Raw genomic sequence first — 120,536 nt, 5'->3', positions numbered from 1 at the left:
AGCGCCACTTTCAGCACAGTACGTGAACGAGATTCATGTCCTCAGCATGTCGTTCAATTATTCGTTCGCGAACGTGATTCGCCGTCATTCAGTTCATGATTCAGCCCACTTTCAGCACAGTACGTGAACGAGATTCATGTCCTCAGCATGTCGTTCAATGAATCGTTCGCGAACGAAAGTGGCGCTGTGTCAGTCACTCACTGACTCAGGGCACTGAGGGCTGAGGAGTTGATTCACGTTCAGTACATGTACTGCTAACATTAGCGCTGTGTTGCTAACATCAGTGTAGCATTATGTTATGTTATTTTACTGTGCACAGAGGACACTTTCACTGTGTAATATTTTTAGTGCATGTATAAGCAGCGCTGCGTCTCCCGCGAATGATTGTATAATATAGTCCTTGAACGCACCGTCCCTCAGTAAGTGAACGTCAACCTCAAGGCTGAATCATGAACTGAATGACGGATTATTTGGCTGTTTATCAGTTCAGGGAGTTGGAGAGCACTGAACGATTCGGTGAACGAATCTTTTGAACGAATCATTTTAATGAACGGATTCTAAAGATTCAGTACAGTAAAAAGAACTGCCGTTCCCATCACTAGAGGAGAAGGCGAGAGCTCTCACTCCGCCTTTATTTCTGGATACCGCAGACGTCACGACACACCTAATTAATCACGTTGCTTAGTCGATTTAAAATGAGCACTAAGCTCATTCCTTAAAGTCGACTGTACCACCACAGAGACATTTAAACTACAATTGAATGAGTATTCAAACGCCAAATTATTGTTAAATGTGATGATGTGATGTGATGTGATGATATCATTCAGTCTTTAAATAAATACTAAATAAATAAAATGTTGAAAAATACTTGGAAACCTGGATTTCTGTAATACAGTTTGGTCTTCCTATCATGTTCACATCATTTGTCCATTGCAATTTTAGTGGGACAAACTGTCTACGTGTTTAAATTAAAACGGTAAAGGTAGCAGCCTAATACAAAGAAATATTATAGGTGGTTAATAAAAACAGATAAATATCCTATACAAGTTGTTTTTTTTTTTTACTGTTACTGTTTTTACTGTTATAAATTAATAGCCTACTGAAATGTTATCATTTGAAGACAACAAGTGGAATTGTTACTTTGCTAATTTAAATCTTTAGTAGGCCTACATTTTATTTTTAGCACATAATTTAGGTCCCTATTAATGTGTAAACAGTGCTTTTTAAGTATCAGATAATCAAATGATTAACTGCTGACTAATCAACCATAGGACAATTATACAGCTGGTGCACTCTTGGCAGTAAATCGGCTGTAATAGTTGTTTTAATCCCAAACACACCTGACAGCTGAGAGAATGAATGAAGTATTTTTAGACCATGCTTTAATCATTTTAGGAAACAGATTATGGATCCGAAATAATATGGTGCAAATAATTTGATGAAAAACTACCAAGAGAAAGACTTATAAAGACTAAAATGATTCTCTTCTGATACCTGCAGACATATCATAGTTGCAGTAGTTGACAAAAGTTTATCTAGGTATATTTGATTATATTGTAAGATCTGTGAGATATGGCACTCTGATGAAGACTTAGATACATCCAGGGGCGCTCTGATAGGACAGGCAAACCAAACAAATGTTTGGGGCCCAAAAAGAAGACTTGGGAAAGGGGATGACAATATGACAATAATCCCCCATGAAACTTCAAATCCACATTCATGTAATAAATCTGTACATAAATCTCATTTGCCTCCATTAGAGAAATCCCAATAAAATATCTAACTAGAAACCTTGCTGGTTGGTAAATGCAGCAGCCTGTTCCAAAGGTTCTCAATCTTTGTGACCCTGTAATCTCATACATAATCTAAAAACAGCTCTAGCAAAGAGTGGGTGAATACTGAGCAGAGTAATACCATGTTTAATACTGCTTTTGAAATCAGACAAAAATGGACACATTAAACTTCATTTTAAAATCAAGTGTGTGAACTTTTGTGTGTTTTTGTACTAAAACTTATACTGTCCTCCCACCTCAGCTTTCTTTCCCTTCATCTTCCAGTAGAGCAGTGTAATGTGATTTACATTCAAACTAAAGTAAGCTGACAGACAGTCTGGTCAATCTTGCAGAACAACTGTTATCATGATAATCTTTGCACTTGTTATGTGCAAAGGGGGTGGTCACTTTGTACAGAAGAAAAGACACCAGGCTGTGCGACCTCAGGGGGTAGTCACATGACCAATATAAGCCTATGAGGAGTGAAGTGACACTGAAAAGAAGAGTGACACATCCCCCATTCTACTCTAGTTTCTTTGAGAGTGACAACTGGGCTGCAGTCGCCACACAACCTGTTTCTAAAGGGAACTCAGTGTTTGGTCTAGTGCCATTTTTAAGGATAAGGAAAAGTTATATTCATACATACGGGTAAGTGCAATATTTACTCTGCAACTTTAACACTTATGTAAATGATTTATTCTGAACAAAATTGCCCTTAACAGTTGAACATTTCTAGTAGACTATAATGCACCTTTAACTAATATTCTAACATCACCATCATTTTGTCCCCCAACAACTACATTTAAAATTCAGTACTGACAATTGTTTTTCATGTTTTTCATGTCTCAGTGTGTTCAACATGTCAGCTGCCACCTGTTTGCTCTCTGAGGACAACTTTTTGTGCTCCATCTGCCTGGATGTGTTCAACACTCCTGTCACCATACCGTGTGGACACAACTTCTGTCAAAACTGCATTACTGAAAACTGGAGAATCAACAGAAAATGTCAGTGCCCTATGTGCAAAAAGCTTTATGACAAAAGACCCGAGCTGCATGTCAATATTTTCATATCAGAGATGGCAGCTCAGTTCAGAGAGTCGGTTGTAAAGAAAGGCTCGAAGCAACTCTGTGCTAAACCAGGAGATGTTTCATGTGATGCTTGCACAGGGATTAAACTGAAGGCCATCAAGTCATGCCTGGTGTGTCTGGCCTCATATTGTGAGACCCACCTGGAGCGCCATCAGACAGTGTCAGTGCTGAAGAGGCATAAGCTCATTGATCCTCTGGAGAACCTTGAGGACAGGATGTGTACAAAGCATGATGAGCTGATGGAGCTGTTCTGCAAGACTGACCATATGTGTGTTTGCCAGTTTTGCGCTGAGTTGGACCATGGGTCACATGATGTGGTTCTTCTGAAAGAAGAATGCCAGGGTAAGAAGGTAGAGCTAGGGAAGACGGAGGCCGAATTTCAGCAGATGATCCAGAAGAGACAGCTGAAAATACAGGAGCTCAAACAGTCAGCAAAGCTCAGCATGGAGGCTGCAGACAAAGAGACGGCAGATGGGGTGCAGGTCTTCACCGCTCTGGTGCAGTCTGTTGAGACAGGCCTGGCTGATCTCATGGAAATGATCAGAAAGAAGCAGAAAACCACAGCAAAGCAGGCTGAGGACTTAATCAAAGAGCTTGATCTTGAGATGTCAGAGCTGAGGAAGAGAAATGCCGAGGTAGAGCAGCTCTCACACTCTGAAGACCACTTCCATCTCCTCCGAAAGTTCCATTCACTGAAGACCTCTCTACCCACAAAGGACTGGACAAAAGTCAGCCTCCGTCAGCCATTGTTTGGGGGAACTGTGGCAAGAGCTGTGTCTCAGCTCAAAGAGACACTCGGCAGAGAGATGGCGAAACTGCTTGAAGCTGAGCTGAGGAGGGTGCAGCAGTATGCGGTGAACATAACTCTCGATCCTGATACAGCACATCGCAAACTCATCCTGTCCGACGATGGGAAAGAAGTCAATCACAGCAATATAGAGAAAAATCTCCCTGACAACATAGAGAGATTTTCATATTGTGTCATTGTCTTGGGAAAGCAAAGTTTCTCCTCTGGCAGATTCTACTATGAGGTGGAAGTTAGAGGGAAAACGAAATGGGATTTAGGAGTTGCCAGTGGGTCAGTCAACAGAAAGGGAGAAATTACGTCAAGCCCAGAGACTGGCTACTGGACTCTGCAGCTGAGGAATGGAAATGAATACGTGGCTCTGGCCGACCCCGATGTCCTCCTCTCTCTGAAATCACAGCCTCTGAAAGTGGGAGTGTTTGTGGATTATGAGGAAGGCCTGGTCACCTTTTATGATGTTGATGCTGCAGATATAATTTACTCTTTCAGCAGTTGCTCTTTCACTGACAAACTCTACCCATTCTTTAGTCCCTGCTTCAATGATTATGGCGACAACTCTGCTCCTCTCAGGATCTCTGCTGTCTGCACAACTGACATCATTTAAGAGTTATTTAAGAGAAGTCACAGAAGTGCCAATAATGAAACAATCCAACAAAGCTAATGAGCAATCATTTTAGAATATCATGTTCCAATAAAAGCAGCGTAATTAACTGGATATGATCATTTAAGGACATAAAGGTAAGGAGCTTGGATCATTTCTAATCAGCTAGACTACTTTAATGTGCTGCTCACAGGAATACCACAAAAGCATCTCAATTAGTTGCAGGTACTCCAGAATGCAGCTGCTACAGTTTTAATTAGAAATATGACCATATAACACCAGTGCTGAGGTTATTACACTGACTTCCTATACATTTCAGAGGTGCATTTTAACTATGAAGCAGCTACACTCCTACGGTCATCTGAATGAGGTCATCAGGTTGTTCACAGCATCTTAATAAAAATTGGGGAAGCTGCTTTTAGTTTTTATGCTCCAAGCTCCTGCAACATTTTACTCGATCATGTTACATTCCTTGTTAGCTGCACCTTTCAGTAATCTACTAGTTACTGGTCCTAATTATTATTTTTATTTTATTTTATTCCTACATTTTTTATGGGTTTTAACCATGTCTTGTTTTTGTCTTGTCTTTTTACTGGTTGGCAGGTGGTCTTAATCATGCTTTTATTTTAGCTTTTGGATGCTTTTTAACTAATTTACGTGTTTGTTTCAACTGTCTTTACTTATCTATAATGTTTTGTCTTGTACAGTGTCTACATGATTTATCTTATATATTATCGTGGCTGTAACTTCTATGGTAGCTCACTCTCTTCCACCTGTAATAAAATAATAATAATAATAAATGCTATATAAATGACGTTTTGCTTATTTATAGGGCATATATACTACTAATTAATAACTGATGCTACTGGAAATGGTGACCAAATTGTTACACTCAGTTTTCCACTTCATATCTATGCACTGTGAACTCATTTAATAGCATATTCTCTGGTTTTATTAGTAAATTTAGGACTTCACAAATTTGTCAGATCCAGTACTACAGGAGTAAAATGTTTATGTATTATTTCAACCAAATTTGATTGCACTAACTAGAAATGGTTAAATAATTTCAATAGGAGGAAATCCTGTCATGATTACAAACAGGCCTGGACTGGGACAAAAATTCGGCCCTGGACTTTTTGGTCCAGATCGGCCCACTACAATCCATGCTCAAATATTGTGCCAACTCACGTTGATGTACATATAAACACACAAGCCCTTAATAACACTAGTATACTGAACAATATCCCTGATTGTTGAACAATATCTGGAGACTTGAACAGGCTTAAATTAGTTTCAACTGTATAATGTGAACCTGTTAAACGAGCAATAAACCATAAACACTGACTGAAAAAAATATGTAAAGTATCATAGGCTACATATGTGTTATGTTGTTAGATCAATGTCCTTCATGAACATATTAGACTATAGGCACAAAGAACGGTGCATGTTGACACTTACAACACTTTAACTCTGGTGACCTGATTTGGCGGATGTCATTATAGGTAGAAATGATCAAAAATTGTGAAAGTAGCAGATCTACATGCTCAAACCACATCACATTGCAACATGTGAGTTGAGTGATAAGCTTGCAGATTTGTAATTATGTGGCATCCTTTGATGAAAATAGTGGTAAGTGGTTAATAAAGCAACTAATCAATGAATCAGGATAGTATATGAATATGGTTATTGTTTTCCAATACTTTAGATAACTAGATTTAGGCCTAGTTGTAACACACCACACTATGCAGAGTTTGCTATGTCAAGTGAAGTAGACAGTTAAGTAACCGTTCTGAACATTTAATGTTTGAGTGTTTATCCGCACCATGCTGGCAGGCACACACCTGCTTAAGACTGTATCACCACTTCCACATGGTGGAGAGTCTTCCTCAACCTCCTGCTCCTGCACCACCATGGCAGCAGGAGCCTCACTTGACTCACTGTCCGACACCTGCTGCTGAGAGGGACCCACTCCTGAAGCCGCTCCGGCCACGCTGGCCCCCGCAGCAAACATTTCTGAAATGTTTTTGCTCGTAGCAGCGTCGGTTGCTAGAGCTTTTCTTTTTTTTATCTCTTTGTTTTTCCGTTCCGTCTTTTCGCTTTTTAGCCGCATTGTCCATTTTGTTGTAGTATCTCTCACTATCTCTCATCTGATTGCTTGTCATCAAAGGTGATTGGACGAGAGGGGGTTGGGAGGAGGCTGGTTAAGAACCAGCGTGGGTGGGACTCCTGGGCCTCTGTAGCCTATCATAGGGCCACTGGGCCAGGTATTCTTTAGACAGACAAGCCAATGGGCCTCCAATGTGTCTGCAGGCTGCAGCGGAGCACTGTGGGCCGGTGCATGTCTCTGCTCTGGGCCAGGAGAGCTACCATGGCAAGGCGCAGCAAAGACTAAATAAACAAATAAAAAAAATAACAAAACGGCAGCCACCGGCCCATTATTGACCGGCCCACCGGGAAAAGTCCCGGTACTCCCTATGGCCAATCCACCCCTGATTACAAACCTCACCGGAGCCTGAGAATTATCATACAACTGCTAGCAGAAGAAACCAAAACTATGAAGACATCACTAAGAAGAAACTTCCTGATTTGAGCTTTTGCTAACTAAGGAGAAATGATCTCTGAACTAGAGGTCTGAGAAACCGAATTCTCTTCATCAGTCAATGTTGTGAAAAACGAAACAGAAAAACTGGAGAGAGACAGGAAACAATAGATCATCAAAATATATGGAATATATTATTATATTTTAAATATTTGGGGAGTTCTTTCTGTTCAGAGATGTATCTATACAAAATTAAATTAAAGAAAAAGAAAATTAGTTGATGCCAATTGCGTACACTTTACTGTTATGTAAATCAAATGTAATTGGTTGGTCTGTGTAATGATATGATCAAGCTCTACTGCTAAATAACAGCAGAAAAACACAAGATTAAGTTCAATTTTCCAATAGTTAAACAAAAAAATGACTTACTATAAAACATGTTTTCTTTTTTTCTTTTGTTGTTGTTGTCATTATTTAAAAAGTTGAGTTCACTGATTTGGTGAAGACGCTATACATACACATATGTATGTTATGTACTTACACCTAAAAGGCCAGTAGATGGTGCTCAAGAGACACCACACCAGCAGCACCTGCAACCTGAATGGAAACCGTAAACACTACATTTGTTTCAGCTTATTTGTGTCTACGTCATGTTTGAATGAGAGTTTTTGCATCAAATTTCTGTGTGAGTTCATTTGTACTTAATAAAAGTCTAAATACTCCAATAAATATTGAAGTTGTAAGGCATCTCTTGAATGTTTTCATGAACCTGTGTAACAGCCAGTACGGGGAACAAAGCAAGCTTTACTCTGGAAATAACAGATGTATTGTTGCAGTTCCAAGCATTTGGTTTGATGGTGGTCAACCATCATGTGAGAAGCTGGAGGTATCAGCTGTTAGTAGGAAGTGACATGTAAGCAATTTCTTGTGAACCACAGTTCAGTTCATGCTAGGTTTATTAACTGATAATGAGAATTTTTAAAGTGGAAATGAAGCAATATTTAGCATAGGGAGGAGGGAGGGAAGTGTGAAGTAATAACAGAACCTAAAAACTGTTTATTTGAAATACACAAGAATTAATTGCAAAACTTATTTTATTCTCACATTATGAAGTAGACCTCTATAGTTTCCTCTTGATTCCTTCCTTGTGAAGTCTTTCACAAAAATGCAAAGAGTGGGGTTACTGGAACAGTTTTTCTGAATACAAATTCATCATGATCTTTTAGTTTTTGGTGGGAATCCATTCCATGAAATTGCATTTTAGTCAGGTTCTAGACTTAATTGATTTAGACTACAGAGTTTGTTTTTTTTCAAGATACGACACATCTAATCAGTGACATTTTGCCCTGCTGAGAAATAAAGCTGGTGAAATGAATATATTGTCCTGCGTGTGTCATATTTTAGAAATATATGAAGATCTCATTATTAGAACTGAAGTGTAGATCTAGAAAATGAATTAAGCTTTTCAACAGCCCAAAAACCTAGCTAACACTAGAGTATCAGGAACAAAATGGGCATATCATTTAATGGCAGGTTTTCTTTCAAGAAATGTAACTATATATATATATATATATATATACAGTATATATATATATTATATTGTCTTTTCCAATTTAGTCAAAATTATATTTTCAAGAAGCAGCCCAAGTGGTGATGCAATAGATACATAACCTGATGTATAGTTTTCAATTCCATCTTTATTAAAAGAAGCAGAAAGACATCAGCAAATTAAATTATATTTAGTTATCATTCGACTGCATAAAACTGGAATCCAGCAAAGACCTAATATAGGTCATGAATAATATATTTACAATGCAAGTGTTTACAGCTGTTTCAGCTATTGAAACTAGTAGTCATCATTTTCTGAGAGGAGGAAAAGTCTTTGACTGAGGAATTATAATCAGATCGAGACTTGCAAGTCAAAGCCATGGACCACAGGAACACAAATACACCTGAAAGGAGAAAAGAAAAGCTGCTGTCAGTTTCAGCAAACATATAAACACAGCACATTCTATATGTGAGGATCCTGCATATACTGACCCTGTAGGGAGTTGAGTATAGTGAAGATGTATAACCCAGGGAGGGAGATGTAGGTGGTGCTGGCTAAGCCCCAAGGTAACCCCAGCACAAAGCTGAGGCCCAACACTGTGGCACAATCCTTCCACAGTCTGCTCCCTTTCTCTCTGTTCATCTTATTCCAGACACTATCGCCTGCCCTCAGCCTCCACAGCTTAAAAACCACCAGTCCCAGCATGCAGGTGTTATATAGTATCACCACACATGGAAAGGCCATTGTAGTGAGGTAGCTGACCAAAAGTCTCTGTGGGAATTTGCTGCTCATTCCGCACCTGCAAGGTCATTTTCATAATAAGAGAGACAATTCAAAATAACCTTCTTGAGGACAATGAATTAATAGCAAAGTTGAAATCACAAAGTGCACTTGCTAAGAATTCAAATCAAATGTGGGACATATTTAATATTCTCACAATAAATGTTGGTTTCTTACATTGGCATTGTTGAATTGAAGTCATCTGCAGCCCTCAGAATGTATTTCCCATAAACACCTGAAATCCAACACGCCACTGCGATCAATGTAGGAACACCTGCATAAAGACATGAAAGACAGAGTTTATTTCAACAAGTCCTGACTGTATGGTTAACTGTAGTGGTGCAAATTATTTCATTTAAATAAAGACTTTAATTCAAGTCTTTGTCCCGATAATGTAGAGAAAATTTCTTTCCACTTAAGAACACTCAAAGGACTCATGGTGACATTTAACTTTACAGTGCTCGACACCAACAAAAAGTCAACCACTTTCAAAACCTTTTCTCAAAATTGGAAACTTGCATGTTTTACATCTGCTAAAGACTTCCTCTCTTCTTAATGTATTGCTACTTCTTGTGGTGCAGTATCACCACCAAAACTGCCTGCAGAAGCCCACAGAAATGCACATCACAATCATTAACTTGCAGACTTAGTCTTAGGGACGTGTGCTGTGTAAACTTTGACGCAGGGCCCTGTTGTAGATTTTAAATGGGCAGCCCATACATCAGTTAAAGAAAGTGCTCAGGAGTCCAAGATGTCTTACACTGGAAAGGTTTATTGAGACTTGATCAAGGAGAATGAAAGAGAAATCAGTACATGCTCTGTCCTGATGCTCCTTCAAATTCTGAAGTTTCGGTCCTTTGGGGATAGTCTTATTGTAACCCACCAAGATAACGCCCAAATATAGGCAGATCCAACAAATCCACAGCATATTGAAATAAGCATATTGGTCTACAGATGAGAACAGTGTCTGAAACGGAGCTCTTGACCTCCATTCGTCAAGGTCCACAATATCCAACCTCTACAGTTACCTCTACACAGTTCAAAGAGAGACAGGCAAACACATATCTGACTTTGGCTGCTATTGCAACACTATCAGGGTGCTTCCTGTTTTCTCAAAAAGGAGCAGACCTACTGTCTACTAATGTCTTAAGGGGAGACAGTGTCTTACATTCAAGATTCGGTGCAGCCTTAAAATGACCTCAAGGCCTAGTTTGACCCAATTTATGCCAATGTATGACCACTAGAAAGTTTAAAGCAGCTTTTATCGATAGTTTCACAATGGATCACATGAGTATTAGTATATGAAGGATGTTGCATGTAGAGGATTATCGCATGACTCTGCAGTTCATTGTTTTGGTTTTACAGCTCGCAACTTTACTGTTTTGTTATATCGGCTTATCATATGATACATGGACATGATCATGATGATTTTTTTTACCTTTATATTGCCACTCTTCGCATTAGCAGCTAAGAGGCTATTCATGTCACATTAGCTAATCCGCTAATATGGAATTAAAGGTAACTTTCCTGAGTCATTCACCGATTACATTTCTCTAAGACCAAACTGAACAGGATGTTTCCCTCTGTTTCTGCTACCTGTGATAAATGCAAATCATTGACGGGACTTTGGGTCATCTTTTCTGGTCTTGCCCTAAGCTTCGGAATTTTTGGGATGACATTTTCCACTTGTACAGTGTTATATACAGTAAACAGTACTGTCAGTCTTCTGATAATACTGGGCTGTTCCAACTTCTCTCTCACTCTTCCCTCATCATTACAACAACCCCACATGTTTGGCATGGTCGTAGCAAAACGAGTCATTCTTGGAGATTGGAAATCAGTTTCTCATCCCTGTTATAAAAAATGGCTGAATGATATGGTTTCCTGTATTTATCTGGAAGAAATTCGATATACTCTGTCAGACACTCATCACAAGTTCCTGGAAGTCTGGGGACCCTTTATTGAGTATATCAGAAATGACAGGCATCATCCTCCGGACTAGCTACACTGGACACTATTACTCTGTCTCATTTTTTTTGTACTGTCTGCATTGTGATTTGCACAGCCAAGCTACTTATCTCCTTGACTTTGCCTGAAGCCTGGCTCTTTGGACTCTTTCTCTGACTTGAAAATCCATCTCTGTACTTCTGATTTGCATGCACTGATATGTGTGGGCTGACAGTTTGGTTTTTGTCTTGTTTTTTTGTATACTGTTTGTGTTTTATCTGTGGTTTAAACCTGAAAAACTTATAAATAAAGTGTTAAAAAAAAGGCAACTTTCCCGACCATAATGGTAGTCTGTGTTTTTACAGGAGCGTCGCACCCACTCTCCAAATCCACCCCCATTTACCAGCATTATTATCATTGCAGTGGTATAAAATCTTTAAATGACTCATGGCAAATTATCATGGCAGGCCTAGCAGGCTCCACTCACCCCATCCCACCAAGCTGAGTTTGAGCACGTATCTCCTGACATAGATGTTAAAGACTCGGACAAGGAGAAGGTAGAGGTGGAATCCCTCCAGAGCCATCCAGCTGATGGTGGACAGCAGGGACCAGTGTAAGAAGAAACCCAGAGCTTTGCAAACCCAGTCCTCCTCTGTCACTTCCAGCAGGTTCGCCCAAAAGCTGCACAGCAGGAAACTGAGGTGCAGGCAGAGCAGTGCACCTGTTAGTTGCATATGCACACTGATGGCCTTCTCTGGACGGCGCCGTCTGAAAGTGGAACAGAGTACAGTAGAGTACATTTTTGTATTGCCTGTTCAGCACATACTTCATCTAGCTATTTCTGACCTGGATTCTAGCTTTGAACAGGTGAAACACACATTTATTTTCACATATGGGTCACTTTACAACACCATATTGGTAAAGATATGCAGGGTGGCTGGCTAATACACTAACTTGAGCCTGAGTACAGAGTCCGCTGCCTTGATCTTAAGATAAGATAAGAAGTATTTTATTAATGCCTTGGAGGGGAAATTGAATGTTACCTTCTCACAAAAACAGCCAACATACAGACTCAGGCTTAGGCTCTTAATGGCTTATTACTGTATCATATGGAGGGGCTGTGACCTTAAACATTTCAATTGGGGTCACATGCAAATTAGATAGTACTATTCTGAATCTAGAGAACCAGAAATGTGTTTTACTTTGAATTATGAGAATCTGTTAAAAGTCCAGCACAGTGGTTGGACGAAAGCAGATATGTTTGTATTTCCCTAAAGTTGATAACAGATTAAGTATGCAAGATAAAACATCCTTGGTGGAGGCTTCTTTGGGCTGCCTGTAAGTGAAAATGCTCTGGTATCATTCAGATTCATGGTTATGCAAACTTTTTTTTGTTTCTTTTTTGTTTTGAATCTGCACCTTGAGTTCAATCATTGAGCTTGTTTGATCCACAGGAGCTTACGACAAGCCTCTGCAACCTTGGTCTGCAAAGATGCATGTCTTTCTTTGCAGAACTGTCTTAAAAAAAGGTGTGCTACTTACATTCTCTTCCACACACCATTACTAACTTTTCTGATTCTTGCACATGTAGTCATGTGAAAAAAGGGACTTGCCACTAAAATGACTATAACATTGAAAGATATCTACGTGATTTGACTTGAGCAGGTCTGTACATTAGTATTACATGCTTTCCTTTTGGTTTGTTTTTGTGTTGACATGTGTCAGATTTACAAACGTGAGAACAGCAGGTGCAGAGAACTTGACTATAAAAGAATCAGCCTGTTTTAAGCATAGCAGCAGCTTTTGCGTAAGACCACTTGTGGTTAAATTAGACACAATGATGCAAAAACAAGAGCAGAGCTTGATCTAAAAGAAAATTCAAGAACACATACTGAGCATGCATGTATTGCTTAACTTCCTTGACAAAACCAACTCAAGTAAGATTCTTTTCATCATAAATATTTCCAGATACAGTTAAACAAAAAACTCACTGCAGACATATGTAGATGATCAAGCTGATGGCTGTGAAGAAGACAGAGAGGGCTGATCCAACGTAGGTGATATAACTAAGGTTCTCAGCATTTATTTTATCCACTGATATTTCCGGGTTCTGGAAGAGGAAAAATACATTGAAAAAAGCTTTAAATCAATTTAAAGCTCAGAAGGCTGATGGAGGTTTCTTCAGTATAATGTTTCAGGTTTACTGGCCCACTCATCCAGGAGTCTGTACTGAAAGTACAAACCTACTCTATGCCTCTGTGACAATGTTGTTGCCCAGTTATGTATCCAAGAAACAAAATGTACCTTTGAACATTGATAGCCTATAATATAATATAATATAGCCTATAATATAATATAATCCTTCAGCTAGAATGAGAAAATCTGTGTGACTAAATTCACTGTTTGTGCTGACCTCAGTTACTGTTACTATGCTTGTTGATCTTTATGCACATAATGCAGTTTACCATGATAACAGTGGTAGATGTAAACTCTTTTTTGTAACTTTTTGATGCAATAAATTTAGAAAATGGTTGACAAAAAACAACTTCTCATTTTTAGCCAACAACCGTTCATTTAGTCATCTGAAATGACAGCTTTCTCTGGCCAATTTTATCAGTGCCTAAGTGATAATGTCCTAAAAGAAGCCAACAGATCGAGGCAAAATGTCTGTACCTTCTAGTTGAGTAGTTAGCTAACCTTGGAAAGTCAAAAAAAAGCAGAGATAAGAAAAGCATAGATGTTACTAATACTATTAATAATGGCTTTGACCTATTCAAGTGTCCAGTAAGCTATGACAATGTGAGTTGTGGTGGAAGTACAGTAACAAAAATACAGACTGGCACTAAAAAGACTGTAACGGTGAAAGATATCTACTTGATTTGCCTCATTTGGACAGCTGAAGCTTCATATTCAGATAAACTTTTAAATACATGTACAGAATGAGACTTGTGGATTTTTCCCTCTATCACTTACATTGTAAGTACTATATCAAGGGATCTTCTAATGGTCTGTATGAACAGGAGAAAAAAATATTTCAAGGCACCTGACTATTGTTTGAAGACAGACTTGAGACTTGAAAAACTGTGTACTCGTCCTTTAATATATGTGAATGTGTGAGAAACGGCTGATAAAAGAAAGAGATGCTGAGAGGAAATGTTCTGTATCTTACCACAAGCACAGCAAAAAAGCTCAGATGGTCACAACTACACTTAAAATGAGTTCCATTGACACTGGTAAGAATGCCGTCTGTGCTCCAGTGACCTAAAAAAACCCACACAGACACACACACACACACATATATATCAGATATATATAATATTTTAGAAAAGAAAAACTGAAGTTAAAGGTATGCTGCATGTAGCCCACCTGTTCCATCAACTTCATCTGACTCTTGCCAAAACACACAAGTCCCATTTTTCATCTGAAACATATATTACAAAACCATAAGAGGAAAGCCGATTATGACACTTTTGCAACACTAGCACAGCTGTTTTTTTGTTGTTGTCATTTTACCTTGTTGTGTTTGAAGGTTAATATGATGGGTTGTGAGAGGTTGCTGACAGGACGGGACCCTGCCTTCACTACCAGCACTGTACCCCCCATAATTTCACCTTTCATATGCACAGGGCCAAATCTTATGGTTCTCCCCCTTCCTGGTGGCGGTGGGGGAGTCAGCTGCAACAACGGACAAAGGTATCAGAAGCAACTCATGAAATGAAGTGTTGAAGAATTGCAACAACATGAGCTACAGTATCACCCTTTGCTTGATTTTCATAGTACATAGCAGTTGACTGGTAATAAAGGGCTTATAGAAATCAATGCAAATCAGCACAAGAAGAAAATGCAACCAGTGTAAAGTGGAATCCACCATTAGTCTCCACTTCCTTCTTCTATTCTCCTGAAAACAAAACTCCCCAATTCACCTACTTCTCTGTATCCACAAGTCCTTTGAGATTAGTACTGAACTAATACAGACAAACAGGGAATAACAAAGAAGAAGTCTCCTGTGGTTCAAATTTTGGTTATTCAAAGCTACTCACCTTGAAGTAACTGCTGTCGAGCACAGTGATCACTAACTGTACCTCCCCCTGATCCGCACCTTCACTGCATCTCTGGAGAACTGAGGATGGGATGTGAACCCTGTGCTCAGAGGTAGGACCCTCGTCAGCCTAAAAAACACAAATACACAAGTGAGCTGCAGTCAGCATCTTGTTGCTCCCATGCTCACTCAGCAGCGCAAGACAGCAGGTGATATTTTTCCTTGCTTACACTTCTCATAATAACATAAAAGGTTATCAAGAGCCAAACCTCACCATCCAACCTGTGAAAAAAATGCATTAATCAACCACCTAAACCTGAACTGGCCTGCAAATCACCAACCTGTCTTCTTAACACCATTAGGCTCAGTGAGCTGTGGCCAGGGAGCAACACACTGCGGTACAGAAAAGGTATGTTACGTTTGCTTCGGAACTCGTTTTCTGCTCCTTCATTGAGGAAGTAATATATTGGCTGTGTGTGCTCAGGAATGGGCAACTGGTCATTACTCGACGGGACAGCTAGTCGTCTCATTATCTGTAGAGCTAATATCTACAAGGTGTTTCTAGTTAGATAACAGTGTTTTGGTTGTGTTGTTGTCCTGGTTATTTGTTGACCAGAGAGACAAGGCGCAAAGGAGCACAAAAAAATTAGTCCATACAGACAACCCAGTCAGGAAAGGTCTCATTTTTCAGTTAGGTTACAACCTATTCACTCGCTGGTGATCAAAAAAAAAAACTATTAATTCATGGGAATTGTTCTACAATTCTTAAGTATTGTAATGGGAATTCTTATTATTCATCTTCTCTGACACATTCATCTTCTCTGACACAAATGACTATGTCATATGATTAGGTGTATAATCTGCTGACCATGACACCACTTATGTTACATGAAATGCTGATTAACAACTGTATATAACCGTATATAATATGGCATACAGTAAAAAACTATAGTAATGAACTCATTGAGGATGATATTAATTGTTGATTGTTGTAAATGTTTTAACAAAGACATCCTGAACTCCTGTATGATGTGGAATATAGAAAATACTTATTGATGGACACCTTAAAAAACTTTTTTGTCTCCCATTTTGCTCATTATTTGGTGAATATCATTAAAAAATCTTAAGTTTTGATCTTTAAGAACCAAGACAGAAGCAGCAGTTCCCCCAAATGTTGGCCTTACCTCTTCAGATAAGTTCACATTCTTCCAAATGAAGTTTGGCAAAAGTTGTCGTCCGCGTCTACAGACTCGAATTTTGTCATCATAACACCTACCAACACATACACATTTCATCAAACAGAACAAAGTCATACAGAATGATAGCAACATGAATCAGTTATATCTATGAGACGACTTTTAGATTAACACTGGCAAAATGTGTAACATTTATTTAAGGATTATTGTATAAAGTCATTTAGGTGCTGAGAAAATGCTCAAAACCTTCCTAACCTATTCACAGAGCCATACAATTTGTTGTAATAATTCATTTCCTCATTAACTTTTTATGTCCTTTTTAAAAAACTTTTTCCACAATCATTTCAGAGCCACCCCAGCATACATAAGACGTCAAGGAACATTAGTGTAGAAGAAAAGATCCACTCCCATTAGAAAGCAGCAGTGTAAAATCTACGGCATGAACTTAGTATTTACTGGATGAGTTACCTAGTCCAGGAGTCATTCATGTGTCGACACTCATTGAAGACATTTTCACAGAAGCCTGTCAGAGTGACAAAAAAAGAAAACGAAAGAGTTAAAGCCAGTCGCGTGTATAGATGGACACACACTGGAAGATACAAGATTGACAATACAAGATAAAACATACAAGTGACAGAAGAAGATCATGAGAGATGAGATCATTGCTATAACTTTAACAACTTACTCCGGGAGACTCTGGCACTTTGTGTTGTTGCTGGGTTAGACTCATTAACAGCTGTGGATGACAGCGGACGAGGAGTGCCAATTTTGGGCGGGTTTGGACGACCTTAATATGAATAAATATGAACAGTTCAAATTACGCTCACGGTACAACAGTTCACGACTCACATAAACTATTATCATAAATAAACACATTTAGAAAAACTCACCTCCAGCATTACCCATAGAAACCCATACGACTGACAAGACGAGACAAAGAGTCTTCCACATCATATGTCAGTGTTCCTCAAACGCACATATAGTGAATGGCTCCATGAGCGGTACACTTCTGCTTGTTTGAGGCTTGCCTGGTGAGGCAAGGGGAGGGTGGAGGGGGGGGGGGGGGGGGGGGGGGGGCTGGTTACATCTACATATATCACATGTTGGTGGCGGAGCGAGGACTGACAGGAAGTGACTCACATCAGATATGTATTAAAGGTAATGCAGTTGAATGGAAAGGGTCTTTACAGTAAGCTGTTGCAGTTGTGACTTAAAGGAAATGCTGCTGCGGCTCATGAGAGGACGATTCAATTGAGCTAAAATGTTATTTATTTATCCTACCAATTACAATAAACAATATGATTTTAAAAAAATAGACGATGGGAGTATTATTATCACTACCATCACAGCCCAAGTGTGCAGAGAGGAAGTTTGTCAAATGTAAGTTTTCCAGTACGCAAGTAGAAAGAAGTGAAGTCATACTGGTTAACAAGTGCTGACACTTGGGGAAGTGAAACCCAGATGTGCATGACCTGATGGTGTCTCAGAGTTGGCAGCCCACATGGAAAAGTCTGTAATGTATCAGCAAAGATTCATAGAAATTTAGTTTTATAAAAACAAAAACAAATGTGAAGGGAACAATTGTCCTGATAGACACCCATACGTGCTGATGTTATGATCACCATTAGTCATACTCCTATTAATATTATCATTGTGGGTGTCTGTACCTCTATCTCTCTCTCTCTCTCTCTCTCTCTCTCTCTCTCTCTCTCTCTCTCTCAAGCCCAGTTCTGCTTGAGGTTTCTTCCAGTTAAAGGGAAATAATTCCTAGCTGCTGTCACCAAATGATTGCTAATAGACCTGTCTAGACCTGCTCTGTGTGAAAAGTGTGATTTGGCACTATATATATATATTGGAACTGAATTGAATTGAATTGAAACAGAAAGAGGAAATTTGATGGCAAAAATGATCTGCTGATTTGAATTGCATTTGCATTTGAAGGGGATTTTTAGTGGTCAAAAAAAAAGGCGAATCACACTGTTGCTATAGTTACACAACAGATGATTTTCAGAGGAATTGAAAGAATGATATCATTTGGGCGATATCATCTTATGGCAGGAATGGGGCTCGTATTAGATTGTGTCATCACTGGAGTTGAAGACATCCTCTCCTGCTTGATGAAGATGAAAGACACACACACATGCCTGATGTTACAATCTGATGAGAGATAAACTGAACAAACATGTCATTAAAAAATAATTACAACATACAGACATAATATGTGGTAGTTGATGTATCCAGAACCCAGGGGCCTGTTTCAGAAAGCAGGTTTAGTGAAAAGTTACAGTAGTTGAGTTAGTTAGACTCAGAGGAAACTCTGGTTTTTCAGTTTTCCAAAGCCAGTTCAGTCAGTTGCCATGGAAATAAACTCAGTGAAACTAACCTGCTTGCTGGCAGGTTTTCCTCAACTATCCCTGAGTTTCTCTTCCTTTTTAACTGAAACCTGCAGACTGAAGGAGATGTCAGACATGGTGTGTCCTTTTCTTAAAGAGTCAGTTAATATTGAAGCACATATACATTCTCTAATGATTATCTGAACAATATTTTCAGGATTCGTATTCTCCTATTAATATTATCATTGTGGGTGTCACTGTACCTCTATGTCTTTGTCTCTCTCTCTCTCTGTCTGTCTGTCTGTCTGTCTGTCTGTCTGTCTGTCTGTCTGTCTCTCTCTCTCTCTCTCTCCCTCTCGCCCTGCTAATGTTAAATAAGTGTTAATGTTTACATGTTTGTAGTGTTGTATGTATGAAGGCATTTAAGTGTTGCTTTCAAATAGACAATTTTAAATGCTGGCAGTGTTGGGATGGCTTGGGATTACTTAGAAGATTTCACTAACTATTGACATATATCACATGTTGAAGGTAGCCATTGCATGCTGTTTATTAGATAGGGCAGACTAAACAACATCACAATTGCTTGTAGTGAAATAATACCGTTTGAGCTATATTTTATGTTTCATATTCAGTTGCTGCCAAGTAGGCCTACGTTTTGAACCTGTGTTGGGGTCTGCATGAATATTAAATTTGCCGCGCACACACACACTATGTGTATACATGTTGAATAAGTGGATCACTCAAGGCAAAACTTTTCTTTTTTTCCATTAATACTCACACATTGACTGTCAGTAATGTTCTGCCATATCAGCTCATGTTCTTTTTCTGCTGCTACTATATTTTTTTTCTTAAATATATAAACTCATTATCTGCATGTATTCAATAATATTTCTAACTCCACTGGGGAGAAGTTGTAAGTTTCTTTCTCCTGTTGCCATGGTGAATCATGGGTTCCATTGATGAGGGCTTGGTATCTCCACATGCACAATCACTTCACTCAGGGTTGATTGAACTCACCTGTTCAGAAACTCAAAACTCTGGGTTTGACAGCTCAGAGTTAGTCAACCTAGAGTTAAAGTTTTAACTGAGAGTTTGTTAAACCTGCTTCCTGAAATAGGCCCCAGGTGTCCCCATCAGGCAGGTAAGACCCAGCACAATCAGACCACTAACTAACTTTAATCACACAAAGAAGTTAGAGACACTGACTGCACCAGAATAAAAAATGGTAAAACTAATTCACATTCCAGGAATATAAGATTAAAGAAAAATCAGGATGGATCAGCTTTCAGAAAAAAAGTATATTTTAATAAAAGTGGCCTCTGGTGTTAGACTATTTAACACATCTGTACTCCTCTACATATCTGCAACATGTTTATAAGTTAAGAGGCATGAGGATATAAACACATGTGTCTTTAAAAGTTCAAATTTCCTCAAAACACAAAGAGCCTGATCTGAGCTAACAGAGAAGTAGATGGCAGAATTATGCAGTATCACCAGAAATTAGATTTGAATGATAGACATTTCTTGTTAAAACTACTATAAGCCACTTTGAGTAAACAAATGATATCTTCCTTTTGAGATGAAGGCTATCTTACACAATCAGTTATTTTAAGCTTGGCAAGCCTCTGAAAACTCTCTTTAATAGGTCATCATAAAGCACATTGGGCAGAGCTGGCACTTAGAGGAAATGTTCTGTGAAAATGTTTTACCACAAGCACAACAGAGAAGTTCAGCATGGTTGCTGCTTCAAATACACTTAGTTTCAGTATCAGTGGTGGGACAACCAACTGTGCTCCAGTGACCTGAAAACACGCATATTAAAAAAAAGAATTCCCCTTTTTATGTGAGAGAAAAACAAAGGTGAATCACACTGAAGTGGGGCATCACTGCTCTTTCATGTTTTTTGCCCGCACAACTGAGCTGCGAAGAGAGAGGCCGAGAGAACACGTGAAGGAAAAGGTTCATCTGAGATAAATCAGCTTTCAAAATGTGTACAAGGATTGACAGAATTGTATTTATCCACCTATCCTTGATTTTCATAGTAATGACTACCTGGAGGGAGCCAGCATGAAGGAACTGCAGACATGAGGGACTTCCTGAATTTGTTTATTCAAAACTAGAACATGCTTCCCAAATTCCCCTCACACAGTTTATCCATATAACATTAACATTTATTTCCTAGGCTGTGCACACACACTTGCAGGGAAATGACACCTTTAAAATATATATATATATATATATATATATATATATATATATATATATATATATATATATATATATATTAGCACTCATTTTGCGAATTCAGAGAGACACACAGAAACACAACTACATGGAAGACTAAAATGATGTATTTATATGACAAGTACCTCTCATGGCTGTGCAAACTTTTGTTTTTTTGTGGAGTTTGTTTCGCTTTGTGGTGTGATGACAACCCATCTTTCTGAGAATCAGCAATGCTTTTTTTTTGTCTAAGGACAATTGTTTTCTAAACTTAACCAATGTGTTTGCCTGCCTAAAAACTGAACTAAACAGACATATGAATCATTTTTGTAATGGTCATTCTATATTTTTTGACAGGAACATGCTGACACCTAACACCACTAACTGCTGATCAAGAAAAGAAAATGTTCAAATGGGTCATTTTATGTGAGTGACTGACAGAAGGGACCCAATGACAAAAGGAAACCAATTACTGCAAACAAAAAGAAACTGATTTTTGCAAGTCACTGACCTAAAAATAAGCTTTGCTGAACACAGTGACCACCATCATATGTAGCATAGTATGTGTATAATGTTACAGCCAAAAATTAAAATTTAAAATTTAAATTTAAATTTTTTTCCATGACCTGTGAAGTACACTGTAATATCCCAGACTATGAAACAGGTAAAATAACTATTTATGAAAAGCTGAAAATGTCCCACTGCATTTTATATAAAACCTGCGTGAGATGATTATGCCTCTAAGAGCTGATAGTCACTTCTTGAAACATATTCACCATCCAAAGAATGAAGTTTGGCACTGTTGGGCCTGCTTTGGATCCAGCAAGAAAGGCAAGTTAGCATTGAGCTGCTAACTCTCACAACAAAGGGACAATCAGTACTCCCCTCAGTAACCTGGACCCTCTGATCTGCACGACTGAACACCGACAACCTGGCAAAGTCAGAATCACTCAGCCTTGGAGCCATCAGCCAAAGCCGTAACCAAGGCCCAACAGCATATCACGGTTTCTAACTCTACAGATTGCAAATCTGTCCTCAAAACACCCACCAGAACATTGATATTTCAGCAAAGCATGGAGTTATATGGCATTACAACTGTATGGTAATGTGAGTTCATGTATTATAATAACACAGTTTTGATTTGAGACTGTTGATGAACCAAAAACACTATGTTGCTATAGGTGATACATAAAAGTACTGCTGGGTGAAAACATCTTAAGTTTAATGTTGTCAATGTTGTGTCATTATCTAGAATTCTACATTTACATATCATTAAAGGCTTTATAAAAAATTGCCACTGAGCTATAAATAATAGAAATGCACAAGCATTCATTCCTGAAAGCATGGTTACTTGGCAGCGTTTGATTTTCAATTGCCAACATCATCAAGGAAACTTTATCAATTCATTTGCTCAATCATTATGTGCAGTACACCTGAAGATAAAGCATGCAAAGTGACAGATCTGTCTGAGAGAGAAGCTTTTACTGTTTGATCACCATGTACTAGTTAGAGTCTACATCATGTCGCACTGGACCTCAAACCCACACATGATGAAGCAGTTTGATGCAAAGCGTTGATCTGCTTGTTTGAGGTTTCCGGGGCGAGGCAAGCAAGGCAAGTCATATCTATATGGACAGGAAATCTGATTAATACAATACAAAGAGCTTCTGAGTCTCTACAAGACAGATGTACTTATCCTGTGCTGAATTTCAGTGGATGGCCTGTCTGTCACAAAAACAACTGCAATGTTGTTTCTATTGTATCATTTGGGGAAATAGTTTTCACAATGAATGGATGCATTCTCACATGAAGTCAATTTCTATTTATTTCTGACTCTTAAAAAAATGCATTTATTTTATTTTATTCTAATTTCCAACTATTTCCCTTTCAATTAAAAAAATACTGTTTTTGTTGCCTGTCTTGTGGATCTTCTGGCAAGTGTACAATTACATAGGATATTCTATTGACTGCAGGATGTCCTTTAAAACGGATCTTTACATCCATACTCCAGAGGAGGCTTCACACTAAGAAAATAACCCTAACCCTAACCCTTTTTACCCCTGGACTGCCACCTTCTTCCTGCGTTGATGTCATTTGACATGCACTACACAAAAATTTCAACCGAGACTGATGGGAATAGTAGTTTTGCAGGTATTTGGTAGTATTGGACAGATTGAAATTCTGACTTATTGGTGGCGCTGGAGGAAAGGTCAACAGGTTCAGTAAAGTCATTAGGATACATTCTCTGGCCACCATGGATAGCTGCACCAAATATCATAGGCATAGTTGTCAAGATATTTCATTTAAGGCCTAAAATGGGAATCTGATGATGACACTACGACATTCATCAGATGCTGCCTAGAGAAAGAAGATGTCACTATTTTCATTAGATGCATGATGTGTAACATGTTCTGATGCTTATCTCTTACTGTGGAAGCTTTGCATAATGTTTTCCAGTTCGCATCATGAGGAAGAAAATAAAATATGCAGTTGGTTATTTAAACACTCTTTAATGTATCATCTGAATACTTAATTTCCATCAGGAATGTCCAAACTATTCCGTAAAGGACCATGTGGCTGCAGGTTTTCATTCCAACCAAACAGAAACACCCCAGGCGACTCGTTTAATTAACTGATCTCAGTCTTCAGACAGTTGATTGGTCGAATCGTGTGCTCTTGATTGGTTGAAATAAAAACCTGCAGGCACATGGCCCTTTATGGAATTGTTCGGACTGATTTACATGATTTCATAAATTGTTACAAAAACACCAAACATTAAAAACACAAGTGTGTTACAGTATTCAATAATGCTCATAAGTCAGTGAAGCAAACAGGTTTCCTCTTGGTATATTACATTTGAATGCTTACTTTGAAGACAGAATCAACTTAAGGAAAAACAAGTATTTTACATCAAAAGTAAACTTACAGCTAAGCTACTATGGCTATGTTTTGTAGGAATGGTTTTACATGCAGGGGGATTATCAGAGAGGGGAGTAATGCTATTAATGATTACAGGACTCTGACTATCATCTTGATTAACAGCAGGAAAGGGGTGAAGATTTAATCAATTTTGCCTGCTGAAGTCCTTACTGGATTTGAACTCATTCTTTCCTCCATTTCTCTCCTCCTCTGTTTCCTGGTTGACAGACAGATCCACAGGAAGATGAAGAAACCTTGACAAAAAAACGGTATTTTAGTATTTTGTTTTTAACCTAATTGAACATGATAAGATAAAACAACCCTGCCACAGATACAAACACAAAAGAGAACTTAACAGCAGACCTTGTAGAGAGTTGAGGATGCAAAAGAGGTAGAGGATTGGATAGTTGGTGTGTCCTGAGCCCAGGAAGGCCAGGCCCCAGGTGCTCCCTACCAGGCAGGTAAGACCCAGCACAGTGAGACCACTCTTGCAGGATTCAGTGAACCTTGCTGAATCTTTGCTAGTCTTTCCCTGAGCCACTGCTGAGGGCTTCTTGTTGCCTCTGAACATTTGTTTCATCCTACATATTCTGGAGGTCACGGACACCAGTATGCCAGAGTTGAAGATGAATATTAGGGTGAAATACACCAGGTTCACGGAGTAAAAGTAGGAGTCATCTGTGATCCAGCAGCTGTGACACATTAGACAGAAAAATGTGAAAATATAGATTCATAACACAGAAAAATCAGATGGCACAACATTTGGAAGTATACGGGGTAAATACAGTATATGAAAAGAATTGCAATAGATTTAGGGAATAATCAAATATTTGAATAAAAGGCTGTAACATCTAAAAATGTCATATTTTGTATTTGAAGCTTGTGTGTGCATATAATGTTATGCTTATAAAATAAGTGTTGTATGTCATGTACATCAATTGTCATATGGTAAAAATATTTCTATATAGATATTTGTCATACACTGAGTAAATATTGTGTTTGTTGTATTGCACATGTCAAATATATAATGTTAAAAGCATATATAAAACTAGCATAAAACATACAGGTCCAAGGCCAGTGCTGGTCCAAACACAGTCATATAGCAGACACAGTAATGCATTCTTAAGTGTAATATGTTGCTTTACACTACTGTTACAAATCACTGTTAAAAATAATTATGTTTCATGATGTGTCAGCACTGTGGTTAGGGTCTGATTAGGTTTAATAGATAAAAATGTCAACAGAGCTTTTTTTATATCAATGAATGTGTGCTACATTCAAGCCCTTCCCAAACAATGCTGATTATGCCTATCACTGCCAGATACATCTATGTGTATAGAGAGTATACAGAGATACTGTATACAGTGTTTTAAATCTCATGTTGTTCTGCCTGTAATCATGCAGCTCTTCTAAACTTTCCAACTGTTATAATACGTATGGATCCAATTCTGATAGTGAATCAAGTCATAGTAGGGTACGACTAGTGGTGTACTAGCCAGCAGGCATATTGGTATAAATCCCGAAGGGCTGTCACAAATGTGTTTTGGAGCTGTTGACTATTAAAGCACATATGTTTTTACTGGCCCTGTCTGTGTGCCTGTTGTTTGGGGTGTGCATGAGAACATGCTATATGTCTGTGTTGGGAAATGATAGCCAGGAGCACCCCTTTACTCTCACTGCCAGAAGGGGGAGTCAAAAGACCTGTACTCTAGCTTTAAATAATTAATGACATTTCCTGCTGTGTCTTCCAAGTGTAAAATAAGGAACAACCCCTCTCTAACCCTAACCCTAACCCTAAACCATGTAAACCATGTCACCAAAACCATGTAAAATAAAAACATAGATATTGTATACAAAGTATATGAAAAATATGAATCCACATTGTGGTATCATTGTGTATAAATAGTTTAAATTCTGATAGAAGGACTTTGACTTCATTAAGATTATGTTGCATTTACTCACATGGCAGTTGTCTGGTTGGAGTCAGCCATGGCCAGGTGTTTAACTCCGTAAAACTGCTTGAAGTCCTTCATTGCTAAAGAGACTGTTACAATTATACCAGGGATGCCTGAGAATCACACAAGCACACACACACACAGTTTAACATTTTATGTCCCTTATAGTGTCCATTAGAGTCAGTCATGTCCCTTTAATGGATTTTGCGTTAATGTAGTTTAAAAGCAATCAGTAATGCTGAAGAGTTAGTCTAGAAAGACTCAAATGACCAGAAAACAGTGCAGACTGAAGACACTTTAATTGAACCATGGAGCCAAAATCCTGGATATAAACACTTTGACATGCCAAGATACAACTTTGAATTAAAGTTTACACCCCTTGACCCTGTTAAGTTCATGTCAAAAGATATTCTGACACAAAAAAACGGTGACATGCCACATTTGATTAAAAATGTTGAAAACTCTTTCTCTTTTCATAGACATCTTTATTCTCTTATTATATAACATGGATTAGTCTATAAGCAGGTTTTTAAGAAGATTTCAAATGCAGGGACATAGTGAATAGGTGGTTTCACAACACTCACCCCATCCAACAAGAGACAGTTTGACCATGTAGTGCTTGTAGTAGGCGTTAAACACCTTTATCAGCATTAGATAGAGGTGAAGAGCCTCTATGGCCATCCAGGTGAAAGAGCAGAGGAGGGAGTAATGCATGAAAGCCGCGACAAACGTACACACCCACTCTGGCTCTATGGTGGACCCCCACTCGGTCAGCAGGAAGGTTGTATTGAGCAGAAACAGGGCCCCGCTTAGAGATACATGGATAGAGATGGAGTAATCCAGTTTGTGGTTTCTGAGGAACACAAAGAGCAAGAATTCCTTAGGACAAGTCCACAGCTGTCAAAAATAACACGAGGCTTTTGATAGTGTGGTTGTGCCATTCTTCAAAATTGAACTTAAGTCATTGCTTCCTTCAGCATCATTAACATGCTAATCTGTTAACAACTGAAAAAAGAACAGATCCCACTTGCCATGTTACAAATTTCATTTAGTTTGATGTAATCTTGTGTCTTTCTGTTTTTGCCAGAAAAACAACAACAACAGCAAAAAACCCACATACACCACTCATGCACCTACCGACTGAAGACATAAATCACAATGGACAAAGCAGTGAAGAATGCAGACATGCCACAGCCTATGTAACTGATGTATGACAGTATTTCCCAGTGGGCTTGTGAAATTGGATCTCTTATCTGCAAAAAAGATGGAATAACGGTCACTAAATATATACCTTACTTTAATATACTTTATATCCTACCAGTACTGAATAAAGGCTACAGTCTGTTTCATTTTTTTTTAGCTTATTTAGTTGTATTTTCTTTACAAAAAACACTTGACTGAATGGGTATTACATCATCAGGGAAAAAACAAACCTTACCAGTAGGACAGCAAAGGCTGTTGCGTGGTTACACTGACAAATAATCTCAGTTTGGTTAGAGTTGGAAGTCTTGGAAGTCTTACATCCGTCGTCTTTCCACACCATGTCTGAAGAGATGAATATTTTTACTTAGTTAGCTTAACTAACTTTATTTTGTATTTCTGTATTCTGTATTTTTGCTGTTACAAAAATATGAAACGGTTTGCTACAGTACCACATGTGTACTGCTACTACATGGTTGTAGAATAAAATGAAGAGGTTTATTTACAGTTGATAAAAACATATACTTTCTCATACAGACTGAAGACACATTATGTGGCTTTAAACAGTCTTAAAATTCATATTCACATTCAGATACACCTACCAGTTTCATTTAAATAGCAACACGTGAAGCTTGAGCCATTCTGTAAAGATATATGTAAGATGACAATGATACACACAGTCAAATCAGCTCTCGTAAAGCACCAAAATAAAACAGTGACACAATACTACAATTAAGAATAGGGAGTTCAGTGATGACTGAATGAGGTGCAGAAAAGCCACAGATGAGTATAGGGCAACTAATTAACAGATTAGATTGATATGGTTAGGGCTGCAACTAATAATTCTTTTCATAACTGATTAATCTGTTTATTTTCTTGATTCATCAATTTGTCATTTGGACAAAATGTCTGAAAACAATGAAAAATCCTTTTTTCTTGACGCCCAAGGTGAGATCCTTAATTGTTTTAATTTTGTCCCAAACATGAACTATAAATTCACATTTGAGAGACTAGAATAAGAGAATTTGGATTTTGTTGCAGCTCTAGACAACTCAATAAAGTATCAAATGAACAAGCAAGAAAGAACACCCCCCCCCCCCCCAATATTAAAAGTGTTACTGATATGTGGCACAATCATCAAAATAGTCTTTGTCCATCAAACAATCCATTTTTGAAAAGACTATAGTATGTATGCTTAAAACAGACTTACATTCATATCTTGGGAAGTAGACACATTGAAAACCATCTCAATTGATGTCGTCAGATTTTGAAGGCGATTCTCCCCCAGTGTCTCTATCCTGATAACCATTGATGAGATAATCTCCTTTTCGAACTAATAAGGGGACAGTTTCATCAATAAAACTATAGAAGGTAAACACAGAATACTATAACAGAATGTTTATATACAGCATATACTATATACTTGGAACTGGCTGTGCCCCCTATAGCTGACCACACCAATGGTCTGGTTTGGGATGATTTGCAGGATGTCCACAGGCAGAAAAATCTTTGGGACAAATGGCTGGTTCTCAGGCCGCAGCTAACAGTGGATATGACAAGATGATGTCAAGCAACACACACACACAGTAATCAGCATTGTGGCTCTCTATATCATCATGTAAGTATTTATGCACACTACAGGGTTTCTTTGAAATGAACACTAAAATGCATTGTCATGTTTATCATCATGTTATCCGTCATCTGTCAATATCATCATCAAACATCTGCCTTCATCACATCTTAAGAACCTGTGGAGCTTCCAGCGGGATCATGTCTTTGCCTTCTGAAGAGTTCAGCTGGGCACTGCTATTGATCACATTCAGAGACAAAGCGCCCATGGGGTAATTCACAAGGTCCTCATGCTGAAATTGGGTTTTGCCCATGATGTTATGGATAACCTTTTTTTCTGCCCTGCAGAGGGATGTGAAAGCAATGTTGTCAAACATAATACTAATACTGGATGTAGTACCACCTGCTGGCTTCTTGGCTCCTGTGCAGCTGGTGAATTTAGTGAATATGGAGAAGGGTAGAGGTAGAAATGAACAACCGTATTCTTCTTAATGTTTTGTTATACGTGTTGTTCTTTGACATCATTTCTTTGTAATTCTAGCTTTAATCACATGAAGCTAGAATTACAAAGAAATTATATTATGTAAAGCTAGAAATAATGTTGAAATAATGCTGATGATACAAATAAATGATGTCAAAGAACAGCAAATGACAAATGTATAACGAAATATCAAAAATACTGTGTTGTTCATTACCCAATCTTTACATTACTTCCTTTCACTGCTACAATCACCATTACTTACACTACCACCATTACTAGTGTGAACAGTTGTTGAACCACCGGTGGTGAAAAGTACATTTCCTTAAGTGCTTAAGCACATGGGTAACACTTTTACAATACAGTACAGAAGATTTAGAGTCAGGAATGACCTCATAACTGATGAATCATTGACATCCCTAATAATGCAGAATAGTGGACTTACATAGCAGATAATGATGAGTTACTAGAGAACAGACTGAAAGATACTAGAGAGTCATTGAGGAAGTGCATGTTAACGACTAATATATTATTACTACTATACTCATTTGCTCCTTAGTAACTATAAATGATGCTGCAATCTGTAATGTAAACTGTTACCAGTGTATATATATATATACCACTATATATATATATATATATATATATATATATATATATATACTGTACATATATATATATATTTTTACTCCACTCCATCGTTGTGACAATTATTGTTCCTCTTTGTTCATTTTAGAGTGAAATTTTACACCTAAGATAAAACACTGAAGTTAATAAAACATAATATATTGTTGTTGATTAAACTACTCAACTGTAGCTCCACCTTGACCAAATACAACATGTTCCAAATATTGTAATAAAATAATACTGACAAGTAAAACAAGTGTGTCTATGTTTGATTCCTTAGATTTTGTTGGTTATAATTCTTTTTCACTGAACTTGTGTTTCCAGAAAGCAATGAATGAGGCCATATTTCTACACAGCAGCAGAAAGAGGAATTATTGGTTGTAGGTCTGACACTTACTTTAAAAAGGCTTTCTTGACTGAAAGGTGTGTACTGAACAACTCTGCACATGAATCCCTCATGTAGAAGAGTTGCATCATTTCCGGCTCTTGAGAGTTTTTAGTATCCAGCTCATCAATTAGAGGCATAATATACTTGTGCTTGCACAGGAACAGGGTGCAATTTCCATCTATGAGGAGAGAGGAATCACACATGTAATTTCCCAGTTTTAGATCTGTATGTGGGTCGATGACGTGATGCTACTTTTTTTGTTTCCATGTGCTTTAGTCAAATTTAAAGGGGTTAAAATTTGAAAATAAACGCGTGAATAACTTGCACACACTCGTTTCTTGTGGACCGAGTATGAACTTTCTGCTTTTATTCCATTTTGAGAGAATATATTAGATGATTAAGGCAAAAATGTCCCAGTGGTGTAACCATCAAAACTTGAACCAAAAAATTACACTTGCTTAAAATTGTTCAATTTCTAGTGTTACCGAACTAGTCTGGCATAATCTTACACAATAACTCATACTCATACTTCATATCAAATACATTTAATGGAATGTAATTGTTCTAAATTTTATAATATCTTAATTATATATAATGTTTGGGGAATCATGTCAAATCAAGTGAACCACATTTCGTGTCTCAAAGTGTAACCACCATTTAAAAGGCCATTTTGTCAAAATTGTGAAGGCGGCCATGTAACAGGAAGTGGTTTTACAGAGAAGAACCCCTAATGATCACAACTGCTGCCTGACAATTACTCATAAACTGACATTTTTTTGACTTAGTCAGGTTTGCTCAGTTTACATGTTCCATGGTGTAACCCTAGAAAAACACTGATAATTCATAAGAATGAATTTAAAAAAAAATATTTGACATCTCTGAACCACCTTTTTATCAACTATATGCACAATAGAAGACAAGTTATGAGTCGACTTGAGTTGTTGTTAGGTCATTTTTTTCTTTTCTCTATTATACAAAACATGAGTTCAATTTGAAGATGAAATTAACATGATTGTTGTTGTAAAATGTTAGCAGGTGAATAAATTAGTTTTTTTATTAAATTAAATTACAATTATTGTTTCTTGACTGGATTTAATAATTTCTTGTTGTCAGATGTACCTTTTTCTAAATTGAAATAACATGAAAAACCAAGTTCACTTTGTCCATTTCTTCAACAAACAATGGTGTTTGAGTGGAGAAGGAACATGGTCAGGAAGTGTATCAGATTTTTATGAAAAATACTGGTTACATCTATAGATGCAACCCAGAGTTCAATTGGTGTAAGCAGTATTTATTTATTTTTTAACATAAAATTGTATTAGGTACAGCAAAATAAACATGCACTAAAATATGGATTAAATGTAATTCACTTTTGCAATGCAACAAAATGGCTTTATGTCCTGCTCAATATTAACAAAACGCATTCAAATTTAAATGAAGGAATAATAAAAAAAAATTAAAAATTAATTACACTGTAGGTGATTCAAATATCTAATATTTATCATTCTTTTGTGGTTACACCATGAGACATTTTCAGGAGCATTCAGTCTTACTCTTGGTAAAAACAATGTTGCACGTCATTATACATTAATAAATTGATGCTGCTTTTAAAACTATTTTTTGAGACATTTTTGAACTTCTCATCTTGCCAACCCTTATTTGTTACTGACTCATGTACAGATTCAGCCAGATGCTCCAGTGAGAGTGTACTTACTTTGTTCAAATTTATACAAAAGTTTTTTGTCGTCGTTTTTCACCGTAGCATCAGTGCAAACATAGGATCCATTCGACCATGTGTTGTTTTTGACCATGCAGTTGATGTAGCAGGGCCATCTATCAAGCATGCAGCTCATGTAATGATGCCTGTCATCAATGGTAGCATTCATCCCCCTAACATCGATGTTACTATTTGAAATTTTTAGACAGACTGAGCAGAGAAGACAGACATATAAATACATAAATATTACATATCTTCAGCTGTAATGGCATGAAAACCACATTTAAGCATTTTCAGACTTTCAAATTCAAACTTAATGAACCTCAGTTATATGGCACTGAGTATGAAAAACAGTAACATAAATGGTTTAAATAAAGGTAAATAATTCTTCAAGAAGGTTAACCCGAACCCTAACCACACCTTATCTATTTTTAACTTTTGGCTTATCTGAATTTTATGACTTAATTCATTTCAACAGAAGGCTTAAATAGCACTTCGATAAGGACTTTTTCCAGTTGACATACTGTACTTTGGAGCACAAAAAGCTCTGTGCTACTTGGTTTCTAAAAGAGTCAATGGAACTCTATAGTGATATTTTCATGATTTCTAACTAATGCTCGCAAATTCTCAAGTCTGTCTTAAAACAACAGCCAGGAGCTCAAATGAACATTGAAATACTATTGTCTATTACTACCACAGCTCAACAGGGAAACACTGTCAGAGGAAACATAAAGAGGGAATGAATTTTATGCTAAAAAGACTGTAAATGTGTCAGATATCTACTTAATATAACTCAGATTGCTGAAACCACATGTAAGCTTCACTTCAACTTCTAAGTGTGGACACACTGGATTTTGGCCCTTATCACTTACACTGAAAGCACATTTGAAGGAGATATTTTAATAATCAGTATGAACAGGAGGAATGATTATAGCTCAGTTGAAAAGTTGTGAACCTGTCCTTTAATACCATGGGTGCTTATGAAGGACAGATAACCAACTGGATAATGTTTCACTGCTGTTTTAAAATGATATATGCTAGGTAGATAGCAAAAATAGCTAGAAATACATAATATATATATTTTTTAATAGATGCATTGCTGTTTATTGTGACCAAAATACCATCCAGTTCAGTTCTTACCTTTGTTAGCCAGTGTAACAGGCAGCAGCAGTACCAGCAATAAGGGAATCATTGTATGTCCTCTAAATGTGTAACTGATGGAATAAAGAAAAAGCAGGAATACAGTGACCTTTTAGTTTTCTTATAGAAAAAATGTAACAGTCAATACTAGTTAAGACGTTTCTCGTTCTCCTTGTCTTGTTATAATCTCTCTCTCTCCTCAAATTGGTCCAGACCAGTCCCAGGAAACATGTGTTGATATGGAATGTCAATTTTCCTAACACTACAGCAACAATCTAACATTCAAAACACATTAAAAGTCTAAAATAATTTCCATTACTTTGAAGTTTCACCAAATTGTAGGCCAAAAATACTGCATACCTTCTTTAAACCTGGACGAGTAATTTCAACAAAAGTCTACAAAATGTAAGCCTTTTATAGCACTCTTTATGCTTAGAACACAATAGAGGAAACTACATTTGACAAATATTTAATTATTGCTCCACAGATATGAAGAATGTCTCTACTCACCTCTGAAGTAAATGCAGCTAACCAAACAAACATGAGCTCTACGCTTGGAAGCTAAAGAGTGAAATTCAGTGGTCCCTGTGTTCCATCAGCTGCAGGTATTTGTTTTATGCAAATCATTTTTCCTATCAAACCACAAAATTATTCTATGGGAGTTTGAATGGTGATAATTGACGTCACAGTGTAAACCCTAAACTGCTATAATAAACCAAAATGTCAACAGAGATGTGATATAATAGACATTATATAATGTAGCGTCATGATCCAGAAACCCACTAAAAGATGTACAAGACATAACTTTTATTACTGTTTATGTAAATCTACATGTAACAGATGTTGCACTGTTCTAATAGAAAAAAGAATAGAAAAAAAATAGAAAAAATGTCTGAAATATATACATGATAAAACTTTTATTTGAGATATTACAAAATAGATCTGCTTAGGGAAAATAAAGACACAAATAATTTTTCATAAAAATATACATTTGAAAGTTTCCTACTTGTGAACACTCTTTTTACAAATCTGCAAATAAATACACTTGTTTTGACAAATGTTATCACTATCTTGCCATTCCCACACACTGCATGTTTGGATAACATTCAACCTTATCTTTAGATGAGGAAACCTACATTTTAATATTAGACATATAACATTACATGACTGGTGAGAACGTTTGCTATGTGGTGGACATTTCACTCGTAAGTATGAATAATAATTATAGTACATAATTACAAGTAACATAATCACAGTATGAATCCTTCTGACACACACACACACACACACACACACACACACACACACACACACACACACACACACACACACACACACACACACACACACACACACACACACATGCGGACACCAAATATCTGAGTGTGTTGTCAGTATCAACGGCTGTTGGTGCTACGTGTTTCAATGCTCTTAGTAGTAGATGGGTGTCCAATCTTTCTCAAAGACATGACGAACCACAGAAAGATGAAGAAACCTGCAAGAGTCAAAGAAAATAAAATGAAATGTTGTGAGAATGTTGAGAGAAGGTAGATGGGTAGTGGGGGAGATGATCATGCAAATCATGCAAATACCTCTGACAAACGACAAAACAGAAGAGACATTGTGGAAGCTCACTGTTAATCAGTATACAAATAGTTTGGTCAAAATCCTCCATAACCAAGCATGTGTTTTACTCTTATGCTCTATTCATAGTAGTGTAGAATATACATATATATATATATATAAGTATAGTAAAATGGCAAGTGGTGGAAGAAGTACTCTTATATGTTTTTCAAGTAAAAGTACCAATACGACTATATAAAAGCACCCCATTAAAAATGAATGATGATCCTACTTAAAGGGACCTGTTATGCTCATTTCCAGCTCTGTAGTTTTTATTCTGGGACGCCACCAGAGTAGCTTTGCATCATTCACAATTTAAAAAACTACTTATTTATCTTATACTGGCTCTTTTCACTCCTTTTTTTATTGTCAGAATAGTGTTAACTTACCACTGATGAAAATCCAACATTTCCTGCTTTATTGCTTCAAGATAAAAGCTTTTAGATGACTAAATAAGAGAAAACCCTTATTGTGACGAATTTACAGGAAATTACGTTTTCCTCACTGAATTAGAGGAGCTTTGTTAACCGCGCTAAAACTGGTTGACATAGCAATATATGAAGATATTTGGAGCTGTTTGTTCAGCTGATCATTTAGAATGAATGCAGGGAGGAATAGTACAAGCAGAAACTGCCACAGTGACGATGATGTTTGATGAAGAGCAACAGATGAGCTGCACACCTCCAACAGCTAAACTTATTTTACTTTGCCCCACTATGTAATGAAAAAACACTCACAGGGATTACTTCTACATATACCTTTGCCTCATTATTTGATTTTTGCCTATGTTGGTATGTTGGCATCATTATAACATAAATATAACTGAAAATAAGGAAAAGCATAATAGGTCCACTTTCTGTTGAAGTTATTATATAAGTATTCACAGCACAATGTGGTTTATGTATTTAAGTTGCTTGCTTTGCCCACCAATAGAAAAAAGCTGCTGACACCAGTGTGATGTTGTCATTATGCAACAGGGATCAGTATCTGTTGTATCTGTAATGTTTAACGGTCCAGAGACTTTGGTCATTTAATGGTACATTAGAAGCAAACTATGCTCAACTGTATACATTTGACTTATTCACACTGGGAAATCCCCAGCAAGGACAAACCATTACAGTTTCTCTTTCAGCCAAGGTAGGTTGTGCAAACATGTGTAGTAACTTTCTGTAGCTGGTTGTAGTGATGGTAATTACACAAGTTGTGCGACATCCTGAATGTAACATGAATATAAATTTCCCATTGGTACTACCCTCATTTCTGCATATACTGTACTCCACAGATTTGCCTCATGTAACCCTTTTTTTGTCATGTTCACACTAACATCAGTACAGAACAGAGCTGAACACCAGGAAGCAGGTTATACAGACCTTGCAGTGAATTAATGACGCAGAAGAGATAGAGGCCAGGAGTAGTCAGGTGGCCGAATGAAAAGAAGATCAAGCCCCAGGTGATGCCAAGCAAAGTGGAGACTCCCAGTAGGGTGCAGATGTCTCGCTTGGCTCTGTCACGGTCTGTCTGCCCAAACTTGCCAAATACAGTGCAATAGCATTACGAAGTTATAGACAATCAGAAAGTCTAAAACAGCTTTTCAGGACAGTGCCTGAAAACAGACTGTACAGACTGTAAGTGCAGCCATGATTTAAATGAATGAAAATCATCAAATGAAAAGTTATCTTAATAGCAAACAGAGACCTGTATGTGTATCAAAACAAGAGCAGCAGAGTGCAAAGAGTGCAGATTGTACCTTTTTGATATGGTGGGGGCTGACAACACGTCTGATTGCCACCCCAAACATAATCAGGTTAAAGCTAAACACCAAGCCGAACATCCCTACTGTAGTTACCATCTTCACAATGTCATTGCCTATATAGCATCTACAAACAGAGGGAGAGGAGAAGTCACATGTAAATTCTGTAAGTTACACTATTACTGCACATGCAAAATGCTTAACTATAAAAAGAGTTAATTATAAGCCTTTTATTGTCTGAATGTGCTTGTAATTGTTGTTCCTGGTTCTCTCTTACATTGCAGTGCTGTTGGGTTCAGATGAGTCGAGAGGAACACGGCCATAAGCATCTGTGTCTATGATGACAACCAGGGACACGATGACTGCAGGAACACCTGCAACACAAGGATGAAGGGAAGAATTGATCCTCTCATATAAAGGTCACAACATTACCAACTGAGGCTTGCACTCACTTACCAAAACTAAGGCAGCATAATACACTGGATCTGTAATAAATCCTTTTTTCATGATGTTCAGTTTTTATTGAATTTGTTTACAAGAGGTGGATTATCCCGATCATAAAGGCAGAATATTTGACCACAGTGTTGCAGAACATATAAAAATAAACAACCCTTCTATACTGTACAATACTAGCTTTATTCAAATTATGCTTTGACTTTACTCACCCCATCCCACCAAGCTGAGTTTGAGCAGATATTTCCGTACATAGATGTTAAAGACCCTGACTATGAGAAGGTAGAGGTGGAAACCCTCCACAGCCATCCAGCAGAAGGTGGCCAGCAGGGAATAGTGAAGCAAAAGCGCCATGTAGAGGCAAACCCCACGGGAGGAATTTGATGCGACTATGTCACTAGGGAGGAAGTGCAGGTTAAGGAGGATCAGGGCAATGGCCAGGTTGATGTGGACCTTCATAGACACATCTCCACGGATATTTCTGTCGGACAGAGGACAATTGATGATAGGCAGATTTTATGGGCACATTAAGGCAAGAAAGGAAGGACAGAAGCATCCAGTTGAAAATAAAGTGGAAGTATAGGATGGATGGATTGATGAAAGAAAGAAAAAAAGAAGGATAATATAAAGAAGAAATTGTATGAGATAATAGTATAATGAAAGTCAGAGGAATAAACAACCTTTTTGAGATGAAGAGCAGAACAGTGATGACGAGGGCGAAGAGAGAAATGCTGCAGCCAATCAGACTGATGTATGTGAGGACCTTCTGGTTTGTAGGTGAGAGGGAAGCTGAAACCTGTGAAGCAAATACATATTCTTCTTTTGACATACACATTACTATTATCACATTTAGTTACTTATGCTTCTTATATAACTGCTGCACTGCATGTCAGGAAATGTGGTTCACTAATATAGTTACAGGAAACCACAGTTATTAGATCATTTTCTGATTATGATTCACAAGAAGCTTTCAAAATACTATTTTAATCATGCTGGCTAAAAGTACATGAAACCTCTACCTCTCTACCTCCATTAGCTTTTTACATTCACTTGCTTCTTACATGCTGTGGATTAGTAATAATAATCCCATAGTAGAATCACTACAATGCATAATGATTACTAAGTATTCCAGACTATTCAGTATTTATTTCTTTTACTTTAGTGTCAACTAGTGGTAGCATCAAGAACAACATGTTGATAGACAGCAATGCAAGTGGAATACAGTATTTCCTGTCATTCCTGAACTATTGAAACATTAGTAGTTAACTTAGTATTTATTAAGGATATGTTTTGTAGTCATAGTTAAAGAGGAGATGGGGGGGGGGGGGGGGGTCATGTTGTTATCCACTATACAGTATATTATATTTGTTATAGCCACACTTATATTTTCAGTAATTTATGCAACATTTTGGATTCATGGTTAGGCACTGTAGTCGCTGTTTGGCTTTATATAGAGAGGATATATGAGTGACTTAATCTGTTTAGTTGATCATTGATAATTAAATCATATACTTAATCCTTATACTTAAAGGGATACTTCAGGTTTTTTGACATGAAGTTGTATGACATCCTCACCATCAGTGTTGTGCATCAGGAGTGGCTTTTCCCCCACAGTAATACATTTGCATCACTAAATCGTTGTCACCGCGAAACAGGTGATGGAAAGGTGCCCAGCTGTCAACAGGTGGCAGAGCGCAGTGATACGAAGGGAGGGAAAATAGTGCCAGGTGATTGTGAGGTCTGACTTTTTTACAGACAACGATTTTGTGATGCAAATGTATTACTCTTTTGAACACATATTGTTTTTCGAAGCAAAACGCTTTATCTTTGTGACCCCAGAATCTAGCCGGAACTACTTTCTTCAACACCAAAAGTCGGCCAGAACTCCACTCACAGCTCGCAGTAGGGGAAAAGCCACTGCTGATGCACGACAATGATGGTGAGGACGTCATACAACTTCATGTCAAAAAACCCAAACTATCCCTTTAATGATTGAAATATATGTAATATTAACACATACTGATGTAGAGCTGCAAGTATTAGTCAATTTTTTTATTAGTCTATTGACTGAAAATTGACTGGAAACTTCATTGTTTCTTAATTATTTAGATAAAACTACCAAACATTTCCTGTTTCCAGCTTTTCCAATGTGAGGATTTATATGCTTTAGCCTACTTCACTGTTAGCTGAATATATTTGGGTTTTAACCTGCTGGTCAGACACAATGTCACAGGTACTCTGAAATTACTCTTGTAGACAAAACAATCATCTGTAAATTTGTAATTGACAGATACATTGATAATGAAAATAATTGTTAATTGCAACCCAACATGGATAAAAAACATGCTTTTCTCTCAATAAGTGTTCAACTACTCTGCTGTGATTGCCGTTCCTACCAAGAGCACGCCAAAGTATGTGAGGTGGTCACAGGAACAGGTGACCTGACTCTGACCTCGTTTCCACAATGTTAGGCAGCCGTTACTGCTGTATTCTGATGAGCCAAACAGACACACACACACACACACACACACACACACACACACACACACACACACACACACACACACACACACACACACACACACATAAACACACATTACTTCTTTATACAAATGCTGCCATCACATTTGAATGAACGTCCTTTTGCAGATGCCACAAATAACCAAATGAATGCAATATTTTCATAAATGTGAAAAAAAATTATATGATTTGATATTAGTTACTCACTCTCTTCTGTAAAATTAAAGAACACACAACTGGGTTCTTCAGTCTCCTGTGATGCAGCAATATACCAAGTTTACATCAAGTTTATAGACATATTTTCATGATTGTGCAAAAGACACGAAAACCTAAAGTTATAGAAGGTAAACTTATGGCAAATGATGCGTATAATGAAGTTTTAGTTACATTTACGCCCATGGTAAGATTCATGGTGATGTTAACACGCTCCTGTAGTCCTGAAATAGTCTTCCCCACACTCAGGCCAATCAGTTTGCTCCCATGCACCACACCTGGGGATCCCCATATGTGCTACAGTAAAACAAACATTCAGTTCATTAGTTTGACAGTTCATCCAAGACAATTACTGGGTGAAATGTTAACATTACTCAAAACTGCCAGACATCACCTATCCTATGTCCAATGCATGCTTTAAAGTACCCATTGTCCTTCAAAAGACGTGTCTAAATTTGCATTAAACTTACAGTAGGTTTTGCATAATATGGCAGAGAGCAACAATGAAAGCAAAAGCAAAGTGTGATTTTAAAATAGATGCAGCAGTAAATGCCATATTTTTTTTAGTCACTAGCCTGAGTCTGTGTGCAGTCTTACACAAGAGATCAGGCAGCTTTCAAGTAAATTCCTAATTAGTAATTATGTTTTTTCATGCTCATATTATTATTATTATTAATCCTAATTGGACTTAAACCATGCAGAATGGAGAGTAGTAGTTTAGGTTAAGTTGAAATTGCAATTCATATGAAAATATATATACAATACATAAAAAGTGTAGTCTCTTACCCCCTGTTTTTCAGGCCAGGTAAGCACACAGAACACAATCGAGTTGTTTGATCCAACGTCCAACTCACTGGGCAGCTGAACACTCAGCGTACTGTTAGCCACAGCCTTCTCTGACATGGCCTTTACATCACAAACACAGAGCCAAAAATAAGAAGAGAACAACTGCATGTCAGTATTTGTCACAGTCACAGTTACATGTGTTTTAACTGAAATCAAGCAAGAAATTTGAATTTGCAAACAAGGTTGTAGTCAGAAGGCCTGGTTTCACAGATTCAGCTTGCAGAGGAAAATCCACTCACTTATAGAGAGTGGAGTCACTGCTCTTCAGTTGACACTGACCTCTGACAAACTTATACATAAAACTATTTAGTATGAGTAATTATATGATGTGATTGTGTAATCCTGCTAATGATTAGATATTGGTGAAAAAGTATTGTTGGTGGTTATATATAAGAGCTCTACAGTACTTCAACCACTCTCCAAAAAAAAGGTATAATTGACTTGTAATTGTCTGTAACTCACACCAGACTCCTCATATTCATGCAGGATAGATAAACATATCAATTAATGTGTTTAATATTTGTTGTGAAAAGCTACAGTATACATCTTGCGGTGGGCGCACAGCGGATGGCGGGCGTGGCACATGTGTCTTTGTTAGTTTCCCAAGGCGCAGTTGTCATTTTCTCGCCCTGCGCCCTGAAATAACAAATGCACTTGCACCCGTCTGTGCACCTATAGATAGTGTTGGTTTCAAAATGAAGTGTCGTCAAGTTCATTGGTGGCGCGTTGCTATCTTGAGGCAGAGGAAAGCGATTGCGCTATTGACCATTAAAAACAAAACAACCCCCCCCCCCCCCCAAAAAAAACAGGTCTAAAGTCATTGGTGCATTATGTCATTGTTATTAAAGTGTGCATCATCAAGAGTCCAATATACTCCTATAAGCGGGTGAGTAGCGCGCAGACACTGTGCTTGTTACGCACGGACGCGCAGCAGCACACAAACATGCAACACATTACAAATAAAAGGACCACAATGTAAATTCGTATTATGATGTAACCTACATCAACATATTAAAAATACATGTCATATAAATTAGTCATAATATTTATCAGATTTAATTATTTGTTAAAAATAACACTTTAGATGAGAATGAGCCACTGTTTTTTGGAGAGTGCCGCTGCGGATAGTCCTAAGTTACTCCATGGCTGAACAAGACCATTTTAAAGACAACCGAAATTGTAATTAAATGATAAATAAATTAAAACAAAGCACCACGACGTCTGTGTGGTGCAGCTGCATGCATGGTGACATGACGGGAGGAGACGTGAAAATATGCAACAAAAAGTGTTGCTGGTGTTTTTGTGAACAACGTCTTCTTCTGGAGGAAAGACGCTCCGCATCTGAACATCTGTGGTTAAAACATCTGTATTAATCTGTTAATGAACATGGGTGATTCTTACAGCGTCTCTTATTCACAGCTGTTTATACTAAACGACTGATATGTTGATAAGTCTGTAGCCTCTGAGATGCTGCACAGAGCGCAGTACCATTACGCACAGCCACTCACTGTTTATTAAATCAGCTGATGACACCAGCGAAAGGGCACCAAAGGCACTTGCGCCACGCGCTTCACGCCATGCGCTATAGATCGTTAGAATGAGGCCTTTCTTGTTTCCACATCACACCTGTGTAAGTTTTATACTGGACCACGATTGGCTCCAGTCTAGTTGTGATGTCAAAATCCTGCTTGGAGATACACATCTTAAAGTCAGATTTAGAGTAAGTACAAACAACTTCAGAAAATGAATGTGATGTGTTTTTTTGAGTGGATGGCTTTATCCTTACCTCAGTCTCACTGGCATACAACTTGAGGCCTTTGAAGGGGCCTTTGGGTTTGTGCATGAAGGCCACAAAACGACCAAAACATATGGGTGTGTTCTCAGTGACTTGTGCTTTATCTAGACAATCTTCTAGCCTCTCCACAGCTCTTGTGGGAAAAGATGAGAAATTATGAACATACTGTACATCTGTGTGTTTTCTTTTAACATAGAATGCCTTAGCTTAAAATTTCATCAGATCACAAATATCCCAATAGATATAAAAGTGTTTTTTTTATATATATGTAGAATCTTTAAAATGCTTACTTGATAGTGCTGTCGGACTGAGATTCTGTCAAATATGAATCTGCTCTGATCATACAATCCATGGGATCATATCCTGTAATAAATTAAAGATTTATTGATTATTAAGACAGACACAAATGGCATTATTCCAAAAAACAAAGAAAGAACAAAACAAAACAAAACAAAAAGAATCATCTGAATCATGACTTGATTTTTTACCAGTTAGGATATGAGACACCAAAGACTGGATCAGCCAGTAGAGGAACCACCACTTCATCCTGTTAAATGCAACAAGACATACAGAGAATTCATTTAGAGCAAAAAAACTGTCAACTTTTTTACTAACAGAAATAGACATGTAATCTGATTAGACACCAGATCAGTCATGTAAGGCAAGGCAAGGTAAGGCAGTTTTATTTATATAGCACATTTCACACACAATGGCAACTCACTGTGCTTTAGATAAAACAGAAACACACACACACACACACACACACACACACACACACACACACACACACACGCACACACACACACACACACACACACACACACACACTAATAATAAAAACAAAGTACAGAAAAATAGAAAGAGAGAAATAAAATGCTAGAATAGAGCATTAAATATAAGATTGCAGCATAAAATAATGATTTGCTTTAAAATCATTAAAAGGACATAGAGTGCAAATGAAAGATTAAAATGTAAAGTGCTTTAAAAGAGCTCAATCATAAGCACAGGAGAAGAGAAATATTTTTAACTTGGATTTAAAAATGATTTCAGTTCTGCTGCTAGTTTGTTCCAGTTGTGTAAAAGCTGCTTCACCATGTTTAGTTTGAACTCTGGGCTCAACTATCTGACCTGAGTCAGTAGATCTCAGAGCTCTACTGGGTTTATATTCTACTAACATGTCATTCATGTATTCTGGACCTAAACCATTCAGTGATTTGTAGACCAGTAACAGAACTTTAAAATCTATTCTATAGCTGACTGGGAGCTGTAAAGACTTTAGAACTGGAGTAATGTGTTCTGATCTCTTTGTTCTGGTTAAAACTGGAGCTGCAGCGTTCTGAATGAGCTGCAGCTGTTTAATGCTTTTTTGTGGGAGTCCAGTCAGAAGACAGTAGTCGAGTCTACTTGAGATGAAAGCATGAATCAACTTCTCCTGGTCTGTTTCACTCTGGATATGTTCTTAAGCTGAAAGAAGGCTGTTTTGGTGATTGAGGTCAAACACACTGAATCATTGTAAGCTAAGTTGTTATAACTGCAGTGTTATAACAGAATGGGTTTTTTTTTAATGTTGATCCACTGCTCTTGTGCTGATGCTGCTTGGAATAATATACTCTGCAAAGGAAATAAAAAAACATTTCCATCCATATATCAGAAGAATCCAGCATTAATTCAATCTTTTAAAAAGTATCTGTTACAATGTAGTAGTAGCATCTTCCCTTAAGTCTACTACATCTTCCCACGACACCATGCAATAGCTGTCATTTTGTGCAAAGACGCCTTTAAAAAGTTTGACTGAATCTTACATGGGGCTTTCCTTTTTGTGTTTACTTGGACAGTATTTCCCTGTTGGGTTGTGGTGAATGTATAAATAAAGAGAGGGACTTTGGCACTAAAACAGACTGTTGAAAGATACTTGATTTGACTCATTTTGGACTGAAGATTCATATTAGCTGCAAATTCACTTTTAAATACATTTTTACATATAAGGAAGACTGTGGATTGTGTCCCCCATCACTTATATTGCAAGTGCATTAAGAAAATGGTCAGTATGAAGAGGAGGAATGATTACAGCAAGAAAAACCTATTCCAGCATTCATTTGTCACGTTATTTTAAAGAAAGACTTGAACATTTGTGAACCCGTTCTTTAAGGCATCTGTGAGAGCTTGTCACCGGAACTACAGTAGTGCGCATTAACACATTTCCCTCCAGCTTTTTTTGGTATGGCCTCTTCTGAGGAAAAGCACTCCAAAGAAACATGAATAACTTTAGACCAATTTCCAACTTATTGGTTTTAAGTAGAAATACTTAAGAAATCAGTTCATCTTCAGCTGTGTGACTTCCGTGGCGCCAGCTCTGGAAGTAATTCAGTCTGGTTTCTGTTGTTTCGCTTGGGTAGTTGTGTTGAGAAAGAGTAAATGTTTTATGTAATGTGTGGTTGAGGTTCAGCCACATTCTTTTCTGCCTGTACATGCTGCCATTAGCTTCTATTATTCACACACATAAAATATGTTTCCACTACTGAGCAGACGACACATAGCTCTATTTGCTTCAACTAAGCCTTCTCAGTCTTCTCAAAAAAATAAATAAAATTGCACTTCAAAAATGAGTTTAGAGAGATTTGTTCAAAGCATGAAACACGCTTTAAAGGCCTCCCAGGGACAAGGCTCCCTCCATCAGCGGCTGAACAGTTTCCTGCTCTCCTACAGAAACATTCCACACTCAACCACAAAAGTTGCTCCTGCAGTACTCCTCATGAAGAAACAGCTCCGTACCAGCCTCGACCTTCTGAGACCACCTGACACTAAAGAGACTGTGCTACAAAAGCAACAAGCACAAGTGGAGAGACGCAAATCAAGATCAAAGGAAAGGATTTTCCACGCAGGTGATCAGGTACTTGCACGTAACTACACCAACGGTCCGAAATGGGTTCCTGCTACTGTCATAGCACAGACCGGCCCTGTATCTTATACTGTCCGGACCTGTGAGGACATTGTCTGGAGGAGACACGTGGACCAGCTGCTTGCTGGAGCTGCCGCACCTGAAGGAACTCTACCGGTGAGCTGTGCTGAACCTGGCCTGCAGGTTAGCCCAACTCAACTTACATGCACCCAGGACACAGCAGATGCTGGAGAGCCCACTTCTGCTGGTGTTACCTCAGCTGATTCACAAACTGAACTGTTTTCAAGCCCGACGCCAACATCTGTGTCTGACACAGCCAGTGGGGCTACACCAGATGGTAGTGCCACCCGCCGCTACCCACTAAGAGACAGATACTTTTTAAAAGATTGAATTAATGCTGGATTCTTCTGATATATGGATGGAAATGTTTTTTAATTTCCTTTGCAGAGTATATTATTCCAAGCAGCATCAGCACAAGAGCAGTGGATCAACATTAAAAAAAACCCATTCTGTTATAACACTGCAGTTATAACAACTTAGCTTACAATGATTCAGTGTGTTTGACCTCAATCACCAAAACAGCCTTCTTTCAGCTTAAGAACATATCCAGAGTGAAACAGACCAGGAGAAGTTGATTCATGCTTTCATCTCAAGTAGACTCGACTACTGTCTTCTGACTGGACTCCCACAAAAAAGCATTAAACAGCTGCAGCTCATTCAGAACGCTGCAGCTCCAGTTTTAACCAGAACAAAGAGATCAGAACACATTACTCCAGTTCTAAAGTCTTTACAGCTCCCAGTCAGCTATAGAATAGATTTTAAAGTTCTGTTACTGGTCTACAAATCACTGAATGGTTTAGGTCCAGAATACATGATATATATATAAATAAGTTTTCCTCAGTCAAAGGAAGAACACTGATTCACTTTCATAAAGACTTTGTATTTTGATCTTGTTAAATAAAAACATCTCTACTTTGTTGTTAATGTTCCTTTCCATTGCATCTATCTTTGTATGTGTACTTTTTCATCTGTGAAGTACTTTGTTTTGCATCTTTTTGGTATGAAAGCTGTGATTCATTTGTTAAAATGTATGTAGAGTATTCAAACCTTTCACACTCACACACAGAGAGAAACATTAATACATATATATATATATATATATATATATATATATATATATATATATATATGACACGTATGTTTATACAAGTCACTTCTATACATTTATTTCACAGGTCTAATATAGTCTGCTAAATTAGGTGCATCTGATCAGAACAGAGTTAAAAGTTGCCTACCTTTGTATGTTTCTGAGTCCTTGTAAAAGGCTTGCTTGTGTAGAGACAGACACTGCTGATGTGACAGCAGGAAATAGAAAAGTGAAAAAACCTGTTGAAATCAAATAACCTTCGTAGGAAGTTGGAAAAAAGCAGATATACATGTAAATGACATCATGAGAAAAACAGGAAGCAGCAACAGACTGAAAGCTAAAAATATCTGCTGTAACTCTTCTGTCACCACTGAACCTACAGTGGATATGAACTTGCATTAAATCTTTAAAAAAGATTAAGTGGACACTGCACATGTATTCTTTATGCATTCAGTTTTTAAAATTGTAGTTTCGTTTAGAAGTCATGTTATCCTTTATTTCACAGCAGCTTACTAGTGTGACTATTGTCTCATAGCTGTATGTCACTACTCCTACCTACAGAGGGCAGTAGCACATAACAAACAAGTAAAACCAGGCACATGTAGCGATTTCTTCTCCTCTATTACTACATGCATGAAAACCTGAACCAAATCAGATAAGAATTGGTAACTGCAAATTGGATGGTGGTCAACAAATTAGCCTTCCACATGATTATCTGGATCTCTATTACAAATCATACACCTCTTACACCCATTCTTTTTTTAAATGACATTTTTATTATGACATTCAATAAAACAAATTCCCACCTAACATATCTTAATCAATCTCACACCCATTTGCCATTAACTTGTTTCCCCCCCCTTTTTTTCTTTTTTAAAGGTAATTAAGAATGCAAATTAAATGCCTGAGTCAGCTGCCCAACCCATTTGACCTGAAGATGAAGTGATGGTGTTTGGAGCAAGACTTCAGTGCCATCTGTGTAATTCTAATACTCAAATGTGTTTATGGTCCCACCTGTAGCTTTGTGACAGTCTGCAGGAATGTGTGTGTCTCTGTGTGTGTGTGTGTGTGTGTTACACATAATGTTTTATCCATCAGTACGTTTACAAGCTGGGCATGCAGGTGGCTTATTTGCCAGGTGGTCAACATATCAGAAAGACAGAATTACTTTTCTTTCTTTCTTTTTAAATGCTATATTCATTCATCATTATCTAATATTTCTACTTTTTCTTTCTTCTTGTTGTCACTATTGTTTTTATAGGCCTACATTATTATGTATATTTTCCATCCAAAATGTAGGACTTGAATTCTCTTATGACTGGATGGTGGATTTATTAATTTGACTACTACTGTTTCCCAGTTTACCAACTAAAGAATAAAAATGAAATAGACATTTTTTTTTAAATGGGTCAGGATAGAGTATGTTAGCGGGGGATTTCCCTGTATTTGTTTGGTTGATGCCAAGACAGTTGCGATGACTGATGGTGGTGATGAACCCTCACACAGTGCTCACCTGGATACAAAGTGCTCACTGAAGCACAATGACTCACACACAGTAGGTGTTGTTACTCATTATGACATAGTGAGAAAACCTGGGTGATAAAGAAGCCCTTTCTGTTTGTAAAAAGTAGCATTTTAAATCATCAGCAAAAATGTCAACATGCTAAATTACTGGGATGGGGATTTCCATGGTGTCAAACTCCTACGTTTAGCAGAATGACTGTTGATCTACTGCTGCGTTTTGCCTTTATCCCACATGGAATCGCTTTAAAATGTTAAACCTTTTTGTGTTTGTTGATCTAAAACACCAGCTGGGAGACATTAGAATTTACAACACGTACCGATGCACAAATATTTAGCAGAAGTTTTACCAGCACAACCTCTGTGGATGTTCAGAAGACTATAGCACCGCTTCCCATTTACTGACCTCGGGCTACAAAGATCAGTGAGCTGTTTTGACACACTGTCTTGCTATAGCCCCAAAAAGCATCCGTTGATAGGGATCTAACGATGTAGACATGTCTCTCTGCAGTCTCCATCACACAGAGACAGAGGAAATGAGAGGGTCGGTCAAAATAGGTAGAACCATTCTCTGCTGTCTGTGGTGACGACAGGTGCTTCCCCCTGACCTGGACACACACACACGCACACACACGCACACACCCACACACACACACGCACGCACACACACACACACACACACACACACACACACACACACACACACACACACACACACACACACACACACACACACACACACACACACACACCTTACCTTTTTTCCTATGCATTACAAAATGATTTGCAAAAAAAAGATACACTTAATGGTTAATGTGCTTATTATTGCTTATACATATTGCAAAGACTGGAAGTGAACAGATGTGTGTATTGGTGTGCATGTGAATGTGTGTGTGTGTGTGTGTGTGTGTGTGTGTGTGTGTGTGTGTGTGTGGCTGTGAGTAACAACAATTTCATATTGGTTAATAAATAATGAGTCTTATCAGGCTTTCCAGTTATATTCAGATTGTGTGCCTGTGTGTTTGTGCGTGTGCATGTGTATGTGTGTATTTGTGTCCGCACACATTTTTCTTACCTCATTTTCTGGTATAAACAGTGACCTTATCACAACCAGTAATGGTAAATAACTGCACTACCATAGCACCTCTCTAGTCTTCCAAACACTCAGAGTGTTTTACAATATATGCCAATATGCCAACATTCATCCATTCACACACACACACACAACACACACACACACACACACACACACACACACACACACACACACACACACACACACACACACAAACACACACACACACACAACACTGGCGGAGCAATTTGGGGTTCAGTGTCTTGGCAAAGGACACTTTGACATGCAGACTGTTAGAGCTGGGGATTGAACCACCGATCTTCCGATAAGTGGATCACCACAGCCGCCCCAGCAGTCCTCATAGGGACTAAAGCCTGGTCCTAATGAGGAAGAATATTTTTGAAGGTACTGGTTAAAGGTTAAGGTTTGGGTTAAGCTGTCCACAATGAATGAAAAGCTATGCAATGTCCTAACAAGGATAGCTACTTAAACTGTAAAGTGTGTGTGTGTGTGTGTGTGTGTGTGTGTGTGTGTGTGTGTGTGTGTGTGTGTGTGTGTGTGTGTGTGTGTGTGTGTGTGTTGACAGAGAGAGAGAGAGAGAGAGAGAGAGAGAGAGAGAGAGAGAGAGAGAGAGATGTGGTCTGTCACCTCATTGTGGTGGAGCTATAAAACACAAGGGGGGAGGGTCATGTTTTTGCTGCCTCTTTCTCTGCTCCCTCCCCTCCTCACTTCCACCTCCTCCCTCCATATCCCTTGTAGTGGTCAGCTCCTCAAGTCAGCCGGAAAATGTACCTTCAAAATAAAATAAAATTCATGGGTGCTTTTGCAGTTTGCAGATACAGTATTCTCTTAAAGTGATCAGAGGTATCTAGCTTTTTTCTAGTTGTTTTATTAATGTGTTTATTATTATTATTTTTAGATTTTTCCATTTTTGGGTTGATTGGATTGTCATTGCTGGTAGTGGTATATGTTACTTAGATGTGTCTGGGATATAGGGTGGATGAGTGTATGGTGGGACATTGACTAATGTGGGATAACTAACATTTATCTCTTTTTCTATTCAGTTATGTTAAAGCTAACTAGTATATGCGTACTGTGTAAGTTATAGGCTACTGTTTCAAATTACATGTGAACATACAGACTACTAGTTTCTTAATCTAAAAACTACAGGTACATTTCAGAAAGTTTTGGTATTTCTAAGCCTAAAAACTAGTGCAATATCCAAAAATTGTCTTTTAATTTAACAAGGAAACATCTCAGGTATTTCATAATGTACTGGATTTATATGTAAATAAGATAAACAAGTCAGAATTGCAAAAGGTTTCCCACATTATCCTAATGCTGTTAATGCTTGTGAAAGACACAGGGAACCTCTCACATGCGTTGACAGGAGAAGAAAAGTAAATGTGTACATTGGGTTTTGATTATACTCAGAACACTCGTCTTTTATTTTTGAGAGTGTGGACCGGAACACATCGTTAACCGTGCTGTAGAGCTTGACGGGAGCATGTGTCCACCTTAGGCACCGAAACACCCCGAACAGCCGATCACTGTCCGTCCTGCTCCGGTAGGGAGACAGCACACAGACACACAGGACAGGACTGATCGTAAGTAGTAAGTGTCTGCTTCCGAGAAGATTCGCTCCGGGAAAAGGGAAAACTGGATTTAAAGGGCAGAAAAAACAAAAAACAACCGTCAAATATAATTTTGACAAGAGAGGTCGCGATCTTTCTGCTTGAAGCGACCACCGGAGGAGTCGGTCAAGTGTGGTGAACTTTGTGCTTTTGATTTGTTTGCAGTTTGTAACTTTCTCAGGGTGAATTTAAATGCACTTCACTGGGCATTATTATTATCATTATTATTATTATTATTATTACAACCCACTGGATATGAACATGTGAGCAGCAAATGACTGATGTAAGGGTTTCTGCAGTAGATGCTGCGTTTAGGCGCTTTAGGTAAAGTGCACTTCCAAGGTGACTAATTAGGGAGCGACGTTGATGTCCCGCTACAGACAGCAGCACAGTACATACATATAGGTGAGACGGTGCAGAAAATACTAAAAGAAGAGAGCTGTTCGGACTCACAGGCTCACACATGAGTGAAGACAACTCACCGACATTTATGGAGGCTCCGTTTATAAAGGGGCTCTGGCTGTAAAAACTGAACATGGAGCTCTCTCTCTTCCAGGATGCAAGTTGTAGGAGCGCTTAGTTAGTTTTATTATACCTTTTCATTTGCTCTTTTTTTTACCTCGTAAAGAGACAATATTGCGAGAGAAAAACCTCACAAAAAAGACAGATAACCGCCGTGTTATACCGCCGACCACGATGGCCTCCAGCTCGCGGGACAGCTGCCTCTGGTTGCTCTGGAGACGGACCCTCGTCGCGCTGTGGCTGTGCGCTCTAGGGGCGCGCGGAGCAGAGGATGACAGCGCGTTCAACTCAGAGGTAAAAAGACACACACGCACACTACTACTGCTGCTGCTGCTTATTATTAAAAGAAAGCTACTGAGAAGCAGCAGAGGATAGAGGTGACTTTTGCATGTTGCATTCAATTCTAGCAGCGCACTCATTGACATGGAGTTAGTGAATCAGACAGAAGCAGCTTTTGCTCCCGTCAGATAAACTACTACATTAACAGTGCTCTTAATATTATTATTCTGGTAACCAATATAATAGGTTTGCATGTATAAGATTCTTTGTTGTGAATGGTAAGTTTTGTGTTTCTCATTGTAAACAACCAGAATGAAAGCATGACTGCACCTATGTAATAGCTTCATGTGACCCAGCCAATCAGAATTGCAAAGCTGTCCAGTGTACAACATCTGCTTTACCTTACTCATATCAAGTACTTTATTATTTTATGTGTTATATTTGGTTAGCAACTTCTGTTAAGAGGTGTGCAGTCTACAAAAACAAGATGTTTTGCATTGCACATAGCAACAATCTTCTCATGACAATTCATATCTGTGATGTTCTACCCTCCTATCAGACCACCTCTGACAGTTTGTTTTGTTCTTCTGGGCACCTCCATCATTCCATCCTTGGTGGTCTCCAGACCCTTTTTAAATAATGCTTGTTATGTAAGGAACCCTGTCCCCAAAACATAGGTAAATGGACAGACAAGAAAGCAAAGCATTCTACTAATACTGATGGTCACTGTAGGAGCCATTGTTTAGGTGGACGACTTGGAATCAAGCTTGTTTATTTGAGGAATCATCACAATACAAACCAGAATCAACATGCTGGGCTCATCTGTCCAAAATATCCACCAGGATGTCTCCTCTTGCCCAGTTATTCTTTGTAATACTTACAATATTTTTTTTCTCTGACCCTTTTAACAGCCAAGGACACACTTGCATTTATTCTGTGTTTACTTAAGCGTGGAAATGCCAAAGTGTGCCAAAATATCAAGTCAGAACTTGACCCAGCCTCCTCTGCATTCTCGTTACACCGACTCAGCTGCTACCCAGCACATTTGTTTGTTTTGTGGGACAATGTAGGAGATAAGAGGGAACTTTATACCAATAAGAAGGCGATTAGTGGGAGGGCTGCTGATTCTGTTGTTGTGGGTTTGTTTGACAGAGTGAGACAGACAAGTCATTAGAGGTGAGCTTACATTACCAAACTCAGTGACCCCAGGGGGGGGGGGGGGGGGGGGGGGGGTCCAGTCAGGTTACAACACATTCTGATGGGGGTATTAACATAGTTGTGGTGTGTGTGTGTGTGTGTGTGTGTGTTTCTGTGTGTTCATGTGCCAGTGTATCGTATTTAGACAAGAGACAGAGGGTTTACTCAATGTGTGGACTAATGAGCAGTTCCTAAACACTTGTTGCTGAATGTTTGTATGTGTCAGCAGAAAGAGTAATATGTGACTTTGTAGTTTATATGCTACTATATAGAATGCTCCATACAGGGATCTCTCTGACAATTTAGAGTGCTTCTGTGCACCTTGGACACAGTCCACTCCAACTGAGTTACTGTTCAAACAAAAGTAAATTTGAGCTGCACAACTGCCTGGAGAACAAAGGTTTGACTGCTTTCCAAACAGGATATTCTGGCACTGGTGAAAATGTAAGATGTTGTTAGAGAGAAATGAACGTGCACGATTTCAAGAAATATTGTTTCCTCCCCTGTGGTTATTTTACTGGAGAGCTATTTACCTAATAACATCAACATGTTACAAAGCATTCTCACAAGCACAACAGACTGCTGTCTTGGAAACCTGTAATTTTACTGAGTGTGAGGTTTCATTGTTACAAGTAGGCGCTCAAAACACTGTTCTTTAAATTAAAAGTGGAATTATTGAAACAGTGTGATCGTGGTAGGACTGTCTTTATTTAGAAGGTGCATCAGCTTCCAGTGGGGTGACGAGGTAAGAGTGGGTGAAAAGCAGACAGGGGAACTGGGGGTGGGCGAGGTCTCCAGTACTTACATTCACTGATTGCGTGGCTTCGGCGGCTGCTAAACCTGCACAAATAAGACCAAAAGAGGATGTGTAATTTGCAAAGCACCTGCAAAGGGTAAAATACACTGCAAACTGCATCGCAAGTATGTTAATCAGATAACATCCGTACATTTGGCGCAAAATTGGCCCCTTTCCACGTAAATTGCAAAAACTGTTGCAAAAACCAATTTACAAAGATCAGCGCTGATAGCCACACACAGTGAAATGATTAGCTTCCTCAGAGAGATGGTTGTGCAAGTCAATCTCATTCACTCACTAGCTCACTCACTCACTCACTCACTCACTCACTCACTCACTCACTCACTCACTCGACCTCTCTCTCTCTCCTCAGATCTTCTTGTGAGGCTTTAATTGATATTGAATGATATCAAGGGGAAACCTTTCAGTCAGACATTGAGGGAATCAGGTGTTTAAGGGGGTTTTAGGCTTATCTTGGACTTTCAGCTACTTAAAAATGTCCTTACAGCTCGGATGGAGCTCAGGATTCATCAATAAGGGCTGATTCATTACAAAACAGTCCAGACTCTTGAGTGTAACAGCTGACCTGTGTAGATGTGCAGCAGAACACAGAACATTATTACTGTCAGATCCTGTCTGATCTGATGATAATGAAGTTACCTCTGCTGTGCTGCTGTACTGCTTGCGTAAATGCGCACAGCCTCTTTCTCAGTTTGGAGACACACTTATCGTTTCAGCTGCTGTATGATGCAGTCAGCTATGGACAACAAACAGAACATCAGTACTGATGCTTCTGCGTAATCCCTGATGCATTTAGTGACCCCTGAACAACATGTTATGTGCATTGTACAATGCAGACGTGAATCTATCATGTTTCAGACCTGCCTGAGTCACATTAATAACTCTATTCTAACATTTGACATTTCAGTATATTAGATTATGTTATAGATGTGAAATACTAGAGAAGTAAAAGAAGAAAAAATACATTTAAGTTGACTTGTGACTGTTGGAGAGCTGTGTGTGTGTCTCTGTTGACAAAATACATCCAATTTGAGACCTTCGTGCTCCCTGCAGTTCATTATTAACCAATCTGTGTGCTGAAAACCTCACAAAACAGGGTCAGTTTGCATTTAGTTGCAAAACTTTTTGTGTGTGTTTACGTTGTTGTATCGTGAACGCAAAATCTTTAGTGAATCACACCTTGAAATGAGGCAGATAGCAGCTGTAAATGATGTACAATTCATGGTGCAATCAGCAGCTGGATTACATTCTTTATGAATTCACTCCTCAGTGTCATCAAACAGTAAAACATGCGAAAGTCTAAACTTAGCACTTCATTTTATTATTTTTGTTCATGAAGTCAACTGTCTGTGTAAATCATGACATATAATGTAACGGTATGCAAATCATCACATAAAATTCATTTGATTGTATTCTATGTATCAGTGCACATCATCACATCTGTCAGATCACTCCTTCTCCAATGCTGCCTGCAGCTACACTAATTGAAACAGGACAGGATTCGGGTCTCAGGACAAATGCTTGTAATTCGATACCGTACCATTTTTTTTGGGGGGGGGGGGGGGGGGGGGGGGGGGCTCTAAACACCCTAGATTTCACTTACTACACACATATGAGTATATGCACTTATAATTTTTCATATAGAAAGGATGCATGTTCCATACAAATGTTGTTATGTTGCCTTGGAGGAAATTATAACAAGCACCTTTCTGCCTGTCAAGAAGTGTAGACATTAGTAGCTCATCTTAAAATGTTAAAACATCTCATATTTGTTATGTTAAATTGAGACTGTTATTTGAAAACTGATTATTGATGGGTCCACTAAACTTAACCGCCAGCCAAATGTAATAGCAGAAGAATGAAATACTGCTTTCATGAAGTCACAGTTGGTCATATCTATGTGGATGATGACATTTGTTCAAACTCACAACAGCCTGTATAGTGACTGAAGAAATATTCATTTTTAAACAGCCAAAAGGCAGAAATATAAAGTAGCCTACACACAGTCTATTTTCTAAGGTGGAGGACAGGCCAAGGAGGCCAGAGTGTGTGTGGAACAACAAAATCAACATATCAAAGGGCCATGCAGCTGGTAAATCAAATCCATAAAGTGTGTGAACTACATTACACACATCCACTGTAGAGTTTATCCATAGGCCAAAAACTCTGCAGAGTTCAATCTGATCCTGATTCAACTTCAATCCATGTGCTCAGCGGCCGGTCTGAGCCTTCAACTCCTACTCTGTCTGGATACAAAAAATGATCAAGTGGGAGGTTAGAAGAATGAGGGGAAAAAAAGAGAGGGATTATCAACCAACCATGTGTGTGTGTGTGTGTGTGTGTGTGTGTGTGTGACAAGAAGAAAGACATTTTGATTGAAAATGTCACAGTGACCGCCGCAAGAAAAATATGATGGAGGATAACATGAGAGGGGGAAAGGAGGACAAAGATGGAGTGAGGGAAAGTTTGACGGGGGGAACGGTAGCGGTCAGTCTCAGCTGTGCAGCATGTGATGGCTGAATGTGACAGCTGTTCTCTAACTGGGACACACACACACACATACACACACACACACACACACACACACACCGTGCACAGGCATGCTGGGCCTGGGACTCGGAGGCATCTTAGGAAATACAATGGACCCTCTTGTCTGGAGCGAGGGAGCTGCGAGAGCTTGTGAGAGAAAACTTGTGAATATCAGTTTAAAGAGGATGAGAGCGCAGAAATACGAACTGACATGATTGGACAGGTTGCGTGCCGACAAAAAAAAGCGATTGACATCTACTTGTAGCTAAAGAAGAGGAAAAAAGTAGTGAGGGGAGGGATAATAAGTGGCTTATTGCAGCACATAACGAGACAACTTCCTCAATCCATATCCTCTTTGTATCCATGTAATCTGCAACGTGCCGTCTCTTCACATTCCAGCTGCGCCCCCCCCTACCCCCAACCCCCCCACCCCTTGCTCCCCTGTGATTGGCTATCAGCATAAAGTCCACGAAGACTCACACTGCTGCAGTGGTGGAACTGCAACGGATGGAAGTTGCACGTTCATTCATTTTTGTGTTTTCGGGGTTATTTCCGGTTTCTCGCGTCATCGTACACACCAACGCCGACGTGTGCGCATTACGAAATCTTCAATTTGAACAAATTAAATTTGTCCCTTTCTCCCTTCGGTCTGTCTCTCACTCTCGCTCCTCCATTTACTCATCCATCCTCTTGGTAGGACTTTGGAGAGGGGTGAGGGAGGGGGTAAGAGATGGCAGCGGACCAAGCTTTGGAATAAAAGCTCTGTTAGTATCTTGGCTGACATTGTGGTGGACACACACATACGCACACACACACACACACACATACACACACACACACACACACACACACACACACACACACACACTCAATCACACACACACGCACACTCCTGGCAGGTTTTACAACTCCCTGTATATTGCTGGGTCTGGTTTTGGCAGGTAAGCTCAAGGACTCTCTGAAAGACCATTTAATAGACGAGGTCTAGTGTACACATACACACACACACACACACACACACACACACACACACAAGCCTTCCCCCATTCCTCCTGTTGTCTAAAACTTGTTTTGTATGCAGCCTGCCTGATGAGGGAAGGTGAGCGGCCAGACTTGGAAGAGCTTTACCATTTTAGACGATGTGGGTGAGGGGTGGCAGAGGTTCACAGGCCTCCATAGATCTTCCAAACAGCGCTGCAGCTCTGCCCTCGCGCCCGGCCGCAGACTGCTATAAATACTCAACTCAGAGGAAGAGTGTATAGAGACAATAACAGACACATACACACACATACACCAAGCAAAGATACACACATCAACAGACAGGAAGGCATCTCCCTTTTTTCATAACGTCCCATCGCGGCAGCAGCGATAACCATGTGAGGATGCTGATAGCCAATCGCAGAGGAGCGGAGAGGAAGTGGCTGGAATGCGAGTAGATGCATGTTGGAGATTGTACATGACAATAGCTTTTTTTTCTTTTATTGGAATTCACATAGGACTTGTAATTGTAGATACCCGCTGTATGTGTGTGTGTGTGTGTGTGTGTGTTGTGGTTAGAAGGCCATTAGTGGCATTTCTATGTTTTTATCTCCAGACAGTATGAAATATGAGCGGCATTAGCTGACGTGAGACAGAAATCAATACGGCCCATCACTAATCAGTTCTTGAAAGATTTGTTGTCTCATGTGAACATGCATTTTTTGTCATTTAGGGAATTGATTTTCTTCAACCCATCAAGTGGAAACTAAGCCAGTGTGATTAACATTTAACTTTCTTTTTGACCAAACAGCTGAATGCAGATACAGATGTTCTAATCCAATCACTGATGATTTTAAAACTCCTCAGTAAGGTGGCGGTGAAACCAAATGTTTTGTGAACATTGCCATCTGTTTCTCAACTGTGTCTCTGTGTGTGTGTGTGTGTGTGTGTGTGTGTGTGTGTGTGTGTGTGTGTGTGTGTGGTGTGTGTGTGTGCGACAGAGAGAGAATGGGATAGAGTTAAGATAGTTTCAGGAAGTCCATGTTTGTGTTTGAGTATGTGTGTGTGTGTATGTGCATGTGTGTGTGTGTGCGTGTGTGTGTCTGTGTGTGTGTGTGTGTCAGCGTGTTTGAAGCTCCCTTATCTAAAGGCAGAGGTGGGTCAGGGTCATGTCCAGTTCAGGCCTCCCTACGCCTCTTCCTGCTCCTACACACACATACACAGCTGCTACAGCCAGTGCACCCGTCGCCAAAAAAGAGAAACAGAAGATAAGAAAGAAAAAGGAAATAATAAAATAAAAAAAAGAACATATAAACTTCAAGCACTTAAAAACCTCACCTCATACTGCAGCAGCCTTTCTGTACAGATGTGTTTGGAGCTCTCCTCAGGCCAAGTGCTCCAAAGGCTGCAGGCTCCAAAACATTTGTGTATTCATTCTTGACCTTTTGATAGCCAGTGGACAGTTCTGCATAAACACCAGCATGTTTAAATATATATATCTTTTATGTTATAACTTAAAGATAAAGCAGGCAGAACAAGCTTTAAGCTAAAAGGCAAAAGAAAGTATTTGCATCTGTTAACTGGAACAATCACTTCAGTTATTCATATAATCTACTTTTAGTTTTAACACACATCTTTTAATTAATGAGTTTACACAACAGATTACCAATATACACGATTTCCTGCTGCATTTGTACTGCTGTCGCTACATTTTTTTTAGGTTATAAACCCTTTAACCTTCAGAGAAAGGAAAAAAAAAGCAGAGGCACTAATTCATACATTTAATGTGTAACTGTAGTCATCTACTAAATGATGAGGTGCCATCGGGATCCGTCAGGCTCAGCTCGGCGATCGACAGTGATTGATCGATCTGGCGTTATGCATTCTCTTCTACGTAATTAATCACGGCGGCTGTGTCAGGATTGGTCTAATGGTGGAAGAAGAAGAACACACACAGTCAGGATATAGTTTTCCTTGTCAGAAGGGGAATGACGGAAGCAAAGAGCTCACAAAGTTAAAGTTACTTTGAAGTTTGATATCAGCAGCTGTTCTTTTATTTTAATGTCTGATGCAGATTAGGCGCAGACTATTAAAATAATCGCCAACTGCTTTGATAATCAATCATTTTGAGTCATTTATTAGTCCTCTATGGCAATAAACCGGATATACTTGGGCTGTGGACTGTTAGTCGGGACAAAACAAGACATTTAAAGTCGTCATCTCGGGATTTGGGAAACAGTGATTTACTTTTTCACAGACCAAACAACTAATTGACGAATTGAGAATGATCGACAGGTAATCGATGATGACAATAACCGTCCTGTCATCAGAAGATCATTTGAAAGAGGAGCTCAAATCCACACTTCTAACTAACTTTTTTTTATTACATGCAGTCATATTGCAGTAGTGTAGCCAGTGCAGGACACCCAGACAGAGTGTACACAGAGTAAATCAAGTACATCTGGGACACCCTCTGCAATTTGTTTTCATTGCACTGTGGGGACATTGTGGGGGTGGGATGGCAGCTAGACACTTACTAATTTGGTGGGCAGCACTTATACACATATATGTGACTACAGCTCTTGTACATAGTATTAAATATGTGTAAGATATGTGTATGTGTGTGTGTGTGTGTGTGGGAAAGAGAAAGACAGAAGGGGTTGGGTTTGTTTTCATGACTTTAAAAGGAGTGGCTGAGTGAATGCAGAGCTTTATCAGTAGTAGTTTGCATTGTGAAAGATGGGTGTAAACTCGAGAGCTGCACACACAGACGCTGACACACACACACACACACACACACACACACACACACACACACACACACACACACACACACACACTTTTGTAAATTCCTTGCACCACCATAGGGAGTGTATCCATGTGGAGGCATATCTAGTATCTCAGACAACCCGCTATGCAAGTGTATGTGTGTGTGTGTGTGTGTGTGTGTGTGTGTGTATGCATGTGATATTAGGTTTCTACATAACAGGTGGGATAGACTTTGCGTCATCCGTGATTAGGTCAAGTATCACGTTTTCTCCCTCATGTCTGTCATTAACCTCCACTACCCCCCCCCCCCCACCTCCCCCTCAGCCCTCCCTGTTACACACTCCCACAGATACAGCAACCCTGATAGTGTGATGATCTCCTCCCTGCCTTCTCCCTTTCTGTATATACAACATTAGATGCAACCCAAAGCAGAGATAGCATACATTCCCAAATTCTTCAAATAGAAATTGAATGTGTCTGTTATTTAAAATAGTTAATTTGAAGCATGAGAATGCAAATGAGTGCAAAAACCCCATGATTAACAGCGTTCCATTTCCTTTTTTTTTTATCTACTGGCCCTTTGAGAGGCTGCCGAACTGTCCGGTGTGTGTCCTGTCTCTCACTGACCCTCACAACCTTGATAAGCGGAAAATGGGTTGCAACATATGCCTATATTCTGCAAAACAAAATAATCATTGTCATTCGTCATATTTCCTGAGTAAAAAGCACAAAACACAAAGCGTTATACTATCAGTTTTTCCTCTCATTCGAGATCAAAGAACAAATATGAGTGTCTCTGTCATGTCGGTTAATTTGCTTCAGTTCGTTGCTATCTGCTGTACACAACACAAATTGCCTATATGCTCCTTAAAACAGCTGTTTCTGTTTCCATAACTTCAATTTCCTATTTTATGCCCTAATTTGCTTTTTGATTATATCAAGACACTCTTGTTTTCTGGCTTTGATTAAAGGCTTTTATCGTAAATGCTCATTTTGTACTTTGCTTACTGTAAACTTACTTACTTGCTTATTCATTCAACTCCCTTTATGTTTTTCCTCCTGTGTGTCTCCAGACATGGCTGAGGATGTATGGTTACCTGCCCCAGGCCAGCAGACAGATGTCAACCATGCGATCAGCTCAGATCCTGTCCAACGCCATCAGTGACATGCAGCGGTTCTACGGCCTGGAGGTCACCGGACAGATGGACTCAGGAACCATCAGGTCAGCAGGATTTCAGTTTGACGTTTCTATACATTTAGACACAGAGAAAGGATGAGGATCAGTTCAACTGTCAGTAGTGTGTTTCCACTAGTCAGCTCCCCCTTCATCTTTTCTCTTGGGTATCCCTTCCTTACAACACGCTCTCATACCACTTCCTGACTCCTGACTTCTTTCAACTCCTGCAGCGCCATGAAGAGACCCCGCTGCGGTGTGCCTGACAAGTTTGGAGGCCAGATCAAAACCAACGTGCGGCGGAAACGCTACGCCCTAACCGGACATAAGTGGAACAAAGGCCACCTCACGTACAGGTGATGAAAAGAACATCGAGCCTGCCACGAGTGTTATTTTGTTGTAGGTGGCTACTGTAAAATTGTGATACTGTAATAGTGTTGTGACCTGAATTTATTCTGCTTTTGTGTTTCGCATTTCTGTTGTTGCATTTACCATCACAGAGTTTTCATTATGTACAAAACTTTATATACATGCTTGGCTCTGATTCTGAAAATGTGTAAATTTGGCTCAACCCAAAACAGGTCTGGGTCTAACTGCTGGTTTCTTCTGAAGACTTTGAACTGCTGACACTTTTTGCATTTGGTCTTTTGATTCCTGTAGTATCCAGAACTACACACCTAAGATCGGAGAGTATGAATCATACGAAGCCATCCGGCGAGCCTTTAAAGTCTGGGAAAGCGTCACCCCGTTGACCTTTGACGAAATCCCCTACCAGGAGATCAAATACGGACGCCGCAAGGAACCCGACATCATGATCTTCTTTGCCTCGGGTTTTCATGGAGACAGTTCTCCTTTTGATGGGGAGGGGGGCTTCCTAGCCCATGCCTACTTCCCTGGACCTGGAATGGGTGGGGACACACACTTTGACTCAGACGAACCGTGGACCATTGGGAACCAGAATTTACAAGGTAGGACGGAGAGGAGATGGTTGCTCTTGGTATGATTTGGAAAGTGTACTTCATTGTGTATCTTAGAGACAGTGGTAATCAACACACACAAATCAACAGGAAAGGAAGTTATGTTCCGAACGCACTAATCTGTAGCAAACACCTTCCGAGGGGAGGCTTTTTAGAGCTTTTTACACAAGTGAAGAGCCTTCTGTGGCTGCAGGTGGGTGGATGTTTTGCAGCCCAAACCAAGTTGGTGTGTCTTTGTTTATGTGTGTGCAGCCAGCCACACAGATGGCTTAGATGTTGGGAGGGAGTCAGTCGCTCAACTTTCAGGTGGAAATGAAGCTTTGAGTCGTTATAAAGTTCTTGATTGTTTCTGTGAACGTTCGGCTGATGAGCACTTGGCAGTGCCGAACGTTATGTCATGTTGTTGAGGTTTTAATTGATCTGTATAACAGATTGCAAACAGCTGTCCCCATGTTTTCCTCCACACCTAACCGGAGCTGGCATGACTCCACTACTCCACTTACCTCTGTAAAAGTTCAAAGTTGACAGTTTGTGACACCTCACAGCTTTTACCCCAACTGCTCCTGCTTATGGTTCTAAAATGTACCCACCATTACCTAAGACCATGTACTGACACACTAATGTGTCAAGTGCACCGTGGTGTGTACATGCTGCACTAGACACTCATACACACATCGATACACTTCTGTGCTTTTGAGGGCTTCCTTTTAATTAAAACCCAGAGCCCAATTACTGTTCTCAACCCTAATGTCCAGCACCAAACTAACAATATGCAGAAGACAGGATTAAGCAAATATCTTCGTTTTTTTGAGAATCGTTCTGGTATCTCTTCTTGCTGTGCACTCATCCGAGCCCCTGACCAGAGAGCTTTTTTTATGACAATGGGCTTTCCTGCCCTGTTATCTACATATACACAGCAGACACAGACAGCTGAGCGTTGTGTGTGTGTATGTGTGTGTGTCTGTATCTGTGTGATCAGCTGTGTGTGGGATGTGTTGCAGGACAGATCACAGGGACGGTGGAATGCCACAGTAAGTGGGAGTGTGTTCTACTCTGGGAGATCTATAGACTGGTCCCTTTGTTGCACCACGCTACTTACACTGCTTTAAAGCAAAGTGCAACCAAATTACAATCTTGCTTTACTTTAGTTAGACACATGTCTAACAAGTCTAACTTTTCACAGATGTAGTCTTTATTTAAGTCCTGTATTTTTGCTGCACTTAGTGTCACGGTTGGTTAAAGGCTCTGTTCTAATGTGAAAATTAGAAATGTGTCCTCAACCAAACCTGTGAAGACTGATCCAGCAGCTGGTGAACCACAGAATATACTAAAGAGAACCCTTTTAATCATATAAATGAAATCATTATAGTTTCAGTGAAATGTTTACAATCCTTTTTAATGTAGAATAGTTCTTCCAGAACTACCGCTGTTCATTTACTCATTGTATATAAACATTTACTCATCATTTATAAGTAGGCAAAACTGGTAGCAATTGTCAGTTTGATGTCAAATGTCAAAAAAATGTGAAAAATGTCCTTTACAACCCTTCAGAGCCCAGTCTTCAGATTGGTCGTTTCGTCTAAGCAAAAATATTGAAATCTATGGTACAATAAAACAGAGAAAATCATTTTGGATGCTGGAAAAATGCTGAATTAGCATTTTTGCTTGATCAACTGCTTAATGTATGAAATTTATTGTTTATTGTTTAACTTAAGTTTAGCTGTAAGTTTAAAAACAATCATTTCCCTGCAAGTGAGTGTGCACAGCCTAGGAAATAAATGTTCCAATTAGGGCTGGGCGATATGGCCTTTTACTAATATCCCGATATTTTTAAGCCATGTCACGATACACGATATATATCTCGATATTTTGCCTTAGCCTTGAATTAACACTTTGATGCATACAATCATGCCAGTGTGATGATTTTACATTAAAACATTGTTCATACTACATTAATATATGCTGATTTTAAACGTTCATGCCAAAAGTGTGAAATTACAACTAAACAAATTCATTCATTCATGACATTTCAAACAACACTAAATTAAAGTGCACATTTTGTGCATAATGCCACAAAGATATTTTAAAAGAAAAATATGCACTTTTGTGCAGGGTGTCACTGAGATGACATTTCAAAACAACACTAAATAAAAGTGCACATTTTGTGCATAATGCCACTAGGATATAAAGGTAGAGCTGTCTCTGCTAGGTAGATTATATCAAGTGTGTCGATGATCTTTCTGAAACCGGGCTTTTAACCACACTCACTGGGGCCATGTCTTTCTCTGTGTGGTGTGTTACTGCGGATGTTATCTCCTTCTGTTTTTGACTGTTTTAGTCGTATTGCTGTTCTGGAAAAAGAAGACACCAGACTCAGTTGCGTCAGTGCTGGTTGCTTCGGCACTTTCTTCAATATGTCACTGGCCGGAGATGTGCTCTTGCAGAGTTTCAAGCACACATGGTGATATAACTTTGTTGTACTACCAGCTTTTGTGGTGACGCTTTTATGGCGTACTTTACATATTACGGTTTGTTGTTCAACGTCCTCCCTCTTGTACCCAAACCACCGCCAGATGATGGATCCTGAATTGTTTTTTTGGGAATTAAATCTCCCTCCTCCACTTGTCCATATCACCTGCTGCTCCCGCGACCTGAGATCGCTGCTACTGCTGATACATGCTACCGGGCATATGACGTTGCACGCACAACAGAATGTGATGTACGTAACTAGGTGCGCTTGTTTTATCTCTCTGTGCGGAGAGATGAGAGAGTGAGAGAAACCTGTAGTTCAACGGGCCGCGACTAAATACAAACTGCGTGTAAATTGAATGTATACTCGAATATTCACGATATAGTCATTTTCTACATCCCCCAGAGAACAAGCCGCGATACATCGAGTATACTCGATATATCGCCCAGCCCTAGTTCCAATTGGATTGTACTTTAATCTTACATGAAGCAAATGAATTGCATTAAGTTCAAACCCCATTAACCTTCACTTCTGCTCTGCTGAAGTATCCTTAAGCATGAATCAGCTCTGATCTTTGACCTCCATTAGAATGGGGTTCAAGCACTAAAAGCCGGAAAAGCAAGCTTGTGACCAGAAGGTTGGTGGTTCAATTCCTGGACTGGCTGGATAAATATCATCCTTCATTATCACTACTGAGCTGTCCTTGAGCAAGACCCTTTAACCCAAATTCTCAGTGTCCGGCAGATCAGGCTATGGTTGTATTGGGCAGCTTCCATGTGTGAATGTGTGTGAATGTGATCAGGGCGTTTCTGCAAAAGAGAGCCTTCCTCTCAGTTAAACTTCCCTGATTAGATAAAGGTTAAAAAACCAGTCCAGGAATCAATCGCTACACATAAAAATTGACATGACAGTGATTGACAGACCAAGCACACGCCCATTTCATCCATTCTTGCAGCTTTCCCTTCCTTTCACTTCAGTTTAATTTGACAGTGAATAAAAACTGCATGGGGCTAAAACCTTTTCATGTAAACCTTGTGACGCACAGTGTGATTAATCACACTCGCACAGACTTTATCCACAAAATCCCTCAAACACACATGACACAGATGAAATGCTGCAGGCCAGTAGAAGTAAAAAGGGTCAGAAACCTTTGTGGTTCTTTGTGGTCAGATGAGGCTGATGTGAGTAAGTTACTGGCAAAAGGCAAAGCAAACTTGGAAAGTGCATTTCGGTTGTCTGGGTGCTTCTTTAGTGTACGTTTCCCTCACTGGGAGTCTCCCTCGGTTGCTGATGAATGAGGTGTGAGATGTGGTAAACAAGCGAACAAAGCTTCAGAAAGCCCAAATAGGATTTGAATGACTAAACGTGTGTGTATAGGGGAGCCAGCGTTAGCAGTGGATGCATTGGCTGAACTTCTAACTCCGCTAAGACGTTTGAAGTTTACTTTTGCTTTTCTCTGTCAAACTGAATGGTTGTCACGGTTACCTCACAAAGGTCTCTTTATCTACTGGCAGTGCACACACACTCTCTCTCTCTTTCTTCCTCCTCAGCCATCTCTAGCGCTCTGTCTTGCCCTCTGCTGTTTTCTCTCCTTGAGTGTTAGCTGCAGCTTAGCATGCCATGAGGACATTCATGTGACTCTGAAATTATAGACGGTGGGGGGAGATGAAGTGTGTGTTTGTGTGTGAATGTGTGTGTGCCGCAAAGAGGAAGTGAAGGAGAGATACACGAGGACATGCATCCGGAGCATCTCTTCTTCCTCTGCCTACACAGCAGTGACATCACCTAAATCCCAGTCTCCCACAAGCATGATGTCACTGGAACCAATCTGACCAATCAGCATGGGCCAATCAAGCCAGACAAAATGGGTAGCAAGTTCAAAGTTCACCAAGAGTGGAGAAATGCAACAAAGAGGTATTTAGTGAGGGGAAGTACCCTGCTGTGTGCTGGATCCACTTCAGAGATGCCCCTATAGGAAGATGTTGGTCAACTCTAAACCAGGTTTTCTTTGTGTTGACTTTTCTGTAAGAAGTCTTTTATGCAGAGAGGAAGTTGATGCAGTGGTCAGTGTGTCACAGCTGTGTTGATTCCTTATCAATGTGTAATTGTTGCCATGGACAACAGCGTCCCTTGATCGGTCATGTACGCTGATCGGTCATGTACGCTGATCGATATCAGCAATCATTAGCGTGCCTATCTGTGATTTATGGGTCAGATCTTTGGAGATTTGTATTGACATCATAACTGAGAGAGAACAATGATGAGGCATTATTATAAATGCACTGCATAGATGAATTAGGACTTTCTGCTGCTTGTGTTTCTCATAAGACACATGTAGGAATATAGAGAGAAATGTGGATTCTTTCTGTCTCATCCTATGCAGATAACCACCTTCTAAAATTAAAGTGAATATTGTCTAAAACTGTCCACCATCCCCATGTCTTTACAGGTAACGACCTCTTCCTGGTAGCAGTCCACGAGCTGGGCCATGCCCTGGGTTTAGAACATTCCAACAACCCCCTGGCCATTATGGCTCCCTTTTATCAATGGATGGAGACTGAGAACTTCCAGCTGCCTGAGGATGACCTGCGAGGCATTCAGCAGATCTACGGTAGGATGCTTTGGATGTTTTTTGTATGTCCAGTTTGGTATCCAATGAGTATAATGACTATAGGGTGTTAAATGCTGACGTGAATGTGTGATTTGTACACTTTATTGCTTTTTCTTTCAATAACAAACCACCACATGGTTTTGTTATCAACAAACTTTGTTCTATATCTTGTCACAATGCATAATGTGGTCATATAAGTTTCATTCACTCTTTGTGTCTCCTCGCAGGTCAACCAAACAGTGGCCCAACACAGGCCTTGCCCACAGTGACACCCCGTCGCCCGGAGCCAAGGCCACCTCAGAATCCCCCCAGGCACCCCGACCGCCCCAGAACCACTGACAGACCAGATCACTATGGACCCAATATCTGCGAAGGCAACTTTGACACTGTTGCCATGCTCCGAGGAGAGATGTTTGTTTTCAAGGTAAACTGGTTGATGATCCGGGAAATCGGTATATTTTTAATTGGAGCCACAGCCCATTGGCTGGAGCTAAGTTATGAGCGGAGGACATTACAGGAGATATGTTTATCTTCCTAATCATTATTTATGTGTCCCTGCCTGGAAAATTTAGTTGGCCTTCAGTGGACCATCCGTCCCCACAAGTTAAATGCATCAATAAATTACTTATTCTTTTCTGGAGAGTCAGTTGGAGCCAAATGGCGCAGGCACAGCCAACAAGGGTATCTGTTTTCAATCAGGTCCTTGAGGACTGTAAACCAAATAGGGCCGGTGATTTTTTATGAGACGGAACATTGTTAAAAGGGGTGTGGCGTGGTCAGGTGTTGGCCTTAAAGAGCCTCTGGACCCTCACAAATATGGGCTGAAGCGAGCAGCAGCTAGCCATTAGTGGGGTTTGCTAGTCATTTGTACCATTTTGCTGTTGGCTATAGTTGCTGTGTCAGCTGTGTTTTATTACTTGTTTAACACTGAAAGTCTTTTGCTATTATGCAACCCAGCCCTATGCCTTTAGCTATTGCATCTGCTAAGTTTTTCCACGGAAGCTGTTGTTGTTGCTGATGCTAGTTGTATCCTTAAAACTAGAAAATGATTAGCTTGCATTTCTGTTTGACATCATTAGGAAACAAAATACAATTTTTTAATTTGCTGAAAAGTTATTGGAAAAAAGGAGACATAGACACTTGTTCATACAGCCTTTATATCATCTGATTTCTAGAGCAACACAGTAGACATAACCTGCACTGCAGTGCAGGAGGGGGTGGTAAAAATATGGCTTGTGTGGATATTAAAAATTCCCCATTGCAAAGTTGAATCAAAATTTCAGCAGCAAGCAGGGTGTCCACTTCCAAGTCGGGATGTGTTGAGTGGCAGTCTATACATAGCGCAGCTGTACAAAGATAAGCAGTGATGTGTTTTTGGTGGGAGAGGTCAGAGGAGGTGTCCGGTCTTGGCAGCGTTGAACACCAAAGAGCTTTGCAGATATGAGAGTGAGCCGGACAGAGAACACCCAGGATTTACTGTGACGGAGCTCCGCTTCCCTTTCAGATATGTTGTTATGATAGCTGAAGTTTTGACATGTGGACTGCTGTACTACAGCATCAGCTGCACACTTAACTCAATCCCAGCAAACCTTTTGACAAAACTAGTGCAAAGATTGATTTATTTTGATAGATGAAAATGACAGCTCATATTAAAACCTTGTACACATATTTAGACAATAAACTTAATTCTGGCATTTAAATGAAACAACACTGTATCAAAGGTCCACTAATCCTGTCTCTCAGTCTATGAATATCTCTTATCTCAGACTGGCAGTGTCTGTTACTCTGACTAGTAGTTAGTAGAGTTGGCATCTAGCTGCCTGCACATGGTCAGACACTTATTTTTGTGCTCTCTGGTTTCATCTCAGCCATTAATATCTGTATTCTTGGGTTTCATCCTCACTCCTGAATCTGGTCAAAACAGCATTCATCGGTGTCCAAAATTAACTTTTTGTCTTCACCTAACAAGGGTTACTACATAAGACCGGGGGAAAATATGTAATGTAATTGACCTTTATGGTGACAGCAGTTTAAATTGTGATTATCTATCTTCTGTTAATGTAACTACAGGCGGTCGATCAGCAGCCTGTCTCGTCTGTCTCATTCATGTCTTAATGGTCTGAGTGTGGAGAGATTGGGAAGTGATATATGCACTTTAGATATTATGTTGGTTCAAAATGTTATCAGCTAGAAGTGAGTAATTTAATTGTTTTTCTTTAGTTATTTTTATCATCGTCATCATTCAGCGCTCAGCTTGGGATTAATTTCTGACTGCACTTATTCTAATGTGCTCTTGTCAATTTGGAAACCTCCACTGATCAGAAAGTGTAGCCATAGTTCTTCTGTGTTATTAGTCTTGCACAGGCACAAAAAATCACTTACTTGTACTGTATGAGTGGGAGTAATCTGAAGCACATCATTAGCACTCTCTCTTCTCCACAGAGTCCTGTCCATTAGAGGATAAAAAAGGGTGGGGGCTGTCATTCTGAAGGGAAATTGCTCCCACTTCTGCAATTCCTTCACAGTGCACACACAGAGTTGGGATGTAAAGAACAGGCAGCAGTGTGCACACTGAGCTGCTTTCAATATTCGAACTCCCACATCGAGATCTGTCTGTTCTGCTGAGGTCTTAATATGGTCAATTGAGTCTTAATCTGGTCAACGCAATGAGATGTCAGACCACACAAATGGAGGAGTGAGTAGTCTGCCCCCCCAACCCTCTCTTGTTCTGTTACTCCAGGCTCTCCGTTCTGTTCCATTCTACACCGTGCCGTCCTGTCTGCCAGAGTGTCCTGCCTGAAGGACAAATCTAGGTGCACTTGCCAGAAAGAAGCAGCTCCGAGCATTTTACCGTTACATTATCCAGGACAGGCAAGCAGGGCCATACTGACTCACCACTTATGAATGGGTCTGAGGGCTTCTGGTGTAAATCTGTCTGCTGGCTCCAGTGCACAGCATATACAGTAGCTACAAATGCTCACTACAAGTTTCCTTTCCAAATCACCTGAATAATTCTAGTTCAGGCCGGGATGAACAGAGACAGAGTGCAATAATGAGATGTGATAAAGGCAGCAGAGTGGAGACTGACTATTATTAGCCCGCTATTGTTAGTTTATTGTACGTTCTGGTCTAGTTATCCTGCAGAGCTCAGTTTGCTTGGCGTAATGACCACTGAGCATTACAACAGTGCTGTGTGACCTCAATGGGACAAATACTTAAAATCAGTGGACTGGTGAAAACTGCTTGTATAGAGCTGTAATATAACAATCAGCTGTCTGTGTGTCCTAAGCAAAGTGTGTGAAGATGAGCTGTTATTCTGTTTGGAATAACTTAAAGTCTTTAGTAAAGAATTAAAGTTGATGGAAAGAAAGAAAAACTGTTATTCTTTTTAAGCTGTAGAGTTTAATTTCTTAATTTGGTTCCCCTCAGGGTCGTTGGTTCTGGAGGGTCCGCAGGAACAGGGTTCTGGATAACTACCCGATGCCTATCGGTCACTTTTGGAGGGGGCTACCCGGAGACATAGATGCAGCCTATGAGAGACACGACGGCAGATTCGTCTTCTTTAAAGGTATGTGGCAAACACATCTGACACACTGATGCATGCATGATCCTCAGAGCACAGCTGTCAGAATGTGACCAATCTGTCAATCCTGGATCAGCCAATGAATGTGAAAAGATTGCATTCATGGAGGAGAGTGTTGTTGGCTTAACATTGTGCACCTTAAAAATAATAATAATAATAATAATAATAATAATACATTTTAATCTATATAACACTTTCTTAGATACTCATAATGCTTTACAAGACAAATGAAATAAGTAAAGGAACCTTCAATGACTAAAACAAAGTGCTGAGTAAAGTTAGACATAAAATCAAAACAGAAACATAACCCAAATAATTTTGTATTGATGTACCACTGGCTACAGATGTTCGGATTTATTATTTATCATTTATCATTTATTGCTCATCATTGTAAAGAACAAGAGCAGTGAAAAGATGGGTTATTAAAACCATACTATTGCTCTAAATAGTCTTTTTCTAGAATTATTAGCTGTCACATTTAGCAAATTACATCCTCATTCATATTCAACAGCCCACGATAATATTCCCAATTTGGACATTAAGGTAGTAGCTGCCTGACAGCATTCAAGAAATTAACATACAAACTTTGTGTGACAGCGCTGTTATGCTTTTGTAGTAACAACGACAAACAACACCAGTGTTTGGATTGAGTTTCCAGTGAAGCAGCGCTGTTTATTCTGCCAGGCCAGCATACAACCATAGCTGGATTTATTGGATGCTGTGGTGGAACACAACACGCAGAGTCAGTCTGTCTTACATTTGTATGTAGCAGCACGTAGGCCCTTTAAGGTAAAAGTATCTGTAATCCTTTCATCTTTATAGATAAGATATTGCATTTTGTCTGCATATGGAACATAAGTACACCCTTCAATATCCTCCTGAGGCCATCTGGTTTCTCCTTTATAACCTAAATACAGCTATACTGCTCCATGGTACTTTTAAAGCATTATCTCTTAATGCTGTCATATTATAACAGTAAAACTGTTTCTGCAGCTTTTCATCTTGTGCAGATGATGAAGATATACTCCACATACCCGCACCTCCTTAAGAAAGCAGTGATTCATAATATATTCTACATGCCCAGTGTAAATCTCTTTTAGCACAGCTCATTAACTACAGTATACCGCTGATTTACTGAGAGCAGCTTGTCCTTTACTTTTTTTCTTTTAAATTAAGATGTTGGAACTTTTTGGGACTTTGTATGTTTTAAAAAAAAACTAATACAAATGAAAAGACAGACAGCACAGCAGTAGTATCTTATACAGACAACCAGGCAGACAATTCCAAAGAGCAATAGATGAGTTAGCAGGCAAACAACAGCTGTAACAAAAAAATATTAAAAAATGTATGTAATTAATTCAATAAAAAAAGGGGTTTAGTGTCTGCAGGTCATAAACCTAATACCTTACTGAAGCAAGTGGACAGATGCATTAGTCTGACTATGTTTTATTTAAATGCACTTTCATTCACTAACTTTTCCATGTGTGGTCTTCAGGATGTGGTTGCTAAGACGGTTGACAATATACTGTTATACTTATCTAGACAGCCATTATTCATTTAAATGACTGTTTCAAGTTGAGCTATTAATAGTTGTATTAATAGCTATAGCCATTTATAAAAAACCCAAACTAAATACAATTGTTGGCAACAGCAAAAGCTACAGACCGTCATTTATTATGTTTCTGATGAAGCAATACCTTTTATACAAAGTACAGGATCAGAATCAATATAAACTTTTGTTGAATTTGCTGGAAAGGTTTACTCTAAAACTTTCTAACAGTAACATATGCAGGTATGACCTTTTATTAGATGAGCATTTCCACCAAGTGCTGTCTGCCCCCCCCCCCCTTCTCCCTTCACAATCTATTAGGAGTCCAGTGATACCTGTGTGTTTTTTTGAGCTGAGTAAGTTTCAGTGAAACATTGTTGGAGATAAACTGAGCTCTTTCTCTTGTTATATCACAGCTTAGATTCATGACCCCAAGCCTTTTCAGAGCTGGAAAATCAGCTGATTCTGTTCATACTGTAACTTATTCATAGACTGGTTTTAATTGAGAGATATTTACTAAATGTTTGTCCCAGTAGGAAGATTTGAGTTTTTCTATTTTGCCTGATTCCTAAAATCAATAACTGCACTTCTATTTGGGGGAATTCCTGAGTTCATATCTGCATATGATTTAAACTTTTTATAATTATACAGATCAGCTACTTTATCAATCTTACATTTACATATAAATGGTGCCATCTAATGCCCCCTTCCTCCAGCCTATCATTATAGATGGCTACTCCCAAGCTGGTATCCATGGCGACTGTGTCACAGATTCTTTTGTATAGTTATGTAACTTCTTCCAAATACAGTTCACAAAGCTTAGGCATGGATGGAGAAGATCTTCAAAGCCATGTTTGATGAAAAGGAAATGTTTTAGCTGATTGGCTGTGACAGATTGCTGTTCAGTACTGTGACCCGAGATGGTTTAATGACTGTGTCTGTCTTTAAACATGCATAGTGAAGGCTCAGTAATACAGCTTAATATTTGGTAGGTTAAACCATCATTTGTCTTTTCATGTTTACAGGGTTTTAAGGCTGAAATGTGCTTTCCTTCCATTTCTTTTCCATATAAAATGAATATAAATAAAATATAAATAGATTGTCAGGCATTGGAATTAGAAATATACTTAATACATAGAATAATTTTGGGATAGCCCCTAATCTTTTATATTTTGCCCCAAAGAAAAAGGTTGAGTCTTTTCCATCTTTCATACATATTTTTGAATGTCTCCAGAATCAGGGTAAGCATTTACTTTTGTTATTTGATCCAAATCAGGAGAAAATGCCAGAGAATTTGATATCGACTGGCTCGAATCCAGCTTCACTGACTACTCAGACAGAAGAAGGGCGTCTGATTTTAAGGCAGTTCACTTTATAACCCTTTATAAATAACCTCGTGTTTTACGACGGTAGATAAAGTTGTTGAAACGAGAAAAAGAAAGAACTCAGCCTTTACTGCGGAGCTACAGGCTTCAGTGCAGCTGTTGATGATGAGGAGGAGGAGGATGATGTCATCGTTGGGCCTCTCAGTGTGACACTTGACTGCGAGCCAGTAGTGAAGAGAGAGAGAGAGAGAGGAAAAAAGAAGGGAACAAGGATGAAAGCAAGGGCTGGCAGACTTGAGAACACAAGAAAAAAGGAGACAAACGCATGAGAGGGATGTGTGTTTAAATGCACCAATCAGATCTGTCAACAAATTGATTTTGTGTCAGTGTGAAGACAGCAGTCCTCTCTCTCAATCTGACTTGTGAAACATCATCAGTCGAGGAGCACATTTTCTGAAATGGCCGCATGGACCAAGCTCATCATGTTTGTCTGAAAAATGAAGAAACCCCCGCTGATCTACTTCAGGCAGTCAGATTGAGTCCAACTTGACACCGAAGGCAACTAAGCTTCACCTGAAAGCTCTGCTGCAACAGCTGTTCATACAGCATCACCCACCCTCCACCTCAGCATCCGCCCCAAGGCTCTGAGTCTACACTTTCCTGAGGAGGAAGTCATTACCGTCTCTCCCCGCTCCCTGCTGGTCTTAACATGCTGTTTCCTTTTTGGAGAGTGACCTTCACACCAAATATTGAGTCTGCAGCTCAAGATCAACCTCCACCATCATCAGCCAGCTTGAATAAAAAGTAATAATTGTACTGTACATATGAAAACAAAGAGAGGCAGTGTAGTGTGTGGTATTCACAGTGAGAATAACAGGTGTGCAGCTGTTTTGTGCCGTCCAACTGCAAACTGACTTCACTGACTTTGTGTTTTCTGGTTCTTGCATGTTTGGACTGCTGAGCTCAGCTTGTTTGAAGTTCAGTGTATAAAAGGCTTAAATTGAGGTTTGAATAAAATTTAAATTTAGACATAAGTCTTATTTTACATTTGAAAACAATTTATATTTAGACTTCAGGCTTAATTTTAGGGTTCAAAACAATGTAAATTTAGGTTTAAGGCTTACATTTAGGCTCAAGGCTAACAATTTAGGCTTAAGGCTTGAAGTTAGGTTTAAAAACAATGTAAATGTAGGCTTAAGGCTTAAATTGAGGTTTGAAAATTAAAATTGAGGCTTAAGGCTTAAGTTTAGATTTGAAAACAATATCAAAGGGATGAATGGAGGTATAGATGGAGGCTTGTATATATTGAATATTATGGATTTTGAAAGGTAATCATGAATTGCAAAGTATGAGAACGTCAGACAATTTTACAAACTCATCATTTTACAGTAACATGCAAGAATCTCTTATCTACACAGCTGTTTTCAACCACTGTAATTTAAACCCCTTAAGACAAAAAACAACTGTTACACAGCAGGAAGGAATCAAATCCTCGGGTCACTGAGGTGCTTTGATGAAAGTCACGGTGTAAGTCACAGGATTTTAATATGATGGCCGCGCACAGCAGGAACCCTGGGAAGCATTGCGTCAATTTCTCGTTCTCTCCAGATGCTGAGTGTACAGCTTTCATTTTTCAACGAGGAGCAAGGGGGCCAGAGATGGATGGGTGGATGAGTGGGTGGGAAAGATGGTCTGATGCCAAGAGGAGATGTGTTATAGTGCCAAAAGGAATAGAGTCCCCCCCCCCCGTCTGACACAGAGAAAAACAATAAAACTTTCCCTTTAGTGAGAAACCTGCTTTAGCCAGACATGAAGCCGCTCCGGCTGGATAATTACAAGCCGAACCCAAACTCCTGAGTCGACGGTGTCGTACTCGTTTCTGCTGCGCTTTTTGATCGCTTGCCAACAAATCATTATTGCATTCATATAATTTATAAGTGCGTGTAAATGCCGGTTTGGTTTTCTATGATTGTTCTCTTATTATTCCTCATTCCATTTTAATTATTTTGCAAATTCTGTGCCAACAAATGAAATGTTTGTGCTCCCACACGTCTGCGCCTGTAGGAGTGTGTACGTCTGATTTTATGTATACAGACGTGTGTGTAACTAGCTGTACATTTCATATACAGTATAATTGTGTGTGTTTACATTTTCCAGAGTCCACAAGAGTTATGAGTGGGAGTGGAAAGGAATGTCCCAAATGGGTGCACTGTAAAGATCATGAGGCAATTATTCTCCTCTCCTCTCCTCTTCTCTCCTCTTTTTAGGAAACAGATTCTGGGTTTTCCGGGAAGCTAACCTGGAACAAGGCTATCCACTGGAGCTAGTCGATTACGGCCGGGAGATTCCCTACGACCGAATAGACACAGCCATCTGGTGGGAGCCATCGGGGTACACCTACCTCTTCCAAGGAGACAGGTAGTGTAATTTACAAGAAATCCTCTAATCCATCTGCTTTTTGCAAAAAATTGTGAAAAATATAATTTAATAATTTCCCCAGAGCCCTAATGGAGCATCTTCATATCTTCTTTTGTCCAACCAGCAGTCTAAAACCCAAAGATATTTTCTTTAAAATGCTTTAAACACAGAGAGGCCTCACATAAGAGAAGCTTGAAGCAGCAGATGTTTGAAATTCTCGCTTGAAAATTGATTAATTGATTAATTGATTCAAGTGTGTGTGTTTCATCTACCTTCTGTTTCCCGGCAACACGGCTTAAAACATTTTTGCGAAACACTTCACAAAGGAAGACTCACTTTCATACAACGAAATGCCTGTGTTCATTTCAATAAACCAGATAGAAACAAGAATAATCCAGTTTCCATGACATGAACATCAAAATGATGTGGATTAAATATATAAAAGATTAACAACATGCATCATTTGACTGCTCATGTGTTTCTAATGCAAAAGTAAGAAAGTAGAGACAGCAGAAAAGTTGATATGATGGTGAGTGTTTTTCTTCTATTTCCATATATAGACTCTACTGATCACAGGAATCACTCATGTCACAGATTCCTCACATTGTCCTATGAGTGCTGTGCTTTGCAAGATGAGTAGCAGCAGCTGTATTTGCTCAGATCTTTTGTTAGCAATGTTAAAAAGTGCAGAGAACCAAGCAAACATATATAAAAAAGGCCTTTTGTGCTGCTATAGAATAGAAATAACACAAGTGTGTGCAAGGGTATCATAATAATATTGAAGAATAATGACAGGAATAGGCTGAGAATAGACAAACTCTGGACTGAACAAAACTCAACACTTATAGAAAAACAGATATTAATTGTGAGTGGAAACTACTGCTGTTAAATACACACCATGCAGGATCATCATGCACTGTGTCAGCAGTCTGCTCTGTCTTGTTTGGACAGCTGATAAACAGTAACAGTAACATCTCCTCCGCTGCTCACTCACAGGTACTGGCGCTTCAGCGAGCAGTCGCGCTCTGCAGACCGAGGCTACCCGAAACCAATCAGCGTCTGGGGAACGTCAGTGCCCAACTCTCCCAAGGGGGCTTTCCTTAGCGATGACGGAGGTGAGCAGAGAGGAGGAGAGTGGTTTCTGAGTGTATGGGCGAGGAGGGGTTGGAGCAGGAACAAAGAATCAGGGTGTGGTCGCTCAGTCATCAAGGGAGAGAGAGGGGAGAGGGGGTTGTCTGTGTGTGTGTGTGTGTGTGTGTGTGTGTGTGAGTCTGATGGGAATCTGAGCTTTCATGTGGAGAGTTTTTTTTGCTTTTCTGTGCTTAGTGAAAGTAGAGAGGATGATCCAATCTCCAAACAATATCTGAGTTAAGTCCATGCTTGCTACCTGCCAACATCATGGTGATAACAAGAAATAATCCCACACATAAACTGAACAACTTGTTGATTTTACGCTTGATTGTTTTTGCTACAGAGTCAGTGATCTTTTGTTGCCATAAAACAGAACCAGAACAGAATCCTGCATGAGTATGAGTTTCAAAACCTGCCCTTTCCCTGCTACCTGCACATATGGCCGATTAGTTCCACAACCTGACCCTGTCCGACACAAGATCCACGACCTGACCCGACTCTGCATATCCTGTAATAACCATGCAGAATGGAAACATCTCATAGTGATCACGTTACAGTGATCAACTGTGTGTTTGGCTCCAAAAAGTGTCAGATGGAATCATTTCAAGCACTGCTACATTGTAACTTGGTTACGCTGTAATATGTTTAAAGTGATCATTTAGGACCATTTTATATGTGAAATCAAGATTTTTGATAAGATACTTTTTGCTTATTTTCATAATATGGAGCAGCACATCTCCACAGTTAACAGGTGACCAGTCTTGGCACCAGAGGAAAGTAACTGCCTTGGCTTTTGGTTTTTATGAGTGGGCCACTTTTACATTTTTTCTGATATTTCTTAATCAAGATCAGCAGATTCATTGATAAAGAAAATAATAGTAGCAGCTCTACAATGAAGCCTCAAGTAGGTTATGTAATCTTTTCATACATATCATTTAAATTAGTGGTCTCATCCAGCAGGAAGCTTGCATTGATAGCTATACTGTACTTGCCAATCTTTAGGGTGTAATCAATAGGCATTACTGGAACTAAAAATCTATCTACACTCAAAGCAACAGACGCATATGAGAGTATCAATCTTTTTATCTAACTCTCTGCGTAATGCATAGGCACATAAAAAACATGTGAAACTATTCCTTTAATTTGTCTGTTCTTTTAGCTTATAATTGCTCTATTTTTCTACTGCAGCTTACACCTACTTCTACAAGGGCTCCAAGTACTGGAAGTTTGACAACCACCGTATGAAAAGCGAGCCAGGCTACCCCAAGTCCATCCTGAGGGACTTCATGGGCTGCACCGTGGACCAGGACCCAGACAGAGACAGAGACAGAGACAGAGACAGAGACACGGATACCGACTCAGGACGCAAACAGCCCGATGTGAACCGCCCGCCGTTCAACCCTGATGCCGGACGCGATGGCGACAAAGGCAAAGACCGGGACCGACCGGATCCAGGCAAGAACGACAGAGAAGGAGGCAAAGGCTCGGACGGTGACAAAGACGAAGACTACCGTGAGGGTCGCGAGGAAGACACAAACGAGGTGGACGTGGTGCTGAAGGTGGACGACAGTGAGGAGCGGACCATGAACATCCTGATGGTGACCATCCCACTGGTCCTGGTGCTGTGCATCCTGGGACTCATCTACGCCATCATCAACACGCTGCAGAGCAAAGGAGCGCCACGGCTGCTGGTGCACTGCAAGCGCTCGCTGCAGGACTGGGTCTGACCCTTGACATTAAGGGGACACCGAACTTTGAACTTCCAAACGGATCTTAGACACCGCCCCACCCCACCCCTTCTCTAACAGAACCCTCCTCCCGGTGATCATCTGTCTCACGTCTATGTGCTCAGTGGCTCCTGCAACTCTTAGTACATGTGATAGCTGATCCATGCAAATACTGTACTGATACAGATACACACACACACACACACACACACACACACTAGAAAAAAAGCATAATTTATGTCTTTTACACACATGAACACACTACCACCTTAACCTCCTCCTGTCTCCCATGGTGCTCTACAATGCGTTGACTGTAGTCTATTTATATGAGAGAAGTTTGCACATTGTTTTTTTTTCTTCTTGATTTTGTTTTGGTTCATATTTGTGTGACTTTTTACTGTTATTATTATTATTATTATTTCTAAACCAGGAAGGCTGTTCTCTTCTCTGCACTGCCCTCCCTTCCCCACTCCCCCCACACTCCCCTCATCTCAGTAGGGGCTTTTTCCTCACTGATAACTTGACATCTGCTTACGCTCTCACAGTCGCCACCAATCAAAGAAACAAACAGGGTTTCCGAAAACAGAGACAACGATCAGCCCACCACCAAACTTTTATATTTTACACCCCTCTATCTCCTCCATCTATTTCCTTTTTTTCTCTCTCTGCGGTACAGTTTGGTTTTGGGTGGCTGTTTAGTTTGAGAGAAACAGGGTTTGGTCACAACAGACATTTCACTGGAGTTTACTTAAGGAGTTTTCTAGAAGTTTAGTCTTAGACCCTCCGTCTGATGATTAACAAGCTGTGGTTTAGAAGTCTGAAGGTTGGATTAGAGATTAGGTCCTTGTTTGGTTTGAAAGGGTAATTTATTACAAGGTTGGATCTTATTTTTGGAGTCACATTTGTTCTCAAGTTCATTTCTGAAATCGTGGAAAGCCGCGACATCGCTACAAAGACGATTAGACGAATTTTAAACAATCTTCCAGGTTGTTGAAACTAAATTTGAAAGAGAAAACAAAGAGGAACTGTGAATTTATTCCCCCAGTAGTGATTTATACTGGCCAAACTATGGAAATGGTCGCTAAATCAATGAAATTCAGACCCAAGTCGTAATAAATCGCAATTATCTTTTTAAATTCAGACTCATTTTCCCATTTTCTTTCTCTATCTTGTGAACAATAACAGTACCTTGTCTTTTTCCCTTATTTGGAATCCATTTAAAGAGCTCTTTGGCCGATAAGGGTAAACAGACTTTAAAAGGAACCTCACCCTTAACTTTGGTTTTATGTGGCTAATTCTCTGAGTGCCTCTTCTCTGTCAGCAATAAGACCTTTTCCTTTGTGCTGCAGAGGAAACAGACTAATGGTTAATTTACAAAGTCAGCTCACTGTGAAATAACACAGAGAAGAGAACGTTCATTGCGCCCGTGTGTTTGACATGAAACAAGGGGGGAGGTGGAGGGGACGGGGTGGCGATCAAAGCGAAACCAAGGCCTTAAAGTTCAGAACAGGATGTAACACAGCAAGTGCACAGCTAACGTACCGTGCAGTTTCTAATGCACTTTTTTTTTATTGCTCGTATTTTTGGTTTAAAGGACATTTTGAGAAACCTCACCGATGACCCCCATCCCTTTCTGTTGTAAAGCTCTAAAGCGGCAGGGTGGGCTCGGGCCAGTAGATAGATCGCGACTCATGTGAACACAGGCTAATCCTCTTCATTAAAAAACAGCAGGTGTGTGCAAATGCTGTTAACCTCCCCCGACCCCTAAACTAAACCTTGAACTCCCAGAACCAAAACATTCTCCACTTCCTTTTCATGTTATAAGAACACAGATATGACAGAAGGGCATGTGTACAGAGAAGTTAAAGGACCATACCAGTGTTTTTTTCTAAACTACACATCAGTTTAAACTTTTGCAGTGGTGGAAGAATGATGTTCAGATCCTTTAAATAAGTAAAAATGCTACTTTAAAAAACAACTTAAGCAAAAATATGTATTAGCAACAAAATATACTTATAATACTAAACTAAAAGTACCAATTTCATCCCTCTGACTGATATATTATTATATATGACATCATTAGATTATTAATACTGAAGCATCAGTGTTAGAGCAGCGTGTTATTGTTGTCTTTATATACAGTTAAATAGTTTAGTCTGGTTCCCAACCTAGGTGTCAGGCCCTTAGAAGGGGTCACGAGATGAATCTGAGGGGTCCTGAGATAATTAATGACCATCATATATTCATCTAGTCTTCTAGTAACTGCAGCTGTCAGATACATTTAGTGAAATAGAAAATAAGTAGTAAAACAACCTCAAAATTTAACCTAAGTACAATACCTACTTTCATTTTTGTATGTATTTTTCCTACCGTACCCATCAACCATTGGTTTCCATTCATTTACATACAATATGAAAATCAACTATTAGATTCTACTACAAACAAATGACTTTATTTGAAAGAATCTGCTTATTGATTTGCATGCATACTGTACGGAAATAAATGGAAACCAATGGCTTCCAAAATACTAATACATAACAAGATGATTAGCATAATAATTGGCTTGTTGAATTGTGTACTTGAATTGTAGTAAAGAGGCTAAAACATACAGCACCACTATTATGATCCTGTATTTAAAAAAAGGCAATACAATTTGACCTGACTCCTTATAGATATGGATTTTCAAGAATACCACAGGTCAGGTAATATCACTTTTATACTTTTGTGGAAGGAGCAGTGTTATTTCAAGATAGCCACAAAGGTGTAGCAGCAGTGCAAAAAAAAAAAAAAAGCAAAAGAAAAGTGAAATGACCTCATACGACCATCCGAGAAATACGATTTTTTTTCGAGTGGATGACTGCGATAAAGAAAGAGAGGAAGGCTTTATCTGAGGTGGCGTTAAGAAGCGAGCTGCCACTCTCACCGGAGGGGGCTCAGCTTGCCCAGATCAGGTTACAACCGATGGAGAGTGCTGGGGGAGGAGGGTGAGGAGAGACCAAATTTCCTGCAGCTGAGACAAGGAAAGTGGGGGGGCGGGGGGAGAAGAGGAGGAGGGGAGGCTGACCTATTCTCCCTGAGCTTGCAAAGTTTAGATCTCAGGAATAAGGAGGGGTGGGAACATAGGGAGGAAGAGAAAGAGAGAGAGGGTTTTGATGGCTCTCTCGTTGGATCTCTCTGGCAACCGCCCATGTGACCCAAATTCTCCTGCTAGCTCAACAACACTGCTGGCCAGAGAGGAAACTTTAGCTTACAGTAGGTGACAGACCTTTTTAAGAACGTTTACCATAAGTGTTTTTCGATTGTGCGCCCCCCCCCCCCCCCCCCCCCCCTTACACGTTTGGAACCTGGCCATTCACCCCCGATCCCACCTCAGTTTCATCTATCTTTCTTCACGCCAGTCAGACAGTAAGCCTCTATCTTACTGAGCAGATACACAACACCGCCTCATTGTAATGACCTCCAGTGAGGTGAGGACAGGTTGAGGCGGGTGTCTGGGTTGGTTGAGACACTTAAGCATGTGGTGGGGGTGGGGTAAAGCCAACGGGACACTAGTAGCGAAAGCAAGACAAGAGAACAGGAAGAGCGTAATCAGCCGTCACCAGAAGTCTGGAGATTGATCCGCTTTGCCTGTCGATCGCAGGGTTGCCAGGAAACGGTGTCCTGTGTCCATCGCTCACCTCATCATCGTCAGGGTTGAGGGGAGGTGGGTGTGTAGGGGTGGGGGGTTGGCGGACGCAGCTAATCAGCGTTAAAAGCAACCCCCCCTTCCTTTTCCTTCCCCTCCAACCTCAACCCTCTCCCTCTCTTACGTGGTCTATCTATTCTGTCCCACTCTTCCAATCGCTCCTGCCGGCACATCGATGGAACGAGAGTGCTTAGACAGGCCCGAGCTGTCTGGACAGGGCTCAGAAAATGCAGACTCATTGCGCCAGGCATAGCATTTCTTCTTTATCGAACCTCCTTGTCCTTTTTCTCTGTAACCCCTCCACACTTAGGTTAACCACTTCAAAGCGAAAGTGACACTTTCAAGAAGTTTCCCAAAAGCAGAGTTGACTTGAAATCTCAGTGATTCAGCAGTTTGAGAGGTTTTTTCCTCTTTGGAAGGTGGATTTACTTTACAATTTACACCTGCTACAAATGTGGATAGTAAGAAAAGATGTGCTAAGACTGGTTGATGCCCGTTTTGTTTGGTGAGCGTGCACGAGTAGGTGTGCCCGAGGTGTTCGGCTAATCAGCTCCACTCTCCATAAGCGAGGTCTGTTTTCTCCGTGCTGACTGTAAATCTCCCACACTCTCACTTTCTCTCTCTTTCTCTCTCTCTCTGTGTGTCCCCACCCCTCCACCGCCCGGGCCTCTAGAGCCCCGAGGGGATCATAATAACAACAATGGCCTTCTCTCTCTCTCCCTTTCTCTCTCTCTCTCTGTTTCTTTCTCCTCCTTCCTTCCCTCCCCCCGCTGCTATTTCTCTCTCTCTCTAATACACGCACATAAACACATTATTGTCTCCCCCCCCAACCTCACCTTCCTCCTCCTTCTCCTCCTCCCACCCCCTCCGGAGGAAACGAGTCCAGGCCAAGGTCCAGCCTCATGCAGCAAAAAGCCTGTTTTTAGAGCCACCTCCTCGTGCCGTTTTCTTTCAGGTCCTTGTTCAGCAATGTTATAATAACACTGTGGGAAAAAAAAGACCTACTTTTAAAGCGCTGTACCTGTCAGGTTTTTGATGGGAGTAGAGGTTGTTGAAGCCTTCAACTTTTAAATCTTGTCTGCTTTTGACATGCAGGGCCCCCCCTCCTCTCCGATGCAAAGTTTTAGCAAAGGTTAGGACATCGCTGAGCTTGTCTGAGCTTTCATCTCTCTCAGGATGTGTTTCTGTAAACACTGCATGTTAAGCATTCCTCGTCGGCCCGCTGTTGTCTTTTCTTTCTCTTCTCAGTTATTAATGAACTATCTCCTCTGTCATTCACAAGCCAGGTTGTCTTCTTCTTCTGTCCACTCTAGCTGTATATTTCTTGTGTTTCAGATCTCTGCTGTCACTGTGTACCTCCCCCTGTGTACCCCCCCCCCCCCACCACCACCACCTCCCGATAACCACTAGCTTCAAAAAAAACAAAAAACAAGTCATTGCATCAGCCCCTGTGCAAAAGTCTGAACTCTACCAGGAAAAAAAAAACAAAAAAACAGATCAATAAATAACGGACGGAAAAGATGAAAGAGAATAAAAATCTGTCCGATGTAAACCCCCCAAAGCAAAGACTGTGTTCTCCTTGTGTCGGGTCAACTTTGTGGCTTTTCACGACAGCCTGGAAAAAAAAACACCAGAGGATTGTGGGTGTTGCCCGGACACTTGTCGCTCTACCCAGACTCCATCTCACCTCGCTCATCGGAGCCTAACCACTCATTTTAAAGCACTACTGGGCTAGCTCACGGGCTCGCCGCGGGGATGAAACAAGACAAGATGGTTGACAAATGACTCCGAGCGTCTGCCGAGACTTCAGACAGACTTTTTGAGACTGTTGAGCAGCCCACTTACGAAAAACCTCTTTTCATCCACTAACTGTAGCTACAGTAGGGAGTAGATTTCTTTTTTGAGGACTCAGTCAATTCTCACGCTGAGCATCAATAGTGGAACTTGACATCTCACAATACGCTCTTTTGATCTTCTCTCTTCATTACTATTTAAGTAATGGTTTAGTCGACTTTCTGAAAAAAAACCTCACTGTCATCTCTGACTGGGATGAAATTGGGAAGAAAAAAAGAAAAGAAAGCATCAAAACTGATGAGGTTACTGTTTGTCTTTGATTATTTTGTCTTATTTTGATTTTATTTTGTGCATTTGTTTCTCTCTGAACTTGTCAAGAATGACTCTTTTTTTGTTAATAACATTCCAATTAGTTTCTTTTTTTTTTGATTGGTTGTTAGTGGGGTTTTTTTCTGTAGAAAATATAAGATTTTATACATTTGTGTTGTGTGTTCACCTCTAGTTGAGTGTGTTAACAAGCCATGCTGGACATGTACACATTAAAAATTGCTCTCAAAAATGTTCAAAGTTGTGTTTTTCTGGCACAGTAGCTACAATATCCTCTCAGCTTTTATTTGAATTGAATGGTGAAATACACAGAGAAATACTACACACCCTCCACTCTCTTCCTGCAGTGAGGTCACTGTCCATAGGGCCTTACTTCCTGTCTCACACGGGACTGGCCATGGAAGGTTTGGCAGATTGCCACGAAACCACGTGAACAGTGAGAGGAAACTAGCAGGCAGCGTGTTGAGCCTGTGAGAAATGAAGCGGGCACTGGTGTCATCACACTGAGGAAACTCATTGTTCACAGCACGAGATTTTTATTTTATTTATTTTTATATCCAAACACCAAAATTACAGAAGAGACTGACAGCAGACTTTAATTAGATGTTTTTGTGACTTAGAGCGAGTTATTTCCAAGACTGAAAATGAAGTGACACCTACTCACATCCTGTTGCAGGCGTAATTGCCTAAAATTGACACCAAATGATAGTTATTTTGTCCTCATCTGCGTCCTTGCGATCAATTAATGGAGGAGCCTCGCTGAGAGCTGCAAACTTACACAAAGAAAGTGTTTATCACAATGATGACAAAAGAATACAAGACGTGCAAGGAATGATGGTGTGTTGGTTGATCTGTATGTGAAATATCTGGCAGAGGATGAATCTTAATGTCTTCAGTAACTTTCCAGCAGGAGCCATGTATTTAATTTGGGTTAAATGTAATGTTCCTTCCAACCACTAGGGGGTACATGGTAAAGGCTGGGCTGGGCACAGGTTATTTAAGTTCATGCCATTAATCACAGGTGCAAACAGTTTTTTGACTGTGTCTATATGTCATGCTGTATTTGCTTTAGTTTTATGCTTAATGAAAAGTGACAGACAATACGTAACACAGACATTGGTAAGAAAATAAACACAGTATAAGTGAATTACTGGAAAAGATTATGGGCCTGATTTATTAAGATCCCAAAATAAAGGATACTAAATTGCGTGTGCAGTTCAACAGATTGCATGTTTGGTTAGTGTGTGTTCTGCGGGTGATCAACTAAGAATAATTGTGCAAATGACAACAGGTGCAACAGGGTGGAGACAGCAGTATTTAAATGAGGGTTCTGCGTGTCTTTATGAAGAGTTTGGATGGGCAGAAAGCCTCAAAACGCAAAATGGAAATTCATCCCATGGATTTAGAAGTTCTAGTGAAAGAGGTTTACAAACATGTTACTAGAAATCAATGTGGCTAGTAAAACCAAAAATATTCCAAAAGTATTAACCCAGGTGGAAAAAACCTGTGTATCTGTCATTGTGTCTGTCTCCTCATCTGTGTGCAGCGTGCAGCCAGTTAATACCTTCCCTTCAAACGTATTATTTATAGGCGCAGTTACCATCACCTAAATTACCTTCAGGTTTGGTAAATCACAACGCATTTGCATTTTCTCCTCCCTGTATTTTGCACACGGGGGTAAAAACGCCCCATACTGCATATTCATTATGTACTCAATGGAAAGTGTGTATTATTTTGCACATTTGAAAGACACAGTGCACCTAGTTAGAAAATCAGAATGCTCATTTTTTGCAGGTGATATCAAGTTTACACTTGTTTCTTTACATGCAAACCTTTAATAAATCAGACCTTATGTGCCTGAACAATTGCACCCATTAGCAGCCAGTAGCAGCTGAAGTGTATGGCTTAGTCACTACATGCCAATTGTCCAAACACAAAATAGTCATTGGAAATTGAGTGCAAAAGTAAAAAAGTTCTGTCTCAGAAGTACAAAAAAACCTCAAAATCTTTGACATTTGTGATAACACAAGTGCTAAAATTCCAGCTTTATATCATACTCAGCATGCTCATCAATATGTCGTACAGTTTTTCTATTGTGAGGTGGGTGAGCATGTATGTTTATGCTAACTGCTAATGATTCCATGGCCGAAAGTTTACAATGAAATCTGAATTACATAAAAATACACAGTTCAGTTGATAGGTCAACAACGTAATTAAAAAACATTCATTAGACAGTATGGACTGCAGTAGACCCTCGATCAGTTAGCTAGTAACCTTAGTCATACACTGCTATGTTGATAAAGGCCAACATTTTTTACTCCACTCAAGGTCACGATTGGAGAACTGAAATGTCTCACCCTTATTTATCCATCCAACAATTTTGTTTAACCCGTGTTAGTGATGCTACAAAATCTTATCCATGTATGTCTAACAAATGCATGTTTCCACAGTAACTACTCATCACAAACATTTCAACTCAGAGCCTGTTTTTGTTGCCCACTTGTTGAACTAGTGACTTCCTCATGAAAACAAACAAGCTTGTTGTAACTCTGAAGGAGAACGTCTGCTTTTAAGGAGAAAGTCTCATAACAATTTGTTCAGTACTTAAGGATTTGACAAGTTTGTACACTCGTTGTGGGAAGTTAAATCCACCAAATGACCTACTTTTAGATGTCCATCATTACAAGTTTTAAGAGTAGGACATACCTCTGTGCACTCTGTAAACAAACAATGTTAATGGTGCATGTTGTGTGTGTGTGTGCACATGAGGTTTGAGTGTGTTGGTCTGGTTTGCACTGCTGTTGCATGCTTTTAATGCTTTCCTGCTGTGTGTGTTTGTGTGTGTGTGTACGTGTGTGTTTTGGATCATTGCTTGTTAAATCTAGCTGCTACAGTTATCACCAGCTATACCTGTGGAGTGGCTTAATTACTTGCAGTCATGTCTTTCCTCTGGGTAGAAAATTAACTCCCTTTTAGCCCCATGACACACACATGCATGAGCGTGCAATGATGTTAATCACTAGCAGCTATACAGCTAATGAACACTTAGCCCCAAATGTCTGATTGTAGTGGAGCTGAACCATCTGTACAAGAAAACTTTTAGAGTACTACACCTGTTGAGCATCCTTAGGGCCGTGTACATGTAGTATGTAGTATGTTTTAATTAGTGTATAATCACCTGAAAATAAATATTGTTGTTTTCTCAATACCTTAGAATGAGCCGTTTATAGCTACAAAGGGAGCGGGTCCTCTTCCATGGAGCCTGCCATGTTGCACCACCATGTTTCTACAGTAGCCCAGAATGGACAAACTAAACACTGATTCTAAAGAGGACCGTTAGCGTTTTTGTTGTTTGTTTTTTTTGCAAGTTCACCGTAGGTTCTCCTACATGCTTGGAAGGGGCAAAGGAGGACAGGTGTGTTTAGTTAGAATCTCACCACTAGATGCCACTAAATCCTACACAGTGCACCTTTAAGTCTTAATGTTGCCACATTTATGAAAAAATAATTGCATCCAAACAAGCATTGTAAAAAAAAAGAAAAAGAGATATATGAGAAATTCAGTTCAAAGCACTTAATTCGTCCCTCAAGGCAATCCAGTTTGCAAAGAAGTACACATATACAATTCATTCACACACACAAAAAATAATCTAAAAATACAAATATGGCAGAAGGAGTTTGAAGAGTTTAAGTGCATTTATCAGTCTATACAAGATAAACTGGACATTTCTTGTATGATGGCTGTGCACAAGGCTAATGGCCTCTGGAATAAAACCAAAAATCCTTCTGTTTGTTTTAGAACACATTCCCAGTGCCATTAGGTTAAAGTAGTTGTAGAGGACATGCTTGGGGTTGTTGATAATCTCTAATCTTATATACGTTCTTGAGGACATGTATGGTATTAAGCTGTGCTAGGGATATTTGTGTTTTGCCAGTAATTTGAGAGGGTTAACCAAGGTTGCCATCACCTTTCATTCGGTTCTTGTCCTTTTGATGAAGTGACATAAACCAGCAGATAAGTGAACATGTTAAAATACTGTCAATTAAAGAGGAATAAAACAATATCAATCAATATTGTATGATCTATTCTAAAGGAGTTAAGGAGCTGCTGAGCTTTTTTCACATTAACATCTGTATCATCTCTAAATATCAATCTGTCATCAAACTCAGCTTCCAAGTATTTGAAGATCTGGACAATTTCACCAAGACAGGAATTAATTGAATTTCTTTATTTGAACAGGTACAAAGAACATTAACCTCATATAAAGCATGGAGAGACGTAATGTACCAGGTATGAGCAAATTGCAATTTTCCAGCCTTAGTCTCTGGCACTACAAAGTCAATGGACTATAATATTCTTTTCTTTAGGTGTGACATACTGTATTTAGATTACATGATTGGATTAGATGAAACTTTAATGAGCATTGGAAGAAAAATCGGAGGCATGATGAGCATCCATCAGTTTAAGAAACCATTTAAGCATCATCAAGGATGAAAGTAGCATGCAGGGTGCATTTAAAGAAATAAAACATAGTTTGCATGATGTACTAAATGACAGTCTTTGATTGTGTAAAGAAAGAGAACAGAATGAAAAATGTAGTTTGGACATGAGGATTGTTATTGCAATGAAAATACATGTGAACAATCTTCACTTTAAAAACACAGTTGAACATTTTCCCTCACTCTTCCTTCTTTCACATCCCGCTTCCCTCCTTCATTTTTATTATTCCACAGTGAGGTAATGTTGAGGTAACATCTGGCGCTATAATAGAGCGGGGTCTGCTGTGTTTTTTGGTGCTAGCTTTGGCACATGTTACCAAAGCACAGGGTGTGGGGATGCTGCAGCAGGGCGGTTTGGGTTTATGACTGTGTTTGCCAATGTTTTGGTCAGTTCCATTAGGCTCCTGATGCTTGTAAAGCGTTGGTGGAGGCTGATGTGTTTGTCCTAGCTACAACACACTTTATGGGTTCATCAAATGGATTTTAGTTTTCGTGGGAATATCCCTCAAAGTTTCCCATATAGTTGTGGTAAGTCAGAGATCACCTGTCAATCAAACAATGTTCTCAGAAGTGCATCTTATTTTCCCTCAAATTTTCTGTTTATTAGTTTTTATGGATGGCTCTTTTTATGTTTTACTACTGAATCACACGTGATAAATCTTAAAATATGAGATCATCATTTTTAAATCATGAATGGTCGGTGCTGATGAACAGTGTGAAGTAGAGGGCCAGGTAAAAGTTTTTCAGTTGTACCATCCTCTGTGCTGATACACAATTACACTAAAAGAATATTTTGATGAGCTGCATTTAGACTGGATGACTAAATGGAATCTATATGCTTGATGACAGATCTCTGCCTGAACATCAGACAGGTCTGAAGTTCTACATTAAAGTCATGTTTCCATGTCAATCTTCAGATAAGTAGGCAAATTACCACTCTTTAAATTACTGCAATTTAACAAAAAGCTTATTTTAAGTCAGAGTTGAGACTTTTAGTTAAGTGAATCTGTGTAAGAGTACAAATCAAACCCCTCTCAAACCTTGTGCAGAGATCTCTGCTCTGCTGAGCTGCTTATAGCCAGTCTGGCTACTCTCCCATGTATGGAAGCACAAATAACACCTGGATGTACTTACACACACAAACATGCAAAGAATGCATAAATTAACATGGACACATGCAGGTGCATGGGTACCTCGGAGACAAAAATAGTGGTAAACAAGAGTGGACTAATTACACGCCAGTGTTTTTATTTTCATATGTTTCATGAATCTGAATTCACAAAGACCTGGTAAGGTTACTAAATACTTTTTAAAAAGCATTTTTTCCATATATTACAGGTATTGGAGTGCAGTTTGCTGGTGGTAAAATGTAATGTCTGAATATTAATTGTGGAGTCCCTCAAGGGTCATTATTGGGCCCTACACTTTTCATTTTGTACATAAATGATATTTGTGAGATTTAAAAAATAATAATTGCAATTTATTTATTTGCAGATGATACAATTTAGTTTAGCTTAGTTTAGTTCTGGAGCTACCTTAAAAATACTTTTTTGTACTATCATGAAATTTGAGTGAAAACAAATCAAAACATGAGGTTGAAGTCAGAGTATGTATAGAATAAGTTAATATTGAGAGGGTATCCACATCGAAATTTGGGGTGTAAGTACAGACCATAAACTCATATTTCTAAGAAAAACAAAGTATGTGTTGGATTATAAGCCACTTTAAATATTTATCATATTTTAGTTACTGTGTGGAGGTGTGGGGCAACAGGTATGAAACTCCACTGTATACACTACAAAAAACAACATGAATTATAAATACGGTGAACCCAAGAGAATAGACCAACAGACTGTTTATCAAGTCAAGGGTGATAAAGCAGAAGGATTAAAAAAAGCATTGTTAGTTATATATAGAGCCAAACATTAACTGGAAATGTGCAGAAGTTGTTTGTGTTAAAATAACTGGATTTTAATCAGGAATGTAAATTTAATTTTACAATTCACTTTGAACACATTGTACATTCCTTTTTATCTTGATATTTATATTTGCATCTCAACAATGCTGCTGTGTACTGTGCAGTTCCATTTTTAAAATTGTAGCTAGACCTGTGCATATTTAGCACTTCATTTGCATTTTCTCCCCATTTTCCTTCACTTGAAGCTTTCTGTGAGCTGTGTTTACTGTGAACTTCTGCAATCAGTGTTGTACTGCCAAACACAACTTTTGAAGGTGGGAACAATTTGGTTTCCAGTAACCTCTTACTTTTCAAAAAAAAATGGGGGTGTGAATTTGTGTTATAAACTTGCACGGGAAACTGCTCCACAAAACTTCCAGTTTGTCGGTCTCCTTTTTCCTGAGAGAAAGTTCTGACCTAATCTCCACAACAGCTGAATCCAACAGACGACCAGGCTCTTCACTTCCCACAACCTCTTGTGATATGAACCTTTGACCTCCCCAGACCCAGGAGAGAAGAGACACAATAGCAAGCAATGTACTCTTAGGAATATTCCTCTCTAATTTCTGGAAGAATAGGGAAAATAAAAAAACAGACTTTTTAAATGGCTCATTTCGTAATAATTACATAGATGCTGAAATAGATTAGATAAAGCTATGAAGGGGGGAAATGTATTACCTTTCCTGCAGGTCTGTTAAATTACTAAACACCACATCTCCATATCCTAGATAACCCCAAATATTCAGAACATCCTTCAGCCCACGGGGAGAATTTACAGCCTCAGAAGTCAAGCTATCAAACTCTCCACATTCAACTCACGCATTAAAATCCACAGAGGAATCGCAGCACAGTCATGGGAAGACTTACCTGACCATCATGTTCTCCTGAGTTTATATTACACTCTCTAAACTTTTATTACATCCAACATCGACTCTTTGCAGTGGTTGATGCTCAGCACTGTGCACTGACGTGCGCTACAAAGCTAAGAGTACAAAGAGAACCCAGATGAGGTTGTCAGATTTATAATGCAAACCTGCTATGCCCATGTTTTATTATATGCCCCCCCCCCAAACCTGTATCTGTGTGTGAATGTGTGTTTACGCTATTATGTGCATGCAACAGGATGTGTATGCAGATACAGGCTGCATAGAGTCTGCTTTTACACTAATGTTAAACCTATTATAACCCACAAGAAAGCTCATAAAATTATGGGGATGTAATAAAGTTAATGAGCAAAACATCACAAGGGACACACATGGCGCATGCATCTTGTGTATGTGATTGTGACTGTATATTAAAACAATGAAGATGTTCTGTGTCTGTGTGGGGGGCTTGTAGGTTGGATTGATTGACATTAGAAGAACAATGACCAAATCAGCTTTTAATGGGGGTCTGAAGTGACATTTTTAGGTAAGTTTACAGCACAAATTTTAAAAATCATTCTGTCTTTATTAGTCTTCTTTCCCTCGTGTGAAAGGCTTGGGTCGGTAAATGCATTCATATGTTTGTTGTGAGGGCGTGTGTGTGTGTGTGTGTGTGTGTGATAAAGTGTGTTAATTACAGGTTATTCAGCTGATATTGTACTAAACACATTCACACACAGACAGAAACGCTGAGCACCTGGAGACAAGATTAGTCAAACATTCTCTACCAATGATGTCGGGCAGTCTGACAGCTGGGTGTGTGTAGGTGTGTGTAAATGTGTGTAGGTGTTTGTGTTTGCCACCCTCACACACACAAAATATAGCTTCATCTGGACAAATTCTGCCTCCATCAGGGCAGGGACATCTGGAGCTGGCAGAGTCCAGCGAGAGGCAGTGTTATTGGGCCACACAGCAGGAGGGGAGCCCCCGGTCCTGGTGAGGCTCTGGAGATGCCGTCATGTTTTCCAGGCAGCTGGGACAGGAATACTAACTGGCAAAAAACAAACAGATGCCAAATGGAGAATGGAATGAAAGGCAAGTGCTCGTGTGTGTGTGTGTGTGTGTGTGTGTGTGTGTGGGTGCGTGCGTGCGCGCGCGCGCGCGTGTGTGTGTGTGTGAGGAAATGAGAAACTTTTATGCACCAGGTGGATTCCCACATCCCATTGCCCTCATTTCACTCTAGAGGAAAAAGATCCCCTATTTCTGTTGGTTATTTGCCAATACTGATTATAAATCATCTATAACCAGAATTAACAAAAACATCCATGATCACTGATGACATACAGGACAAGCACCCTTTAATCAAGAGCACTTCAACTGGACAAATAGTGGCTTCTGTGGCTTCTCATGAGACGCGTTCCCTTAATACTACAGCCCATTATTTACAGAAAAAAGGGATGGGAGGCTTTTTTTTAGAAGAATAGTTAGACATGTCGGGAAATGCGTTTGTTCGCTTTCTTATCAAGAGTTAGATGGAAGATTGATACCAATCTTGTATCTTGTTTTAAGTATGGAGCAAGGAAACAGTTTGCCTTAACATGAGAGCCAGGGGGAAACACTTAGCAGTGTTGTCAGATTGAGCATTTTCCCACCTAATTGGGCAACTCATTATTTAATTGGTGGGGTAAACGTTGTTTTGGGTGGGTTGTGATAATTTAGGCTACTGTATGTAACTTGCAAGGTTACCACAGCCAAAAAGTTAGGCTATTCAGTGTTTTCCCTCATAAATGTGCTAACCTCTTTTTTAATGCCAAAAATACTGTAATGGCAAATATCCATTCATTTGGAAATCAGTAGCATCTGGCAGCCTCTCTGCAGCGCTGTTCCAAAATGTGAATCATCCGTGTCATTGCCTGGGAAACTCTTGACATGGACCAACATGGATCCCCAACACTCCCTGCCCAGTGCTGTCATTCAAGTGGACTGGATAATAAACAGTGCATGGAGTTCAGTTCAGTAACACATAATAACTGATGACTGACCATCAAAACTAAATGTCATCCAGTTTATTACAACTAAGTAAAAAAAAACAAATTGATAAAGCACTTGTAACATTTGTTCATATGAGTAAAAAACTGTTACCCTATAATGTAACATTATATAAACAACTTTGATTTCATAATTGGCATCACACCTTTTTCATTTTTAGAACTGTGGTTAACCCAAAAACCACACCGCCTAATAATTGTACTAATAAAACAGTAAACTGGAGGCGATAAGATTTGGCTACTTGTATAATGATTTCATTCTTTGCTTGGGTTAGGGTTAGGGTTGGGTTAGTGTTACTGTAGCGACCAAAGGGGGGAGTGGTCAATTTGAGCTGGTTAGCACAAAGGCTCATGGGACTGTTAATGTTTAAAAGGAAAGCCATGTTTTAGTGATGTTGTGTGCATGTTTAATTGTGAGTTTCCAGGTTATATGGCCATAAATAGTGTTAAGTTTGATGTTAACTTTAATTAGCAGTGTAGCCACCGCGACTAAGTCTCCTGGTGTGTTTAATTACCTCTGGCCAGTATTCACATACAGTTGTTGTTATACCTGATGTTAAATAAATAGCACCTCCTATGGTCGTGCGGTGTAAAGGATGCAGGAGTTGTAAAAAGCAGAAATCTGTCTTACTTCACCTTCTTCCACAAGAGCTCACCACATTACTTTTTAAGTTAAATGAATTTGGACATAGGTAAATATGCCCAGAAAATTCATTAAGACAATGGATATCACTTCTGTAATACTGAACTGTAACAAGACTTAAGTGTACAGCCATGCTAGTGAATCTGTGTGACTGTAAACACAGCAGTGCTTTGATAAATGTTAGCTGCCACAAGCTAACATGATGACTTTGCTATTCAGCAAGTACAATGTTTGCCATGCTGTTTTAGTTTAGCATGATACCATGCTAACATTCAACACTAAACACAAAGTATAGCTGAGTCTGACAGGAATGTAGGTGTGCAGACATATAGTCATAAACCAATGGAGCATATTTACCTGATGAAGGCATTCAATGAAAAACAACAGATTAACAGATAATATTAATTAGCAAGCTTTAGAGGAACTGGAAGGCTATTTTTTTCTCCCTAGTTTTCCCATGTACTCTTTATGCTAATGTAAGCTAATCACTTCCTGGCTCTGGTTCTATGCTTAACGTACAAGGATGGAATTAATCTTTATCATTCAACTCAGATATGACTTTTCCCCCAAAATATCACATTACTCTTTTCAGAGTTAGTGGCTTTGCATGTTGCCTCTGGATGTAAAGGCGCCAGATTTAGCACTGGGACATCTATGCCCCATTAATTCAGAAACATTGTACACTCAAAATGAATGACACCCTTAAGGAGAAGTGTCATCTAATGCCAGTCTATACGCTTGTATTATATTGTATCTACTACCACATGGCACAGGGAAAGGTTGCCTTGAGACACAAAACAGGAACACACACTCACACTACACTTTTATCATAAATAGATGAAGTACCAACATCCTGTCTGAAAACAAAAAGCAACAGGGCGAAGGGAATATGCTTCTATTTTGAGAACATTAACATGAGCAGTACTGCTTGCCATAACAAAGAGACTACACAGAGATCACAGTCTCATTAGTTAATGGTCATTAAGCCATCCAAATGAATTTGGAATGTTTAATTTTTAAGTCAAACGCTACATGTAGCTAATTAAATTGCGCTGCTTCGACAACTATGGCTTTTTTAGTGTCTACATGCAATAGTCAGACAGCGCTCACCACGATGCTGTCAGAGATAAGAGCTCTTTTTCAGCTTTGGCCGTCTACATCTCAGCTCCCATTCTCCCCTTCCCGTTTTCATCTTTTTTTTTGTGGCAGAATCACTTCTCAGCTTGCTTCATCTCCCTCTATCACTCCTGCTCATTCATCGTGCTGTCGAGGCAAGTCTGTTCTGTCTACGTTTCAGCTTCTCTCAGATTCCGCCTGGGGCCAGAAGGATTCCTGTGATAGCATCCTCAAAGTTAAGATACGCCTGCACGCTGACACACATGAAAGAGAGAGGAGAGGTTGCAAGTCGGAGAGCGAGTGCGAGAATCAAGACTCGCAGACTTGAACTGTCAGGCCCAGGTTGGCTGTTCAGTTTCAATTTGCTTGATTCACAGTATTACATATCAAACAGTAAATTACAGCATAATGGAAAACTATTCTTTTTTGTAACTTTTCATAGATTTGAAATGAAAAACGATTATGTAAATGTTTTTTGGGTTGTTTTTTTTTTCCCATTTCAATTTTCTCAATTTTAATTGAATAGGAAAATATATTGCTTCGGAGATGCCCCTCACTGTTTTTGATGTCTGCGGCTTGGCTCATTTTCTCTAGACAGCTGGTTATCAGTCTCTTCTCAGCCCCTCCCTCCATTGGTCTAATGACTACTGTGCCTTTCTCTCATGTCTGCCTCACAATAAAGGATTCTTGTGCATAGAGAGAGAGAAGACTGGCCTGACTCTCGCCCTACATGCATTCCAGCCTCTGTCTACGCTCAGCCCAGGGCAATGGCTTCAGTCCTGACTGGGTGAGTGGGCTGAGTAGGTGTCTGCTTGTCTATCTGCAGTCCGCCTGGATGGCTTTCTCACAGGCTGACGGGGTTGATAACCAGCTATGTGTGGGTGTATATTAACTTCAGGTTTTTGCTTGCTGAGTGTCTGACACTAGCCCCTATTTCAATCTTGAACAGCCAGTGAGCTTTCAGATGCATACAGATCCAGCTCAGAGTTCATCCTCTTTGCAAGATGCTCGCTTGACGTGGCAAATACAAATTACCCAGACTTGTGTGGTTGTACATCACAATATTGAGACTCTGACTTTAATAATTTGTGATCATTTCCTAAAAACAAACGTCTCTTGCTTCTGTGAGTTTACCTATTTAGCATTCACAAGGAGAGTGGAGATGTATACTGTGGGAAAGGTTTTAGACACTTTTTTAGTTTTGGATAAATATAATTTCAGAATGACTCAGCTGCCATGCATCATGAAGGACATAACTAATAAAAATAAATAAATAAAACACGAACATGCAAAGGCATAATCAAATGTCCACTGCTTGAATAAACCCAAATTTGCACATCTCATTCCAAAGAAGATGTGTACCACTTTGTACAATCTGTTGCTGATGAGATGGCTGACTGGATGTTTGACCTGCTTGAATGTTTGTACCAGCCAGCTGAATGGCAGCATTGTCCTACGCTGTATCCAAATTGCATCCTTAAGATCGCCCAGTCATGTTGCCAACAGAGCCAGAGGACAGCGGGGTACCATTCCAAATGAGATGTATGTAAATGAATGACCCAAGGCAGTCCAGTTGGTACGTCAATATGACGTATGATATATATAATATGACAATAAGTCTTTCTAAAACTAGGGAACATGGTGAAATGCCACGTAAAGTTCATCTTAGAAAAATAATCAGGGTGCGTGAGCAAGCATGTTTTTAACACCTGAATTTATGGACTTATCTTTTTAATATTCATAGGTTGAGTCATAATCCAGGCTGTTGTTGACTGCTGAGTCTTATTGGCATATTACAAATACAATAAAGCAGCTGCACCCCTTGACCTGAGGGAGAACTCTGTGGTTTATCATTTTTGTGTATTACGCAAGGAACCGGTTCAACATTTTGGGAAATACAATAATTTGCTTTCTAGCTGGTTAGATGTGAATATTGATACCATTCAGTAAATATGAAGCTACAGCCTGGAGGCAGTAAGTCAGTTGGTGACCTCATAACTCCATACATTAATCCATGATTCAGTCACATAGGTTCAGCTACTGCCATGGTCGTACGTATGAAGAGGAAAAACTGAGCAGCACATTGAATGATTTGAAAGCAAATAAGGACTGAAGGCAAGGCGAACAGTTTAAAAAAACAGGAACAAGACATGTTAATTGGTAAAACATTGAGGTGTCAATGGGCAAAAGAAAAAAGCCTGCTTGCTGCAGCTTTATATATAACGGTTCCTTTAAGTGCCATCTCACAGTCATATGTTATGTCTCTACTTTCCATTGTTTGCATATACAGTGATTGGTGTTTCATAGTTTGTACTTCCTCTTAGAAATATAACAGGGTGGCAACACCAAACTCTTTTCTGCTATCTCTTCTTGAGGTGCAAATTATATTACACGTTTAAATATGGGGACTAATTAAAACTCTCACAGTCATGCCATTGTTAGACTAATAATAACCTGTGAGTACAACATACTAAAGTAACAGTTTCATAATGGAGAAGAGAGGAGAGTTAGATCAGTAATGAGGGTAGACATTTGTTAGAAAGACAAAGGAGGAAGTAGGCCCATAATGGCGGTCTGTGTTGACAATAATATTGTTTATTGTTTATCGCGATAATTTATTGTCCAATAAAAGTAGTTATCATGACAGGCTTAGGTGGAAGTGAACCTGAAACTGCAGCATTGCAGACGTCAAAATTATTTTTATCATAAAACTTTTTGGCTGAAATTTGCATGAAATACTGTAGAAATACAATATCATCATCTATGAATATAATATGATTTTCATTTAATGAGACTCTAAATTGATGCATACTTCCCCTAAAAAGTCTACATTTGGATTATATTACCATTAGAGGCGACATAAAGTTGAGTGTAGATGTAGCAGAGAGGCGGTAACAGATAAAAGAAAGACAGATGTGCTAAGTACATATGATATGACAGTCATTACAGTCATTCACATCTGTACGTTCTATGTTTGGGTGTGTTGTGAGAGCGAGAGGCACATGGGAGTAAAGTTCAGCTCGTTGCACCAGCCGATCAGTGTGGGTGTATTTCTTAGATGCAGTGGGATAGGACATCCATTACAAGATGTCAGCACTGGGAGACAGAAGAATGCGTGCTGGGCGATAAATAAATGAGACGCCACTATAAGAGCCATCTCTGCCACCCCACCGCCTCGTCATCGTAGCACGGAATGTGTTTGCATTGGTAATTGCGTCGCATCGGCTTGTTATTTCATTGAGGCTCAGGAATGCAGACAGATAGTAAGTTAGCAACCACCTCTGTTTTGACCACTAACTTTACATCCCTGGGGTGATTATCCGCAAACACACGCACACACATATACACACGCATGCAGGCGGTAGGCAGCTCGGCAGATTTATAGGGCTATTTATTCTGCCAGTCAGCTGTCTGTCTAGTTCTCCTCTATTCTTGTCATGCAGCTGTGTAGGTGTGGATTAAACTCTTCCTGGATGATGCACACCATAAGTACTTCACAATTAATGAAAATAGATGCTGTATAAATGTATTGTGGTCGGAAGCATTAGAAATAAAAGGTGATGATGTGGATGGTGCAACCATAAGGCAACCGGAGACATGGGAAATTTTTTGTGGTTTCCGTGGGAGCATATGGTGCCCTCGCAGTCTGGTTCATGACCTTTGTTGTGTGTCATCTTCTGAATTATTACCCTACTTTGTTTTCTCCTTCTATGTACTGCAATGAAGTGAAGTAAGCCTAAAAATTGTGGCTTTTCAAGCTCTGAGGCTTACGCAACAGGTGTGGCAGGTATGGCAATTTGCAAAAGAAGAAACAAGGGAGGGATGCTACAACAGGAAATCAATGTGGTTTCAGGGTAGACCCAGAACAATATATCCACATACACATACACACATTCGTGACCCCAAAACAATCATAACCTGCACGTGAGGTTTTGCGGTTTCAAAATAACGACATCAAAACAGCATTAAGTACAAAATGAGAAGACAAGTTAAGAATGTCAAGTATGAGCCTCAGGATGTAATGAAGTGAGATCTCAACCGCAACCAGACGAGAGGTGGGGGGGGTGACAGCAAAACAAGGCTAAGTTATAGGCCTCTCTCCTCATCAGGGGAATTACAATGAAGTCTATATCCCTCAGGACATGGGATATTGTGTGTCTTACACAATGGCTTGCGATTGTGGGACTTCATGTTTGTGTGTTGATGTGTGTGCGTGGGTGTGTGCATGTTTGTGTTGCTTTGAGCTCATGTGATGTTTTCCCTGGTGGCTACAAGTCACAGTTGTCTGACAGATATAGCACTGTATGAACCAGAAACAACTGCTACAACATTGTGCTTCAGACTTCAGGGTGGCTTGAAGTATTTTGAAAGACGATCTTGCGGAAGAACCCCCTGAATGAATAATTCTGTCTGATTTTGCCCATATCTCTGTGTAAGGTAACACGCACCGACATATACGAGATATAGAAATGTCTTTCATTAGCTTTTTCCACTTTCAATGAGCAGCCACAGAGGCTACTCGGATGTCATGCTGATATAATGTGCATTAAGTGCTTTTAGGAGGTTTGAAACTTATTCAACTTCATTTGTCAGTTTGTCACAATTCAGATATTAGTAACAAAAATAATGAGGCTATGTCAAAGACAAGCTGACAAAGACAATATCTCCTAAAATTATTTGCTCACAGTTTTTCTCAGCATTTTTTTTTTTTAATGCATTCAGGGATTCTGAACAGGAAACGTTTGGTGCCTGAGCTGAGGCTCTTGGGTAGAATGACAGAACCTAAACATAACCATGGCTGTAATTAACCATTCACAACATAAAATATTCAGTTTTTAACCCTTACATAAAGTTTGAATTCTTTACCTTTGCAGTATTTTCTGAGTAAGTTTGATCCAGTCTAAGAATCCCCTCATAAAAAGTGTCTACCAATTTTGAACCACAGATCTGTTTAGAAAGCCTCAATAAATGTGTGATTAAACCTTGATTAATGTTTCATAGAGCACAGAGAGTGTATTTTTTAGGTTTTATGCGACTCATTTTTGGAGAAAAAACAGCTATTATCACATAATATCATGATTTTACCTAAGACATGAAAATATAACTGCAATAATGTTTTCAATGTATTTTATTGAAACTGAAAATGACAAGAAGGAAGTGTTGGGTTTATTGTATAACCACTAGAGCCATCAGTCTTCACTGCTACATCATAAAAAGAAAGCCTATAACTACTATCTTACTAAAACTATTAACTATTAATGTGACAAAAAACTATGTCAATAGATACGGGTCAAATTTGGGCCACTTTAGGAAAAGTCATAAAACTTTTACAGATGTCAAATGTCAAAACGGGTTAAGTTTGACCTGATTAGTATGTAAGGGTTAAAACTATTTGTTATGCAGTTGAGGAAAAAATGTTGCCTGAGAAGCTGTTGAAAAATGACCCAAATGAGTACCACATGTACAATTAAATGTACATTCAGTTATTTATATTTTTTGGTGTAGTTGTTCTACTGTAGCCAATTATGCCAGCAGATGCAAACGTCTGGTTGTGTGGGCAAGCATGTTTGAAACAGCTGAATATGGATTTAGATTACAGGTTTTAGTTGCCTTGAATGTATCATACTAATTGACTCTGTTGAGTTTTCTTTGATTGCTGTTGGTATTTAATGTATACAATGAAGATGCGGTAGCCTTTTACTGGAAGGAGAGTTTCTGATCTAATCATCTTCATACATCACTTAAACCTTCATTAATATAGTTTTAGCCAGTTGGGAGCAGTGCAACAAGCTGTCTGACATATGATCGTATAAACTTGATATGGCAATGAGCAAGAGTCCCTTTCAACAGAGTTATCATTCCTTCTACAAATTACAGGAATTTGGTTAACTTAAATTTTCCAACCACAAACTCCCCAACAGTCACATTCAGTTGTCATCCCAGGTATATATTATCCTCACCCACCCAAGTATATACACACACTTTATACATGCCCCTAAACCCTCAGATACAGACACACAGCAACTCACACACATCCGGCACCTACACAGTCACACATACATAGATACACACACATGCAAACAAAAGCAGACACTCAAACACACACACACACACACACACACACACATGCACACACACACACACACACACACACACACACAGCGCACACATGACGGAAAAAACACATTAGCCTTCATTTGGAGTACTGTTTGTGTCTGCCTGACAAATGTTAGTGTACTATTCACTCTCCTTTTAGCTTCCTCATGATCTCCACCAACTCCTGACAAGAATATCTGGCTCTTTAGCTACCAAATGCTGCCAAATGCTCAACTATGCAAATGCTAACAGCTCCAGTTACTATCTTTGTCTTGTACAGGTATTGTACAATGAGTTCACTTTTTTTGCCGAAACCAGCTGCCTGCTGATGGAAACAAGGTGGATGACAGCAGGCCTGGGGGTGATAGGGATATTGATTACTATGTGCCAAGCTAACTCCCTAACATTTAAAGTTAAAAATTAACTTTAAAGTCATTAACTTTAAGGTCAAACGTTTAGGGCTCCAGTTTTCTTTGAATTAAGTACAGCTCAGTGTTGTTAAGGAGACAGTGAAAAACTCTTTCCTATGTAATTCATCACCTTATCTGAGCAAAGAACATTTCAGTGTTTAAACACCAGAATTTAATTTGAGCAAACATTTAGTTGGAATTGGTTGTTCTTCTAAATTTTAAGCCTGCTTCTTGATTTAGCAGATTAGATGCATGTATGTTATATTAAATCTTGCCTGATGTGGTTTAAAGATCCATTAGCTTCATGTACAACTGTACTGTTTTCGCTTAGGTACTTTTATGGAAAGGCTTGTTCAAGTGGCAATATTTTTTCCATGCAACTGGATATTTAATAAAGCATTCTGAATCAGACAGATGGCTATGGGTAGGTCCACATGGCTGCTGTAACAGATGCCCCACAGGCTGCAACAGGAAGGGAAGCCACATAACCAGCGAGGACCAATTGATCTGAACACCTTCTGTGGTTATAGACAACCAGCTGCTGGACACTTCACTCTTTGGTCAAAACCCATCTGGTCACTTTTGAAAAAAACTCTAAACTCCATTAAACAGCATCTGTGAGACCACCTCATGACCACACACACACACACACACACACACACACACACACAGAAACACAGAAACAGCATCACGTCCCTGCCCAAAACTAATGGAGTTTAAACTGTCTGCCTTTTGTTATCCGCCCTTCAAAGACACACGTAGTCTTCTGAGAGATTTGTATCAGTTTTATAAACACATGATTCTTGTGTCTGTCTTTTGTACAAGGGTCTGTGTCTTGTGTGTGGATGCGTATGTTTGCCTTAAACCACAGATGTTGGGAAATCTTGTTTCTCCAGAGCTTTTCAGGGGTAAAGATAAACAGCCTTGTCAGAATTTGCTCACCAAGCAATTATAAGGTTTTTCCAAAACACTTTGAGTGGATTTCTAGTAGGAAAAGCTACTTCTCACGGTTAAACCACATTACAAAATATTTGGCTCTTTGACAAAAAATCAAAGGTAAAATGTGTACATGAAGATGTCAGAGTAGAAGCTAACTATGACTCCCAAGGTATATTTCAGTAAGAAAATAGAAGTTCCTAATTTGGTCATGTGCTCCACTAATGGCAGACAGAAGCTAAAGATTACATTGTTGTGAAAACTGATTTTACAGTCTGCGGTGTGACTCAGCTGTTTTCAGTTCTCACTATTGAGTGATTTCAACAACTGTTACCAACTTCCACAACAAAGTGTTACCAATTCATTACCGCTCTGATTTGTGTTCCTCTCCATAGCAATGGTGGCCTCAGCTCATTTCAGTATTCTCAGCTGCCAAATCATGGACAAAACATGATTTCTCAGAAACAGACTTGAAATAATTAAAGGCGATGGTTATAATATAAACACAGTATAGGATTGTTACAGAGTTCTGTGTTTTTATATTAAGAAATACAGAGAACATTTTGAAATGGGAACACAGCAGCCTCTCCCAGTTCACAACCCTATTGTATGATGGATCCACTGAGTCCCTGAGTATTGGAGTTCTAACATGACAATGATATCTGTGTCTGGCCCTATTTAAAATTGTTCATCAATTACCGTCCACTGCTTATAGGGTTAAAGGTCAAAGACTCGCAAGTGAATATGACAAGTTTATCTCTGCAGATTCTCTGAAGCTGATGGGTTTGACCGACCGAACAGTCTGGATGCCTCCTCATTACACTCAAGGGCACAGGTCATGGATGTCTGCTTCACATGAAAGTGGTTTTCCTCATAACCCCCCAAAAAACATGTAAAAACAGCATTTAGTATAATGGATCGAGAGCCAATAGGAAGACACTTTTGAAATGGTTTAAAATTTTGGGAGATACACTAACTCGCAGTCTTGGTGAGAGTATGGAAGATTTGTATCACTCATACTGTATCTATACGCTAAATATGGAACTACAACATGGAGATGCTTAGCTTAGCTTAGCATGAAGACAAGAAAATGAAGGAAACACCTGCTTAGCAACACCTCTATGACTCACAAATAAACATCCTACCTCTCATTTGTTTATTCCATATAAAAAGAACTTATAAATGACAACTTGTGGTTTTACAGGAGGTGATGTGCTATCTTGGTGCTGGTAGGATGTTTATTTTTGGGGGAAGGAGGCGGGGGGTTTCTTTTTACTTTTAGATAGAGCCTGACTGAAAGAGGACAGACATTTAAGAGGCATCAATCTTATTATACAACACTCAGCAAGAAAGTTAGTATTATTGTGTGTGTGTGTGTATGTGTGTGTGTATTTCCCAAAGGGCCGTTTTAAGTGACATTTGCCAAAAAGTGAGCACTCTGGGAGGACAGGTTCCTCACAGATAAAGTGTAATGATTCTTGGTAAGAAGCCATATGGTTTATATTGCTGGTAAACTTGGTTTCAGGGGAGCAGACCTTTACTGGACGTGCTAATGTTTGATTGTTCTCCGGTATTTCACATCATAAAGGTGTGAGAAATGAAGGGGCAGGGTTGTGACTGATATTGTTACACGTTTTCCTGTCTTACCAAAGCCCATCCTCAAGACACACAAACATACACGCACAACTTTTTTCAAAGATAACTTGTAGGTTTTTGAAAATGACATCCATGTGAAGATTAAAGTCTTAATTTTGTAACTTTTTAACTTTAAATTAAGACAGCGGAGATAAAGCTTCAAAAAAGATCTATCCTTAATACAAGGCGGTATAATTATATAAAGGGGTACGCTGTCTTTGAAGTCCCCTCACAAACACACACACACACACACACACACACACACTTCCTCCAGTAGCAGCACGTAGTCATAGAACGTAGTTGTAACAGGAAGGAGGTGATCTGAACCTCTTCCTTCCCTCCCTCCGCTCCACACCTCCACACCTCCAACACTTTTCTCTATCTTCCATCCTGTACGTGTGCTGTTGCGTAAGGGAAAATACGTAAGAGCACGTCTCCACCCAGAACTTCACTTTAACACCAGTGAAGCTTGAGGAGGGATGTGGCTGCCCCATAATGTAACTTCTCTTGCTAAAGGAAGAAGGCAGGAAGGGAGGAATTAAACCCATGGTGACTGAGCAAACAAATAATGAGAATAAAATGAGGAAAAAAGTTGCCGTGACAACATGAAAACCAGAAACAGCCATTATAAAAGCTCTGATAGCATCTCCCTCTGTGTGAACTGATGGGTCATAGTAATTATGAGTTAGCATTCCCTATTCCGTTTCCTTACTTGAGCGAGCCCGGCATTAAAGAGCTGCCACTTTGTGTGTGTGTTCGCCTAGGTGTGTGTTTTGTGCATGTGCGTGTTGCTCCATCATTTACTCCACTCCACCTGGCTGTGATGAATTGGTATGACCTGTCACCTCTTCATCAGAGTAGTTGATGGTGAGTTATGCTGGTGGGTATCTCTGCCAGCTAAATCATTTAGCTGGAGTGACTGCTGGTAAAGCATCATAGAAAAGGCTTTTATTAAGCAGAGCGGTAAGAAAATATAATAGCTTTTTAAGGGTTTGACTCAGCACTCATCAGAGCTTTGAACAGCAGCTGAATATTATATTGTATGTAAATCAATACAGGCATATTTACCCCTTTGGTTGTTAAAATATGACTGAAAATGATAACAAATGACAAATATGAAGTCTTTTGAACACAGGCGTCATCATCATGGTCACAGGACAGCTCAGCATTATGTGAGCTTAAAGGCATAGTCCACTGATTTACTGTAGTGTTGCACCTTATTTGAAGTTGGGATGATTTACAACAGACACATTAAAACAGAAAGATGTGTAAAGTGTGACTATGTAACTTGCTTATATGAATTAAAGAGTAAATTTAAGTGCAATAAAACACACATTTGCTGAATTTTGTCCACTCATGGTTTTTGCTGATATAGTCTTACTGGTCTGGTATATGTAGTACTGTAGCTTCCTGGTGGCTATAGTTAACAAACTTACAATGTTTTTCGTTATTTATTGTTAATCTGTGGTTTGTAGTCCACATTATTTGATTACTCATTTATTATTAATTCTATAAAACATCAGATAATTATGAAAATTGCCAATAGCCCAAGGTGACACTTTGTTGTGAACCAACAATTCACAACCCAAATATATTTAGTGTTCAATTATATAAAACAGAAGATATATAATATATAATATCAATATAAAATAGAGAAGAGCAGCAAAACCTTATATGTGAGAAGCATTTTCCTTCAAAATAAATATAAATAAAAATAATTTAGTAAAATACAAATATTGTCTTATTGATTAATTGACTGATTGTTGCATCTCTACCGCTGTCCAGCATAAGTTACATAGCCTCACTTTGGGCCCCAACAACACTGCATCCTATACATTCACTGTAATGCAACTCTTATTTTCTGTAGACTACTACACCTAATAGTTTCAAACTCCAAGCTACCAGTTCATAATGCAAGTTTTCTGTCAAAAACAATTGCGGGGCAGCTGTTGCTCAGCAGTTAGAGCGGTCGTCCACCCATTGGAAGATTGGTGGTTCGATTCCGTTCCACATGTCGATGTGTCCTTGGGCAAGATACTTAACCCCAAAATGCTCCCGTTGCTGTGCCAACGGCGTGTGAATGTGTATGAATGGTGTGGTAGCACCTGTCATCAGCGTATGAATGTGTGTGAATGCGACGTCAATGAGACGTAGTGTAAAAGCGCTTTGAGTGGTCATTACAACTAGAAAAGTTGTAATGACTATATAAGTACAGTCCATTTAATCCTGATGACATCATTTGGGTTCTTTTTTTCAGACTTCATGTTTAAAATTAGTGAAGTACCTTTAATGCAGAAAAATATAAATACCTGCACTGAAGAACCTCAACACATCGGCCTATTTATAAAGTTGTTGTGGGGGGGGGGGGGGGGGGGGGGGCATCTGGAATAGTCTTCCCTCCACAATAAGGGAATGCCCCACATACTGTTCTTTTAAAGGACAACTAAAACATTGGCTCAAATCTGATCAAAAATGCGACCACTAACTGGACTTGACACTGACTGAACTTCTTATTACATTGTTGTATCCTGTCTGGATCTGATATCCTTTTGATTGTGTATTGTATTGTGCTGTGTGTGTTTTGTTTGTATCTTATCTATTTATTTGCTGTCTCTTCTACTTGTATTCTTTTTCATATTTATTTTACTCACTAGGGACTACGGATGCAAATTAGCAGCTTTGCTATAATCCAGCATGTTTACAGAGATGTTTTAATATCAATGTTCATCAATATGCACTGTCCCTATCCAAAAATAAAGTGTTATTATTATTATTATTATTATTATTATTAATGCACTCTTACATTGTTTGCTAATTTAACTTGACGTGCTTCATTTCACACCATGTTTGTATATTAACAAAAGCCAGCTAAATTCATCTCATCTATTTCTGAACCTGTACTGACCTCAAATATTATCACATCCTGGACTCCAATAGAAACCTGTCAGTGTCCTGATCCAGATTTGACTGATAAGAGGGCTACATGCAGAAAGATTTCTGTGATCATTTGTACTGAAATACACAGAGGGTGACGAAAAAGAAGACAAAACCAGAATCAAGACAGGGCGAAGGTCATAGTCAGAGCACATTGCTTAGTAAGGACCATTATACCAAAATGGGGCCATTTGTCATTGTGCTTGAGGACCTGCACTTTGAGAGCCACTGGTCTGGAACCACAATGGTCAGATAATAAGCCACTGTTTCCCCTTCCTCCCCTCTTCCTTTTCTTCCGTCTCCTCTCTTTCCTCCCCTCTCTCTAAACTTCTTTTCTCCCCGAGGCTCTCCTCTTTCCTCCTCCCCAATCCATCATGATTTTGCTCTTTGCCCTTGTGGCTGTCAGAGGGGAAAGAAGTGGCCACAGTGGTGAGTGGATCATGCCTCTATATTCTTTACTAAAATACCCATAAAAACGTATCCAAAAACTTCAATTATATTAGCATTAGCAATGACAGCAATAAATACAGCAATAAATACAGGAGAGTAAGGCTGGTTATTATAGCGACTGAAGTGCCAGAAGAGATAAGCACTGAAGTGAAAGCAATCGATAAGTAAATCAATGAGGGTAGTGATTTATAGAACCAGAATGGCTGGAGTTCAATACATATTATACTTCCTCGGGATATTTGTTGCAATGAATAAAATATGTACCGTTACCCTTTCTTCCAAAGAGGGATAGATCAACACACAACAAACAGGGGAGCGATACAGAAAAGACAAAGATAAAGAAGAGTAAACTATAAAATATAGCAAGTGTATAAATACATAGTTGGCACAAAATTACCATAGAGTTAAATAAACTGACTATAAGATACAAGCTTCACAATAAAAAGACTTGTTGCAGGGCTGTTGTATTGAATTGCATTATATTAGTGGTGCCCCATCTGGGGGTTGGGACCCCCCAAGGGGTTGCAAGATGATTGGTAAGACGGAAGATGGATTGCCATTGAATTTTACACAGACATTCTTGGTCCCCAGAGAATATGGCGATCCACTGAATTTTCCACTAGCGCCACCATAAGGTCAGATAGATGGTCATGACATTTGGTTTGGACATTCATGTTCCCCTCAAGAGGAATTATAATAACTTTGGTGATCCCATAACATTTATCCTAGCTCATCATCAGGCCAAAATTTTGATTAGCCCAGTACTTTGGTTTATGACCTTTATTAACCTCAGTATTGTGTTTAGAGCTAACTAGCAAATGCAAGCATGCTAACATGGTAAGCTAAGATTGTAACATAGGAAACCATATACCTGCTGCACATAAGTATGTTAACAATGTCACTGGAAAAAAATAAAAACAAAAAGGTAAAAATTCCAGTAACTATACTTATAGTATAGTATAGAACAACTGTATTAATCGATGGATGACCCTGACCTGCCGCAAGCTAAAACACATCAGCCTATTTATAGAGTTGTTCTACATTACAAATGTTGCTGGAGCTTTTACTTTTTTGGGACTTTTTTCCCTTCTCCATGCACCTTGGAAGTAGGTGAAGTTGTGCCAGAAACCTCCACCCTGTCACTGTAAACATGTTAGCATTAGTGTTAGCTCACAGCCTTTATGGAGGCACTAGCATTACTTAAAAAACAAAAAATCGTAGTTTTTTGTGAAATTCTGGAAAATATATGTCCAGGCTAACTTTTTTCACCACCTTCCTGGAACTTTTTGGAAAATTAGTTTAAACTGTTATGAAGTGAATGTAAACTGCCCTTCATTAAAATCTTGTTTCTTTACTTAGTTAACATCTGTAGCTGTTAGTTGTAAGTGTCATAAGAAAGATGACATTAACAGGAAATAAATCATTATATTTATTTTTGCTCCATTTAAAGAGCTAGGTCAAAAATACTGAAAAATGAAACTGTTAAAAAACAGAATTAAGAAAAAGTAAACAGGAGAACAGAACAAAATTTGGTAAATAATCCTGTCTCTATATCAGAGGTCTTTGTGCCCTGAAGTCCCTACTCCACCACTTGGTCACTGCTTTCATTGAGCCATTGTGCTGTGCAGGAGAGCCATGAAGAGAGATTTGCAGCACAACATATGTATGAGGTCCAATCAAGACAAAGTTGTTTGTGACAGAGGGGATAGATGGAGTGGTACCTGAGTAGCCAGCCAGTGATAGTAACTATAGTAACAGCACGAGAAGATGCACTCTGTTGTTGTCAGTTTGTCATTTGCTATGCAATGGTTTAAAACAAATTATATATAAAATCCCTTTTGCCCCAGAGGCGTCACTTTTTTTTTATCACCCCCAGGTTGAAAGGTTGCCATTAGTCTCAGGCCTTGATTGACTTTTCTGTGCTTGTGCAGCTTATACCATGTTTCATACTATTTTTCAGGACTCTGAATACAACCCCCCCCCCCCCCCCCCCCCCCAAAAAAAAACAATTGAGAAGGAACCCTCTCTTGTTTTGACTTGTTTACAGTTCATGTACTGTACTTGTGTCAAGGGTTGCAGCTGGGCATTAAATTAATGCATTTAGACTGTGCTGATATCTAATAAAGCCCTGACTAAATGTATATTCATGTATTTATTTTATGAACATGGGAAAAAATAATATGTAAAGATATAGTTACTATATGAGTTATTATGGTAACTGAATGAAACATCCACTCTATCCTGCCTGTCTTATCACTACATAAATAGTTGCATCTAATACATAAACACAATTCTATATACATTTCCAGCAGGTGTTACTCATCTGAACCTCATGGTCCCCACCCGCCATTTCTGCCAGTCAGGCCGCTGAGTGAGAATTAGCCAACAGCCAGTGAATCACAGCATTGATCCCTCCGGGAGGAAATAGCCATTGAATTAAACCGTAAGGTCACTAACAATGATGGGGACCTTCACTCTTCACTCACCTCCTGGGAATTGATCAATCCCCTTAAAAGTGGCTCAGTATGGCTTAATATGAAGCTCAACTTACCACGCCTGCACACACACTTAACGTGGACACACATAGACAAAGTACAGTAACAGACACACCCTTAAACAGAGCAGGCAGCATGACTTTATGAAAGACGATATGCCTGTTTACTTGTTGACCTTTCAATGAACTGCGGTCGGTCTGCCACCCATGGCGCAGTGTGTCTCTCTGTGTAGGCTGAATAGCGAGATGTAATTACCCCGACTCATATGGAAATCCTCTGAAACACAAGAGAATCACAACAGCCGGGCAGGGTAGGCAGACTCAATCTGATGAAGCCTTGTAATTTACATAAATCGGGATGAGGCACATGAAAGAATAAAATGAAATGTAAAAAAAAAAGCCTTGTGTTTATTGTCTGTGTTTTGTGTGTGTTTGTGTGTGAGTGTGAGAGAGAGAATGTAGGAGGCAGTAATTACAGTAGCATCAACCTACACTGGAGATCGAGACTGAGATGGATGGATGGATGAATAAGGGATCAAAGAAACAGAGTGGGGGTGTATGAACTAAGGGGAGCAATAATAAGATGGACAGATAAGTGTATGCAACCGAAAAAAAAACTGTTTCATCTTTAGGAAAAACTTGAGGACATTCAGAAATTTTGATTTTAGCTTGCCAACATCCAAAATAACGTCAGCTGTCAACAATTCATTCTATCTGTCGGCATATTGTCCTGACATCTGGTTTCTGGCTGCTTTGTTGGTCTTATTGCATGCTAAATATTTACCCTGACGGTATCCTGCTTGTACTGATAGGATGTTGATGTAAATAGCTTTTCCCATTTGGCTTATAATCGTAAATCCAATGAATGCAGCATTATTTCCCATTACAGCCATTCTGGACTCGTAGCAGTTTGGCCAGCTGCATTAAAGCCCAGCTATTGTATGTGCTGCTGTTTTTAAAAGTACTGTCTGACCGACACTTAATATTTTGCCAATTTCACCTTAACAACAATAAAAGAAGATTAAAATGTTTAAAGGACCAGTGTGGAGAATTTAGTGACATCTAGTGGTGAGGTTGCAGATTGCAATCAACTTAATACCCCTTCCCTCACCTTCCAAGCGTATAAGACAACCTACAGTGGTCGTGAAACTTGCAAAAAATGTGACCCTCTTTAGAGCCAGAAACATGGTGGTTCAACATGGGGGGGGGCTCCATGGAAGAGGACCCACTCCCTATGTAGATATAAAGGGCTCATTCTAAGCTAATGGAAAAACAACAAATCCTTTTTTCAGGTGATTATACACTAATTAAAACGTACTTATGAATATTATATTACATTTATGCCAGGTCTGTTCTGCTAGATGCTACTAAATTCTACACACTGCATCTTTAAGAGTTCAGCCATTATGAGAATTGCTTTCCTCTGCCTGACATTGCTTGCTATTTTGATAAAGGCTGGGTTTACCTGATAGAACATCTTATGCCAAGCATTAGTTTAATTTCTTATTTACTAAAAGTGATGTAGATACTCAGAATTTAAAGAGGTACTTCCATAACATTGGAAACCTTGAAAGAAACAGATAAAAAGTCAAAATCAATACAGTCAACACTAAGATACCCTGACTTTTTATCCCTAATATGGTTCAAACTCCAAAAAACACAGAATCCTACTCATCCCTTGATAGAACATTAGCGTCCTTCCTTAGTAGTAAACACCCACATCACTTAAATGACAAGTCTCTCCCAAGCTCCATCTGACCTTTCCAAAATGTGTGTCATGTTGATTTTGGAAAGGTCCGTCAAGAGCAGAAGACCTTACACAACAGATATTAAACGCGCATCACGACCAGTAAGCTGATATTTATGAGTCAAAATTGAGGCAGTGCCCCATAAAAATTCCATTGTATCCAGTTTGTTCAGCATCATTTAATGCCAGGAACTTTGTCAAATTGTGCAAGAAATTGTCTGCGATTAAAGGTAATGTGATGCGAGAATTCATTAATGTTAAAGACGGTGCAGAGAAAGAGGAAATGTCAATACTGTAATTTCACTCTTAAGTAATGAGTGTCATTTACATTTTTGCATTCTTGTGTGTGTGTGTGTGTGTGTGTGCGTGCATGCGTTTGCATGCGTAAGGACGGCCCTCTGTGCTCTTGTCTTTGGTGACCCTGGCAACTGGTCTCCTTAGTAGCACTGATTCATTTCCTGGTTAGTGTGATTGGGTGATGCAAGTCAACCGATGTCCCCTCTGGGATGTTCGTAATGAACACTGTCTGGCACTCAGTCTAGATTGGAGCGAGGTACTGAATGGGACTGTGGGGAACAAATGGCTTACATTAAATAAATAAAATTGGAAATGAATAATGTATTCATACATGAGTTATAGTAAATATACATCAACCTATAGAGAACTTAATAAACTAAAAACTATCAAAAACGTTGTCTTCATTGGACTAAAACTTTATGTTCAAATGTTTTATAACCTCATAGTGACACTTTTATTTCATGTAGGCACTTTGACAGAGTTGTTGTGACCAATTTCCACCTCCCAACTCTCCAACCAATCACATGATGCATGCTGACATTTCAAAAATAATGGGTTAACCTTTAATAATAGAGATCACACACGCACACACTGTCAACACAGAACCTCATCAGACATACAAATGCCATCTCCATCTGGTTTCCCACCAACAGGGGTTCATTCAGTTATACCTCTGTTCTGTTTTTCCTAGTTAAAATAAAACAACTGTGGTTTGGTTCTAATACAAAAAGGAAACCCATTTTACTTTTCTGTCATGCAAGCAAACAACTGCATTTGCTGCAGGCTTTTAGGCTTGACTAATTATTGTCTGTAAATAATTAAATACTTTCATTTGAAAATGACTTATCCTCCATATGTACGAGAGAGACACCTACTTTTTACAAAATGATTGATGGAACCATTTAAAACAAATTATGGTAAGTCCTTGACTGACAACATTACAATCATTTCACAGACTAGAATCACATACATTATATACTACATTAGAGATGCTGAATGGTGGAAATTAATCACGTTTATTGCAAGTTATTATTATTTGAGTGTGACCTGATCAGAGTGCAAGAACCAAGACAGATGCAGTGATATCTACAAACTGACATTGTTGGATGTGAACAGGAAGTGCTCCAGTGAGAAACAGGTCAAGATAAAGCTGCCAGTTCCGTCACAAATCACGATCTGGAGCTTTTTTTATTGTTTGCTTTACTGGGAGGAATGCGGAGAGGGTCAAGGCACAAATATCTATCCGTTTGCCCCAAGGGACTCCAATTACCTGGGGGCCACTGGCCAGGATGCTTGCTCTGAGCATGCAGTCGAACTCCAGTTCAATTTTTCAATATCTTACGACTATCTATAGTATCTTAAACAAATTTAGAATCTATTGTCAGACAGCTGACAGTGCTTCTGTTAAACCAGATGAGCCACACTTGCTTTTACAGTGCTGGTGGTGAAAAGAATAGCCTAGAGTTTGGCATCTGTCAGTCTAGATCTGTGATTTGATTTATTGAAGTTCTTTGTGGAGAACAGTTTTTCTTAAAGGAGAAACATGTGGAAAGTGATGCTGTGAGACTCAGAAGATTGCTGTCATGCATTGTGGGAGATCCAAGTTCTCTCTGGCCTACCTAACGTGTATGTTGATGAATTGCACAGTTTATATGTGGCTTGATAAATTCTGAATGTGAATGTGAATGTCAACTTTCATGCCACGATTTCACAACTTTGCTGGAACATAAGATTTGGTAAAACTAATCATGAGGAATTAAAACTAAAATTTCAAAAATGTATCTTATTTATAACAATAATTTGAAACATGTAGAGCCGAAAGACATTGCCTGGTGGGCCAGATGTGCCCCATGGTACGGCAGTTTGAGACCTCTTTACCATGAAGGACAATATTTTGGCTCACCGCCAAAAGTGCTCTGTGCCAGGGGAGAGGGGCAGTGGATTGGCTGACCTCATAACTTGGCGAGCTTACTGTTTCTCTCTCCCTCTTCTTCCCTTTCTCTGTCTCTCACACACAGCAGTTGGTACTTAAAGATGACATATTATGCTCGTATCCAGTTCTATATTTATAATCTAGGGCTCTACTGAAATAACTTGCATGATTTACAGTTAAAAAAAACTCCCTATTTATCTTATACTGGGCCTCTATGCAGCCCCTCAGTTCAGCCTCTGTCTGAAACAGGCTGTTTTAGCTCTTTTCTCCTTAAGGCCACCCTCCTGATTTCAGCTTCTGGCTGCTCAGGAACAAACCATGGGAAAAACTATAGTAGCAAGATTTCACTATTTTTTTCCTGTTCTTTACTCGAAATGTCAACTTCTCAAATACATGTTCAAGACAGAATCTGAAATATGAGAAATGGACAAAGAGAACATTATGGAAAAAGCAAATAGCATCTCCAGCTCTGCCACCTCCAGCTCCGCCGCCTCTCTTTTCTCTTTTCACTGCCTACAAGCCAACATAGCTGACCTCACTATCCTCTTGTAAACCCTCCCTTTCACTTTATTGCAGATCACTCTTGACACTCTTCTCCACCCACTCCACGCAGCCTGCTTCTTCACCTCTCTTCTGCACTCCCTGTTGACATACTCTTCCTTCAGGATTACCCTTACCCATCCAAATCATAATAGAACAATTTTCACCCACCTTGGATGCTCCCGGCCTTATTCCCTTTTCACCTGGTCTCTTACACACACAGTATTGTATATCTACCTTCCTTCTCTCCATCATATCTGCCAATTTCCTCCCTTTACCAGTCATAGTGCTGACATTCAATGTTCTGACTCCCACATTCATATTTTCTACCCTCCCTCCTCTCCAGCTGCCTCCTCACAGGCCTCCCCCCCTCTTCTTCTCAGTCGCCCAACAGTAGCATAGTTTCCTCCCAGCACCCTGCTGGTCAACAGTTGCAGTGGCAGTCATTGGTCATTGGTAACCCGGGCCTTGACAGATCCGGTATGGAAATCTGATTTATGATCCGCATATTTGATTTGGCATCGGTTTTACACTGGATGCCCTTCCTCACATAACCCTCCTCATTTATCTGGGCCTGGGACTGGCACCAAGAATGCACTGGCTTGTGCAGCCCGAGTGGCTGGGTTAAACAAAATAATAAAGACTACTACTACTACTAATAATAATGATTTGAAAAAAATACAGCACTTGACTGAAATTGATCAAAATTGGGTACACAGGGGTTAGGGGTGAAGTTCTTGAATAGCATAGAAGACTAAAATACTGGTTTGTGTCTATCTTTGGGCTATGTAACTAAACAGCAGCCAATGTGACAACAAGTGACAGTCACAGGGTAAATGATGAAACATAGTGTAAGTTGTACCAATAGAGAAAAGCCATAAAATCAGCGAGAAGGCTAAGTCATATGCTAAAAGCTAACATTAGTTACCACAAGCTACTGGTCTGTTTCTCTTTAAAACAGCATTACAGATTTTTTGGCCAGGAAACAAACACAATCACCTTTTTAAAGGTCACCTGTTGAGTTTCAAACTTCTTGTAGTGCTATGTGTTTATTTATCACTCGGTCCCCATTGTGTTGACAAAATTGCTAGCAAACACAAGTCGTTATTTGATGGGTGTGAGTCCAATATTTATTCACCTTTAACAGATTTACTCTTCACTTACTCCCCAGATAAATATCTGGCTGCAAAATGCTTCAACGTCTGCTGTTTAGTGCTGGGCAGGTAGCGTACACTGGGCTTTTTTAACAGCTGCTAACTGGAAACTATGTTGATGAGAGAGTCTGAACCAAAACAGTCATTTGCAGGACATAAAATCAAAAGTATGAGCTGAAAGATGCTGAAACACATTGTAGAGATGATAAGAACTGCAGAGTCAGATGATAATATCTGTTTGACACTACAGCAGCTTTATTTGACCAATATGCTAAGGTGGATCAATACTTGGTTCAGCTAAATCCTTGAGGGCAGTTATTGAATGGTGGTATTGATACTCATCTCTGGCACTTCCAAATATCTAGTGGTTTCCTCCGAGGTAATCCTGTTGTCAGGTTGGAAAAGCTTCAGAAAAAAGCTTCAGACCAATATGAGTTATTTTTTTTTAAAACCTGTCAACACTGGCTAGTGCTCAACATCTACTCAATAAAAGGCCAATGTCAGTTTGCTTTCAGTATTGGCCTGAAGATGCACAGGTGAATAAGAAGGAATACATGTACATGTAGTGTCATCCTGTCATCAGTGCAGCTGCTTGCAGAGTCCGTGGTAACCTGTTTTTCTTCTTTCTATGCGTATCATCTTGAAAACTCTGCCCATTGCTGTTCTTTGTGATACATCCCACGCCAATTTTTCTTTCCCAATCACAGTGTGAAGTCGCGGTCGGCTAAACTGACCGTGACCACATAAAACCTATATCCCCCCCTTCACCCCATCCCTCATGACCTCAGCTGTGTTTACTGTCTGCTACTGTGTGTTATTCCCAGGACCTAGAAACAGGAGATCCTGGGAGAAACAGCACATACACACACACACACACACACACACACACACACACACACACACACACAATACTCTGGATGGATAGATGACTGGTAGCCGGGACACAGAAGGCCAATCGATGAGTTCAGTGGTAAATGATCAAGTCTCTGTGCTCACTGGAACTGTACAATAGATTACTTTGTAACATTTGCGGAACAGTGTGTTCTCCCTCTCGGCATCAGCAGGAAGAAGTAGGCCTATTTTAAAACTGAAACCTTTATTAAAAACAAGAGAAAATCTGTTCAGGAAAATGTTGCAAATGAAAACAGTTTTATGACCCTTATTCCGTTACCACATAGTAACAAGTAACATTTCTAAAATGGCAAACCACCCTGACTGCTATTGCTTTACTGCAAGTTAGATTAGATTAGCCATTATTAATCCTCCCCCAGAAGTTAGATTAGTGCAGCAAGTGATGGGATTTAGTGGGAATAAAAGATCAATGAATTATGAACACACAAATGAAATAGAAAGTAATTAGTTAAAAAGAGTTTCATGAGAGGACAGTTTCATTCCATAGAAACCAGAGAGGAGGAAGAGCTGCTATATTGGTTACATTACAAAAGAATGAATGGCATGAAGAGAGTTTTGCCTCTTTTGTTGCGCATTATTACCTAAATTCCAGTGGCCACACAGGCAGCAGCTGAGCCTGACAGAAATAATAATAATAATAATAATAATAATAATAATAATAATAACAACAACAACATAGAAATAATATGGAAAAAGGCCGTTTTTACACACACTATGTGTAATGTTGGAGAAATCACCCGCATTAACATAATACACCAAGATGAATGCGCATTATTAAAGTGCAAAAAAGAATAATAATAATAATAATTTAGTGCGTAGCTTCTCTTTAAAGTGGGCTTCAGCAGTACATTATCATCACGCTGAAACTAGGCTCAGTGTTTGACAGCTCATCTGCTGTGCAAGGAGAGACATTATGAAAATAATAATAACAGGGAGCACAATCAAAAACAGCTGGCTGAACAAGATGAAGGCACTTCTACAGCCAAGAAAAGGGATTTAAGGAAGGGAGAGAACAAAGAGAAGGTTAATTATTGAGACAGATGGCAGAAAATGGCACACATTAACCATTAACCAATCACAGAGATTTAACGAATGAGGTAAGTGGTGAGGTCAGTACCTGTAACCGCTTCAGCATTGGATTTCAACTTTGAGGTCGAGTGATTTAGTGGGTGAGGGTCTGATCCCTGAGACTGTGTGTGTGTGTGTTTGCATTAGTGTCAGCAAGTGTTTGTGTATGCTTATATATGAAGTCACATGTGTGTAAGGAAGCACAACTTTAACAAGGGACGGTTTATCAGAAATATAAAAATTCTTCTTTGAATGTGTAACAGTGTAACATGTAATTACATAGAAGAAAATTACACTTGTAAACATTTTAAAATGAACATAAAGTTAAATATGTTGTGACCAATGCAGTTTGACTTGTGTGTGTGTGTGTGTGTGTTTGTGTGTGTTACACCTGACACAGCGTTCATCAGAACAGAGAAACCCTATCGCGGCCAGAAGTGCATTATAAGGGATGTCTGCACATAAGAGACCGAGTGTCACCTTGGACAATTTAAGAGGTATGTTTCCTTACTCAGCCATATGCACACACACACACACACACACACACACACACACACACACACACACACACACACACACACACACACACACACACACACACACACACACAAACACACACACACACACACACACACTATAGGACACAGCAGACGCCACCAGTACATTAGTTTGTCTGTGACCAAAGCGGTCATTATTAGAATAGTTGCTGTTGATGCAGACCTTCATTTAAACCTGGCTAATGGCTCACTGTCGCCTGCACATACCCCCCCCCCCCCCCCCCCGCCCCCAAACACACACACACAGATAATTATACATTCCAGGGACACGTTGTCTCACAGTATGATGGTTCACTATGCCAGTCTGTCTCCATGCGTCCATCTCTCTTCTCCTGTCTCGCTGCAGTGCTTCTCTTGTTAAGTTTCCATGGAGTCATTACTTCTATCATCTGGGCCGGACATCCCTGAATGACATGCAGTTAAATGAACCTGTGGTAAACATACACACGCACACACACACATTACAAACTGTACTTTCTGATGGCATCCATAGCCGTACCATTTACCCCACCCTCGACCTTTATGTGACCTGCAGAATATGCCGTGTTTGCGGAAGATTATCCTTATCGTTTCAGGATTTTATGAATGTATTTGCTGATAGTGAGCAGTTCAGAAAGCAAGCAAATTTTAAAAAAATCAATCTGTATAGGCCATGTAGATATTTACACTAAATAAATAAATAAATAAAAAATCCCTGATGACAGTTAAAAGCACTTTGTATTTTGGCAGCTAAATCTGTTAAAAGGTGTGTGACACAGTAATCCTACAATAATCCCCCCATGGCTTGTTTTCATCTTGTCTCTAACATGTAGTTCAATTTGCAGTCTAATTATACAAATAATGTTCATCATACATTCTAATAAGTTCTTTGTGAGACAACATTAGATCATTTTGAAAGAAGTACAGATGTGAAAGCTCCAGTATTCTTTCCAGTTAGATGAGAAGAGCAATATCTCTTTGTCTTAAGTAGGAAGCTACTTAAAAGTCCCTAAAAAAATCCCCCCTTTCAGCAGCTGTTCTGTTAGTTGACTAATTAACACATTACAAATGTAAAATCAACAATTTCTGGTTTTACAAGGGCTTTTGAGCTGTAATTAATTCTTGCTGAACAACAGGTGGGTGCAGTGACTTCCCGTTCCTCTTGTTATCACTGTAATGTTGCAGGCTATTTGCTGAAGTGAACCAAGCCAACTATTTTTCTCCTGCCTCCAGTGTTCATGTAATCTCCTCCTGGCTCTATAGCTCCATACATACAGATATGAGAGTGGTATCAGACTTCTTATCAGCAAGAAAGCACATTTCCCCAAATGCCACACTACTCCTTTAACCCTCTAATATAATCCCAGTGTAATCTCAATCCTTATCTTTCAATAGTCCATTGTAGAAATAAGAACCATGTCTCACGCACGCACACACACACACACACACACACACACACACACACACACACACACTCTTCCTTTCACCCTTTCTGTGCTGCATTGTGTCCTCTGGCAGCATTATAAAGACTGTCATGTCTGTCAGAAACACATGTGCACCATTGGATGATTGTTGATGGACTGCTTTCTTGACAACTAAAAATAAAACTCATAACACACATGCATCCATAAATACCACACACACGTGCGCACACACACACACACACACAAAGTCATGCCACCTACATACATGCACTTATACATTCTGTAGATACACATCAATTGCCTGCCCTGCCTTTCTCTATTTACGAGGGCTTGTCCTTTTTCCTGTCCGCTTCCAGATCATAACTCCATCCCCTTCCCTCCACCACCACCACTCCCCCCATGCCCCCCTCACTGCCTGCAGAGCCTCCGCAAATGAGATAAGAGCACTAATGTGATTGAGAGAGAGAGAGAGAGAGAGAGAGGGAGAGAGAGAGAGAGAGAGAGAGAGACAGAGATAGAGAGAGAGAGACTTTCTAATTTAATAGAAACTCCATCAGGCTAATGGAACTGTGGACTGACCGCCCAGCCTCCTACACACACGCGCGCACACACACACACACACACACAGTCATATACTCTTC

General features: G+C 39.4%; 4 protein-coding genes and 1 long non-coding RNA gene across 5 annotated transcripts; 2 read left to right on the top strand and 3 right to left on the bottom strand.

Moving 5' to 3' along the window:
* The first annotated feature begins 2,631 nt into the window (after window positions 1-2,631).
* LOC128376161 (nuclear factor 7, brain-like) lies at window positions 2,632-4,269 on the top strand. The gene has a single exon (XM_053336452.1). The coding sequence runs from the start codon at window positions 2,632-2,634 to the stop codon at window positions 4,267-4,269; it is 1,638 nt and encodes a 545-aa protein (XP_053192427.1).
* Window positions 4,270-8,524: 4,255 nt separating this feature from the next.
* On the bottom strand, window positions 8,525-17,267 carry LOC128375135 (adhesion G-protein coupled receptor G5-like). The gene is made up of 13 exons (XM_053335794.1): window positions 17,207-17,267; window positions 17,002-17,103; window positions 16,785-16,839; window positions 16,305-16,392; window positions 15,122-15,250; window positions 14,595-14,756; window positions 14,448-14,502; window positions 14,251-14,342; window positions 13,073-13,191; window positions 11,569-11,849; window positions 9,312-9,408; window positions 8,846-9,153; window positions 8,525-8,757 (listed from the first exon to the last, which is right to left on the bottom strand). The coding sequence occupies exons 1-13, from the start codon at window positions 17,265-17,267 to the stop codon at window positions 8,639-8,641; spliced, it is 1,668 nt and encodes a 555-aa protein (XP_053191769.1). The 3' UTR covers window positions 8,525-8,638.
* Window positions 17,268-25,806: 8,539 nt separating this feature from the next.
* LOC128362980 (uncharacterized) lies at window positions 25,807-26,994 on the bottom strand. Its single transcript, XR_008321645.1, has 3 exons — window positions 26,884-26,994; window positions 26,485-26,599; window positions 25,807-25,859 (listed from the first exon to the last, which is right to left on the bottom strand). It is a non-coding gene; the product is annotated as an uncharacterized LOC128362980 (long non-coding RNA).
* Window positions 26,995-33,774: 6,780 nt separating this feature from the next.
* LOC128360343 (adhesion G-protein coupled receptor G2-like) lies at window positions 33,775-46,311 on the bottom strand. The gene is made up of 14 exons (XM_053320759.1): window positions 46,260-46,311; window positions 42,554-42,612; window positions 42,356-42,428; window positions 42,057-42,198; window positions 40,211-40,330; window positions 39,599-39,721; window positions 39,419-39,464; window positions 39,088-39,182; window positions 37,372-37,487; window positions 36,904-37,172; window positions 36,516-36,612; window positions 36,236-36,365; window positions 35,859-36,015; window positions 33,775-34,360 (listed from the first exon to the last, which is right to left on the bottom strand). The coding sequence occupies exons 2-14, from the start codon at window positions 42,609-42,611 to the stop codon at window positions 34,263-34,265; spliced, it is 1,524 nt and encodes a 507-aa protein (XP_053176734.1). The 5' UTR covers window position 42,612; window positions 46,260-46,311; the 3' UTR covers window positions 33,775-34,262.
* A 3,982-nt stretch (window positions 46,312-50,293) lies between these two features.
* Window positions 50,294-78,881, top strand: mmp15b (matrix metallopeptidase 15b). Its single transcript, XM_053317418.1, has 10 exons — window positions 50,294-51,157; window positions 60,506-60,654; window positions 60,840-60,962; window positions 61,267-61,574; window positions 66,503-66,664; window positions 66,892-67,088; window positions 70,094-70,232; window positions 75,389-75,539; window positions 76,536-76,654; window positions 77,859-78,881. The coding sequence occupies exons 1-10, from the start codon at window positions 51,038-51,040 to the stop codon at window positions 78,395-78,397; spliced, it is 2,007 nt and encodes a 668-aa protein (XP_053173393.1). The 5' UTR covers window positions 50,294-51,037; the 3' UTR covers window positions 78,398-78,881.
* Window positions 78,882-120,536: the final 41,655 nt, after the last annotated feature.

The sequence above is a fragment of the Scomber japonicus genome, chromosome 1, assembly GCF_027409825.1.
Source record: "Scomber japonicus isolate fScoJap1 chromosome 1, fScoJap1.pri, whole genome shotgun sequence".
Classification (NCBI taxonomy): Eukaryota; Metazoa; Chordata; class Actinopteri; order Scombriformes; family Scombridae; genus Scomber; species Scomber japonicus.
The sequence above is the reverse complement of the archived record's forward strand: the minus strand, read 5'-3'. Positions and strand labels throughout refer to the sequence as shown.

What these genes read in the sequence shown, in the direction of transcription:
- LOC128376161 (XM_053336452.1), top strand. Translation starts at nt 2,632, where the DNA reads ATGTCAGCTGCCACCTGTTTGCTCTCTGAGGACAACTTTTTGTGCTCC.
- LOC128375135 (XM_053335794.1), bottom strand. Translation starts at nt 17,267, where the DNA reads ATGTGGAAGACTCTTTGTCTCGTCTTGTCAGTCGTATGGGTTTCTATG. An exon ending in TTCTATGGGTAATGCTGGAG is followed by an intron (nt 17,104 to 17,206) that starts GTGAGTTTTTCT and finishes ATTCATATTAAG; the next exon opens with GTCGTCCAAACCCGCCCAAA. An exon ending in AGATGAAGTTGATGGAACAG is followed by an intron (nt 14,343 to 14,447) that starts GTGGGCTACATG and finishes GGGTTTTTTTAG; the next exon opens with GTCACTGGAGCACAGACGGC.
- LOC128360343 (XM_053320759.1), bottom strand. Translation starts at nt 42,611, where the DNA reads ATGAAGTGGTGGTTCCTCTACTGGCTGATCCAGTCTTTGGTGTCTCAT. An exon ending in TGTATGCCAGTGAGACTGAG is followed by an intron (nt 40,331 to 42,056) that starts GTAAGGATAAAG and finishes TGTGATGTAAAG; the next exon opens with GCCATGTCAGAGAAGGCTGT. An exon ending in GAACCCAACAGCACTGCAAT is followed by an intron (nt 36,366 to 36,515) that starts GTAAGAGAGAAC and finishes CTCTGTTTGTAG; the next exon opens with ATGCTATATAGGCAATGACA.
- mmp15b (XM_053317418.1), top strand. Translation starts at nt 51,038, where the DNA reads ATGGCCTCCAGCTCGCGGGACAGCTGCCTCTGGTTGCTCTGGAGACGG. An exon ending in AGGCATTCAGCAGATCTACG is followed by an intron (nt 66,665 to 66,891) that starts GTAGGATGCTTT and finishes GTCTCCTCGCAG; the next exon opens with GTCAACCAAACAGTGGCCCA. An exon ending in TTTCCTTAGCGATGACGGAG is followed by an intron (nt 76,655 to 77,858) that starts GTGAGCAGAGAG and finishes TTTCTACTGCAG; the next exon opens with CTTACACCTACTTCTACAAG.